The 141,262-nt window shown below is 38.6% G+C and overlaps 3 protein-coding genes, 1 long non-coding RNA gene and 1 pseudogene across 5 annotated transcripts in view; 3 read left to right on the top strand and 2 right to left on the bottom strand.

Annotated features, from left to right (window-relative positions):
- LOC121955621 (mRNA decay activator protein ZFP36L1-like) overlaps positions 1 to 1,161 on the top strand; it is a 5,142-nt gene extending 3,981 nt beyond the window's left edge. The window contains exons 2-3 of one of the 2 annotated variants that reach the window (XM_042503654.1): positions 1 to 203; positions 277 to 1,161. The exon at positions 1 to 203 is cut by the window's left edge and continues 836 nt beyond it. In XM_042503654.1, coding sequence (XP_042359588.1) covers positions 1 to 166 — 166 coding nt within the window. In that variant the 3' untranslated portion in view covers positions 167 to 203; positions 277 to 1,161. The other variant, XM_042503653.1, reaches the window with a different exon arrangement.
- Positions 1,162 to 24,520: 23,359 nt separating this feature from the next.
- On the bottom strand, positions 24,521 to 25,175 carry LOC121955224. The gene is made up of 3 exons (XR_006106618.1): positions 25,052 to 25,175; positions 24,851 to 24,910; positions 24,521 to 24,726 (listed from the first exon to the last, which is right to left on the bottom strand). It is a non-coding gene; the product is annotated as an uncharacterized LOC121955224 (long non-coding RNA).
- A 1,577-nt stretch (positions 25,176 to 26,752) lies between these two features.
- Positions 26,753 to 30,402, top strand: LOC121955932 (annotated as a pseudogene).
- Positions 30,403 to 58,050: 27,648 nt separating this feature from the next.
- On the top strand, positions 58,051 to 59,838 carry si:dkey-30j10.5. The gene is made up of 2 exons (XM_042504041.1): positions 58,051 to 58,096; positions 58,331 to 59,838. Exon 2 carries the CDS (start codon positions 58,340 to 58,342, stop codon positions 59,222 to 59,224), a length of 885 nt encoding a protein of 294 aa, XP_042359975.1. The 5' UTR covers positions 58,051 to 58,096; positions 58,331 to 58,339; the 3' UTR covers positions 59,225 to 59,838.
- A 6,779-nt stretch (positions 59,839 to 66,617) lies between these two features.
- On the bottom strand, positions 66,618 to 117,375 carry snap25a (synaptosome associated protein 25a). Its single transcript, XM_042503251.1, has 8 exons — positions 117,219 to 117,375; positions 92,948 to 93,091; positions 89,315 to 89,356; positions 84,617 to 84,665; positions 77,400 to 77,517; positions 68,430 to 68,549; positions 67,175 to 67,319; positions 66,618 to 66,686 (listed from the first exon to the last, which is right to left on the bottom strand). Exons 2-8 carry the CDS (start codon positions 93,017 to 93,019, stop codon positions 66,618 to 66,620), a joined length of 615 nt encoding a protein of 204 aa, XP_042359185.1. The 5' UTR covers positions 93,020 to 93,091; positions 117,219 to 117,375.
- Positions 117,376 to 141,262: the final 23,887 nt, after the last annotated feature.

Consider the following 141,262-nt stretch of genomic DNA (forward strand, 5'->3'; position numbering starts at 1 on the left):
CCTTTTCCAACCGATGTTAGAGAGCTCCCCAAGCCCGCCCGACTCTATGTCTGACCAGGAGGGCGAGCAGAGCAGCCCGGGCAGCCAGAGCGGCTCCGAGTCCCCGCTCCTGGACGCCTCCCGCCGCCTCCCTATCTTCAGCCGGCTCTCTGTGTCTGATGATTAACACGTCTGCATCCCCGGGCTCAGATGGGAGGAACAGCAAGGGAGGGAGAAAGGAAGATTGTGACCATTCAACTTCCCAACTCCCTCCTTCTCCTCCTCCTCCTCCTCCTCCTTTCGGCCCTGTTTACAGGAGACGCAGACACCTGTGTGGATTATTGTAGCCAGCGAGTCACTTCAGAAATCCAGATCAAGTCTCTTCCATTCTTCGGAACTAAATCCTCTCAGCCTCAGCCTGCACTGGTGCCATAGTGAAAGAATGTGAAAGTAGTTTAATAAGACGTATTCTGGGCAGTAGGAGTGTGTGTGTGTGTGTGTCTGTGTGTCTGTGTGTGTGCGCGCGTGTGCGTGCGTGCGCGTGCTCAGCACAGGGTGTCTCTGTGCTGTTGCATTATTATTATGATTGCCTGTGCCACAACCTCGACACCTCCGTGTGACAACTCAGTGTTCAATTTGGAAAGGATCAGCACCGTGAACAAAAGGAAGCAAACGGTAAAAGTGCATTGTTGTTAAATTGAGGCCAACAGTCTTCTTTCTTTTTCATTTGTAATCATGCCCAGTTGCCTGTTCCTTTGGCGTGTCATGGTGACCGTGTTTGATCGCTGACAGATAGCCTTCCTTCACTCAGCCTGGCAAGCTGGTGCTATGTGCCTTGTATTGAGCAGGTGGTCAGTTGTTATTCTCTATTTGCTCACCAGAGACTTAATCTTAAAGCATCAAGGGTTTGAATCTTTAAATCTGAAAGATTTCTGAGGTTGAAAATTGAGTTTAAGGGTCATTTCACCCAAATTACCAGAAAACGTATTCTCTCTATTACTATTACTTCTAGTGGCATGCTTGTATAGACTGAATCACAGTGTTTGATTACAATAACTTCTGGGTAGAAATCAAGGAAAATACTTATAAAAAGGAAAGGTCATGAGTCTTTTCTGGGAGGTGATAGTCCACGATTTCACAGGTTGAATTGTGGATCCCAAACTTCCGGATGATCCACTCAACTTTTGAAAGGTTATTTGATGCAATAACAGCTCTTGTAGCTCTTGCTGCATCATGAGGGAGCCAGTTCCTGCTGACAAGCACATAGCCATAGCATCACATGACCTATGAAAGTCTGAAAAATACTTCCACCAGATTAAAAAACACAAATTAACACATAGTTCTGTCCAGCAGCTGCGTTTCAGGCCCCCATTTGGTCCAAGATAGTGTTACGTCATAATGCATAAACAAATGTACATATTTAAAAACAACAGAACAGTAAGCATCATGTAATGTGTGTTTTTTTTTAACACAGCAATTTTACATCGCAGAACATGGAAGTTGCTGGTGTACCAGTGCCTTGATTGATTAGCATGCAAGGTGAAGTAGAGAAAATATTCCAAATATAGCTTATTCTGATGAAGTTATTAACCCCCTCTAAAACAGTACTTCATTTAGCTTCTGTGCCGGTAGATTTGGTTTAACAACAATGCTACGTCGAAGCAACACAGTACAAAAACCAAGCAAGCAAGTGATTGTTGTTGTTATTGTTGTTATTACAGCGTCACAGTGATTCAGTCTGTCGCCATGCCAATAGTCTTGGTTGTGTTTGTCCCTTTTTGGAGTGTTCTTCGTCCATAGACAGAGGAGGTGTTCTGCTCACAGCATTAAAGAATTTTGTTTAAATACATTAAAAAGCAACATTTTTCCCTTTTGCACAAAGTAGTAGCAGAGTCACAGGGACACTACACTGTAGGGGCTACAGTTTTTTTTTAAAATTGTGCCAACATTTTCACAAGGAAAAATGTTTGTTTTTTTTTTAATTGTAATTTTTTTAGATTTGGGTGAATTGTCTCTTTAACAGACTGCCAGCACACAGCGTTTACAGCAGTTGACAGATTCCTCGTTTTAATTTGCCATATTTATTTCTGGAGTTCAAACAGTGCTGCATTATTTTGATCATGTTGGCCAGCAGTCGAGCCTGTCCAGCCTCCCACAGATCAATTCTCTGTCTGAAGTGACGTCTCAGTCAGCTGTCTCAAATCAAACACGCTCCTGTTAACTCCACCATATTCATTATTATATTATTATTGTTATTATGTCTAGTTTTTTTCCCAGAGCCTTATGAGTAAGGGCTCTGGCTGTCACTGCTTATTTATCAAAATGTATTTATTGCTGATCTTAAGCATTTTTATTTTGTATTTATCTGGTTAATGAAACAATAGAATATATATTTTTCTTTTATGTGAAATTATGATCTTCCGTATTAATCGCAAGATTGTGAAGACCTGTTTGTGTTATTTTTTTTTCCACAGTTAATATATTACACTGCAATGACATGTTTTGTAACACTTGATTTATTTTGAAATCTTAATTTAAAACACAAAAGTTTATTTATTGTCCGCTCCTCCCTCGTGTGGGACTGCAGGTGGAGGTGGCAGTCTGAAGGCACAGGCGCACAGGAAGTCGATGTCCCAGTGCGTGACAGTCTTTTCAGTGGAGGGATGAGGTTCTGCAGCTGCCATAATTAAGTTCAAATGGTAAAAAAAGCTTAATGCAGTAATTGCAAACTAATCAGGTTACTAAGCTAGTGGCATGTGGTTGTTTGGGGTGTGGACAAAGTATGAATGCACTCAGGGTGCAGGTGGTGAAGGGTTAACAGGGTTCTTATGACCAACATACACAGCAAGCAGCTGTGTGGTGTTGCAGCTCCGGAGATCATAGCTACTGTGTCTTGAGCGATTTGTCTCTTTCTCTACACCCACGGTGTGTCTAAAGCGTGACATTAACTGTGAATGTATATAAATATCCACATTTATTGACTATAGGTTTCGTTTTAACCCTTTAAAACCAGGAGCATCATCACTTTTCTTGTGCTACTTTCAGACGCCTTTCCAAAGTGTTAAAACCTTTAAGCCCTAAGCAAACTGATTTAATTTTTTTATAAACATGGGAGAAGAGGAAACAAGCTACTTGGTAAGAAATGTTCTACAAATTGTAAGAAATGTGTAGACGTAGAACATTATTTTTTAAAAAACTATGGAAAAGTGTTTATACCTCACAATTAAATATTTAAAATTATGTCACAGGATTTTAAGTATTTTTTTTCCAGGTAATTTACTGGTGCTTTTCTAAAAATACATTTTCAAGTAATTCTTTACTTTTATTAATACTTATTTTCTGGTAATTTTCTTATACTTTTTACATTTTTTTTTGATAATTTCTTCTATTGTCGCTCCTTCCTGTCTTCTCATGTTTTTGAAGCCAGTTTGCTTATGTTTCAAAGGGTTGAAGGGTTTGAAAAATTGCATCGAAGTGTTGGTTTATTTGCTTTCTTCAAAGACACCAATATCCCTCGATAACAATCTGCTACATGAATAACACACAAACAATAATAAACAGCACAAATTAGGGCTTAATGATGCGTAGACAATGAAATATTCCGATATTTTGGACCAAATATCTCTAACACTATTGTGGTAATATTGTAGGGGTGACAGTTGGTGCTTTCACAAAACATTTAAACAATGAGATTTTCGAAATGTATTCATCAGTAATGTGGATATAATGTAATAAATTCAGAAAATGACATCTTAACTGTAATCCAGCCTTTAAAACCAGGAAAAGACAACACAATACCCTAAATCAAAGATATCTAGTGTCACATTGACACATTATTGCCCAGCCCGGAGCGCAATATTCAAAAATGATGTTTCATTTTGATTTACTGAATTTATTTCAATTCAAAATGTGTTAAAACTTTAAAATGTTGGAACAGAATGTGTGTTTGAACCCTGTTTACATCTCCCACCTGCATCTCACTAAATATGACATTTCCAGAAGCTGAGCTTTCATTAACTTCTTTCTTCCTCTAGAATGTAAACTGACTCTGGAACAGTCCTTCAGAGTCCTTTTCTGGCATGATTTGGTTTTTGAAGTCACTGAATCAGTTGAAGCCTGTGACTAAAGCATTTGAAGCTCTTGTTTTGAAAGGTGATGGAAGCATGCCTGTCCCACAGTATCACGCACAGACTTACCTAGCACTTTGAGTCATCACGATGGTGACGATGACATAAAGGTTATTTTTGACCACTTTAGCCCATGAAAGTGCCTCTAAATACATTCCAGGATTCCCACATGTTGTGCCTTCATATTTTTCTAGCAGAGAGCAGATTAAAGTCTAAAATGTATTCCTGTACGTTCGAGGTTAACAGGTTAACATTGACACATGAGAAGCAACTGTTGAATGTATTGTGCAGCAGCCGTCGCTGTTACTACAGTCGTTTTATTCATGGTTTATTTTGTAATGACAGATTGCAGTTAAAACCAATAAAATATGTATTTATATTAAATGTGTATGTGAATTTTGTGATGTAGTACAAAAAATCCCTGAATGTGCCACATCTGCTGCTGAAAGAATTGAGTAATATTTGTCTAGTCTTGACATTTAAGATGATGTAGAAAATGAAACATCATTAATTTTTTTAAAAGCGTTTTAAACAAATCTGGTGGAGTGATGCATTCTGTAGAGGTGTACATGTTGAGGTAAACTAGCAGGTGCAAACAACTTCACAAACAACTGGACAAAACTGTCCAGACACAATCTGACAAAGGCGTTAAGAGTGAAGCTACAGAACAGCTTCTCAGCCAACGACCCTGCATCAGTTTGGAGAGGCCTGCAGGACGTCACCACCTACAGGAGACCACTCCATCTACCTGTGGGAAACCGCAGACTGGCAGACTACCTTAAAAAGGTACAAGGTAGATTTATTTGTCATATTTCTTAAATGTGGTTACAGATCTGGCAAACAGATCGGTGGATGACGCAGTCAGCATGGGACTACACTACATCCGCTGAACCTGCTCAAGACTGTGGAGATGACAGTGGTTTTTAGGAGAAAATCCTAAAATCATAGAAATGTCCTAAAATTCAAGAAATGTCTCTAAAATTCCAGAAATATCCAAATATCCTTTGAAACCTCTCCAGTCAATGATGCCTAAATTTGAGCCATTTTATAGCCAGATCTAGATAAAAAGTAGTATTTACCGCCTTGCAGTTGTATCCCGGCACACAGAAGATATATAAATACAAAGTGGACAAAGTCCTCGTCCTTCTGTCTCTGAGATATGCTGAATAGTGGACAGAAGTTGTCACAGTTTTGCATTGACCTTTTGGATATGAAATGTAATTATCAAAATTTGATTTTATTAGACATTTATGTGAAATTCTGTCACAATTAACATGAATTCTTAAGTAGGGGCAAAAACATGTTTTGTGAGGTCCTTGACCTTTGACCACCATATGCAAACAATTCAGCTTTGAGTCCAAGTGGACATTGGTGCCAAATATGAGGAAATTCCTTCAAGGCCTTCTATAGATATTGCGTTCATAAGAATGAGACTGACATGAGGCTATAATGACCTTCACGTTTGACCACCAGTCAGGTCAGTTCATCATTGAGTCCAAGTGAACCCTGGTGCCAAATTTGAAGAAATTATCAAGAATTTCTTTAGATATTGAGTTCACAACAATGGGATGGACGGATGGACAATTTGAAAACAATACCTCTGGCAACAGCCAGTGTCAGCCTTGAGGCCTAAAAATTTTACTTTATTGGGATATGTAGAAATGTAAGGGTCCTGGTAGTACTTATCCCAGCTGTGCAGTGAAATCTTGCCTCCAGTACATTAAAAATGGACTTTTCTACGGTAAAGCCATTCCAGAGTTAAAGCAGTGTATTTATGTGTCTTAAAACATGTCAGAGGGATCTTTGATAAACCAAGCCTCCACCGTTAGTTCCAGCCTTATTTTGTCAGAGAAAAGATAAGATAAGATAAAACTTTATTGATCCCACACCGGGGAAATTCACTTTTCACAGCAGCTCAAGCAGCACAGAGAGGAAGGAGAAGGTGACAGTAGGATGCTTATAAAATTAAGCTAAAAAAAAGAAAATGTGTATACACCTATCAGAATTTAAAAATATAAACATATGACACAATATGAAATATAAAGTACTAAGAGGGCAGGGCTATACACACAAGACTATTTACAGTATATACACTTGTACATATATATGAGAGAGATATGGATATATGGGTATATTCATACTGATGGCTGCGCAGGATAATTCTGCACAGAGTTGTAAAATACACACATAGTGTGTAGAATCAAAAATACTAAGCAATATAAATACTAAGCCATGTGAGCAATGTAAATTATGTTTACATTTACAGATTGCACAGAAAGTAGATGATTGGAGGCTCAGCTCAGCAAACACAGGCTCAGAGGAGAGAGTTGCTCTGACCTCTGAACCAAACAACATCTCTTGTGTTGCTTACCTCCCAGCCTATAATCCAGCTGTGAGCCTGTGGACTCATTGCACTCCCCTTGCTGTTTCTCTAACCCTGTGTGCTGTTGGTAGAGCTGAGGAGAAAATAAACGCAGAGAAATATCTGAAAATGTTGGCAGGAAAATTCAACATTTATTAGACCTCTGACTCTGGTACTTTAGACAGAGACGAGTCCAATTCTGGGCCTATATTTATTAAATCTGGGACCCTTAACTGAAAATCAAAGGGGCTCTTGATTCATTTACAGTTTTTCTCAATCATTTTCATATCATAACTGGACCTGTAAACCCTTTGAAACCTGAACAAATCAGCCATGAAACTAAATCTATCAGGTTTTCATGCCTCAGCGCTGGTGACACATCGCTGGAGGCTTTTTGTTTTTGGGTTTTCTGTCCATCTCTCATTCTTGTGAACATGTAAAGAATGCATTTGAGGAATTTCCTTAAATTTGGCACAAATGTCCACTTAAACTTCACAATGAACTAAATAGATTTTTCAGTCAATGGTCAAAATAACTGCGACCTCCCTCCCTCTCATTTTCATGAACATGTTTTGCCAAGAAAGCCAGAAGGGAATTTTCTCAAATTTGGCACAAATGTTAACTTGGGCTTAAAGGTGAACTGATTTGAATTTGGTGGTCAAAGGTCACCGTAACATAACAAAATATGTTTTGGGCCATTATTCAAGAATTCATATGCTAATTATGACAAAAAATGTCTTTCATGTGTCGAATTGGATACAATGATAAATCATGCCATGTTATAGCCATAACATCAGCTTAACTGTGACATAATAATGTTCTTCAAAAACACTTTCCTGGCCTTTATTCAACACCATTACTCAGCAACAGTAGCGGAGACATTTGGTCAGAAACTGAACTGATGACACAATTCTTGGGTGTCCACCTTGAAACTGATTGTATAGATCTTCTGTGCTGCTGGAGGGAACATCTTAGAACTTGTAGCTTCTTTTTTAGCAAAGTCCATGCCTGCTGTGATGGCTACATATGAGTCTGGACAGACATGGATGTAAACCGTAACTTTTGCCTCAGACACCCTATTTTGCAATGACACAGAACAGTTAGTTAAACCGAGCAGGGCAAATGTGTCTCGACAGCTGGGTTCAGGTGCCATGGAGCAGCCAGGGAGTGAACTGTTGAAGTTCTCCAGGATACATGCATGACTTCAGACATGAGTCACAGCGCTGCTGGGAAGAGAAAGGCACTGCAGTTTGGTGCTGTCATTGCAACAGACTTTAAAGTTTTTTTTCTCCTCCTAACTAAAAAGGAGGGCAGCAAACAAAGGCGGACTCTCTGTAATGAAAACATGCATGTTTATAAGATGGGATGATGATGAGCACAGGAGAAGAAAATGAGGACACATGAGAACTGCTTTTTGTTAGGAAAAAGATTGAATTTTCGGCATATCTGCTGGCCACACTTCACTGGAACACATTCCAGCTGCTCAGAGGGGAAGATTACAGCTGACAAATAAAATGATGACATTTATACTGCCTGTCCAAGACTGTCTGAGAGAGTAAATACACCCAGCTCAGTTTATCCATGAGTTGAATTATAAGCTGATAGCATCAGGCTGACGCAAGTTACAAGGAAACGTAAGTTCAAAAGAACATAAATCAAACACATCCTACGCTGAACACAGAGACAAATGTCTGAGGATGCTCCACAAAGTGTGTTCAACAGTGTCAAACAATACTGAATGCTGTTATCTGTAAGAGGTTGTGTTGTGTCTCTTTATCTGGGGGTAGCAGACTGGACACAGGCATGGTTTATACCGAAAGTCACATTAAATAAGGCAAATCAGGCCTCCAGGAAGTGCGCCGAGAATTATAGCCATTTATCGAAGGGATTCTGGACAATATACTATACTATGATGTTTTATGATGTTTCATTTGGTATATTGAGAGACATACTCCACCATGAGGTTCTCATGATTTTTTGAATGACATTTTTTTGGACAAAAAAGGTATATTATGACATTCTTATATTTTGAGTGACATACAAGTTTGACATTTTTATGATGTTTTGATCAGCGTTCTATAGTATGATGTTTTTATGAGATTATGGACGACATACTCTACTATGATGTTTTTATATATTTATTCAAGTGACAGTATACAAAGTTGTTTTGATAATATTTTGAGAGACACACTATACAATGATGTTTTTATGTATTTTTGGACGACAGATAGTGAGATGGTAAAATGCCGTTTTTGTTGTGTTTTTATTGTGTGAAATAAAACCAAGCTCAGAGTCAAAGATGACGCCCAGGTTGTTTACTTGCTGTGATAAAAACAATGTCTGTAGTTTTGTTACCACTTTCTCTCTGAATTTCAGGACCAATAATTAAAACTTAATGTTTTTCCTGGTTGAGATGTAAGAAGTTCTCTGCCATCCAGGACCTGATGTCTAAAATGCATTTAAAAAGGACATCGAGTGGACACTTAGAAATATATCTGTGTATCATCAGCATAACTGTGAAAGTTGATGCCGTGCCTCCTGATGACGTTTCCAAGTGGGAGCATGCAGAGATTAAAAAGTATGGGGCCCAAAATTGAGCCATGGGGCACACCACAGTTTATTCTATAGTTCTTCGAGGAGCAGGTATCCACACTTACCAAAAATTCTCTATCTGTGAGATAGGAGAAAAACCAGTTAAAACAGACTCCACAACCTGCTCGGCCAGAGAGGCCGAGCAGGTTGTGGAGTCTGTTTAAAATAATTTGGTGATCTACTGTATCGAAAACAGCACTTAGATCCAGTAGCACCAGGACAGAAGGTCTCTTCATGTCCACATTACACCTGAAAACATTTACGACTTTAACAGTGGCTGTCTCTGTACTGTGGTTTGTCCTAAAACCAGATTAAGATTTTTGTAAAATATTGCATTTATTTAAAAATCATTTAGCTGAGTAAAACAAGTTTTTCTTAAATTTTGCTTAAAAACGGTAAGTAAGACACTGGTCTGTAGTTATCAAGAATGACTCTATATTTTGTATTTTTATTCTGCTCTTTGTATTTGTTCTTCTGTCTCATGTAAACAAACAAAATGGAAAATTTGTGACTTTGAACTTACTGCAGACCGTGCTGCATCTCTTTAGCAGTTCAGAGGTAGGTGAAGGGTTGAGAGGAGGCCATAATCTCTACGCAATTGTAGAATTGTAGATTTTATACCCCAAACCTTCTTTAACCACAACTACTGACCTTGACGGCGATAGTGCATGCAGTAGTGCTGCCCCATGATATGCACAGCGTGCTCCCACATTTTGCAGCCTGCTTCCCCTCTGCCCTGGGGACAGGTGCAGCCCAGAGAAGTGAAGGGTCTGAGATTAGTAATTTGGCTCAGTTTGACCCCCAGCAGGCTTTTGGAAAGGGACCGCACATCTGAGAGAGGTTATCAGGTGACCTGCAAGAACATGTCAGTCCTTGAACTACAACTGACAGAGGTCTGTTTGTGAGTGTGTGTGTCTGTGTGTGTGTTTGTGTGTGAAAGCGCTAAAAGAAGGACACAGTGGGGGAAACTGGTCATGATGACAAGCACATCTCTGGGAATAAAAACGAAGTAAATTCATACTCTGTGCTTTTTGTTTTTGTTTTTCACCAAACTTTAAAGCCCTCCACACACACACACACACACACACACACACACACTACTGCAAACTGTATGTAATTGCATGCAGTGACTTCATGCTCTTAAAACAGACAGACCAATAGGAACCAGCAGAAAAAAACACCATCGTTGAGATAACTGGCCAAACTTCCCCTGAAGGCTCTTGGCCATGGGAACACAAGTCATGGGAACGGCTGCCATGGCAACAGCCTGCCTGAGCCTGTTAATGAGCAGCAGGACCGATGGGTCATGGTCAGTCCGGAGAATTAGCAGCTGAGTCAGGCCGCTGTGTGCCGAAGCAGCTGATGTGTGAAACAAGCTCGGCCACTTTCCTCTGTCCCATGGCTGCCTCCTGCACTTTGTAAAGGAAAAGTCCACTCACACAGTGATCATTTCAGCATCAGTTACTCAACCATTTTACGTTAATGTTGTGAAATTTTCATGCCTCCACAGTTAACAAAGAATCAACAAAAATTCTTGCAGAATCACAGGGGTCCGCATTTAACGACCACTTACTAACTCTCACACAACTCATGCAAAATAATCAGAGTCTCATCAGAGGTGTGCTTGGTGCTTCACAAACACATGCCTTTTTATTAAAACTGTAAAATTACAACTCTTCTGTTTAAACAGTCTCAGGAACACCTTGTTGCTAACACACTGCAAAAACGTGTGTGTGAAGATTTATTTTAAAATAAAAAAGTATTATTTAGGAAGTTCCAATATATATACACAACACATGTTACTAACATAGAATTAAGGAATTAAATTAAGAATTAGAAAGTCAAAATGACAAAACAAATCGATTAGACACTTTAGATGGCTTATCTTTGCGCATACAGCAGTGTTTGGTCAGTCCAGTCCATAGATATGGTCAGGTTATAGCTGAATCCAAGCTGGACTCTGATTAGCTGCAGGTCTGGATCTTTACCCTCATCCAAGGTCTCCAAATTTCCCAGAAAACATTCAGAACACAAACATAGCCATACTCAGTCTAACATACAGTCACCCATCAGGTCAGATAGGCCTGAGGCCAGTCAGGACGTTTACATGATGTTAGAGAAAGTCAAATTATTGTGTTAGTCTGACTAAAACTGTGCTTTCAAAAGACACATTAACATGTTAGTCCAATTGAAATGACACAGGTTTCTCTGTAAATACCAGGTATTTAGGAAGTCCTGTCCCAAGGCATCCAGAAACACTTATTGACTTCATGCAACACTGCAATGTCAATGACATCATACCACATGGCACTAACCTGGGAACACACAAAGTAAACCTCTGACCCCTGAACTCCAACACTACATGGTGGAGTTTGACCCCCAAAGTCTACAACTACGCCTGTGAGCTTCAACCCTGCGGGGCCCTTTGTCTGCACCACATCTGAATGAAGCAAACAGTAACCTCCAGCCAAACAGTTCCAGCAAGACACATGTTTGTTTACACCCTCAAACACAGAGTCTTGCTGAACAGCAGCCTCTTCTGTGCTGAAGCTTGAATTTAGCGTTTCATTTCCATGCTGCGCTGCCTCACAATAGAGCACAAACACACCATCACAGCTTCTACACGAGCAGATGCAGTGCTGTGTTGTCGCACAGTTGTAGTGGACTGAGTGGTGACTGCCTCGGTTTAGTGATTAATTTATTTATTGCCTATTTTCAGGTGATTTTCATGTAACTTTTTTACTAATTCATCATTATGTTCTACTCATGTGTTTGAAGGAAATCAAACCAAACTCTTCAGGTTTCAAAGAGTTAACAGCTTTACTTCTTACAGGAAGGCTTCTGCAGTACAGCAGTTTATCTGTAGGACTGTTTGGGAACAGATCTTGGAACAGAGAGGTTGGGAGTGAGTGGAAGGCAGCGTGAGAGTGCCTGACATTACAACACGTCCCAGCACTGGCCCACCATTGTGCCCGGACATGTTTGAAGTCTTACATAATAGTCCTAATTAGCCCCCTCCTCTAAAAGGCCACCGCCCAACACAAATGCACCAATAATCAAATCAAACTGTTAAATTACAGAGAAGAGCCATTACAGCTCTGCATGCACTTGAGTCTCACAGCAGTTTAGCCATGGGAGCCTGACCTCACCTGCCCTTGCAGTTCTGCAGGTTAAACTCAGTCACAGCCTGAATTTGTGAGCTCTGTCTGCTCTCTGCAGTCTTTCTCCTCTTACTGTGAAGAACAGAATGGGCCAGTAAAAAGTTAAACGCACTGCAATGCCACCACACTGCAGTGGCCAATCAAATTCATGCAAAAGACATATTTCTGGTTAGTATGTTAAAACACTTAACTGGCACACTCATGACTCCACAATTTGACTCTATTCACATTTGGAGTTTTGGACTGTTTTGTTTAGACTATTGTGAATTTAATGGAATGGTGTGACTATTGTTTGTAACTGTGTAGGCATTATCTGTGCAGCACTGAGTCCAAGACAAATTTCCCTACTGGGACATTGTATTGCATTGCATCCTATTGCAATGCAACGCAACACACCAGTACAAAAAAAATACATTTAAGATGCAATTTGATGCAGTAAAAAAAAAAAGGAAAGAAGGAGAAAATAGGGCTACATGTAGTGGAACTTTAATGGATCTGTATGTGACATTCAGAGCTTAGTAATACATCATAGCAATGTAATACATCATCTAAGTACTTAAAAAATCCAGAATTATCACTTTATCATTAATTAATTTATGTAGTTTAAATTTTATTTAAAATGTATTCTCATTTTATTATACATATTTGTTTGAGCACTCTTGGAAGAGCCAGAGAGCTAAGAATTTTAAGCAGCTGCACTGCAATCGCACATGACACCTCGATATGAACGTTTACAGCTGTGAGTGTTTACTGTGGTGCCTATGCTCTTTCCCTTTCACATCACACACACACACACACACGTGTGGAAGCGGATGTGTGTTGGGAATACAGAGCAGCAGCTGCTCTGTGGAGGAGGAGAAATCCCTATTTTACACCAGTTGACTCCCACACTAACTAACACTACATGAAGAGCATGTGAGAGGTCACACAGCCGCGCTATAAAGCATCACGCTGTAGGCAGCGCAGAAGCATTACTCATCAAAAACTCTATCGCCTGTCCTCAGCTGCTCCCAGACAACACACTGACATAGTCTGGTCTGATGGTTTATGGCTCCTGCAGTCTGTACTTTATCTTTCCAGAGAGTTCTATCCTCCACCTGTGTTTCAGCTATCAGCCTCATACTCTGACCCCGCTTGTCTGCTTGTTACGTCACTGTTCTGGAGACTTCTGATATGCTCATTGTTAGTCTCTGAGTAATATCATGCCAGAAATGACACAGACAGGGCCAAAATATGAAAGTGGACGTTGACCAACAAGGGGAAAGAAGGGATGGAATCAGGAGTAGAGAGAGGAGAATGAGTCAGGGAGGGGGGTTTCTTTACAAGAAGCAGAACAAAGAGAGCTTTGTGAGCAGAGCTGAGACAGTGAAGTGCAGCCAGGGCTTAGACAGAGTTTAACAGCGCACACTGACTGCATTCCTGCTGCGTGATTACGAGCTCTTTTTAATTTCTTCTCCTGTGGACTTCACCCTGCACTGCTCTCCTCAATCTTTCCTCTTCTCTCTGTCAGACACTCTTAGCTCCTGCTAGAACTTCAGGTAGTCTCTCAGGGACTTCTCCATTTTGTACCAAGCTCATTTGAGCCATTACTACTGAAATCATATTTCCAAGATGGGGAAATATTAATAAAAATCTGTAGCGACATCATTTTTCTTTGTGCTGCTTTCAGGTGCCTTTCGCAAGTATTTAAGCCTGAGTAAATTGGTGCTATTTCTTTCAAAAATATGGAACAAAAAAAGTCAGTGTGCAGCTTGGCAAGAAAAGTCCCTTAACATGCTATTAATAAAATAAAATTAAATAAGATAAAATGTTTAAGGTGAGTCTTAGATATGATAAAAAATAGGAAAAATGTCCAGAAAATACAAATCTTATATATTTGAAATTATGTCACAGAAAAAACCCCAGCATATTATTACATTCATTTTTCCCTATTTCCCCTTTTTGTCTTTTTGTTTTGGCATTTTCTTAAGGTTGTTATGTGTCTGTTTTTGTTTTTTATTGCATTTTCTTTATTTTTTTCTTTCTTTTTTTGGGGAATGTCCGATAACTATATTTACAGTAGTGATAATTACACACTCAAAATACATTTAAAATCATTTTACAGAATTATTATCATTTTGAGCAGATTTTAATGGGTTATTTATTTATTTACTTTTTCTTTTCTTTTTCGATTTTTTCCTACAACTTTTTCCTAATTTCTTGCTAATTTTCGGGTAATTCCCTCTGAGGTTCCTCATTGCCTTCCTTCCATGTTTTTGAAAGAAATCATGCCCAGCTTTAACAGGCCTGTAACGACCAGTAATTATCAGATTCAGCATTTCAAAGTGCTACATTTTTCTGGCACAATCAACTAATTTCAGAAGAATCACAGCTATTATTGGATTAGTTTGCTGTAGTGATGTCATTACATGAAAATATTTGGAAATCTAGCTGAGTTTAAATTATATTTTACATTTCTGATCTCTGCGGGAGCAGAGTGCCGGAGTGTCTGAAATAAAACAAACTTAGCACCGAGCAGCAGCCGCGTCACCCATTGGCACACAGGAGCCATAAATCTACACACCGAAAAATGATATCTCAGCAGTAACAAAGCCAACTCAATGAACAGCCAAAAGCAAACGTCTGCACACACATACACTCTGGATTAAAAACCAATAACCTCACATACGATATATTCTCAACCCTCTGGAAAACTTCATATCATCTTCTCTCTGAGACATTGGGGTTTCTAAGGAACTCCCATGATGCATCTGTGCCATTTCTCCTGTGTTGGTTACCATATGGAACACATAGATGCTGAGATAGCTCATGTGACCCTCTGCACTGGGACAGCTGTGCAGTGAGAGCACTTTTTCCTTCCACGTGTTCTGCCAGCTTGGCCGCTCCAGGCGGGTCCATAAACAACCCTCAGGGCAGGAGTCAGTGAGTGAATTCCCAGACACACAGCATCTCGCCAAGGTGCATTAGTGTATCTTTCTCACTCTTCTTGTCACTTCACTCCCCTGCCCTCCATCTCCTCCCTGCCACAAAGTCCGATTTCCATTTTCTTAACAGAAATTTTCCTCATCAGTTAAAGGCTTAAAACCTCCTTCTTACGTCAGCTTTCCTCTGCTGCATTTACTTCCCTGAAAGATCTGGAGGTACATGTCAAATGTGGGGCAGTGTAGATTATGCAGTATTAACTATAATAATAATAATAATAATAATAATAATAATAATAATGTTCATAAACCTTATTTGTATAGCACCTTTCATACAAGAAATACAGCCCAACGTACTTAAGACAAGAAAGAAATTATAAGCACCAAGTGCTTCACATGAAAACACATACAAGACAAAAAGATATAATAAATCCTGCATGTACAAATAAAACAAAATCAGAATAGATTAATCATTCCAGAGACTGACGGACTGTCAGATTATATACACTCAGTTTCAGCCTATAACCTTGTTAAGGTCTTTACGTGACACCTGCAATAATGGCAGTGTACTTTTAATGTGAAAATTATCAGTGTAAGTACAATGTTTGCTGCAGCACACTCAGCAGGTTCGACACCTCCTGACATATCTGTGATATCAAACATGCACGAAGGCTGCAGCAGTGCAATGCACATTTTTTTTGCTGTGTGATTTGATAGAAAATTGCTTTATTAGCTTGGCGAGCCAAAAATCTACAACAATTTAAAAACAAAGAAAGCTACACTGAATTTAACAATTGACAAAAAGTGTTTTTGAGAAAATAACCAAAAGTTCACTGTCCTCCGTCCAAAAGGGTCAGGGTATGAAAGTACTATAAGGGGGACTGAACTGCATGAAAAACGAGAAAACAACTTGTTTACTCATTTACTTGTTTTAAAACCATTAAATGAGAAAACGGAAGTTCAGAGCCATTTTTTTTTATGATCCAATGTTTGGTTTTAAACCAAAATTGAGAAAACAAATTTCTAAATAATGGTCGAATTTTGTTTATGTCCTATTCTTTATGTGATTTAATGGAAAATAGTGAAAAAATGAATCTGGAAGGTCACGTGACGTGGAAGTAAAGTAACCATGTCGAAATAAAAGCCCAGGGAAATAGACCAGATAGACAGATTGATAGAAAGATAGACAGATACAACAGGGACCTTAATGAATTAATTACTTTTTAATTTTTAAAACCATGCGATACATGGTAACTCGGGCTGGACAGCACTTTGAGAGCTGATTTTTTTCAGAGTTACTCACACTTGTCAGTGAGAAGTGTGTGAATTTCAGAATCATAATTCATAACTCTTTAAGGGTAGTGAGCAGATATCTGTCTATATCTATTGTGAACTGGTATAAAGGAGAGGAACACACCCTGACAGTTTTACGCCGGTGCGTTCGTGCGTAATTTACAGTCATATGTACAGTCAGATGTGTGTGTCTTGCAAATGTCTGCACAGGAAAGTCGTGCAGCTCTGAATTTCGTCTCAGAGTGATAGTCTTGGCTAAGGGGTTCCTCCAAACTATGGCTGATCTTGGCCTTGATCTAGGAATTGTAGGCTCAATGACGACTATGCTGCCAGCCGACACACGACTCGTTTGCTCTAGCTTGCCCCAGACCATGTGCTCAGTCACAGCCTCCAGGGTGACAGCTCTCTTTATTTTGACAGTGCCAACCTTGTTAGGGATGTTCTCCATAGACACCTCTACTCCTGCCATCAAATTGAACTGTCTCCGCAAGTCACAGTTGCTACCGGACGGCAGCGTCGTTGGCCAGCAAACCACTTTTTAGCTTACGGTGATGGACCAAGTACCTTAGTAGGTTGCTGCCATGATTAGGTTTTCGCCCTGGCCATCAACCACCAGTGTCGGCACGACCAGCTTGCAGCCATGAACCTCCATTTCCAGGTCACACATGCCCGATTGTATTGTTTCTGAGCCACCACATCCAATCAAAACAACATCATTGGGCTCCAAGGTGGGTTGCTGTAACAACTGGGACATTACACTGGAGCTCAGGGTGCAGGCCATTGACCCACTGTCAAGCATAGCCCTGCTGTCATTTTACTACCCAGGGTTACATCTTCATAGAACAGTTCATTATGTGGTAACAGGATGTGAATGTTTTGGAGGATGGATCTGTGTCTAAGCTCTCTCTCCTCACATACACTCTGATAAACAGACTCCAAATCATCTTTGTCATTACCATCTGTGATATCAGTTTCTGACCTAACTACAACATTTAACAGTGAAGGATCTGCCACTGAGTTGCCCACTGCCTCAACCATACTAGGCCCCATCCCACAGCCAGATGGTCCACCTAAGGTGTCATCTCCAGCCACTATGCTCTCAAAGCTGAGTTTAGGATTAGATGACTCTGGGGTAAACAGAAATCTGCCCCTGCCAAATGTTGGTACTGGGGTGAATATCACTGAATCCCTCCTTCTACCAGGAACTGGACCACTCTCCATAACTAACTCATCCACAGGATAAAAACCCAAATTAAACATGAGAAATATAAAACCTGAGGCATAAACCAAAATTATTTGTCACTCAACATGTTTTTTTCAGCAAATGTAACCTTTCCTGTTCAATATCAACAACAGTCAATGTAAATCAGAGACACACTTAAGTGTTATTGCAGTTTCACAACAGAATACTGCCACCATGTGGCTACATGCTGATACTGTAGTCCATGCTCCTGCTGTGCTGAATATCATCCACTGAAAACATGGAGCCTCTCTCTGCGCGGTCGCGCCCGGCTTGCGCCCGCAGTCCCTAACAGAGGCCTCCAGGAAACAGACGGATCGCCTCCTATGAAACATTTGCAGGACTGTGTTGTTGGCAATGCAAGATTTCATTAGTGAGAGCAATTTAACTTTTACACTGTCCTCCATTATTGAAGATGATGTGAATGTTGATTTGAATTTCTGTTAATGTAACAAAGGATAAACTATTTAGTAAGAAATGACTGTCAAGTGTCTGAGAATCTGTCAGGCTGTATAATAATAATGTTTGTAACGCCCATAAAATATGTGGTCATAATTTTTGGTGAATTAAATAATTTTGTTAATATGTTCAAGTTATAATGTAAATGTACAAGGTAAAGAAAGTTAACTTGTTTCCTCAAAGCTCATTTATTCATTCATTCATTCATTATCCCTAACCGCTTGTCCTCATAAGGGTCTCGGGGGGTGCACCCTGGACAGGTCGCCAGACTAATGCAGGGCTGACACATGTAGACAGATAACCAGTCACACCCACATGCACACCCACAGCAATTTAGAGTCACCAATTAACCTGACATGCATGTCAGCTGGAGACCCCGGAGAGAACCCACGCAGACACGGGGAGAACATGCATGAGAATATGTAAACTCTGCACAGGATCTTCCCCAAAGCTTTGGAGTCAAAAATACATGTGTAAACCTCCGGACACTAGGTGACAGCAGAGCACTTGCAGCACTTGTCTTTGTGACGTAGCAGTCCACAGCTTGCCATTCTGGCAGGACCGACCAGACCAACGGCAGCTAGCTTCCTCTGCTTCATTATTTCTCTTATTTTACAGGTTCATTATCTGTGTACGTGCCTCACGCTTGGGGCCTTTTACAATTTCACAGTGCACTGGTGCTCGCTTTAAGGGCATGCTAAGGTTGCAATAAATATTCCTATGACAAGTTTTAAAATATTGTGTTTTGTTGTTCCACTACTTACTTTCGTCAAAGTGATAATAATTTGAGCAACTGACAGGTAATCTCGCTGCCTTAAACATATATAGCCTACACTCAATTTCAGCCTGTGAATACTTAACGTGGCTATGATCAAATTATCAGTGTAAATAGTGTTTGCTGCAGCACACTCAGCAGGTTCTACACCTCCTGCTGTATCTGGGATATCAAACATGCACAAAGGCTGCAGCAGTGCAATGCACATTTTCTTTGCTGTGTGTTTTGATAGCAAATTGCTTTATTAGCTTAGTGGGCCAAAAATCTACAACTTCAGTTAAAAGCAAAGAAAGCTACACTGAATTTAACAACTGTCAAAAACAAAAAACTAAAAGTTCACCACCCTCTCTCCAAAAGGAAGTAAAGATCAAAGATTCCACTAAAACACTAGTTCACACTCTCTGTCACACTCTCTGTCACACACATAGCACACACTCTGACCCACTGACTCAAACTGTTTGCTTCTTCAGTCTTTATAAACTGCAGGCTGATAATCAGCAGATTAATCACAGGTGTGCTCAATCACTCTCTGCACCTGGAGAAGCACACATTCAAACAGAAACAGGCATGAAAATTGGCCCACCCACCTCTTCAACCATAAACATATGTAATTTCACTAGAATTCAAGAGCAAGTTTTTCTGTTTTTTTTCCTAATTATAAGTGTTTATTTTTTGTAATTTAGAGCAAAAAAGTCAGCAAGGACAATTTGAGTCACAAGGTCTATTTTTGTTTTACCTTCCACACAGCATAAACATTTGAGATCAATGCACTAACTGAGGTTTGCATGAATGTAGTGAGAAAATGGTTGAAAAAGGTTAATTTACTGAAACATAAGTTTTCAGTTGTCTCAGCTGGGGTTGTGCAGATACTCTCCTCACAAGAGTTGGTTCAGTTTGAAATTTACGATTCAAACCAAGTTTAAGGTTCCGAAAAATGATCTAGTTTATGGTCACGTGCTCTGTTAATAAAATAAAATACAAGAAAATCTTGTGATTTTTATTTACTTGCAGATATTTCCCAATATTTTCCATGTGTACTTTGTATTTAAGCAACACCATTAAAAACTCTGTAATTGCCCTGAACAAAAGAAAGAATACAAAAGAAAGAATATATAGAAAGAATATATATATATATATATATATATACATATATATACATATACATATATATATATATATATATATATATATATATATATATATGTGTATATATATATATATATGTACATTGTTTCAAACTAAAAATGTCCTCACAGCTGTGATGGAGCTGGACTCATCCTGAAGACGGCTGCTGTGTTCCAGATGTTTTTACTAAATAAACCGGGAATCTGTGAGTTTAGGAGGAAAAAGTGGTTTATTATGTAGAAATATGTGAAGGTCACTTTTCATTAGATCCTCATTGATCCTGCTGGCGATGTAAATAGGTGTAATTGATGAAGATACTGGAGATGCACATATCGATCCAGCTGCTGTGTGATATATATTTAACAAACTCAGAACAAAGAATAAAATAAATACATCAACACATAATGCTCAGTGATAAAACAATTACAGGATCTGCCTGATTACATTAAAATTTAAATTTTTATGCACATTTAAAATGTTCTGGAACAAAGTAAAAGAGACAAAACTCATCATAGTTAGATGTCAACTCTAAACAACTTTCACTGGCAACAACCACTTTGAGTCGATGATTTGCGCTGAGAAATTGCATCCTGACAGGAGTAAAGACTCTCTGAAACTCACTGAAAGACTCTCAACTCACTTCATGATGGAAACTGTAAGATTCAAAGACTTTGACGCTCTTTTTATGTGTTTAACCGTCGACTAAAAACACTGCTAACAGGCTAGCAGACAAGAGACATAAGTATTTTCATTTCAACAGCCGCTTAATATTAATATCAGACTTTACACACCACTGAATTCACAACATTGAAATATTTGACTTTGAAAATCATGTTTCTGAGTTTATTTGATCTGAATTTGCCTCTTTGACACTAAAATATGAAGTTTCTTGATTAGCATGAAAATATAACATTTCTTGATTTGCACTTTCAAACACCTGATTTTAAACATATCTGCTTCAGTGTTTACAATTTCAGATCCGTAGTTTCACACATCAAAATCAAAACATCAAAACATATATAGGCTATATTTCTGACTTTTTGGATCTGACTTTCAGCAATCAATTTGAGCGACCTGAAACTTTTTTTTGTTTTTAATCCGCAACTTTAATTTATGGATCTGAATTTTTTAATACTGACAGAAATATATATTTCAAATCAAGTAATGTTATATATTAAATTCAAAGAGGTGAATTCAGATTCAGATTCAGATTTATGATTTTCAAAGTAAAACATTTCTGAATTTTTGAATTTCAATATGAAGTTTTCAGCGGCTGTTAAAATTAAAATAAATAATTTGTTTTGTTTATTTGCTTTCATAGGCTTTCCCTACTCTTGTTGTCACATAGTATGCATAATAAATGCTATTAAAGTGAAAATGAACACTCATATTAACCCTTACGTCGTCTTAGTGGACAAAAATGACCGCCACTATGTTGAACAGAAAACTGCCTGAGATTTTTTCCAATTTTTTTTCCAACTTTTCCAACATGAGAAAAAGCATTTATATTACAGTAACTTTCCCTTTTAGTTATTTTAAAACGATTCTAACCATTTTACACCTTAATTCAGAGACAACTTTAGTTTTAAATTTCAAGTTCAACTTTATTTTTAATGTCCTATAACTTATAACTTAACAACACACAGTCTATATTCAGAAACTTTGACTTTAAACGTGCCATCAGGACGTCTGTGAAGTTGTTATGTCATGATTGCCAGCAATCTGTAGCTGCCGCCTCCACCTGCAGATTCTGGCAGACTGCTCTGACCTCTCCATCTCTAGCCTCTGACATACATCCAGGTCTTATTAGACCCTGGTTGGGACTCCCAAGGTAAAGTAGTCCCATTGGAGGGGCCAGACTAAGAGCGGTTCAAAAAAGACTCATCCTTCAACTCTAACGATATAAGAACAGGATCAAAAACAACTTGTAGTTTCATTTGATGAACTTTGTTTAAAAATGATTAATAAATCTACCTTCTACCTAACTACCACTGCACCTCTGATTAGAGGGTAGGAAGGAGCAAATGACCTACATGGTTGTATGGTTTGGAGGACTTCTTGGAATTATAGGGTATTCAGTTTGAAATACTTCTCAGTTTTTCTGAAAAATCATGGTTCCCCACAAAACCTTCTCATCACAGGTTGTCACATGTTGTGCTCTACTTTGCTTTTGCATCCGCATATTATTTTTACCTTCCTTCCTTCTGCATCTGCTCTTTGCATTCCATAATGGCACTACTGTGAGGTCAACTAATACACATGGTGACATGACATGGCACGTGGTTATATTTAGGCAAACAGCAGCACATGACAACAAACTTCACATTCAGACGGGAAGCGAACACTGAACTGTCACATTTAAGTCCTGGGTTTGTTGGATCTATTCACCGTACCTCCCTCCTGTTCTATTGGTGCCCTCATGCTCCGTACAATAAGCGGACACCATCCTGCCACGTTTCATCGGGACACAGAAGCTGCTGTCTGGCTGTCTGCCGGCATAAAATTACTCCACCAATGGTTCTGTCCAGCTGCATTCTCACCTCTCGCCATCTTAGTGCATTTCATGGGCACGTGAAAGCTGGTTTTTGGCGTTGCAACTTTTCTCCAGAAGCACTCTCAAAGTGGCAGTATTTTACAAGTTTGGAATGAGAACAGGATGTTCCTCCTCACTCCAATGCACAATGTGTGTAGATGATTCTGTGCATTTGCCTTGTCTTGTAAACTGACGGCCTCAGTATGCTTCAAATAAGTAATTTCTCAGGTAAGTGTTTCTAAAAGACCACACTGAAAAGTGGGCTAAAAAAGTGAGCCATCGTCCTTACTGGTATTGGAAGTAATGTGTTACTAAGTAACACTGTTGCTAAGTAATGCCATTACCAAGTAACGCCGATGCAAAAGTCCACTGCAAAACGGTAACACGTGACATTTTGGAATGAGAATGCGTTGTTTCAGCCTCATCAGTGTCTGTTAGACTGTGTGAATGCATACTTATAATAAACCGTCTGACAGACTGTTTTCTCTCATTAGGAGGCTCTCATTAGACACATTTATCACGATGGCCTGTCGGCAAATATGCAGTCAACCATAAACTGCAGTCATTAAATGCTCATTTATTGGCAGGTCAATAGTTGTTGACTGATGTGCCCCCAGATGGGAATGGGAGCCATTAAAATGCTGTTTTCTGCCAGTGGGCTATGCGAATGAAACAATCCAACAACAACGTTCAACAATTCATTTAATGGCTGTAACATTTTGGACTGCTCAGTCTGTATCTTGGAGCTCTTTTAAGCCAGTACTTTCAAAATGTGAATCAAACAAGGTACATGTGTCTGCTATTATATTTTGTAGCTGCTATCTTTACAGAAAATGCATGTTTTGCTCCCAAACACAAGAACTGAAGTGTAAACCTCATACTCTGGTCATCTGTAACAAAGCCTGGGGTGAAACGTAACATCATGAAATAATGATAATGATGAAAAATAAAACACTGAAAAGTTTTTGTGCAAATAATGAATGACTTTTTAATATAATTGGTGTGTATTTATTATAAGATTGTCTACAATTCAATCATTCAGTCCTTATTACAGAAACCATGAGCACCAAAGAAGACAGTAATACTGGCAGAGTAAACAAGAAAAAAAAAAGGTTTAAATAAACAATGATTGTGTTTCCCATCTCTAAGCAAGAGTTTTGTGTGTTAAATAAAAGTTAAATAAAAGCCTGTCCCATATAGAATATATCCCACAATTTATTTTGAAGTACAGAGAATTACCAGCACAGAGCTTTTATTCTGAAGAGTTGTTTTTGTTTTATCATTTCAGTACCTTTTATTTCTTTCATGTAAAATAAAATTTGGTCATTTATAAAGTGTTGACCTTGAAAAGATGGGTTGTCAGTTTGAAACCACTGTAAATAAAATTGATTTCTTTAAAACACAAAATTTGTTGTTTTTGTTTAAGAGAAATGTCATTTCCCAGCAAAATTGCTTTCTCTTACATTGTATTTTGCTGACCTCAGCCTTTAAAAGAAAGTTGTCAATTGTAGTAATTCAGTAATTCAGTGTATAATTCACATATTTATCATTTATTAACAGTACCAGACCTTGTTCATTTTGTAGCCTATGATTTTTTCTTCAGTGCAAAATTCACACACTTTCCTGTTCTAATGCTGTAATAATGTATATAACTTAAATTATTATACAATTACTGAGGACTACATCCGTCAATTTCAGTTGAGAAAAAAGACACATTTGCCAAGAACATGTTGAAAAAGCTTTATTTTAAAACAACAACAACAACAACAACAACAACAACAACAACAACAAAAAGTAAGACACCAGAGTTAGTCAAATTACATGAGGTGCTTGAAATGTAGGTAGGCTACTTCATACAGGTAAATGTATGTTTCTTTGCTGCTTTGGGATTATATGTGGCCGGTGCCGGTCTGAATGAAGGCAACCCAACACACGCAGTCTTTTGTGGTGTGTTGCTTCATATTTTGGGTTCCCGTGCAGTCTCTCCTGAAGAACAGCACATAGCTCAGAGAGCTCCTGGCTTCTAAAGGATGGTGGCCACAATCCACAGTTTCCCCGTCAGCTGTGCCGTCGTCCTCATGTGATATCATGTCTATTGTGATCCCTCTCCAGACATCCATTTCTTCTTTAGTCAAGACAGCTCTCCTCGCTTCCATTAGCTGAAAACACAAGAAGTACAATTAGTACTGCTCTGTGGTGTTCACACAACACAGATATTTTGGCTGATAGACATTTTTGATCCCATTCAGCACAGTGCATTCAGCTTTTTTCTTTAAATCTTACCCTTGCATCGGGTCATATAGCCTGTTGTTTCCCTCCGTTTTGGAGACGCTGCATAGTTTCCTATAAAATACAAAAAAAACAACATCAAAGTCACTTTGGTGAGCAAAAATGTCCAGGCTTGAGCAGCAGGCTTGAAATGTGGCTTATTATTAACATTTATATTCTTGAATTTTAACATTTAATTCACTCAGAGTCTCTCACCTGAAGTCTCCTCACTGGTCGCTGTCTTGCCTGTCCTCCTCCTGCTGCATCAGCATCAGCTGCAGCGTCGCGAGGCTGCTCGTTCAGAAATGACTGCAGCACCTCTTCAGCTGTTCACCATCATTTTGCCATCTTGGTCTTGCTTTTTGCTGAGCTCTCTTTTGCTGCTCTGTTATTTTGGGTATGTTTACATGTATACACGCGTACTTAGGTCTCGTTTTCCCTCTGTGTGTGTTAAAATTAACAAGAAAAAAAATTGTTTGCTGGAGAAAATGACCAGCCACACATGGACATTGAAATGTTCATCCAGTCAGGACACAGGAGTTTAGTTTGGGGGCCTGGTGCCCCAGCCTAACAGCCCTGGCAGTTTCAGGCAGTTATTGGTGCTGACTGTAAATTCCTGTCAAGGCCTGCCTTGAATTTCCACAGCAGTTTACAGGGATGATTGCTGCTGAATATCCCCCTGTTCATCATGCAGTGAAACTTTGAACCTCTTTCCTCTGAATGTCCTCAGAGCCAACCAAAAATGGTGAATGTGCTCTATGATGTCACAAGTGGATTTTGGGAGATTTTGGAATGTTTGTCTTCTTCAGAGTTCTGTCCATCAGCTCAGTCTCCCATGCAGACTGACAGCAGAGGTCATCCTCTAGTCCTGGCACAGACAGGACCAGTGGGACACAGTCACGAAACCTGTGGTTTCCTCAGGCATTGGAAAAACTGCCGCTTCACAAAATAGGCAGCAGTGTTTACTTTAGACTATTACTTACTGTAGCTTTAAGAGGTCATTGTCTTTTTACATATTTGTTTGAGACTAGGTTGATATTTTATATTGAACAGTGAATCAATCCTTTGCTTTGCGAATTGACTAGATTTCTTTCCAAAACAAGGGAAGAAAAAAGCAATGAGCAATGAGAAAAATGACCCGAAAAATCTAAAAATGAATATTTGTTATTCATGATTAGGACTGATAAATAAATAAACTCAATGAAAGTGGAAAAATAATATATAGATGTATATACGTTTTTAAAGCTTTATACTGAAAAGTGCATTTTGTGCATAGAGCAATGCTTAATATTAAAGCGGGCCCTAAGGGTCAAGTACAGTCAACATGTATTATGTGTGTTGTAAATTGTGTTTATGTTTTACACATCACAAAAAAATAATTTAAAGACAACAGTTTTTGTTTTTTTTTTTTTAAATCCGGTTATGATCACAAAGAAGCCTTGTGTTTTTCTGAGCTGTAGTGATGGAATAACATGTGAAGGCAAGAACATTTCGAATTCCCTCAGGAACTAAAGAAACATTAGCAGTTGAAAAGAATTGAAATGCAGTTATATTGTGATCATATATTTACTGTAGTGGGGGCAGTAGCTCAGAGGTGGCCTTTCCCCCAAAAGTATGAAATGGCAAGCTTCAGTCAAGAACACTTGCATAACTTAACTGGAAGCAGGTCACCTGGGAAAAAACAAACATAAAAGACAAAAGAAAAAACTCAATTTTATGCCTCCCAGGACATGAACAAAGATTTTTCTCTGCCCTCTTCTTGTTTGCACAATGACGCGCGCTGATGATTACTCACGAGCTTGCTTCATGTGCGTGTACTTCTGCGGTGTGTGGTTTTCGCAGAAGCCCAACAGATCGGATAAGGGGCGTGCTCAAACCCTGTGTCTGTGCTTGTGACGTGCACAGTTCAAACGGAAAACGGCGGACTTTGACGAGAACAGCGCTTATTGACTTTGATTTCGGGTCTTGTACTTTGAGCATCTATGACTAACAATTGCAATGAATCTTTGACAGTGAAGGACGGAGATCCGATCCCCTCCACGATGATGTTCTCCTCCGGTGTGGTGGGCAACATCGTGGCGCTGGTCCTGCTGGAGGTGCGGCGCAGGAAGGCCAGCCCGTCCCTGTACCTCATCCTGGTGACTGCGCTCCTCCTGACGGACCTGCTGGGCTCCATCTCCGTCAGCCCCGTTGTGCTGACTGCTTATGCTCGGCGGGAAACTCTGTTGGGAATGAGCGCAAAAAAGGAGCTGTGCTCCTACTTTGGCTTCACCATGACCTTCCTGAGCCTCTCCACGCTGGCCATCCTGTGCGCACTTGCGCTCGAGCGCTACTTTTCCATCGGTCACCCTTACTTTTACGAGAGGCACATGAGCAAACGCTTTGGTTATATCACTCTTCCTCTCATTTTCTTGGGTAGCATCACTTTCTGCGTTCGCGCCTTTGTTTGGTTTTGGTGAATACGTGCAGTACTGCCCGGGGACCTGGTGCTTCCTGGATATGAACCGCAAGAAAAGGATGGATCAAATTTACTCTGGGTTTTACGTATCGATCATCCTCATCATGATCTTCATCACGTTGTTGTGCAACATTTCAGTCATTACCCACCTGGTGAGGATGTACAGGAGGCGCAAAGTGCGCCGGAGAGGAGTGTCGGCGCACTCCCGGTACCGTCGGTCTTTGTCCATGACGGAGGAAGTGGAGCATCTCCTGCCGCTGGCCGTCATCACTGTGGTCTACATCTGCTGCACCTTCCCCATAGTGGTAAGAGCTGTACCTCTCAGTTGTTCTAAACCATGTATTATTCACTTATTCATTTCAGTGGAGGTGCAGTCCTTATTCATGTCGGTGTGTCTGGATAACTCAGTCGTTTTTCACTGTGAAATATCTGGGTAGAAAAAAAAAAGAAGTGTGCCTCATTTTCCCAGTGTAGTTAAAATGTTCGTATTGATTTAGAGTTACGTGGTCACATGATATGGAAGTTATTGAAAATAATGTTGAATTATTATTAGAAATATTAATATCAAATATAAGCCAATGAAATATAGGTGTGACTCATTTGCCCAGTGTAGTAACACAATTAAGCACTGATTGGAGTCACATTAAATTGCTAAATTGCGGCTATTATTACATTTAAAAAAAAAAAAAAAGCTGAGTTATCATACAAATTAATATAAATTAGAAAATGAAATAAAAAAAAAAATAAAAACGAAGTATGCCTCATTTACCCAATGTAGGAAAATAAATTGATACTGATTTAGAGTTACTCGGTCAAATGATATGGAAGCTATTAAAAAAGATGTTAAATTATTATATAAAAAAATATTAATATCAAATATAAGCACTGAAACCAATGAAAAAGAGGTGTGCCTCATTTGCCCAGTGTAGTAACACAATTAAGCATTGATTTGGAGTCACCAGATAACGTGACATTGAGGCTACTGAAAAAAGAAAGCTATATTATCATAAAAATGATTAATATAAATTACAAAAAATGCGCTGGAATTTATTAAAAAGAAAATTGTTATTTTTCTAATATAGTATTACAGTTCAGCAGTGATTTGGAGTCACTGGGTCTCATGACATGGAAGCTATTGAAAAAAAAGCAGAAGCTTTCGCTGGAGTCGGTGGTCTGGTTCCTCCAGTCAACATATCAAAGTATCCTTGGGCAAGACACTGAACTCAGGTAGCTTCAGCCACCAGTGAATGTGTTTGAATGGTGAATGTGACATGCAGTGTAAAAGCGCTTTGAGTGGTCAGAAGACTAGAAAAGTGCCATCTAAGTGCAGTACATTTAGAAAAACAATCTGGCATTGATTTAGAGTCACTGAGTCACATGACATGACCGCTATTGAGAAAAAAAAAACCAACAACAAAAAAAACCCTGCAATCGTTGCATCAATTAAACTGCAATTTATTGATAGTCCCTTAGTTAGTCTCCAGCATTTAATGGGTTAGTGGTGACCAATGGGTTAGTGGTCTTACTGCTAACAAGGTGTGAAACAGGCTAAAGGTAAAGATGACAACGCTGAGTCCGGACTGTATGTCAGTTGAATATCCAATTTGAAACTAAATTCCCCACGCTGTCATATTCTCAGTAGCAGACAGCCGACGGGCCCCAGCCTCTTTTTTTCTCCTTCTATTTAATCCAGATGCTATAGGGGAGAAAACGTTTACTCACATTATTACACAATTACTGAAAGTTTCATAAACAACAGACCGTTCCCAAAAGACTTAACCACAGAGCATTTCCACAGAACAGGAAGGGAGCTCCCTCTTTTCACTTTTAAACGATGGGGGATTTTTTAATCCTCAAAGGACTACTTCAGTCATTCTTTGTTTGTTGTTACAATTTAGAAAAATCGAATTTCTTCCTCTCAGTAGTTTTGTCTGGCTTTGAAACGTGTTTTTATTCATTGCACTTGCCCTTAAGACTTTCTTTATTTATCTGTGCTTTGTTTTGCTTGGTTGTTGTTTTTAAATGTTCGAAATTAAGATGCATTCTTTCATTCAGGATTAAGCATAACTGAAATAAAACAGTTATTTAATAAGTTTGTCTGACCATATAGGTTCATTTGTTTTGAATCATTGTGAAATTACCTCAACATGTCTTCTTGAGTCCCGTTAACTTAACATTTTTAGTGCACCCCAGATGCTAACTTTTTAAAGTTCAAGTAAGTCAAGTAAATCTCTTAAAAAGACTAAATCTGCACCAGTATGGCAACATTTTGGATTTGAAGCCAAAAACAGTTGTCCTTACTGGCTGCAGGCACTGCTGCGAAGTGAGTCTTTTTCAGCGCTATGATTCGGTTTATATCTGTCGCTTGCTTTGAAAGTGTAGCAGTGGACGAAGACAAAGCTCATTTATGAAGTTCAAATGAAGGATATTTTTTAATAAAACCTCCTTATATCACTAAAAATGTTGCTTGCTGTTGGCTGTATTGTGTGTAATTTACAGTCAATATCGCAATTTATAGTGTGTGTAGAAAATGTAGAAATGTAGGAAGATAGCAAGTAGGTGAAGTCACCCATCTATCATGTACTGTTAAGTCTTTTAATTTGGATGACATTATGGCACATTCTTAACTAAACCTCCATGATGGTGTAACTGTGGTCAGCTGACAGTATGTACTTGTCATAACATGTATTTCTTTCATGGTCTTTACCCAATCCCCAGCTCAGAGTGTACATAAACCTCATAAAAGAATCACAGGATGATATTGCTGACCTCATCGCTCTTCGTTTACTGTCTTGCCACTCTATCATCAACCCCTGGGTCTTCATCATCCTCCGCCCCTCCATTGTGAGAGTCATCTGGAGGAAGCTGCGCAAACCACAAGAGCCAACATGCATGTGGAGGAAGAGTTGTCAGTCCCAGTTGACAGGGGGGAGATCCTGCTGTGCAGCTCCAGAGGCAGAGAAAGGAGGATGACAGCAGACAGAAGACTGGATAAGTTAAACGGGGCCCCTCAGGCCCGTGGTGTGGTCTCTGTCCGAGTGTGGACAGAAGAGCGGCTGCAGACTGAACAGAGCTGATTTTGTGACATCTCAGACTGCATGCTTTTAATAACAGGAAAAGCACGGGTGAAGTGGGAAGTCATGTGACACTTACTTTGCAGAAAGTCTGGTGAAGCACATGACTAGAATCAGAGTGGGCCTATCTCTTCCTGTATCTGAATGTTGTGTGTTCGGAAATTATCTCAATCGATGTCAGAAGAGTAAAGCATTATGAAGGTGTGCACAGTATGTCAGCAGAGCTGAGCGGGGAGAATTTGGGCACCTTAATCACGAAGCTGTGCGTCCCCTCAACTAATAGGCTGTAAAAAAACAGTAAAAAAAACCCAAAACCCGTTTTAACATAAAAACCTTGGTGTCCAGACTGCCTTCACATTTTAACCATTGTGTTGACTTTACTTGCTGTATACACCACTTGTCCTAAGGGTCAAAAATAAAACCCCCATTAAACCCCAAATGTATTTTGCATGAAGAAAAAAACTGTAATTCATCACAAACTTGAATATCTAGGTTTTCCCTCTTTACAGTGCAGAAAAGACTGCATTTAATCAGTGGGATCCACTTATTATTATTATTATTATTATTATTACTACTACTACTAAAGGTACTGCATAGGTGTAAACATTTTTGACAAGATACAGTATATCACTTGTGTAGCCTAAAAAAGTAGCAGAAATGTGTAAAAAGTAGTCTTGAATGCATTTTATTATAGGGAAGCAATAACAATATAGCACATAATACTGCACAATGAGGATGGTATGCAAGTTTGTGTGTGTGGGCTTTGCAGATGTATTTTTGTGTATGTGTGTGGTGAGTGGTTTTTGTGTCATGAAAATGAGTTTGTAAAAAATGTCCCCAAAGACAAGCTTTTTACCCTGCTGGTGTACAGCTTTCATGGTAATATGAACAAAGGCATTTACACTTTTTCTAATGTTTGGGACATTCTAGAAAAAGTCATTGAATTTCGAGTTGAAAAATAATAATTTAGGATTTTTTAATGTTGTTAAACATAATGGCGGGTAAAAGACGATGTAAGGGTTAAGCTGACTGAATTTGAGAAGGCGAGTTGAGGTAATTTTGTAATGATACAAAACAAATAAAGTTTTATAGTTAAATAAACTTGAAAGGACCGAAGCACAACCAAGTTAAAATACAGTGAATTTGAAATAATATACCATATAGATAAGCCTAATAATAATACTTAAAAACCACCACAGTTTGTGTAGTTCTCTCAGTATCAGTCGGGGAAGCTTCCACTCCACTCAAAATAACGTACGTCATCGACTTATTGATAAGCAGGGCTGTATTAATTTACCATGGGGTCCTGTGGCAAAAAGTTGCTGTTGAACCCCTATAAATACCAACCCCACTTTTCTGAGCTAGTATTAACTGAATCGCAATGTTTTTTTAGAATAATATCTGGGTAAAAAACCCTTGTATCATGCACATAAAATCAAATACACATAAAGGAACTTGACATTAGTGTCCAGGCTGCCTTAAAATTTTGAGCTCATTGAATTTAAGACGACAAGTTGAGGTTAACTTTGTAAGCTTTAATGAAAGAATGAAAGCATAACTGGATTAAAATACAATTAATTAATAGCTTGTTTTGCACAATAAATGAGTATCTGCTCTGAGCAATTTAAAAATTACTTCAACTTGTCTTCTTGATTATCTTCTTGACAATTAAGTTAAAATTTTAAGGCTGCCCAGACATGAATTTCTTTTTTTTTTTTAAAGTTAAAACAAATAGTTTCTTTTCACATTTTGAGTAAAGTAATACTTTACAAAAATGATTATTAAGCTTGCTGCAGCTTATTATTGACAGGAAATGGTTTGTGTACGCATCACACATTTGTATGTGGGGCCCATGTGGGTAGTAAATTTGCTGACAAAAAGGCTCTTTATGGGACTGTCCACATGGCCCCATGCCAATTGCTAACATGGATGGGTTTATCCAAGCAGGGCCCATGCTGGTTATGGCAGAGCTATCTGGGTACCAAGTGAGTATGGGCCCAAAATGTGCGTCTTGTATGGAGTCTTGTAGCCTTTATCAGTAGATGGATTAATAAACACTGACTTCATTAATAGATACAGTAAATACAAATACAAGTAGTAATTTTGTAATGTTCTAAATGACTATTTCTTTATGATAAACATATTTTTATTTAATTTATTTCATTATTAATGTGACTAAACATTACAGTTGGTCATTTTCCAAAGCACACAACAGTGATTCAGATTTCTAACTGACAAAATGACAAAATCTGGACAAGCACATTTGAGGAACAGCATATCTGCTCTTGAGGTTGTCAGAGCTGTAGTGAGCTGTGAGGAAAGTGCTAACCTCTGTTTTTCCACAACTGCATTGCCAGTGACGTAACGCATGATGGTAAGTTAACGGTAAATTATTACCAAAGCTTAAGCAAATGTAAAGGATGTGTAGATGGCTATGACACAGTGGTTTAGTGACAAACACAAATCAAACTGTTTTATTTTCTATAAGCATATTAAGGTGATTTACAGTGTTTTGAACACCATGGGAAAAATTGAGGAAATTAAAGAGTGATAAATCACACTGAATATCAGTTTTTTTTTTTTAAATTTTCAAATCTTTACAGTAACATAGCTAGAAGAATTTTATGTCTAAGTGTTTGTATTGCCCAGAACAAGGAGAAGAAAACAAAATGATTAAATTAAGGTGCTGAACGATGAATGTGTGAAAGACAAAAAGATTTAGGTCATTCAAATTCAGGTAACTTTTATGAACTGACTGATATTAAAAGAAAGTGTAAAACTTTATTTTTATACTTCAATTACATTCCTACAAAATTACTTTATTTATATTTTGACTTGTCAGATAACTTTTAATAACATTTTGTCTTTACAATGGTGAAGGCGTACTGAAGCGTAAAACTGCCATGCAAGAGAAAAAACAAGAAAAAAAACATCAAAACTGATCAGGTAATCACATTAAAAGTTTAATGTTATAACAAGATGTGTTGTAAGATTAAAGTTCATCTTATAAAAAATTGAAAAACCCTCATTATGGGAAGAAACTTTTGATGTGACCTAAAACTGATCACTGTTTTTTCTTGCATGCCAGCTCTACCCTTCTGTAAAGGTATACTAGGTTAAGACTACTTGACTGCTAATAATAATCCAATCAATACCAGATTGTCAATTTTGACTCACATTTTTTTCTTTTTGTGATGGTGAGTTCCGTAGAACATCGGAAAATATCAAATTTTGAAAGCTAAAAAAATGTGAAAAAGCGTAAAAAGATGTGGAAGAAGAGAAATCTAAATTAAAGTATAAAATATAAATTCATTTTTCAAGAAGTTGAAGTAAGTTTTCAGCAGAGATTCAGAATCACCCAACTGTTGGGTGATGTTGGGTAAAAATATAGATTGCAGAATATGAACTTTGATTGTTATCTTTAGAGATATTTATATCTCAAGTATGTCATCCTTGTTCTCACACTGATGGAAACAGGATATGAAAAATCTGTACACACAGTATAGTCTTACATAGAAATATAGACCACTTCCTGTATGATAACACTCAAAATTATATTCAGTGACTTTAGAGAACCTGTTGACATTCAATGAGCAGTGAATAATCACTAAGACATGTATATTTAGACCTTCACTTTACTGACGTGAGTTGCACTCTCCATCTAACAGTCTTTATGACCTTAGAAGTACTGTTGGGTATTGTTAGAAAAATTACAATACCAGATCCAATACCAGTGCCCTTAAAACAATACAGATACCAACTGAGTACTGCATTTGATAGGTTATTTCAAATTGATTTAAAATGATCCCTCAACATTTGATTTATATATTTTCATCAAATGCTAAAAACATGTAATATAACTATACTTTTTAAAATGTTGGTGGCACTTCATTTCACCACACCATGTATGGGTTATAGCAGTACTGTCACATTCAATCGAAGACATGCCATAAAAATAGTCATTTTATTCTAGATCTGGGTACAAAAAAAAAAAAAAAAGATATCTGATGCAGGTGTTGTTTGACTGGAGAATTTTATATACCTCTTGGGTATATTTTGATAAGGTATCAGGTCCCAGTTAAAGCCCTACTTAGCACCCTTTTGGCCTCCTGCCACCATTCAGAATACATTTAAGCACATTATCTTTTTACTGATGACGTGACTCTCTTATTGTCTACATATAATGCATTTATTTTTGTACCTCCAACTTTTCACTGCTTGTGTGATCTAACGCCCAGCTTTTGATGTAAAAGTTGAAATGAATCCAAACCTGTGCTTATTTATGTTAAAAGGTTTCTAGATATTTCTACTTATAAGAGAATTCAGTATTAGAGATCACAGTTTTGTATTTTTTATTTTTATTTAAGCTGTTTTTTAAATTTCTGTATGGACAATTTTATACATCGACTGACTGAGATATTATGAGGATGTTCTGAAGCTTTGAATAAAATCTGCTGTTGCTGTTATGTTGGCTTATGAAATGAAGTCTGAGCTGAATACATGTGGACGTGGTTCTCTAAATGCTATTTGTCATGTTATTGAAAACACAATCAGCAGAATTGTTTATGCATAGTATGTGTCTGCAAACCACATATAAGTATTATTTTAATAGGTTGAAACTTAAAGTTTCAACAATGCTGTGGTTAACATGGTTAGGGTTGGGCATCACTTGGTAATGTTTAAAAATATAACATCTTCTGGTCTGGAGGGCACAATTCTGACACTAAAAGCTAACAGTGATTACAAGCACACAGTAGTGAAGAGGCAGACAGGAAATAGGGCTCCCTTTGAGAGAGACAACAATGCCCCCACCATGCCTAATTTTGCAATCACATTACTATTTTGAACTATTTTTAAATATAGATGGAGGGCAGAAAGTGATACATTCATATACTGTGCAAACTGAGGGTTGCTTAAATATTGTCAGAAAACTGTCCGGAAACTGTTTCCACAGCTTGACCGACTTGCCCGGTGTAAAAAGGATTAACAATACAAATGACCTTGTCCTCCAAACCTCTGACGTCAGCTCACCAGACCAGATGAGAACGTACAATAGTCTAGAGTGCTATGACTGTTTTGTGTTGGTGTTTGGGCCCATGACCTCAGAAAAAAAGTAGTAGTGCAAGACTGCCATTTTGTTTTGGCCTGGTGAGCAAAAAAGTGCTTGAGAATTTAGATTGATATTTTAACTAAAGTTTGTACATGGGTGCACCACTTGTGTCAGGCTACTAGCTAGCTAACATATTTTAACCACTACCATCCCCAGAGGCCTAGTGAAAGAGGCATTTGAAAAACTTGGGTAGCAAAAACATCCTCAATCCAGACTTGCCAAATATCAGTGCTTTGTCAGTGGCCCCACATGTCAACATATGATATGCTGGGTACTCCGTAAAGTAGTTTGTTACAAACTTAACATTACATGACATGTGAGTCCCGATGGGATACAAGGTGCGCCATGTGCAGAAAGGACGTCATATAAAGAAGTTATCATTCAAGGTCGTTATTGTCCAGGCAATAAACTTTTTGCCATTGACCTCTCTGGTTTCCCACAGAGCTGTTCTGGGAACCAAGTTTGTATAAGCCTATAAAGCCCAAACTTGGCTTGTTTTCCTCAAACAGCCTAATGATGTATAAAACTGGAAAAGAAGCAGATGGGGGACTTCCACATTTGTTGTGTGTTAACAATGATAGGTCACAGATTTTGGATTTAGGAGCTGGGATAGGATTGCAACACATCAACAGCTTCCTGGGCTTCTTTCAGGTCATGTAAGATGAGCGATAAACAGTTTTAAGGAAGTTCTCAGCTTGTCAGACAACCTTTCCTCCCCATTGATGCAAACAATGGTGCAAAAATAAGAGCAGCTGTCAGAAGTGGCACAGAGGGGAACTTCCTAAAGTAGTCTCTGATGCAGGAAGACACACACAATGGCATTGCCCAAAAAGGCAGGCAGCCAGAGCTGTTTTTTGGATTTGAGGGCATTGAGGGCTTGGCCCGAACCTTTGTAGGAAGATCCTGGGGGATGTTCATTTAATCAGTTTTGGTTTTGATGTTTTTTTATGCACTCTGGCACCTTATTTACATTTAAAGTACATGTCTCTAAGAAGTATTCCACCCATATAAAGAAAGTTCCTCACATACCGTAAAATTCCCAATTAAAAGTCCAGACCCTTTTACTAGCCGGGTGTAAAGATACACTGACAGTGAAAAAAGGCCTGTCTCAATTAGAGGCTCCATTTTCATGCAGGTTGTTGGCTCCCTGTTGGAGTTATTATTATTTAGCTGCTAAGATGCATACAATTTGCATATATTTCTAAACTTTTGTCAATATGGACATGGGGCTCCTTAAGTTAATCACATACTACACACATTGTTTTGATAGAGAGCAGGTTGAGAATTACTGAAGTATCCCTTTAAATGTGTACTTCAAAAACTGTTACTTTCCTCCAGTTATGAGGTCAATGTCACCAGTTCCCCAAAAATAATGTTATTTACATTTTTGACAATAAGTCCGATTAAACACAAGTTTGTGTGCCAGTGATGTTATGAAGACTGCATACTTCATTAATCTCTGGGGGACATTCAGATTTCTATAAACCCTTTTTTTCTCTCTCACACACACATACACAGAGAAGCAGCTGAGGGGATGGCATTAGTTCAAGGGTTCGGTGACCTGCAAGCTGATCAGTGATGCTGATGTGCCATATTTTCCCAGGATCAGTAGCAGGATGTGATGAGAAAATGGCCTGAGATAACATCATCTGATCACAGTGTTTACGTTACTTTGACTCATAGCTGTCGGCTGGCTTCAGTTTACACACTACTTGAAGGAGGAAGAGCAGTGATCTAAACTGTTGTTATACACAGGCAGGCATTTATCAAACACTCGAGTGGAAACTTTGTGGGTGGAAATATAAACTCCTACAGTTTCTTCTTAACACCAAGCTTATTTTAGGGCAATGTTAAGCTATTGAGAAACAAAAGCAGAAACTGAGTTCATCGTACAAATTCACTGACCTACCCTCTGCACTTCAGACTGATAACTCAGTCCTTTCTTTCGTCCTTGTCAGTATGAGCGTGATCATCATGGGAGCTGATTACATCTATCTGCTGTGGAAACAGTTGTTCCGGAACACTAGAGCTGGTTGACATACATATTTGTTCAAGTAACAGGGTAAACAGTCACTGTGACAGCAATGCAAGTATGAGACATGGTTGCTGTTGCAATGGATATTAATAATGGACAACTCCAACTCCACAAAAGTTGAGGTGCTGTGTAAAACATAAATAAAAGCAGAATGCATTTTGCAAACATTTTTTTTTTTACTTTTTTTCAGTTGAATATAGTACAAACACAAGAGATTTAATATTTTTGTAAATATACACTCATTCTGAATTCCATACCTGCAACACATTCCAAAAAAGGTTGGTGCAGAGGCATGTATGCATCTGTTACATCACCCTTTCTTCTGACTCCAAGTGTTGGGGAAATGAGGACACCAACTGTTAAACTAGGCTGGTTTCCATTATGGATTTGCACAAAACATAATATTTTCAAAATGTTGATAAAGCACAATTGCAAGATTGTGTTTCGATTGTGCGATGTTCTGCATCTTCTCTCACGATAACACTGACACATGGTGATGGATGTTTAAAACATTAGCAGGTTTATTTATATTGCAGCCTCCACTCTAGCCATCATTATTTCCAATCCAAGGCGATGTAAGTGTGTTACGCGAGCGATAAAGGAAAGGCGAGCCCCTTATACATGGAAGCGGCTACGTATGAGGGATTTCTGGGAGGTGATAGTTCACGATTTCACAGAGGAATAATGGATTCAAAACTTCCGGGTGATCCGCTCAACTTTTAGAGAGATATGCAAAGCAAAAATACCTCGTTGTACCTGTTGCATCATACCCAACATGAGCCAGTTCTTAATGACAAGTGCATAGCCATAGCATCATGTGACCTAGAAAAGACAAAAAAGTGTTTCCATTGGTTTTGCAAAATGTTGCTTTTTTTAAAACAAAACCACCTAAGATACCACCTCATGCAAGCTTAAAAAACTTTTTGCGATAAATGGAATTTTTTTTTTTTTTTTAGAAATTGACGTGCTTTCATTAAATGCATTTTATATTCGCAACTTCAGTGTGCGCAGTTTGGGGGTTAATGGAAACCAGCCTACTTTTAAAACTGAAATTCTTTCACATTGTTGCTTGACTTATGACTTCAGTTGTTCAGTTTGGGGTCTCTATTGGTGTATTATGCACTTCAAAATGTGTCACACAGTTTCCAGTAAGAAACAGTTTCGGACTGCAGACAGGTCAGTCTAGTAGCTGCACTCTTTAACCAAGAAGACATGCAGAATGTGTCCCATGGTCTTAATGGAATAAGCAGGGATGTGTCTGAAAAAAACACATTGTCTGGATGGCAGCATATGTTGCTTCAAAAGCTGTATGTACCTTTCAGCATGCATGGTGCTTTCACAGATGTGCACGTTACCCATAATGACATGAGCACACCCCTCCATACTATCATAGATAGTGGTTTTGAACTTTGAGCTGGTCACAATCTAGATCCTTGTTCCTTTTCTCTTTTTTCTCTTTTTTGTTTGTGGATGTTGCTGATATGACTTTCTCCTTACATGGTAGAGTCTGAAGCATTTTTAGAGGCAATGGCAAACTATGTTTACTGAAAGCGGTTTGTGTTTGTGTTTCCAACTCCATGTAGCCATATCCTCTATCCAATCACATTGGTTTTCAAGAAGGTCAAAGCATTAAATATTAGTTTTCAGCTTTGCCCCTTATCTGCAGATATTTTTCCAGATTTTCTGAATCTTTTGATGATGATATTATAGATTGTGGATGGTGAAATCCTAAATTCTTCCTAAATTCGTCTTAATTAAAACATTATTCTTAAACCACTGGACTATAAACCTACAGCTTGGTGAACCTTAAACTGTCCTTGCTTATGAATGATTGAGCCTTTCAAAGATGCCCCTTACATACCTGGCCAAGACTATGAATAGAGTATGACTGAGTAATACTTTAATCTGTTACCAATTAAACTGTTTACTGGTGAAACGCACCAAAGTGTTTTTTTTTGTTTTGTTTTTTTAGCATTTCACAACTTTCCCAGTCTTTTGTTGCCCCTCTCCCAGCTGTTTTGAAACGTGCTGCAGACATCGAATTCAGAATTAGTGCACATATACAAAAATAAAGAGTATCAGAATTATATCAATTTATGGATGAAATATCTTGATTTCATACTGTATCTTATTTGATATTAGTCAAAACTGATCCACAAATTGTTGCATTCTGTGCTTTTAAGTTTTACCTCCAAAACAGCATAAGCATCAGCATATGATAATAAAGTATAAAATAAAAAAAATTAAAAAATGCATATAACTTAAAAAAACACCACATAATGTTAATAAGTTGTCATACATTAAAAATATATGAATAACTCAATTTTAACAAAAAATGTCATATAGAACCTTGTCATTCTAAGGTGACAAAATGTCAACAACGATGAACTAGTTCATGCAGTACCATAGAACCTTATGCATGCAGGATATATAATAAACTGAAATTTAATTTCATAGCTGGATTCTGTCTTCAATATTTCACAATAAGTGTATAGCCATGGTAACTGTAAAGTCAGTGTGCTGCTCTGTGGGGCTGTAAAAATATATGAGTTGAGCTCCCTCTAGAGACTTAAGGAGCAGCACATCACAGCAATTACATCCTGTAGACTGCAGTATGCACAAAATGCAAGGTACCAGGGCTGGCTCTAGCCATGTTGGTGCCCTAGGCATTTCGGCAGTCGCAAAGCCATTCACAAGAAAAGCTCACTGCAAAGTGCAAGTCCGGATTTCCTAAAATATGAGACAGTAAATGAAGCACAATGGAGAATTATATATAGTATTTATATTTTCCAAAACAAAATCTGTAAATATGTAATAATACATATTAACTGACAACCGTTTTATTCTTACACCAAAAAAAAAAAAAAAAAATTAATACAAGACTTGTTTTTTGCTTTCATTTTTCCACAGGTTTAAGTTAAAGATCTGCTATTCCATCACACTCCATCCATCTCACAGGTGTGGCATATCAAGATGTTGATCAAACAGCATCATTACTACACCGGTGTGTCTTCCCAGAGGAAAATGTTGCTGCTTATGTCATCTTTTATCTCTACTGAAATAAAATCAGAAAATAATAAATCAGCAAAAGTTGTTTTGCTGTGCTCATAGGCTTCTCGGGGTTTCTTAACTCTGAAAAAAGACAAAATGCACAGACTTGAGACTTGTTCAAGTTTTATTTTGGGTCTTACTAATATCTCTAAATTTGATTATTTCAGACGAATAAAGATTACTACAGTGAGAGAGGAAAAGGGGCATTTGTTGAATTAGGATCAGGCTGAGACAACAGGAAGGCCATTTCTCAGAAGTTGAATGAGAAAATGGTCAAAATCTCATATTAATGTTAAACCCAGTTATGTCTTAGAGAGAGAAGCAGACTGGAGAAAGAAAAGATCTTATTTCGAATTTTCGTCTGCTCTGAGTTGGGATGGTCACAGTCATGGTGGTTTTTTTTTTCCCCTCTGTGTAGTGTACGGCTTAAAATGGTCCTAACAGCACATGCTCCAGTCTCTGTGGTGGACCCTTTCAGGGTCATTTTTGGTCTCTTTGTTGTCTGATTAATGCCCATGAGATTTAGTAGGCGGCCCTCTCTTAGCAGATTTGTCTTGGTGCCACATTTTTTTTTAATGGTGCTGAGTGGAGTGTTTAAAGTTTCAGGATTTTTTCAGAACCTAACCCCAATCTGAACCTCTCTAGCACTTTGCCCCTGATCTGTGTGAGCTCCTTGGTCTCCTGGTGCAGCTGAATCTGGAGCATTGCAGAGCAGCTGTATATATAGACTGCACACAGGTGGGCCTCATTTCAATAATTATGTGACTTCAAGGTAATTGGTAGCACCAGGTCTAACTGAGCAAGCACCCACAGGAGAGGTCGGCACCGAGGAAGAATTATGGCTTTACTTTGCTCTGGAAGGTTAAATCTTCCAGTAGCACAGAGTTTGTCAAATACGCCCTCAATGTTGCATGTTTTGTACAGTCTCTTGCAGTGCTTGTTTAAAAGGAAAGATGAAGAATGGTGAAAGCTGAAAATGCCAGTAAATGTGTTGGGGAATGTATATGATGGACTAGTGTGGCTGGATAATCAGTATGTAAACTGAGAGCCTTTTTTAAGTTGAGTCAAGTCAATTTTAATCATAAAGCTCATTATCACAAAACACAATTTGCCTCAGAGGGCTTTACAGTCCTTAGACCCTCACATCACCTAAGGAAATCCTGGAATGGGGGGAAAAATGAAAGAAACCTCAGGAAGAGCGACTTAGGAGGGATCCCTCTTTCAGGATGGACAGACGTGCAATAGATGCCGTAAATAACAATAAAACAATAATGACAAAAAAGAAAGAGAGAGGGGAAGAGAGAGGGAGAAATGCACAGCAATAATGGTAACAAACGCATGTCATATTACTATAATGATAGGTGTAAAATTACTAAATGCACACTATATATGCACACTATGATAGCATGTGATGTTACGTGCAAATATTGTGTGTTGATAAGAGTCCCATGTGTATATTGACAGTGGAGGCAATGCGCATAATAATGGCAGTAGAAGTTTGCGTCAAGCAGGATCATGGCATCAGCGCAACCAGGACCCACAACACAGGCACAGCTTGAGATAGCACCACAGCGACAGCAGAACGACAACCAATATCAAGGCGAGCTGGAGGTACGACTAAAGGCATGATCACAGCATCAGTACAGCCATCACCATGATCAGGCGCAGCCAAGATTGCAGCCGAATAACTTGGCCTCGATGCTAAATGTGGACTGGTTTCAACCTTTCAAAAATGCACCTTATTCAGTTGGTGTCATCTACTTGGTAATTTTAAACCTACCTCGTAAAGACCGCTTTAAGCAAGAAAATATGGATTTGTGTTGGACTGATACCTGACCCAAAGGAACTAGCATTAATCAGAAATGTTTTCTTAGACCCCTGGTTGATAAACTCCAGTACCTTTGGCATGACATAGCTTTAAAAGTCAGCAGGATATCAGGTTTACAGAGCTTCTCTCATCAGATATCCCAGCAACTCGAAAATGTGGTGGCTTTGTTGGACATTGAGCATACAGAGGTAACTGAAATATTCATAGCCCCTTTTATCTACATCGTAATTGTGTCTGTTTTCTTGAGCTCTAAAGTATAAAGATGTAACACATAAAATCAATTTTATCTCATAGGATGCCACAAGTGTTTGAAGACATTCAGCAAGAAAGAATTTGGTGCAAAAGTGGACTAGTCGGGATTTGACCTCTTCATTAGGTGCCAAGTACATCAGAAGAACACATATGTTATGCTGGATTATCCAGACGGCCAAAGACTCGCCTGAGTTATTTTAATGCGATTAGATTCGTAGTTATCGATTCAATGCACAACCTTCTTCTTGAAGACTAGACAGAACTTGAAATTTTAACAACAAAGGGCCTTAATGAATTGCAAGTAACTGCACCATATGAGTTTGGAAGAATCCCCTTAAGAAAGTGGGAGACAACACCCCAAATGTAGCCACTGTAACTGCAGGAGAGTTTGATGGCTACCTACTCGGGGACAGAGGATATCCATGCCAGCCCTCTCTGTTGACCCCTTACCCTGACCCTGAGCTGGGGCCACAGCAACGTTTTAACGTGGCCCACTGCAGGACTAGAGCCGGGGTTGAGATGACCACAGGCATGCTCAAATCCCGGTTCCAGTGCCTGTGTAAGCTCAGGGTGACCCCAGAGAGGGCATGTGACATAATTGTGGCATGTGTTGTTCTCCATAATATTGCCACAATTAGAAGAGAGCAACACCCTGCCGTACAGAACAATGACCCTGAGGATGACCATCTGATCCACCCTGCAGAGGGCCAAGACTGAAGGGCTGTCAGAGACATAATTTGCAGAAATTACTTTTCTGATTAAGCCACTACTACAGCAATCATTACCAGTTGAATAAAGACAAAGAATCTTGTTTCCTTTCAAACAAGGTGTTTTTAAGGTGGAGTTGGGGCGGAATGGTGTAGAGGGAAAACTTGTGTCAGTATTTTGCCGTTGTTTGTATGCATTCGATTTCTTTGTGAACCAACTTGCCATTAAGACAGCATGAACTAAATTAAACCTGATAAGTAAAACTGGGGGCGGCTTGCTTCAGTTTGTTACAGTAACATATCTGAATGTAGTTTACTCCATAAGAGCCATGGACAATGACAAACCCAGCCCAGCAACCCTCACTGGTCAGCGGTTGAGCTTCCTTCAGTAATCAGGCTTCATCTGTTTCAGCTGGAGCTCCACCTGGCAGGTAATCAGGGCCACCTTGTCCTCCACCTCATTGGGACTTGGATTGTATTTTACACACAATCTAAGAGTGTTGATAATATATACTATAAAGGAATCTCATGCATAACAAATAAAAGTACATAATGCTGTTCCTGATTACTTTCAAAAACATATGGATGAAGAAATGCATAACACTAAAAAGGAAAGACCCATAAATTAGTAGAAAAACAAAGTCATTAAAAAGTTACAAAAAAAAAGAAAAAAGGCAAGACTTGGAAAACATGCTTAAAATGATAGCTCTGAAAAAAGAAATCTATAATAATAATAATTTATTTGTAGTTATTTACTTATAGTTTATTTTAGTTTTTTTCCCCTAGACATTTTTCCCTTTTTAAAAATAATGTCATAAATCCACTAGTTTATTGTAATTTATGGAACATTTCTTTCTTTCAAAGATCATTTATTTTTGTTATCATGGTTTGGGGCTGTCCAGGGCCACTATGGAGATGATTTACATTAAGTTCTCATTTTCATCATGTGTCAAACAGTGTTAAAACATCACAAGTTTGTTATTTACAGTTTAATTTTATTTCCTTTTTTGTCTTTTTGCATACTCTGGAATCTTATTTTTGTCTTGGTTCTGTTCTTTGCTCTGCATATTGTGTGTATTTGTGTGTGTGGAAATGCAGTTTTTTGACAATAAAATCAAACCAAACTAAACATGCTGCTTTATTCTAGTTATCTTAAAGTTAATAGTAATGGTGTAAATTACAATTCTTGCATTGAGCACTGTTAGTATTATACATAGGGAATTTTATATTCCCAGAGCTTTTAATGATTTTATGTTCCTTTAATAGCTATGGTGACCATATGTGGAATAACAGGAAGTGTGTCAGGTGTGTGACCAGCTGATTGAGAAGCACATCTGTGGCAGGACAAGTCAGCTTTATAAAGTTTGAGTCGCTTTCTGTTTGCTCTGAGAGCTCAGCACAGCACACAAAGAATTTTCAATAAAATGATTGAGGCTGTAGTTGGTGAACTATGGGGGTAAATTATTACTGTTTACCTCCACAAGGATGCACAAAAACAACAAAAACCCTACTGCACAGCGATGTTTTGTTGGATGTAGATGAAACAAAATCATTCTCCATGGAAAAACAGTCAAATAATATTAATACATTTGTGTGAATGAAAGGAGAACGCTGACTTTGACATGTTGAAATCATTTAAAAAATGACTGACCGTATTAAAAGGGTATTCTCATTTGTCAACCTTTATATTAACACTTGATTCCAGCTAGCAGACATTTCAAGGTGTACTTTACAGTCATACAATAATTTATGCTTTGCTCTGGATCTGAATATCCGTTTGTGTTAATATCTTTGCTCTCAACTCTTAAAATGACTTCTGCATTGTTTGTAAAGATGTACATGAGCTGAATTTTCTACTTTGCATTGAAGAATCTCAGCAAATCAGCCATTTTTGTCTTAGCAAAAACAGGGTGCACACAGTTGGGTACTCTCTTTGCCTCTGTCACCAAACAAGGCTGGACATGAGATACATGGTTTCTATTTTCTATTTTAAAGATAAAGAATGTACATGGATGTGAACTCTCTGCCATACAAAGCTGGATATACAAGTAAAATGTACCTCCTAAAGTGATATTGGGGTACTACATTTAAATGTACAAAAGATTCCTTTGTGATCACTGAAATTTGTCAGCTTCACTTCATGCTGTGTTTACTTATACACACACACACACACACACACACACATACATACATACATACATACATACATACATACATACATACATACATACATACATATACATATATATTTTACTTGTATTAATGACATTAGACTGTAGAGTTTACACTCTTAAATAATGGGGCAGCATACAATAAACTACATTCTATTATAAGTCTGGGAGACTTTAAAACAGAATTGAAGACTTTATGATTGAATGCCGCTTATTTTACAAGGGTTTTTTGGGGAGTTTTTCCTTAACAATGTGAGGGTCTAAGGGGCACGTCGTATGCTGTAAAGCCCTCTGAGGCAAACTGTTTTGTGATAATGGGCTTTATAAATAAAATTGAATTGAATTATTCAAGTCATTTGTTGCACATTGCCTGATTGCTGTAAGTCTTCTTTTTTTAAAACATTTTTAATATTGTGTTTTCAGTATCAGACAACTTTATTTATCCCAGAAGGCCAATTTAATTGTCTGTTTTTTATGTGAAATTCAACATGCTGTTGTCTTGAACAGGTCTCTCAGAAACATGTTTGAAAGTGATAAAGTTTTCTGCAAGTTGGGTATTTTATGGGAATGTTTTTTTTTTGTTTTGTTTTTTTAATTCATGTTTCGAGTACACCAAGTTAAGGTGCTGCCCACTGGAAGAAACTTAACACTCCTGAGTTATCCAGGAGCATGTATAGCATGTATTTGTTTGCTCAGGTAATGAAATGATGAAGCTCCTCCAGCCATCAGATTTGTGTCTGAGGCTTTGAGCTCTGAACAAACGGAGAAAGGAGGATAAAAGTCAGACTGGCTCTTTCTGTATTGTTATCTTGAGTTAGTGTTAAAGTGGATCAAAGGACAGTGTTGCTGCTAACACAAGTGTCAGACAGAAGCGACTGAGTGTCACCTTTTATATACAGCTTAGTCAGACACAGACAAAGCTTCGTATTGGCTCATTGCATCCGTCAGTAATCAGGCTTCATCCGTGTCAGCTGGAGCTTCACCTGCCTTCACCTGGCAGGTAATCAGGGACACCTTGTCCTCATTGTAACTTTTAGATTGCATTTTACAGTGTTTGATTATCTGAATAAACATGCTTTAAATTATAATTCTGAACATTATTTTAAATATTCAATCATGATATTTATAAATACAGCTTTTCCCTGGATTTTGTTTTTTTCCCCAGACAAGTTTTCATTTACGTCATGTGTCAAACAGCGTTTGTTATGAGAGTGATATCGTGGGGTTGACTGAAAATAATCATGCACTTTTTTCACAAACAGAGGTCAAATGAGGAAAGACATTAACCGTGCTTGTTAATACCAAAGTCCGATTGGACACCACAGTTAGGAAAGTGAACAGCATTACCAAGCCAGACTCCTTCCTCCCTCCCCGTGTGGAAGATTGCATGGACAGGGTTGAAGTTGCTTGCTGTGTCACAAAGCTAGACTTGCTCAAGCGCTACTGGCAAATGCTCTTGCCAGCCCGTGCATCTGAGATTGACAGTTTCTAGTAGTATACAGTCATGGCATTTTGGATGTGCAATGCCCAAGCCACCTTTCAACACCTAATGCAGAAGGTACTGTCCAGAGTGATGAACTGCAAGGCATATCTTATTCCACTGATTTAGAATTAATGTTTGCAAGAGACGTCTCTCACTTTGAAATAAATAGGCTGATCAGCGTAAAGTGTGGCCTGTAAATGCCAAGGTGGCAGCCATTTCTGGGTTCCCTGTTCCCACAACTAGGAGGGAGCTTTGGTGATTTCTTGGCCTAGCTGGCTACAATCAAGGTTTTTGTTGTAACTTTGTTTATGTTGTGTCCCCTTTTGAAGGACCTCATTAGTCCCACCAAGAGTTTCATTTGGGACAAAAAATGCAAGCAGGCTTTTCAGACTGTGGAAGGTCTTCTCTGCAGCTATCCAGTGGTGTCGGCCATTCAAGCTGGAGGTTGACATGAGTAGTATTATATCTGGTGCCGCACGGCTACAAGAAGATTCTGTTGCCATAGACTACCAAGTCTGCTTCAGTAAATGTTTTCTATGATGATGAGATAAGGAAGTCACGTTCTTGAGACCACAAAGGCAAGCTGCTTATTTGGGTTGCAGATGAGGTGATTGGTGTCAGTGACTGCATTTACATGCACACAAATATTCACTATTATTCCAAATATGAAAATATTCTGAATGTAATGTGAGTGATGTTAACAGCACATTCTATTTAGAAATTCAGAATTAGTCCTTTTTCTGAATTTAGCATTTCCCAAAAAAGATGTGTGATATGCTTGTGTTATTTGGGTTTTAAGAACATACATGGCCAAAAGAAAAGCCCACATTTCGAGCTGACAGAAGTAATGCACCTAATTTTAAGCATTATAAAAGGCTGGATATCAACAGGTTTTTGGACATACAGAAATATCACAATGCCCACCTTTTCTAGAACATGGCTGCAATGGAAGCAGTTTTACTTCAGTCCCAAGTGAGTCTTTAAACATAGACATTCTTGTTTGCAAGCTATAAGTAATCCTTTGGAATAAAAAAACATAGACAGATGTGGTGTATTTGTGTATTAAATAGCTGTTAATTGGAGTTGGTCGATTTTTAGTTTTCCCAGTCGGGTAAACAAGCCTAAGCGTAGTGTACACTACATGTTTATGCTGTCTTTGTATCATTTACACTTGTGTTTCCTGTCTGGCACAAGAAACACAACACTAAATACACATTAACATTTTATTGAAACAGACAAAGTTACAGTAAATTTTGATCAGCATGTTCCCTTTTTCCATTGCCTTGCATTGAGGTTTTTCCTGATTTTAAGACATTTTTACTCTTTCTGAACTCCTAGTTTTTGCAGAGTAATACATGTTACCTCTTATGTAACTGTGAATATTGCATAATGCAATCCAACAATGTGTTTCTATATTTATGATCAGTTGTGTCCATAAGGGAGAACAAAGAGATGGGAATAACAAATGTTTGTCAATATGCTTTCATATTAAAGGATTGACTTGAATTAAACTTGATGCGAGAAAAGATTTTTACTTTTAAATAAATGTGCCCCAATTAATAATTATTAAGTTTTTTTTAAAATCGTTTTGCATGCCTCCAAAAAGCTTTCTCAAAGGCCTCTGGTGTAATATCCAATTCTACCATCAGATGTCAGCATATACCTCAGAATCACCAACTAGTTAAACTCGACACACACTGCAGCACTTTCTGAAATGCCATTAAGTCCATTTGAAAAATAGAAATAAATACATGCAGCAATGACTATGTATAAATTAATGACTAAGTGTAGTTTGATGGAAAAATACAATTTTAGTTTTTAGAGGACGTCCTCAAGTACTTATTTCACAGCTCTTTTATTTCCTTTTCTTGACTTCAAATGAATGGGGGCTGTGGTTATGCTGTGGTTATCTCATAGATTCACAACAGTGACACACAGGAGAGAGGGATCTGACTTTTTTTAAAAAAAAATTTAATCCAGCAATCAAAGATAAAATATGTGTTGAGCTTTGAATTTGAATTGCGAATCTAGAAATTGTAGTGCAACTGTGGGATCTCATTGTTCCTTTGTGGCTAAACAGTTGCAAGCAGCACAAAAGTGATTCACAATGTTTCGCCAAATATTACATTTAGTACAATTTTCTCTTGTTCTATGATCCAGTCAAGCTGCACACAGGGTAAGAAGGACCAAGAAGATAGCGAAAGGTTGTTTCTTTATTCCTGCAGTGTCCAGCGCTGTTGGGATCCCACCGACAATGTCAGATTGATGTAGAAAAAATGTCGTACTAAATGTTGTAAATGTTGTATACTGACACTTTCATGAATAATAAAGTAAACTTGATGAATAATAAAATAAACTTTAGGAGCTTCAATTGTCAGTTATTGCATATATCTGATCAGAGAAGCTTTTGGCACAACACGTGCATGGATAGAGACATTCCTAAAACTTAAAGTAACAGAGGAACCATTCAGTCTTAAGCAGGACATACAAATGCTTCTAAAGTCTAAACATCTATGTCTTGCTCATGCAGTGTCTTAAAATTCAGACACCCTGGAGTCAGTGAAGTACTCTAAGCGCCTCAAAAATATCTAAACAAATAATGTGTGAATCACACATTTTCATACATCTATTCATGATTACATTTACATACTTTCATATGTAACACATTTCCATGAAAGCAACAATACCTTCATTTGCAAATCAGTGCCATTTGAGCAAATGCAATCATCAATAAATGCAAATGTGCAAATGTTCTTATTAAAAAATGTTTTGGAATGAAAGTTGATATCAAGGCCATGAAACTCATGTCAGCTGTAATTTATTGTGTAATAATCTAACGTACTTGGAGATACAACGTTTCTGCAAGATAGCTGTGATTTGCAGACTATTACTGTCTGGCAGACTGACTTCCATTCAGTGTAATGAGATTTTATTGCACCACGGGGCCTGGCAGGAGTGGAGAGACAGATTTAGAAGACTATTACTGGATGAAATGAGCTGCTGCATGCAGAGGTAGGTGGTGAATGTTGACCAAACTCCTGTCTCTTTTTGTAATGTGGTTCTTATCCCACATTACTTTCACATCGTCATATTATGTGCCAGGTATCCTCCTGCGTCTACTGTTGAAGTTCTGGGACCCTGCGACTGATTCCACATATCAACAAAAGCACATGGTTAGGTTTAGGCAGCAAAAGTACAGGCTTAGGTTTAGGCAACTGATTCGCATGGATAGGTTTTGGCAACAAAAGCACATAGATATGTTTAGAAAAAAAAAACATGTTTTGGCCCTTCATTCATACAGGAGTTGAACACTAGGCTTCCGGATTAAAGTGATGGGTTTTTTGGACCCATCCACCGCCCCTCCAGCCCATCCTAAAGACACCCCTGTGCTCATTCTATGGCGTCATTACTGGCAGTGTTTCAGCCTGACAACATCCAGTGGCATATCATGTGGTCACAACAGGTGCCGACAGCAACGTTATGAACTGACACCATCCTCAAATGCATATCATATTGCCATGCTAGGTGCCTTCTGGCTAACGGCCGTCGTATCATAACACCTCAAAAGTTTACAACCTGCCATGTTAGAAACTGATGCCGCCTTGCAACGTATCATGCTGCAATGAAAGGTGGCTTTTGGCGTCAGTATCTTATGCTGAAATCACAAAGTGGCAGTATTTGATGAAAATGCACAAATTCAGGTGTTGACAAAAGGAATGAAAGAAGCTAGAATAAAATGCAAAATATCTTGGAGGTCTTGAAAGATGGGTAATACAACCAAAAATGCTGGCACTGGCTGGCAACTTAACAATACTCTGGTGGGGAAAGGTGCTAGGACTCCGTAACTCCGTATTTTGAATGCACCTTTGCATCCTGGCTGTTAAAAGCCAGTTTTTTTCCCCTGCTGTACCTGTAACTAGGTCAGCCATTCCTGCAGCTGTCACTGTTTTGATCTCAGCCAGACACACAAGCTTTAATGAAACTATCTCATTATGTTGTTTAGACCGCCATCTACCAGGAGAGTGGAAATATGATGAGTCATCTGTAGTGATTCATCACTTTCTTCCCTGCTGCTCATTACTCCCTTTGACATCTCATCTCCCATCCTCCGTCTTTTCTGCCCCGCACCTTTTTTCTCCCGCCAGCTGTTTTTCTTTTTTTCACTTGGTCCCCCTCCTTTTTACTCCCTCGATTTGATTCAGCATTTCTTCTCGCCCTCCCACTGCACTTCTATCTTGTAACTTCACATGTACATACCCCACACCCCTTTTATTGCTTCCCTTTTATCTCTCGTTCCCTCTCCCGTGTCCCGGCCCTCTTCCCCCTTCTCTCTCAGCCCACCACATGCCCATCATCTCTAATTTTCACTTCACCTGCACCTGTTATCTGCACCCACTTATCATTTTTTCTTCTCGGTCACCTTTAACCCTCTGAAACCTGGAGCAACGTCATTTTTCTTGTATTGCTTTCAAATGCCTTTTGCACTTATGGAGAATCAACTGTGTTCATAATTTAAGTAATAAAATTCTTTTTAAGTCATGTGTAAAACCTTTGGACCAATTTAATTTTTTACTAATAATCAACTTAAAAATATTTTAATTATGCTGACAGCACAAAGCACTTTAAAATACCTTTTAAATAATGTGGTAAAACTTTTTATGTGGAATTAACTTAAATTAAAACTTAAATATTTCATTAGATATTTTTAAGTTAATAACCCATACAAGTTAATTTGTTCCAACTAAGTTTTCCAGATAATCTAAAAGAAAATCTTATGTACTTAATTACCATATTTATGAACACATGTTTTAAGTTAATTACTCATAATTTTTTTTACATTGTTAAAAAGGAATTTTAAAGTGGTATTATACTGTAAATCTCCTGTGGCTCTTGCAGGTGCATGTTCTTGCCACCAGGTGCCAGTGTTTCCTCTTCTCCTCAACTTGGACAAATATTTACCCTGCACAGCCCCACATGACAGTAGAGGTCATTTGTTGCCTTTGAGGATGCAGAGACAGAGCACGGCCTTAATTAAAAGACTGTTGGTGCAGTCAGTGAAAATCTGGATGAACGGAGACATGACTGCAAGAGGATTATTTTGAGGTAGCAGACATCTCATCTCACATCTATGAAGATGTCAAGCTTTGAAAAGAAGCTGTTGTTACTGTTTCTCCTCTTTGTCTCACCTGCCTCCTTTCCTCCTGCTGTCACCACCACTCCAATAAAACACGCTCACAAAACATAAATATACACACAGAAAGGTGCCTTTAGCTCTGTGCACGCAGTAAAAACAGTCTGCTGACAGCAAATGTCAGCGTGGTTGTTTCTACACTAAATAGCTGCTAAGTACAGTGTGATGAGAGGCTGCTGGAGGGATGAGCAGGGTGCTGGTGGTGTACAAGAATGAGAGGGAGAGAGGCAGAGAGATTGCAGTGGTTTCCCTTTGCATAGCAGAGAGCAGCCCCACCCCTCTCCTCTGCCCCCGCACGCCTCCAGTCTTCTATCGTAGCTGTGTGGATATTCATGTCGTGTCCGTCACCTCAGCCTCCTCCACTCTCCTCCTCTCCATCAAGCGGATGATCTGTCTGCACTCCTCAATTCAAATATGCTTCATTGGGCATCCGTCAGGCCTAGGTGTCCATGGCTTTAGCCCATATGTTTTCATAAATAGCCCTGGATCAAAATATCTACTCTAAATATACTGTATATATTAATTAATTCATTCATTCATTCAGTGTCCATAACCATTTTTCCTTGTAAGGGGTCGCGGTGGGGCTGAAGCCTTTTCTAGCTGTCATTGGGCGAGAGGCATGGTACACCTTGGACAGGTCCCCAAACTATAGCAGGTCTGACACATAGACAGAACAACCACACTCTCATTCACACCTACGGGCAATTTAGGGTCACCAATTAGCCTGCATGTTTTTGGAATGTGGGAGGAAGCCAGAGAACTCGGCGAAGATCCACGTAGACACAGAGAGAACATACAAACTCCGCACACAAGAGCCCCCCCACCCAAGGTCCAAACCTTGCCTCCGACTGGTACACAGGGGCATACTGCCAATTGGTGGTATAAGAGAGAGAGAGATGTATAGATGTATTTACAGTTTACATCCATGTCTATGAAAACATGCTTTACACACACGATCTATACAATAGGCACACTGTCAACTTGTACACTGTGTGTGTGTGTGTGTGTGTGTGTGTGTTTGTGCGTGTGTGGGTGTTGGAGGAAGTTGTTGTTTCTGCAGGCTCTGTATGCTGACTCTGACAAAACTGAGTCCCAGACTGTGTCAGCGACTGAGACATAGAGAGAGACAAAGAGAGAGAGACAGAGCGAGAGGCTGCAGACACAGGAGTTGCTGGAGCTCGGGGGGCTGCCTTTGGAAATATACTGTATGTGCTTGTACACACGTCCCACTGCAACCATGAGCTTTAATAACCACAAGTCACCTTCTGTACAGAACAGCCAAACTGACAATTTGTACGTCCAAAGCGCTGCCAAAAGCCTACCTTTAACCTGTTTTTGACAAATATTGTTATTTCTAATGGTACAATGTTACAGACAGAAGTAAATGCTGTTGTTTTTTTATTCCCACTTACACAGTTTAAGTATATGTAAATATACTATTATAAAAGTATAACATTCAAATTATTCCTTTTTTCATTTTTGGTCATCCTTCAGTATAAAATAATTTGTGACCGTAATATTATAAATGTAGGTATGTAAAATATATCTACAAGGGCTGTCTTTATCATATGAAACTTAAAACAAACAAAAACAAAAGAAAAACTCAGGTGCTCTTGAAGAAAAGGGTCAGCACATGGAAGGAAAAAAATTCAGGCACTGATACATGAAGTAAGAACGAATGCACTGACGTTAAAAAGTCTATTTGCAAAAAAACCAAAAACATTTAAAACACAAATATTCGACCCTAAAGTCTTTATCAGGGTGCAAAAGGGTGAACAAGAATTGGGCAAAAATTGTACAAACTTGGCAGGGGGTGTCACCCAATCTGGATTGCCCCCTGGTGTCTGTCGGCAGTATATCTTATAAAGCCCATCCCCGTAATGTTAGTTAATGGGACTTAGGTCAAACTAAAAACTCAAAGTATACGCCAAATCTGTTTTTTTCCAAGAGTGGTTTCTGTCACTGAAAGTAGTTCTCATCACCCTGATGTTTGTTCAAGTGTTTGTTTTTGTGATCAGTACGGTTTTAAAGAGGTATTCAGTTACATAACGGGGGAATTTTCCACCTTGATTGACAGATGAATTCATGCGCTTGCATTCAATGGAGCTGCTCATGATTGGTCAGATGTTTGGCATGAACTCCCCCACTGCGTATAAGGCTACTGTGCAGACTCTGACTCTTAATGAAATCACCCTTGCATGATGGTGATGGCAATGCCTGTATCTCAAATACACTATATGAACAAAAGTATTGGGCAACACCTCTTAATCATTGAATTCAGCTGTTTCATTCAGTCCAATTGCCACAGGTGTATAAAATCTGGAGGAATGAGAGATGATTATAGGATAATAACCACATGTGAAAACAAAGTGTTTGCCAGATTAGTTAAATTTAGCACAAGACCTGATGAAGGAAATATTCTGGTCTTTACTTGCTGTATTACTGGTGGTTAAAATGCTATACACAGCATTACAACATGATTATTATGGAGGACAGACTAGTCAAACACACAAGAGGCTAAACTCAGACACACCATTGACACAGATAAAAGAAAGAAAACATACACACAGAGTGAGTACTGGTGATAATATCTGGAAGTATTGATGGTAGATGGGTTTTACGGCTTGAATAACGAAAAAAGCCATAGTATAATATGTCGAAGAAAATTTTATTGTATTGATGAAATCATAGTAAAGTACATTGAAAAAAATTTCTTACTTTAGGGTACTGAAGAAATCATACTATAATATGTCAAAACTCACAGAGTTAAAAAGTTAAATAAAAAAAAAAAGCCATGGTATACTATGTTCGAAAAGAAGTGCCACAGTATTGTCAAAATACTAGTATTATAAATAGTTTTTGTCAAAAGTCATAGTATGTAAAAAAAAAAAAAGATCATAATACAGTAAGAGAAAAAAGCCTGACATTATGTCAAAAAAATGTATGTCAAGTATTTAAAGAATCAAAGTGAAGTATATTTAAAAAAAAAAATATAGTTTCTCTCTAAAACTGCATAGTTCAGTATTTAAAAAAAACATCATACTATAGTATGTCAAAAGAAGACCTAGTATTGTATTTTGAAAAAATAAGTCAAAGTATAGAATGACGAAAAAGTAGTCATGTGGTGTGTTAAAAAAAAAAATAGTTTCAAAAAGTCATAGTATAGTATGTTGAGAAAGCCATGGTATAGTTGGTCAAAAAAAATGTCTTAGTATAGTATGTGGAAAAATTCATGACATATTATTTTGAAAAAAAAAAATACCATAGTACATAGTACGTGTTGAAACATTAAAAGTATAGAATGCCGAAAAACAATGTCAGTATTTAAACAAGTATTGGTATATTATGTGGAAAAAATGTCTTTGTATACTGTGTTGAAAAAGTCATTGTATAATTGGCTAATTGGATGTTTGTACTAGTGTGTGTGTGTGTGTGTGTGTGTGTGCGCGCGCGCGTGTGTGTGTTCAGGACTTGAACACACCCATACACAGACACCCATACACAAACACTTGTCCCCATGAGGAAGAAGTCTGTATTAAAAAAACAAAGCAAACCTTGCTTTCTTCCCTTTCTTTTCCCTTTCTGCTCTTCTTCCTCAAAGTCCTGCCAAGCTGGCAGGAGCTTAAATATTTTGATGGCAGCGGGTGTGACTTACAGAACTGAACAAAATAATACAGGTAAAACATGCAGCGCTGAGTATCTGGGTGTAACTCTTGTAAAGTAAAAAACGGTCATTGTATAGACGCTTTCAATGTTTACACGATGAGTTCACATTCATGACAATATCTACTTTTGCAGTAGGTTAAATAAATAGTAAATAAATCAAATAAAGGGTTTGTACGAACATTTTGCTACAAAGCAGTTACTTTAGCTGTAGGCAAAGATTTAGCTGCACAAACTGAAGACTTGTGGTAACTTTGCCAGGTCTGAAAACAACTGTGAGGACAAACAGGCATATACAATAATCAAATCTGGATGAAAGAAAGTGTGAATAAGCCATGGACAGAGAAGATAGAATATTGGCAATGTTGCACAGGTAAAAGGAAAAAACATCCGTTCACTGTGATTTCTTTAAATTGCTGATTAAACGAGAAAGTAGAAGGAAACATAACACCAAGATTTTTGCCTGATAAATTGGTGTCTATATTTATTTACCAAAGGAAACTATACGAACCACCACCACATTCTCATCTCAAGTCATCACATATATCTGTATGTTACAGTTACGAGTGAAAATTACCACAGAAATGCACAAGTTTGCCAAATTTATAAACCTCAGCAATTTAAAACAGTAGCCAGAAGTGACTTTTGTTGCTGTATTGATTCAGTTTAAAGCTAATGAATGTTAAGGTACATGGTAAATGTATTTTTAAACAAAGTTTTTAAAAACAAAGTTTAAAAACTGCCACATCTTTGCAATTGAATGATGAGTTGATTAAAATCACCAGGATTAGCCATGTCTGTATGACAAGCCCATTACTGTTGAGGGGAGAAGTCCAGAGGGCAGGAGTCCAAGGAGTGCCTGGATGTATGGAGCACACAGGTGTGGTGACACAGCTAATCCGGGAGGCAAGCGAGAGCAAAGGAGACTTAGCAGCTCTCTGGCTTGACCAGCGCCTACGGATCTATTCCACACAAGCTCGTCGAAACCACACTGGCAAGACAAAATCTACAACAAAACCCAAATGAGCTTTATTATGTTTTAGTGTTCTAAGTCCTATGACATCAAAAGTTTGAGTTTAAGCACTCAAGTTTTTGGATTTGGGAGAGAGTTGTTTATGTTTAATAACATTTTTGGACTATCTTAGACCATAGAAAAATAATGTATGAGGCCTAAAGTTATACATAATTAAGGGAGTGACCATTTTGAGTGTCAGGTGGGTGCCGTTTGTTGACAAAATACCACAGCAACAACATGCTAGTTATGTAATGTAACCATGGCGTAACCACAGATTCATGGATTATAAGTGTAGCCATATCTGTCTTCACTTCAGCTTGTTTTCAGTTCATGAAAGGTTATTGTGAGGTAATAATTTCCAAAAATGTCAGCAATTGGTTGTACATAAAGAGCTTCTGAGGAGTCAGATGTTTCATTTCAGTAAGTCTATTTTGTTTTGATGGTTTTAAGCCTGGTTTTTGCAAGCAAAAACTTTCATTAGCTTTAGCATTATCACAGTTTGGCTGTAAATGCACTGTGCTAACCAAGATAACAGCTAGCATTTGAGTAAGCTCCAAACAGAGACACCCACTTGAAAAATGTCAAGTTACAATGCCACCCTTGAGGCTTAAAAATGGGAGTCCACAAACTAATGGGTGATGTCGCAACAGTAACATCATTTTATACAGTCTTTGCTTCAGACCCATATCAGTCTCCTCAGTAAGGATGATTTATTCATTAGACATCAACTAACACAAGACCTCAGAGTGAACCCACCAGATCTTCCAACTTCTAGAGTTGTGTCTTGACACCACTTTTCAAGCTAACTACTTTTACAAGCAAACTAAGGGAACAGCCAATAGGTCACCCACGTCTTCAATTACTGCTAACTTGTACATAGAAGGTTGGAGTGGTTCGCACTAATGGTTAGAAGATATGTCAGCCTCACCCATATTGGGCTGGAAATGAGGAAATTAAAATAATATACAGACAGGGTGTTGGCAAGAATAGTTTTTGGGCTTATCTTGGCAGGATCTTCAGAAGAGTAATGTGAGGAATTTAATTAATACATACAGCTTCACAAGGTAATCTACTGTCTACCTGTTGGAATGTGACCCCTCACAGATGCATGATGAGTCATAGCATCTCTGTCGTCTATATAAAGGCAACTGATCTGCAGTAAGTACAACAGAATTCAGCAGATCAGTTGACTTCTTACAGCCTAACATCCATCATCAACAGACGTAAGTTTTTAAGAATTTTATTGCTTAGAACTGAATATTTTTCTATTTAAGACCCTAATTGGTTTTGGTGTAAATGGGTGTATAATGCATGCTCATTTAGAATAGCACTTAGTTAAGAAGTCATTATGGCAATATGTAGATTGTTCAGGATTATATTGTGTTACACTGAAAGCACATTTATGCTGCTTACTTGTCATATTCTTCTTACTCGTGGTTTGTCTTTCTTCAATACAGTAACCAACAATGACCAAATACATCTCTGCACTCAATGTGTCCCTTGATAAAGCTGAGGAGCAACAGCTCCAAGCACAAGGCTTCAAGAAAATCAATACTGATCTGAACAAAGGAGCAGGAGGAAACCACATCTTTATTTGGAACAAAAAAGAATCCTGCCCTGCACCAGTCACCAGGGTTCAGTTCTCATTCGTCCATGAGATGGAGGATGGATTGATCAATGCAGGGTACATAAAGATCCCGAAAAATCTCAATGCTGGAACCAAAGGTAACGAAATCTACCTTTGGTACTTTCAAGGGCACACAAAGTATGATATTCCCATAGTGGAGATTGATGTCACCACGAGTGCAGCAAATGAGGCCCCCAAGTATGGCCTTGGCTGGGAGAGACTGGCCCTTGATCTGAACCGCAGAAATGATGGTGACTGGATCCACATCTGGGTGAAGAGAGAGAAGCAAACCTACATCTGTGATGTCGATGCAACTGTTGGATTTGGATCAGATGGCGACTACTTTGAGAGCGGTTACATCCGCTTGGATGAAGATACTAACAGAGGTGCAGGAGGAGCCTATGTCTTCATCTGGTACCGTATGAGCACCGATCCCAAGGTTGCACTCAGTGATCTGAAAGTCTCCACGAATGCCAGCGAGTATCAGCTCTATCAGCAGCAAAATTACCAGCCAGTGAGTGTTAACCTCAATGAGGGTACCGGAGGTAACCAGGTGTACATGTGGTACAAAAAACAGGTATGCCCCAATCCCATCCAGGACCTGATTCTGCTCCTGAACATGTGTGCAGTTCCAGTCTATGAGAAGGCTGGAATCACTGTTATCAAAAGAAATCTCAACTCAGGCAATAAAGGCTGCCGTGAGTACCTGTGTTTGTATCAGTGAAAGCCATATTCATGGTAGCAGAGCTAAGAATTCTCAACACTCATTGAAGTGAAGAGCAAAGACCAATATTAAATCATTTTGGTGATGGTCTGTTTAACATTTTTTTCTTTTTTCCATATAAAACAATATGATTAATTAGCAGTGCTGACACATCAGAAAGTATCATTCGTGTATGGGTTTTAATGTTTGACTTGCTGATGTAATCAAAGAATGAAACTGAAAGTTAAGACAAAATGGTGAGTTTTAGGTTGGGATTTAAAGGCATTAGCTGTGTGACACCAGCTTTGAATTTATTTTGACACTGCAATTCGACAGAGCACAGTCCAACAATGTTATTTGGTGATGGCTGCTAACTTTTTTCTTTTTCTGTATTAAACAATGTGATTTATTATATTACAGTAATAATAGAAGTCATTTTATAAAGTATGGTGGTGGAGGAAAAAATGGTTTATGAGTTCTACTGTTAAACTTGATGTCATTGAAATCCCTCAATTTCAAATGGTTGTTTTTCCATTATGTTAATGAATGATTCCACAACAATGATTAAATATTGTATGTATCCCTTTAACTTGGATATTTCCTACTTTTCAATAAAGACAACTTTGCATTTGAAATGTGTTTGCTCAGACTCTCCACAATGTAAACCTTACTTTGAGTATTCTTATGTGTTTTCATCATTGTAGTCCTGTCACTGCTGACATGTCAGGGACTATATTTGTCAAACTGACCAAAGTGATATCTTGGACTTATGTAAAAAACAAAAGTAAGAGTCCTTAAGATTTATTACTTGCAAACTTAACATTCACATAACAGTTCCTGATGATGGAAAATGCTCTTTAAGAAAGTGCAGGAAGTCTCAGGTTGGTTAGGGGTGGATCCTAGATAACTGCAGTACACTTACAGGCACAAATACATATATAAACACGAAAGTGATCAAAGTCAACTTTATTGTCAATTCAGCCCTAGTCAGCCCTAGTCAGAATATAGCATATCCAAAAAATATAAATTTATTAAAGGCAAAGAAAATAGTCTTTCACAAAAGGCAAAATCAAAATCACTCTGACGAGGAAGCAAAAGTAACAACAAAAAATCACTCTGACTAGGAATAAAGAAAACAAGAGTCCAACAAAGTATCGAAAAATAAGTCCTTGACCTGATAAACGCGAAGGAGCGAGCAACAAACAAAAGGTGACGTGAGCATGGAAATGGCACTGGTTCTCTGACTGACAAGACGAACTGGCACAGGATAAAGGGAGACGCTGACTATATAGACACAAGGTAAGGGGGAACAGGTGGAGACAATCAGGGCGGGGCCGACAATCACACTGGCGGGAAAACACACAAAGGGAGGAAGTAAGGTGACCTGAAATGAGAGGAGAGTTAGGATTTCAAAATAAAACAGGAAATCACAAGACAACATAAACACAAGACAAAAAGCAAATCAACACAACTTCCTTGACATGACAATGACTTTTTGAGAATATTTTAATGACACCTATAGTATGACTTTTTGCTCATATTTAGGATTACATGCTACAGTATGACTATTTGGTCATATTTTGGACAATAAAAATGTCAAAATGTGACATGTCAAAAAGACACTTGAAAACAAAGTATAGCATGTTAAGACACGTCATAGTATAGTATGAAAAAAAACAGCAAAAACATCAGACTAAGCATGTCGAAAAAACGCTCAGTCCTCATTGTATATTATATCGAAAAATGTCAAAATATGCCATGTCGAACAAACAGCTGATAACCACATAGTAAAGCATGAGACGTCATAGTATAGTATGTAAAAAATACATTGCCAAAAACATCATAATATATCATGTCGAAAAAACGACTGAAACTGTCATAGTTTAGTATGACGAAAAAAGTCAAAATAAGACATCTCCTAAAAACAGCTGAAAACAACATAGTATGGCATGTTGAGACACGTCATAGTAAAGTATAATGAAAAACCAGCCAAAAACATCATAATAAATCATGTTGAAAAATGACTGAAAACGTCATAGTATAGTATATTGGAAAATTTCAAAATATGACTGAAAAACCACATAGTATAGCATGTCGAAAAACATCATAGTATAATAAAATGAAAAAACGGCTCAAAACATCATAGTATAGTATGTCGAAAAAATTTCAAAATATGAAAGGTCCCTAGCATGTCGTAGTTCAGCATGTCAAATCATGATATAGCATGTCAAAAAAACGACTGAAAACGTTATAGTATAGTATGTCAAGACACATCGTAGTATAGCATGTCAAAGAAATAGCCAAAAGTATCATGATAAAGCATGTGGAAAAAATGACTGAAAACGTGGTAGTTTAGTATTTCAAAAGATAGTCAAAAATTTCATAATATGGCATGTCGAAAAATGTCAAAATATGACATGTCCAAAATACATCTGTCAGCAAAAACACTTAAAAACCACATAACATAGCATGTTTAGACACGTCATAGTATAGTATGATGAACAAACGGCCAAAAACATCAAACTAAAGTATGTCGAATAAACAACTGAAAACGTCATAGTATAGTATGTCGAAAAATGTCAAATTATGACATGTCCAAAAATACAGCTGAAAACCACATAGTATAGAAAAAAGACACATTTGTCAGGAATATATTGAAAATAGTAGCTTTATTTAAATAAAACCCCAAAAGAACAAAAAAAGCAACTTAGCAGAGTTGGTCTCATAACATGAGATAAGATAAGATCAGCATATTGTCTCCCTTAGGAGAAAATTGTCACACCAATCAGTCAAACTACAATTAACACACAGTATCCTCCTCGGATCCACACACTGGGACAAGAAAACACAGGCAACAGGATCACACACACATACAATCAGATTACAATCAACCCACAATATCCCCACCAGCCCATACATCACAAGAGTATTACACAATGCTCTACAATTATAATAACACTAAAGTGTTATGCAAGATTATTGCAAAAATGCCCTACACCTCATAAAAGCACACACAACACTAACAAATGCACACACACTCTGCACAAGTCAATTCATATACCCTACATCAGATATTACACAATTTCCTAAAGCAAAATATTGCACAAACAATGTTAATTATGAACAGACATATTCAACATGATGAGCCCATTGCAACTGAAAATCGAATGAACACCCAAGTACTTAAACACTTTTACTTGCTTAACTCTCACCCCATTAATAACTACTGAGCTGTGGTCGCCAACAGACCTGGGATCAAAGACCACTTCTTTTGTTTTCTGAACATTTAAAATCAGTTTGTGCCCCTCACACCACTGTACAACTTGTCCCATCTCAGACTTACACACAGCAATATCTGAATCCGTTGTCAGTAGACTCAATATAGCTTTTATCTGAGAACTTCATAATGTAGTTGTTCGTGTCCTTGATGCTTGAAATGCTGCTTTGGTGTTGTATAGTCGGTGCCGGTCTGTCTGAGGGTGGCCCAACACGCAGTCTTTTGTGGTGTGTTGCTTCATATTTTGGGTTCCCGTGCAGTCTCTCCTGAAGAACAGCACATAGCTCAGAGAGCTCCTGGCTTCTAAAGGATGGTGGCCACAATCCACAGTTTCCCCGTCAGCTGTGCCGTCGTCCTCATGTGATATCATGTCTATTGTGATCCCTCTCCAGACATCCATTTCTTCTTTAGTCAAGACAGCTCTCCTCGCTTCCATTAGCTGAGAACACAAGAAGTGCAATTAGTACTGCTCTGTGGTGTTCACACAACACAGTATTATGGCTGAATGACATTTTGATCCCATTCAGCACAGTGCATTCAGCTTTTTTCTTTAAATCTTACCCTTGCATCGGGTCATGGCATCTGTCGTTTCCCTCACAGTTTTGGGAGACACTGCATAGTTTCCTATAAAATACAAAAATCTACATCAAAGTCACTTTGGTGAACAAATATATCCTGGCTTGAGCAGCAGGCATAGTTTTAATTAGGGGCGGATTTAGTTTTGGGGGGCCTGGTGCCCCAGCCTAACTGCCTTGCTTTGATTTCACCATTCTCTAAGTGGAAATGATGATGGGCGGTTGGCAGCTGTAGAAGAAGTTATATGTTCTCCACACCCTCAATGTAACTAATATAGACTAGTGCTGGTGATGAAGAGTTGCAGGAACATTGTTTTAAATTGTATGCAAACACAGAACGACTCCGACTTGGCAATCAGAAAGGAAATACATTCATTAATTAGCTATAGATGATTACAATACATAGAATATGAGTGGGGAGAAAATTTAAGTTTTCTCTGTTGGTTGGTAATAGGAGCCAAGGATTCTTCATTTCTCCAAATTTACTTTTATTGTAACAATTTAAGTGTAAAAGTGAAGGCTTAAAAGAACAATTTTGGTGTATGTACCTATACCTCTATGCCTGGTTAGACTAAATTTCCCGTTTTGTGCATCTTTTCTGTGAACACACATACACACACACACACATGCACACAGACACACACTGGTCATTTGCATTTGAAAAGCTCACAGCATTGTCATTTACATGTGAAAACCTTGCCAGTCCTAAATTGCAGAACAGCTAAAACAGTAATCAAAGTATGTAAGTGCTAACTTACAATCTTTGTTTGTGGCACTTATTGGCGCAATGTGGATTGTGTTATCATAAGTTGCACTAAAGGTATGTTTGGATGAACATTTATCACAGCAGACATTTTGACATGTCATAGTAGGCAAAGCACAAGTGCATCCAATAGAGACTGGTATTGTCCATCATGGCTCACTGGAATAGCTCACTGGGACACTCGATGGAAGTGAGTGTTGATGTTGTCAGTTGCACCTGTGCTTTTCCGACTATGAAAAGTCAAAGTGTGTGTGGTGAAAAAGGCCCATCGCCAACATTAGATATTACTCACCATTGTTGGGATCACTGGATGCTTCACTTTTCACACCTTGGCATGATTTTCCGCCAATGACTGGTCACTGTGACATGCGACCTGCAATGTTTCCAAGCTAGCCAGTGAGGAATGGTTCTGCTCTTCTTTTCTCTTTTGTTTTTGACCTCCACAGAGGAACATTTGGGTGCTGGCAGAGCTGCCACACCCTTTCCCATCATTTTCTCACCCTACTGCATGAAGCAGCACACCTTAGCTCTCCTATACCCCTTTCTCCTAAACCCACGCTCACTGGTTTTTCAAACACAGGTAACCTTTACGGTTTTTATTTTTTTCTCTTTGTATATCTCTTTCACTCTTTCAAACTTGGCGCAGACTAATTTGGAATAATGTTTTAGCATCTTGCCAGTTTTGGAGCTAAAATTGCCAAGTTCACCCAGGTGTTGTGTTTCCGTTGATGCTGAACAGAGCTGGAGCTGATAAAAACCTGTGTCTACTGCAAAGTCATTTGGCCCAGGTGTAAATGCCGATCGTACGTGTTCCCATTAAAAAGCCAGATGTTAGTTGTTGTTAGCTGTTTTCTTGTGCAGTGGGGATGAGGCTCTAATGTAACCTGCTCAAGCAGTCATTCTAAACTCCTCTAAAGACAGCAGACAAGTTAGCTGCTTTTACACAGAGATAGCACCACGAAGTCCCCGTTTATACCGCATCTGCACTTTTACATGGAACCAAATAATGGCAACATCATTCTGCTCCAGTGTGTGATTATACACTGCATCACAGCATCCATGCAGTACATCATCTAGTTGCACAGATCCCGTATAAATATCATACCTCGTTGACTGTCAGGAACCTGGACTGCATAAAGAAGTTGCTTGATAGGGGCAATCGGTGGACTTTCTGCTACATGCAAATCTAAATTTAACCTGACCGGGGTTGTTCTGTAAATATCACCCTGGACCTCAGAGAGAGAGACTCTGGACTCACAGGAGCAATAAAGACAGACACGGGTGTGACTAGGGTTTATTACTTTTAATCAATTCAGCTAGCTACAAAATGTCCACCACTTCACACACTGACAGGATACAGAGAGGGAGTCTTTAATATTACATGCGTTGAGGACATCAATCTCACAGTTTAACCTATTGTGTCATTCAGGTTTAGGTATGTAATCACCTTACTCTAACTACTCGACATTTTGGCGATTTGGTGTGCATAGCTCTAAAATACAGAAGCAACAAAAAACCCTTTTGTATGTATTTTTTTGTTTCAGAGTATAGTTATTGTTATTCAATATTATCATTATTTTTACCAATAACAAACCACACGGGGAGAATAAACTTACAGATACAGTCTTCTTATAAAAGTAAGGTCTCTCAGAAATATGCGTCTTTGCTTTACATTGCAAACGTTTATTTTTATTTTTTCAGAGCATCCAAAACCTATGTTACAGTACACAACCAGTCCTCATCTTTCAGCACATAATCAACATCGTCATCATTGAACTGCATAATCATTTAGAAAACAGGTCTTTTTTTTTTCTTTTTTTTTTTTGCAATACAACCCCAAGTCCTCGTATTTTTTCATCTTTATCTCACTTTTTTGATCCCTTTTGCATTATTTTACAACGAGATGGTCACAGTCGGTAAATATATCGAGACAAAAAGAGTGGCACTATTGCAAACTTGCAGGAGTATGGAACGATCAACTGTGTCCTAATACTGAGCATGCGTTTTGTCAATTTGCTACTGCCATGTTATTATTTTTTATATATATTTTTCAGACAGGTTTTATTTATAAGACTAAAATCTACCATTTGTCATGCAGAGAACGCACAATTCACATCACTTGGAATGCAATGTCTAATACAGCTACAGAGAGTCTAGTTGCACATTGTCTAAACAGTAACTCAGTATGATTGCGATGGAGGAAAATGTACCAACAACTGCCTTTTGATTGTAAGTGCTCTTTGCGATCCTGTTTGTCTGTACCATCGCCTCATAAATCTTTACGCCTGTTTTCCCATCAGTCCTCTCCCCTTTGTCGTAACAACACCAAAAAAAGGAGCATGACAGTAGCCTAAATGGATGACACAGCTTTACTAAGACGATACTGAGATACTGAAAAGGAAAAGAATAAAAACAGCTTATATAGCATTCCTATTATATACTTGTCATCCAGAGCAGTGTACTTTTATATATATATATATATTATATATGATATATATAATAATATATGATATATATATAGATAAAGAGAATAAAAACTTCACAGGTGAGCTAGAGAGCCATCAAGTCAGCACTATATACAACCTTTGGAAAGAATGATATACGGAGTATAAGAAATCATCTTTTTACGAGGACAATCATCTTGAAAAAGCTCGACAGACGACACAGAACAACATTTACAATGGGGAAGGGAGGTGATATGTGCATGTGTGCAAACCTAGAAGGTCAATACCATGATGAAAGCATGTCAGCGCCTGTAGATGTGTGGCGCGGGCGCCGGGACGATCACGCTCGGGCGTTTTAGCCACTGCCCAGCATCTTTGTGGCGCGCTGGTTGGCCTCGTCAATCCTGGTCTTGTTGGAATCAGCCTGAAGGAAAAGGGGGCAACATCAGTTTGCTTGTTTTGGTTGATATTTTAAGCCAAGTTGACAAAACACTTGTAGAATTTAGTAATGGCCATGGACAATTGCTAGTATTGCTGGAAAAAATAATTGGATGGCGACACTGCTGTCTTTAAGAGGCTGTTGCCGGTGCAAATGTAGTGGTATCCTGTGAAACATGACAACCAGTGATACTGTGGACCAAATCTGGCCCCCAATAGATTCCAGGTGGCCCCCAACCATTTTTTTAATCAACAATAAAAATGAAGTAATTCACACTGGGAATGAATCGTCCTGAAATCCTAGAAATGTTCTAAAATCCTAAAAATGTCCTAAAATCCTGGAAACGTCCTTATATCTTTGAAACATCTTAAAATCCTGGATATGTCCTTATACCATTGAAATGTCCTAAAATCCTAGAAATATGACAATCCAAGAAACTCCTAAAATCTGAGAAACATCGTAAACTTTCCCACCTTCTCCATGATCCTGTCGATCTGGCGGTTCTGGGTGTCGATCTCGTTGCCCATGTCCAGGGCCATGTGGCGCAGGTTACCGATGATGCCACCCACCTGCTCAAGGTTCTCATCCATCTCATTTTCCCGGGCATCGTCTGTTACCCTAAGGACACACACACAAGCAGATTTAAACACTGTGATGACACACACCCCATACTGCCGTGTTGAGCAGGTTCACGCTCTCATCCACATTTCACCTCTGATCCTTTTCTTGTCTCAGAGCAGGGCCTGACCTCAGAGCAGGCATCTGGACATGAGCAGGACCGTCTGCACAGTAGTTTATATTCTGTTGAACACTGTTTATTTCTAGTTTAAATTACTTGATGCTCAAATTACTTATCCTTTTTCTAATGCCCTATATCCCAATTTGCAATTTAAAGAAGTCATCTTGAAAATTTCAGTCCTAAAAATTTGGGATTATAACTTAACAAGATCTCATTTAGAAAAAGCAGGGAATGGGAAACACTGTTAAACGTTTTTGATACATTTGACATTTTGACACATTAGCTGTGGCTTCATAATTACACTGCTCATGTGAGAGTCACGTCTTCATATCTGGCTCTCTGCATGAACGCAAAATGGCAAATTTTCAAAAAATTGTCAAACCTTAATTATCATTCTCTGTCCCACAATGCTTCCAACTTGTAGCTACTTTATGTGGATCCCTTCCCGGTTCTCTTACAACCTAAAATGTTTGCGACAGCTCCTCTCACATGCATGCAGAGAGCTCTTTCAGTTCACACTAGGCTTGGGCGGAATCATGGTATTACACTTTACCATGGTACTTAGAAATCCTAAAAGTCTGTTTTTCAATACCGTCATAAATACAGGCACTCCTCTTTTTGATAAACTCATTGTACGTAGTGCACAGCATGCACCACTAGAACTCTGTCTCTACTGGTCAAAACAAGCAACTGAATTGAAAGACACAGTGACACCGAGTGGTGGAGGGAGAAGTTACAGGACTGTAAACGGCCGGCAGCAAGCAGGCAGAGAGAGACGGTGGGGAAAAGGGCAGAATTAAGGATTTATTTCGACCAAATCAGATCTGGTGTTGGAACGATGGACTTACATTAAATTACATACCCCGGTGAAATTTTTGGAGGATATGAAGGTATGAAAAAATTCCACACAAGCCCACTTCATTCTTGTACACCCCCGAACTTCTCAATTTCTAACATAGGTGTTTTGGTACCTCAAGCTCCCTGCTTACCTGCGTATGAAGCCTCCACTGATGGCCATCTGTTCACGCTCGTCCACCACGCGGGCAGGCTGGCTGGCCACCACGCCATCCTGGTTGTTCCCCCAGGCCTTGCTGGCTCCACTCTTCATCCTGGCCGCCAACAGCAAAGGGAAGGACGAGGAGGGACAGTCACTCAACACTTTGGCCAAACCATTTACCATTTACCTCAAACAGGCTGGCTTCCCATTAGTCAAATCTACACAGAGAGCCTTGGATTTGAGGTACTGCAACAGCATTTATATCAGTATGTGGTGTGATCAGCTGACACAAACATGTTATTTGGTTTCATGCATCCAGCACATAAATATATGGTGGGGACTAGACTAAGTCAAGCAAAGCATAGCAGGCACAGACTGGTTATTTGGGTTTGGTAAGTGCAGGCTCATTCTGTTGTTATACAATAGTAATGTGTGTGATGTTATATCTTGTAGATATATAACATACTGTTTGGAATCAGGCACAAGTCACATCTGTCTGTTTTGTACAATCTAGGCATGCATTTTATTAGCTTCAACATGTAGGTACGTCTCCTTTGTTCCGTTAAACCAGTGATACTCAACTTACAGTCCACGGGCCAAATCTGGCTCTAGATAGGATGCAGGGTGGCCCCCAACCATGTTCTCATTCAGCATTAAAATGAAGTTGTTTATACTGTGAATTGTTTTTGTACTTCAAGTATACATAAGGTGCCTGAGTGCAAAAATTAGCATCAAAATAGAGCAATGAAAAAAAGTGTTTGTTGGAGGATCCCCCACATCCTCCAACAGAGGTCCTAGCTAAGCCAATAATGTTTTAAAATCCCAGAAATGTCCTAAAATCCTAGAAATGTCTAAAAAATCTAAAAATCTTAGAAATATCCTAATATCCAAGAAACATTCTAAAATCCTAAAAAAGTATCCTAAAATGCTAGAAACATCCTAAAAAATAAAATCCTAGAATAGTGCTGAAGTCCTAACAATGGCCTAAATCGGAGAAATGTTCTAAAATCTAAGAAATGTTAAAAGCCTTGAAACATCCTAAAATCCCAAAATGCCCTAAAATGTTAGAAATGTCCTAAAATCCTAGCAGATATCCTAAAATCCTTAAAAAAAAAAAAGAAAAAAAAAAACATCCTTAAATCCGAGAAACATTCTAAAATCCCAGAAATGTAATGGCGAACTGCTGCGACTGGCCCCTGGCATCCTGTCAATTTGCAAAAAAAATGCCTCCCAAGCAACGCAAGTTGAGTATCCCTGCATTAAACCATTCTACTAATGACTCTTCTGTGTTGTTTTGCAATGGCACCCGCAACGCAAGTTGAGTATCCCTCCCCATTCCTACTGACCCTGTGTTGTTGCATACCCCCCCCCCCCCCCCACCCCCCCCCCCCCCCCACCCACCAAGTTAAATGTCCCAGTGTGACAGAAAACAGGGAAGAGACGAGCTTTTGGCAAACACACAACACAGAGTGTACAGGACTGTCACATCGTTAGGAGGGACGACGAGTAATGCAGAGAACAAACTGCCAAACGACAAAAGGTAACAAAACAAAACAAGAAACTGGAGGGAGTCAACAGAGAATAACAGCACAGTTAACTGTTCCTACAGCTACCGTAACACCCCCACCCTCGCTTCATTCGTTTGAAAAGGTCACCGCTTTTTCTTTGAGGTTCAAAGGTGGATGTTATGTCACGGTGAGGCCGAGGAGTGAAGAGTGTGATAACTATTACACTAAATCATCCCATGGATTCTTCTGTATCCGCCTCTGTTTAAAGAGTACAAAGTGTACGACAAATACAGCTGTGCTAACAGGATATGCAATCCCAGCTCAGTTGCACGGCTTTGCAAATGTCACCTAATTCTGCACGTCAAACTTCACACTCTCAGATTCAGTTTTTTGGCACCAAAGAGTTGGGAATAGAGGGGAACGTAAAACCCCTTTTCCATCAAAATTAACACATATATATTTAGGGTTTTTAATATGGGAAACCACACCAAAATAAGTCATAGACTCATTTCCCATTGCCAGTAGACCAGAGCTGTGTAGGCTGTTCTCACACACCGTTTGTGTGTTTTCCTATGAAAAGTAGTACACCCAAATTTGTACCTATCAGGAGCTGTGCATAACCCACATATTTTGGGGGGCTGCAATCATGTGACCAACGTGTTGGCAGGAGTGAAAAAAGCAGTCCAGAGCAGTCTGTAAGGAGTCAGGTTGAGCTGGTGGATGGATCACAAAACCTCAGACTTTTACCAAAGATTCTGTTGCAGAGCTTTGTTTTCATAACTGTGCGAACTCTGCGTCATTTTAAGGTCCGTCCTCACATTTTTTCTTTTCTGACCTCTGAAACTTTTTGTTAATTACCTCATTGAGGAGGCCCTAATTAGTAGGATATCATACGAACGATTCTATGACGATATGTTGAGCTGTGTAGATGGCTCTGCAGTAGACTACACAGCTCAACATATACTTTTTTTTCTCTTGTCTGACGTCACAAATGTGCTGGAAAACAGAGTTAGAGTTGAAAGAGTTGAAAGCAGCATGGAGGCTGGTGAAAATGTGAAGGCGGAAACTTTTTTTGATATTCATTATTTATTCAGTCTTTCAACCAAAGCCGGTGATGACTAATTTTTAAAAAAGTTCAAATGCTGCTTGGGCGAAGGTGGAGAGAATTTCTGGAAATTGGGGTGGAAAAGGAGCAAAAATGTGTGCGTACACCAAGTGGCAACCTCTGAGACTTGAAAAAAGAAAGCCAAGTAACAAAAACAGCAATTCCTTAAATGGCCACTTGATGCTGGCTCCAAAAGTGGGTCACAACTTTACAGCAGAAATAAACATTTTTGGTCTCTGTAGCTAATTTTAACATTCATAACAACTGAATGGAACTGAATTTTTATATATCTCACTCATTAACATTTCATTAAGACTTAAAGTCATGCATATTTATCCTTTAAACCCTGGCTCAACATCAGTTTTCTTGTGCTTTATTTAGACGCCTTTCACAAGCATTTTGCTCCTTTTTTGCTTATTTCAGATAATTTCCCTGTAATTTTATACTAATTCTTTGTTTTTTGGGGGTCATTTTTGTTAAGTTGCTCTTTTCCTTTCTATTTTTTTGAAAGAACTAAAACCAATTTATTCAGGTTTCGAAGGGTTCAGGGAGTGACAAGTTGTCTGCGAGGTGAAACCACAGTCTGTGAGTCACATCCACCTCTCACTGCTCTACAGCTCCACCCTCTCATCCAAATATGGTCACTTTTGGCTCCAAAAACCCAAGATGGAGACATATGAAATGCCAGACTCGACCCTTCAAATCAGGTGTCCACAAAGCCAACATTTTTCACCTCATTCCCTCTCTTGCCTGAGAAATAAATCTTATATCTATATTTTTTATCATCCATTCAGCAATATTGTGTCGTTTCTTTACTGTAGCATGAGTTGCAGAGTTCTGTATAACCTTGGAGTGCTGTGTGGATGTATTCTAGCTACATCAGGGTTGGTGATGGCTCAGCCTCCTACACTGCTTTTATTAATAGAAATGGACTGAGGCAAGGCTCCGCTTAGCTCTGCGTCCCTGCTGACACACACCAGTGTGGTAAACACACACACTACCCTTGTCTGAGTTCTCTTGTTGTGTACCTATTTCTTGCTTTATTTGATCTCCTTTTTGCTCCTTGAGGTTTTTAGACCTGGAGCAACCTCGCTTTTCTTGTGCTGCATTCAGACACTTTTCACAATATTTAAGCCTTTGAACCCTGAGTAAATTGGTGCAAATTCTTTCAACAGCATTGAAAGAAAGGCAATGAGCAACTTGGTAAGAAATAATAGAGAAACTGCAAGACATTAGTAGATTTAGAAAATTATTAATTAAAAAAGCTAGGAATAAATTTTAAAAAAGAAAAAAATGCAAAAAGCTACATTTACATATATATATATTTTTTTGCTTTGTGTTGTTTTCTGTTTTTTGTTGTAATTTTCAGCTACATCTATAGTACTTTTTTGACTACTTTCTTGTTGTTGTCACTCAGTGCCTTCCTTCTATGTTTTTGAAAGAAATCAAGCCAATTTCCTCAGGTTTCAAAAGTTTAATATTGTACATACTTTCCCGTTCTTTCCTCTCTTCTCCTCTCCTCTTTTTTGTGTCCCTTTTCTCTTGTTTTGTTTTCTCCTGGGTTTTCTCCTCTTCTCTCCCTTTTTCCTTTTCTATTTCTTTCCACCTCCTCCAAGGTTTTCTCTGTTCTCCTCTCCTCTTGTTTACTTTCTCTTCACGTCTGTTTCCTGTTTTTCTCCTAATTGTCCTGCATTATCTGCTTCTCTCCTCACCTCTCCCCTCCTTTTGTTTTTTTCTCCTATGTGTCCTCTGTTCCTCTCCTCCTTTCTCCTCTCCTTTCTCTCCTGTTGTCTGTGTTTTCCTCTGTTCTCAGTTCCTCTCCTCGCCTCTCCTCACATCACTTTTCTTTCATTTGATATCCAGTTTGCTCTCCTTAGCAGTTTACCTCCCTGCAGTCTCATAATGGATATAATGCACTTCTCTAATCAGCTTTGCTGTGATTGAACCAAAATGATGTGATTAGATCATATGAGGATTGCAGATCCTGTGCTAAAACTGAACTCTATCTTCTATCTCATTTATTACCCGAGTGACCTGCAAGTTGAGTTATCCACCAATCAAGATCCACCAACTCTGGCATGCAGACAGCCAGAATCCAAAGGTATAAAGTAGCAGAAAACCAAGAGTCAGATAATTCTGACAGGCAGCCAGAAAGCCGAAGATTAAAAAAACCATCCCAGCATGATGGAATTAAGTCTCACTTTCTGAGCGGAGAAAGGAATCTAACAAAAATATGTCCGTTTTGTCTTTCTAGCATCCATCTATGTGTGCATTCAGTTTGAGTCAACCTCCCAGCAGGCTATCATGCCACTCTCTGATATGGCTGACCTACATGTGAGCGAGTTCCCCGCGGGAGAGAGAGCTTAGCGAGCAGTAATGTTGAACAGGATAAAGCCTGGATAAAGGCTTATTTAGCACAGCGCTCTGCAGGAGAGGTGGCACTGCAGAGAAACTGCAGCAGAACCAGACAGGGAAAACAAGGCAGCAGTGGGCTGGATCGCCTCACGGAGCCATGTAAACACCAAGTACATGCACAGTGGCACGATGTACCCATTTACACATCAAACGTGGCTCCATCCCTGAAAGCATGCCACTGCGCATGTGTCCTAACCCAGTTTCCAGCTCCTAAGAACCACACAGATCTCTCCTATTTTTCTCCTTTGCTTTGGATGTGTCATACTGTCATCTCTGTTTTATTGCCACGTGTTCACTGCCTTCCTTCTAACATCCGACAACTTTGTCATGCAGCATTCCCTTCCTCCCTTCCTTTCTTCATTCTTTACCCTTTTTCTTCAAAACAATTATGGCCGTGATTGATGGAGGAGTATTGGGGCCACATTTGAAAAAAATTCCCAACAAAGTCATAATATTACAGGAATAAAGTCACCATTTTGAGAAAAAGTTGTTGCGTTACCAGAATGAATTCATAATTTCAAGAAAAACTTATGAGAATAAAGTCATAATTTTGAGAAAAAAGTCATAATATTACGAGAATGAAGTCTAAATTTCTTAAGAATATGACAATACAACAATATAAATAAATATACTATTTAAAGAAAAAAGCCATAAATTGCCTTTCATGGGCCTCCTTGCAAGATCAAAATATGAAAATAGCACAAATTATTTCTGTAAAAAGCTGTGGCTGTAATTTACAGAGGAATGTTAAGGCCATATTGAGAAAAAAACCCAACAAACTCAAAACATTACAAGAATAAAGTCATAATTTTGATAAAAAGTTGTTATATTACAAGAACAAAGGCATAATTCACAAAAAGTTGTAAAATCATGCGAGTAAAGTCGTAATTGATAGAAAGACGTGATATTATAAGAATAAAGCTGTAATTTAATAAGAATATAATCACTCTCAAGAAAAAGTCAGAAATTGCGCTTCATGGGCCTCCTGAGATGGAAATATGAAGATATTTTGATATCTTGATCATTTTTTTCTTTAGTAATATTGCTGTCTTGGTCACTTATTTTTAACTGAAATAATATTACACGATTCATTAAATCACGACTTTTAATTTTATGGCTTTATTCTCATTAAATTGCTGTGGGTTTTTTTGTCAATGTGTCCCCAGTATTAGTAGTGATCATCCTGAAAACAGTAAGCTGTTTTTTTCTTTTTTTTTCAGGAGCAAATCACATGAAAGTATCGCTCCATTATTTTGGCATCGCAAAAAAACGCAGTTTTATAACGTTGTGTCCTTGTAAATACAAAAACGACTTTTGAAAATGTTTCTGTTTAAGCTGAATCTGTTTTCTTCATTCATGTTTTCCTCCCAGAGATTTTGACATTTTCAAAATAAGAAAAATCAATGCGTTCTATCTGCTGTTTACTCCTTGTTTACCATGAAAAAAAGCCCCCTGGCTTTATATTGCCTGTGCAAAAGAACACATTAAAATGATTTGATCATCATCACCATCAACATCACCTTCATTGTTAATATCAGCATCACGATCTTAGCATCATCATGTGGAGCATCGCTGTTATGAGTTGCATCATCATGCATGCATGAGCATTCAAAGGGTCATGCTCGTCAGTCATTCCATGTCATTGGCACTTGTTGGTTCAAAAATGGTGGTGGGGGAGGAGGGGGTGCTTGGAGGGAAACAAAAAGGTCTTGTTGCCTGCAAAGAGGTGAGGATCTACTGGATGTTAGAGCGGTGTGGTGGTGGCAAAGATCATGCAGATGAGGAGAAGTGTCAAACAGTCCTGGACCAGGCTGACCGAAGTCATTTTGGGACCAAGATCAATGAATTTCCAGCTGAAGTCAACACGTAAAATGATCTGAGTGCCAAGATGCTTCGGGAGCCCCAGCCCTGCTCTTTTGGTTGAATCTTGGTGGTTTTAAAGTTGGGAAGACCAACAGTTAGAGTGATATCACTGTAGGAGTCCACTTTTCCCATTATTTAGCATACAGTATATGCTGTTCCTCTTCCGGAGGAATCAGTACGAATGTTTCAAGTGGGACTTCTACAATGGTTACATCTGCATGTAGATGACTCCCATTATAAAGGTGTTTGGAGAAGTGGAAGCTCAGAGAATAGGGCACTTGGAGAAGGGCACTTGGTAGAAGGGTGTTAAGAGAGGCACTTATTGATGTACCATGGCCATGGCTGAGTGGAGAAGAGCTTATGTGGAGGACTGGAATTTTTGAGCTTGGCTTTATAGGATTTGGGTCTTAACCATGTCTATTCACAGAAGTCTGCTTCATGAACTGTGCACAAGCAGCAGCAATGACATAAATAGGGGTAGTGAATTTACATATTTAAAAACACAGTTTGTTTGTAATTTATGAAGTATCTGCCCTGCTTCTCAGAGGACAATCATGTTATGATGGTTCAGAATGAATGACTATGAGGTACTTGACAGTCGTGGAGCTATGAATTCTGGGATACTGTATGTCTTGAGGCCAAGCTGAGGGAGATATGCCATTAGAATCAGGGCTGCTGCATGTGCCCGCAATCATCCACAGCATGTGGCTTCATATTGTCTACATTTGCAATAAAGTCGAACTGAAATTGAAATTCAGTTTTCCTCAGAAATCCCTTTATCTTTGCTGTTTGTTATATTGTAAAAAAAACAAACAATTTCTGCAGTAATAGAGCGACATATATTAGTGGTGCATGAAGTTATGGTTTTGACTGACATTCAGTACGCTTACATGATGTTAGAAAGAGGTGAATTATTGTGATAATCCGACTAAAACTGGACTTTTAAAATACATATAATATTAGTCTGACTGAAATCATACTAAGCCGAATTTCTCGAAGTTGGACTAACGCACCCAGATAATGCAGTTTTTTATGTATGCGCCTCTACCGGACCTGAACTGGCCTGAACTTAAGTGTTTTGTGCATGCTCCATAATCCCTGCGACAGGCTTTGACCCTGAAGTCAACAGCATAATTTTGTAGAAGAAAACCGAGAAAAAGCACAAGAAGAAGGAAAGAAAACAAAACAAGACAAAGGAGCCAAGTGAAGCGTAGAGTATGTACAAAATGTACAGCACCAGAAATCTATCCATGTTTTCACCCTTCAGCATGCAGCCTGTTTGCGACTTGTTAACTTGTATGGTTTGTGTGTTTGTGTGTAACAGGTCAACTAGAAGAAATAGAAGAAAGTCAAATAGCAACTAGCTGAAAGGGGACATATCTCCACCTACCATGGTGGAGTTGGACATACTTCCATTAATAAATCAATTCTCCCACAGTGTTTATATACTGGGACAAGGACAGTAATCCAATTAAATGACCAAATCCAGTTATAACCATAACTTGACTTAACTGCGCATGTGCAGCGTACAAAGAGTCAGTGCTGTTTATTTGGTGGTGCAATTAAATCTAACCATGGTAACTTGGCTAAGCCGAAAGACACCCAACCATATTTCTTTCCACAAAATTAACCATAGAAACTTTCATTGCATTAACCTAACCTTCAATGAGAATATGTGGGTAAAGGGACCAATGTCTTAAACCACTAATGGTTTCCAAAAACAGTTTTGTCATATTTTGAAAAATGGAAAATTATACGCAGTAGTTACAGATCATTGTTGATTTTCCTTATACAAGAAGTGAGGAGAAATCAAATTTCAGTTCGACTTTAAGTGTGCTGTGTATTGTCTGTGTGTGGGAGAGAAAGTCTCTGAAAGCCCATCATGGCCTCCAGTGTCCACCTCATAAAGGTGTTAAAGGGCTGGAGTCAGAGTTTATTTGGGGATGGAGCAGAGCGGACTACTGGCTGATGGCCACCGTGATGTCACTTCTACCTCGATTCTTTTTTGATTTCTTAGATATTTCATCTTTTTTTTGAATGGCAGGCAGGCAGGCAGGCAAGCAGCACCTACTTGTTACATGGACAGGAGCAAAGACCACAGAATTTCCCTAGATCGTTCAAATTCTTTTCTGCATCCTTCATGTCCTTATTGATTTGGTCCATTCCCTCCTCGATGCGCTCCAGTTGCTCTGATTAAACACAAGTCATTTATCCCCCACAGAACGAAGCACAAGAGAGAGAGGGAGTAAGAGGAGAGGAAGAGAGAGATAAAGAGAGGACAAAGGAGAGAAGACAACAACTTCAGACACTCACTGTGACGAAAGAAAGTCAAACAAAAAAAAAAAGAGGAAGAACTGGACGCCACCACATATGTAAAGAACCTTTGGGGCACACTGTCAGTACCTACTTGTTACATGGACATATGAAAAGCCCACAGCATTTCCCTAAATCTTTTAAATTTTTCTCGGCTTCCTTCATGTCTTGGTTGATATGGTTCATGCCATCTTCAACACGATCGAGTTGCTCTGGTCAGGACAAAGGGATGACAGTAGTGGAATGAATTTCATTGACTGATTGACAGAAATATGAGTCATGATGAGCTTTAACTGAGCCATGTGTGTGTACTCTAGAGTGTAAGTGCCAGTGTGTGTCAGGGTAAGAGATTGAACTCAATTTCAATTGAGTGCATCAATTTGGTGAGACAAAATATAGAGTTTAGGGGCCAGAGAATGGTTGAAACAGCACAAAAAAATCAAATAATGAAAGTGAAAACTATATCTAAATGTAGCCTACTTAGAGAATTCAGTTGAAAGTTGAAGTGTTTTAACGAACAGCTTGACATTTTGGGAAATGTATTCTATGCGAGTGTCAGGGCCCTGACACACCAAATCAATGGTCAGCCGTAGGTCAGCATTGGGCCACTGGTGAGTGTCTATCGCCATAGTTTTTGTGTGTGTTCTGCACCATCAGCACTAGTTGGTCCTTGTTGGCAGCTTTTCAGCTAATTCAGGATGTTGATACGGCATCAGAGCTGCGAGAGCCAATTGGTGAGAGAAATCTGTCTGATTTGCAGTTTAGCTCGATGCCTGAGAAGAGAATCAGAATTAAAGAAAGCAAACAAATAATTAAAGTAAAGAGGGAGTGAATTCGAAACAACTTGCTATTTGAGATAGGATTATGTATTTAGAAGGCCCCCTCTGCCAAGCCTTGAAGACAATTTTCTAAGTGACCTAATGATGGCACTACCAACCATGGGACCAAAAATACTTTTTCTTGTAGACTTACATAGGGAAAGGTACACTTTTTTAAGTATCACAACCCCCCGGCAACATTAATCCACTATCAAGATTTGATCAATTTGGTCTGATAACATTTTGAAAGTCTATAAGAGCTACAAGACTAAATTATTTATGTTCAAGTTAGCAGAGTGCTAAACCAGAAGTCAGACAACCGGCCGGCGTAAGTTGGCCACTTGGTCGTGCTTGGCTTTGCTTGGCTTTACTTGACAACTGACAACTGCATGCGCCATATGGGCTCAATCATGCTCAAACAGCGCCAATAACCCTGGTTCATCGAGGGAACTTTACATGCGGCAGCTGAACCATTTTAGCTTCATGTGCCACCGTGCAACTTTCATAAGAATGAATAGGTAGGTATGACTTAAGCCATGTGGACCATTCTCTTTATTTTCTGAGCCAGCTAGATAGTGCTCTCTGTTCAACAAAGAGTTGAGAGCAAATAGAATTGCCATTCCTTGAGTCTTTTTCTTTAAACCAAGAGTGTCGTCTAGTTGGCTCAGAAATGAAAGAAAATGGTTCATGAGACCTCATTTGGCCATCACTTTGAATAGGGCCCCACCTCCAAGGCTGTATGCAGAAGCATTGAGCTCTTTGACAGAGACAATTTGTTATTTGGGTTAATGTTCGCGAGCTCTCAATAAATATGCTTTGTTCTTTCAGTGTTAGGATGGGTTGTTAAGGTGCTATCCGGCTAAGTAGTGTCTTGAATCCATCCTGTTGGTCTTCCAGTTTCCCTTTTTGAATGAATACAGACTGCTGCCTCCTGCTGGTATGGAAAGTTATGTCCACTCACACAGGCGCAGGACATTTTGAACTAGTAAGTGGCTGGCTGTAGTCTTTGCGATTTGTTCAAGTGCAACTTTTTGGCAGCTAGTTCTTTGATGGCGGTTTGGTGTGTCTGGGTCTTAAGATGAAAAGACTGATACCGCTGTCAGGTCACCTGTATGATCAATATGAAGCTACAGCCAGTGGCTGTTTAGCTTCTTTTATCTTAGCATTAACATTGGTAACAGGTAGCTTGGCTCTGTCAAAAGGTGACAAAATCTGCCCTCCAGCACCAGGTTAGCTTACTTTACCGATTGAATGCAAACGAGCTAGTGAACGCAACCTCCATAAAACCCCAGCTTGTTGTTCTAGCACTTTAGAGTTAGTGTGGGTAAATTTTGTTACCTTTGGGCAGAGCCAGGCTCACTATTTTTGCCTGATTTCAGTCTTTATGCTAGCTAAGTTAACTGTCTCCTGGCTGTAGCTTCATATTTAGCACGCAGGTCAGAGAATGGTTATCAATCTTCTCATTGATATATTCAAGAGAGCAAATATTTGCCAAAATGTCAAAATATGTTGTATATCCTAAATTGCTTCAAGTGACACACTAAGTGTTAATGTCAGAGAACAAAAGAATCAGAGTTAAAATCCCTGCCACTGTGTTCAGTTTATATATTTTATATTTTGATTGGATAAAAGAAAAGAAATGTCACTTGAGAGCTGTTTCATTTCATGAGAAGAACTTTTTCGTGAGGATGGTGAGCCAAAGCAGCTCTTTTTTGCTGTTCAGACATCTACTCTAAGGCAAAAAATGTCTCTTTGTTAGCTGACAGAGTGCCAAAGTAAAGAGTCCTAAGACCTGGAAATAAGTTGACATTTCAGCACTCTCAGTTCACTCATGTCAAAGTCAAGGTTTTTTGAATGGGTTTTTGGTAAGAAGTCTGAAATAAGGTCTGTGGTTAACAAAACCTTCTACATTTTGTTTTATGATGTAAAATACATCACTAAATACCCAGCTGTGAACTTTGAAGCTTTTATGAGCATTTAAAAAAAATCCCAGCTATACAGCTTTGTTGTGGTTGCAACATAAAATGTGACAGAGGTGTTGGTGATTGTATTTAGGCTTCAAAAATCATTAAAGTGGTTTATCTTGCTGAAGAAAATGTGTTAGTATCATAAAGGTTTGTTTACCACAGAGCTTATTTTCTGTAATAATCCAAAATGCAATGGAATAATCCCATAGGCTTTTTGTTGATGGAACCAGGCTGAGGGTAACTTCTGTGTTGGTCTACAGAAAAATGTCATTCCTGAGGCCCTCTATACTGAGCCATATTAATAAGTCTGATGTTCTATGGTCTAACTAAGCCTAGGAGCAGCCACAGTACAAACCCCAACAGTTACTGAAATTATTTTAGTAGTATTGAAACATAAATGACTCTATCGGGCTATGGATCAAGGCATGGCTACTCTCAATTCTTTCACATAGCAGCTTATTGCATTGTGAATATAACCGGCTTATTAACTGCGTGCTGTCTGTGTTGCTTTGTGTTTTGTAACAAACGTTGACGGTGACTGAAAGGATTTCAGATATGATTAGATTGTGGTTTGTGAGCGTCAGGGCCTTTGTCATGCTGATGTGGTGGATGGTGGGCTGGTGACTGTTTCATGGCACAAAGAATTTTCCATCCTGATTGTGATTCAAGGACATACGGTGCAAGCAGAGTGTGAAAGGGTGAGGCACAGTTAAATATGGAGCTGATTCAAAAAGTAGTTCACTGACTTTTTTCAGATTTGTAAAATCCCTGGTTGACATGCATTTATGTAAATATATTCAACCAAGAAAGGGTCCATGTTGAGTCAGTGTTATTAGAGTAAAGTAGGGTAACGATATTTAGCATGCGGCTTTAGAGACTGACTGTTAAGAAAAGAAATTCCATGTCTAATTTTTTTTTAAATATTTTTTTTCTTTTAGCAATCCTTTATACCAGTGATACTCAACTTGCGGCTCCTGGGCCAAATTTGGCCCCCGATAGGGTGCTGGATGCCCCCCCAAGCATTTTCTAATTCACTTAAATGGGTATTCATAAGGTTCCCGAGTGCACTAAACTGGATCAAAATAGAGTTTATTTGTCGATAAAGTCCCAGTGGAGGATCACCACCAACACAGTCCTTACTACGTCCCTAATGTCAAAAAAATCCTAAAAATGTCCTATCATCCTCGAAACATCCTGAAATCCTAGGAATGTCCCAAATCCTAGAAATATCCTAAAATCCTAGTGTCCTGAAATCCTAAAAACATCCTATAATCCTACAGTGTCCTAAAATCATGAAAACAATCATAAAAACACCCTAAAACCCTAAAAACATCCTACAATCCAAGAAACATTCTAACATCCCTGATGCATCTTAAAATCCCACAATGTCCTAAAATCCTAAAAACATCCTAAAAACCTAGAAATGTCCTAAAATTCTAGAAATATGCTAAAATCTGAGAAATTACTTAAAAACCTAGAACTATCCTAAAATCTTAGAAACATCTCAAAAGCCTTTGATATCCAAAGATCATAGAAACATATAAAAACTGGAGCACTTTTGAAGCAGAATTGTCCTAAAACCCTAGAAACATCCTAAAATCCAAAATTGTCCTAAAATCCTAGAAACATCCTAAAACCCTAGAAACATCCTAAAATCCAAAAATGTCCTAAAATCCTAGAAACATCCTAAAGCCTTAAAAAGTTCAAAGATCCTATCTCTTCTAAAATCTTAGAAGTGTGCTAAAATCCTATATATAAATGCTAAAATCCTCGAAACATGTATGGGGCTGCTTTGACTCCTGACATTTTGCACAAGTGGCCCCCAAGCAAAGCAAGTTGAGTATCCGTACTTTATATTCTTTAGTATGTGTCTCAAGTATCAAGTGCCATACAGCTACAGGCTCTTTTGCCTGAACAAAATCAATAACGCGGGGTCAGAGGTCAGTTCAGGCTCACTGCCTCCTGCGTGTCCACTCAGCCGTTGCAATTGCTTTTGGAGTGGTGGTCCTGTGGATGCACAGGAGCGTGGACGCTGGGGATGAGGGGGATAAATGGATGGTCATAGAGGGGACTGAGCTTTCATCCCCCTTAGTGAACAGGCGTGTTGGTGCAATTACAGCTCTTTCTTACAGTATGGGGAATTGGTTTACATGCCTTCCAGCCAACGGGAGAGCTGAGGGCTCATGTCCTCGCTAGAGCCGAGTGAAGCACAAGGCACCTTCTCATATTTTCACCCTGCCACTATTAACTGTTTGATGTTGCACACTTGAAACCATGTCATTTAGTATGAGCAGTTGGCTCGCTCATCAACAAACTGCATGTAACCAGGGACTGTACAAAGCAGGATATGGGTTGATAGCAGAGTGATTGAATATTTTGTCATTACCAGCTAATTCGATCGTTTTTATTATCTGTGTTTGTGTGTTTTTTACACCCCTGGACTGTTGGCAGGGTGGCAGGGTTGGTTTAGTTGTTCTCACATCTGTTCTGGAATTTAGGCTTCCAGTAGCTTTTACAGTAAAAAAGCTAAAGGCATATTGGCCAAATTATTTTAATTTAAGAAGTGACCATAGAGCTGAGCTGTATGATAGAAGGTATTCACTGATGGCACAGATGGCATATCCAGCCCAGCCAACAAAACAAAATACTGACATTGTACGTTTTTGCAATCCATGTATATGTTACATTTGTACATTCCACAGCTATCATATTCATGTGTTGTAGTACATGAGCTGACTTTGTGATCAAGAGGCAAGACTTGCCAAGCTGCAGATCACTGTTAAGACCAACAAACAACAAAACCAGTTGTTTTATCAAGTCGGTTTTTTAGCCATTAAATGTGAGTGTTTTTTAGGTGACGCATCACCTTGTTTCCACCAGGATAGTGCCATAGAAACAGGTTTATTTTACAGACATTGCTGCACTTTGGGCCTTAATAGTGCCATAAGAAGGGGTTGTTTTTTATCAAGACATTGCTGCATTTCCAGGCTAGAGAGTGCCACAAAATGCAATTCTTTTTCAAAGAGATATCATTATCTTTCCTGCTGGAATAATGCCACAAAAAGCAAGGATTTTTACAGAGGCATTGATATACTTCCAGCATTAAGTGTCATAACAAGGGCTTTTTATAATTTTATTTTTATTTTTTTTCCTCAGTTTCGGATTATAATTGTGCCAATTGTTTTTTCCAGAGATGAAGTGCATTTTAGGTGGGGATTGTGTCACTTAAAACTTTCATTTTAGGCTAGCACATGATAATTTCCTAACCATAACCAGGTAGTTTTGTTTCTAAACCTAACCACACTGCTGAGATGTATCTGCTATATAATATTGTACAAATGTAACATATGGTTTTCAGAAATACACATTGCAAAAATGTATTCTGGTGATTTAGGCATATCTATAATTAAATTCAAAGTCTGTGAAGCCAACATGACTGTATTCTAATCATTTTAATATCCTATTAGTTTTTCCTCAGCACTTCTGGAGAAGATTTTAGAACAAACAGATCTAAGAACAGCCTAGAAATTAACCTGCCGTCAGCTGCCACAGGGACAAACACTTTAACCCAACTGGATTCATGACAATGATAAATGAATTTGATGCTGAGCTGTAGGGTTTTGGCAGTGGCTGGCATTGAGTACTCCTCTGTTAATGTTTTGGCACTTTCACGATTTCCCTTTTGCTGTATTTGTGATCTAATGAAAATATATTTTTTTAAAAGCTGATGGCAAATCAAAAGCAGTTTGGCAAAACCCAAAAAAAGGAAAATGTTAGCCAAAGGAAACAAAAGTTAAAGGAAGCTGAAAGAAAGAAAATGTTCCCAAAGTTAATCCCATGGCACTCTTGACCATTCAAATAAACCATGCATTAAATCAAAATCAGAAACTATTACTCTAAACAAATCAGGGAAAAAATGGATTAGTTTGGAAATGCATTTAAATGAAAACAAGCAACTGCATATGAAACAATCAATCCATTCACAAGTGTTTTGATACCAAAATATGTAACACCAACATTTCTACCTATAATTAATAATGTCTCTTGTGGTACTGCTAATATGTATTTAAATGATAATCTATGCAATTAAATACAGCTTCTGTATATGGGCTTTGGTGAATGTGAATAGCTCAGTTATTTATATCTCTGCATTTTGAGTAAACCCGCCATCTCCCCTCTGACACACTTACCTCCCTGCTCGTCCAGCATAACCAAAGTCCTGATGCCGGCATCTTTGCTCTATTCCCCAAAGACAGCCAGGGAGAAGGAGGGGGACAAGGAGGGAGGACAAATCAAATGAAATAGAGGTCAGTAATGAGGCTAAAACCGCTTAGAGCATCAGCCGCTACAGAAACATACAAGCTGCATAAGTAATTTCCCCTTACATTTTCATTTTTCACCAGAAACAGTGTTTTCATGTGCAGAGTTCAACAACGATTATCTTTTTCATTGCTCTTTATTACTGTTTTGCATTCTCTGATATTTGGTTCTTCTACTGCAGTGATACTCAACTTTAGCCCAAATTTATCTGGCCCCTAAACCATTTTCTAAATACAATACATATAAAGTGATTCACACTGGGAATTGTTTTTGTACTTTTAGTATAAATAAGGTGCCAGAGTGCATAAAAAAGCATCAAAATAGATTTGGTTCATCAAAAGAAAGTGGATCCCCCACATCCCCCAACAGAGGTACTAGCTAAGCTCCTAATGTCCTAAAATCCTAGAAATGTCCTAAAATCCTAGAAATGTCTTGAAATCCTTTAAAGTTAGAATATCTAGAAATATCCTAAAATACTAGAAATATAATAAATCTTAGACATGTCCTAAAATTCTAGAAACAGCCTAAAGTCCTAGAAACATCTTAAAACCACAGAAATGTCCTAAAATTCTAGATACATCTTAAAATCCTATAAATGTTGCAAAATCCAAGACACATCCTAGAATCCTAGACAGACTGACTTGAAGCAATCATGTTTAATCCATGTATTTGGGAAGGCTGCATTCACATGACCAATAAATCAGTCCTCCCCCAGTACTTGAATACTGGGACAAGGACAGTAGTCCAGTTAAATGGCCTAATCAAGCTATGACACTAGCTTTCCTTAACTGTGTATGTAAATGTACAGACTGACCTACACCTGGAAACACATGTTCGGAACCATTAGAACTGTGAGTGAACTTTGAGTCATTTTAAGATACGTCCACCAAGTCGGATTAAGCCTAACATGTTTTCTGTAAAGCCAAACAGTGATTCATCTAACATCAATATCGATGTTTCCTTTCTCCTAAAAGAATGAATGAGTATACTTTACCTCCCCAACATTAGCATATAGGCTGATATTGATTGGAAGGGGCAAAGGTAATTTGGGAATTACACCATAAGCAGGAAACATGGAAATAGCCCCCAGGAGATTACGATAGTAATGCTGACAGCAAAGGAACCCTGCCATTTGATTTCCTAATACTAATGACACTATTAATAACCCAAGTTTCCAAAAGCCCTTCTGTTTAAGACTCAGCGGGTCTACCTTTTGGTTATGTACTGGTATTGTAGCCTAAAAGAAAGACTATTTTTTAAACAAGGATTTTCTGTTGGTCTTCTTTAAACCGGCAGATTTTCATTTTAATTCCTTCTTGAGTGTGAACCATCTGAGCAGCTGAACCTGCATGAATGCAACAGTAAAGCTATTAGTCACTGATAGGCAGGGCTGGCTACAGGTTTTGATGCTTGTAGAAATCGTGTGAGAAGGTGGAGGACAGCGACACTTGCTTATACATGACTTTTCTTCCTCTCTGCTTCTTAGAAATGCAGCATCGCCACACTAAGATGTGGCACCTGGTTCGGCCTGATAGGCATAAATAAGATTATGGTGTGTCAGTGTGTGCACACGCTGGAATGCACAAATGCACACATCCCCCCTGCCTCCTCAGCAGTTTGGAGGGAAAGCCGCATTGATGTTTGAGAGGCGAGGAGGGAGCAATATGGAAATTCTGGCGTGTAAATTATTCTGTAATTCAGCAAGCCTCCGTCCAAAGAGAAATCCCAAAGTAGTGGAATTACAGTGTGTCCCTGGGGAAACTCTCAACTATGATCCCTGCAGGACTGGAGGTGCTTCACTGCAAGTTCATTCAAATCAGGTAGACAGATTCATCCATTTTGCCAGGTAGCTTGCAAATTCTTCCTGAAACTTTCCTGTGCATCAAATGAAGGATTAGAGACCACAGTTACATTATATATGGTGGGTTATATTCACAGATTTAAGAATTGGTTTATGGTGCTACAAAATAACTGAGTTTTACTTATTCAAAGCGACCTAAGGCTGTGCACTGATTTAAAAAAAAAAAGTAGTTTTATAATCTCCTTATCTCCTTGGTCCTCAGCCTACATTACCTGACTCGATATCAGAAATCCGGAGTTATATCATAAAATAGGGTGTGAATCACTAGAGGCCCCATGATATGATATTTTCACAACACAAAATTATTACCATTTTAAACATTTAATGATATGATTAGTATTTTGATACTATATATTGTGATATATTATGGTTATTACCTTATTTTAACTGTAAATTATGTCCCTTGGCACATTTCTTCACAGAAATGAAAAACCGCTTAAGCTTGAGTTCACGACTAACCCGACATACGTGGGGGTGCAAGGGCCCTGTCATTGCTGCTTCCAGCTTTAATTGAGGTTTGGACTTCATCAGGTTGGGACTTTGATCCGTTTTCACAGCAGGTGAATTTTAAAGTCATTGGTCCAAAGCAAAGAGCTATCTTCAACGTCAAACACAGGTGAAGTGTCAGACGCACTGGCTCAGTCTGTTAAAACCCTTACTCATAAACTATCAGATTGCAAGTTCAAGTTCAATGGAATGTTCAAAACATGCAAATTAATAATAATAATAATAATAATAATACAAATGCCTGTGGCTATAATAAAGGAGTGTTGGTTCGGCGCTGTCCATAGTGCTGGAACAGGATGGAGGTACAGATAGACAAAGGACATTTAGCCTGTTTTTTTTCGCTGTGGCTCTAAATAGAAAATTTGGTCTTAATTCCTAATTTTCCCCCGTTGTAGAAACTTGGCTGAAGAGACAAGACAAAGAAGTAATGAGAGAAATCAAGCCCTAAAATCTGTTCTGCTGATTTTGAGTGAACAGAATACTCTGAGTAATAAATCTATATAAATATTGTTCTGTTGGTGAAGACAGTGTTTAGTTGTAACATCTACCACTTATGTAATCCAAAATATTGCTGAAACATCTTCCTCTCAGTGTTCCAAGATCTCCTACAAAAGCACTGCTTACACCGAAGCCACTGACAATTTAGTTATTAAGTAAAGTGACACATTTTCATGCGTTTATAAGAATCTATGCTGCATCATAAGCGATTAATGGCTACCATACACTAGCATACTTTAAAAATACATTTACAAGACTAAAGTCTGACACTTTATTACAGTTGATTACTACAGAGTCCTCGCTACAGTTGATTGCTGATGTGTGTGTGGTAGGTGAGTATAGGTATTTATAATGCATCATAAGCTCCATCAGTCAACCTCTAGTTTATAACTAGTCAAGAACATCCATAAGAAACTTTGCATTTATAATGGAGTATAAATCACAACTATAATGGTTTATACCTGTTAATATAGTGCACCAGGAAGCATTTTGTGTGTTTAGGAGTGTATCATAAAGCATTATGAATGAATTATAATTCATTATGAATGCCCCTCAAAATGCAGTGTTATAATAAGGGTTAACGAATAGAATATTACAATGGAAATATCATGATACTTTTCCCCCACCCCTATGATATGGATTGAGTTTTATCTACAAAGTAGAAAAGGCAGTCCTGTGTTTAGCTGTTTGTGATGACGGCGTATAGAGCGAACAGTCAATCTCTCTGCCTGCAGTACAGTCATAGGGTGGGGCCAAGTGGTGAGATATGTTGACGGATGATCAGTGTGACCTTGAGATCTGCACCATCCCCAGCCGTCCATGCTGCCGCCTTTTTATCTCCTCCTCCCCACCGTCTCTGTCTGCTTGTAGACTCAGGCTTTCTTCTCTATTTCTCTTCGTCTTTCACTCTGTCTATCACAGCATTATTGACCGACAGGAATATGACATTGGCAAATTAAAATCTATTGAGTCTTTGTGTGTGTATTCTCTCTCTCTTTGACATTAATTCATTTTGTATGATGTTATTCAGGCCATCACTCCTTTGACTCATGGTTCACTCAGTCCTGCCTGACAGGACAAACAGCTTCAAGCACTTAGAACACAGAAATCCTGTGTGTTAAGAGCTAAATATTGATTTGGATTCAATAGTTTAACAAATCAATGTCCCAAAAGTAGTTTATCTGCCTGTCACTTAACAAGTCATCTGCAAAGGATATTCCTAATTTGATAATGGTAGTAACAACAGTAGGTAGGTTACCATCACAGATTTGCGCAAAAGTTAGGCGATACTCTCGAAAGTTCTACTGATGGATCCCCTGGATTTTTTATTTTTCTCCTTCCTCTTTCTTTTCCTCTTCTTCATCCTCCCTTTATTCTTCTTTTCTTTTTATTTTTCTTTCCTATTTCAGTAGACTTCCTCATAGGTAGCTTTTATTAGGTTTTATCTCCTTTTTGCCTCTAGGAATGCCTGGACGCGACCCATTGCTGTGCAGCTATATTTCAGTGAAATTCCCTGATAATGTCCAGGACTCACTGCAGCAAATTCTCACTTCTGCAGTTATTTTGATGGAATATATGTATATCAGCCTGTCTTGTATTCAAAAGAACTTTTCCTTAAGTGTATCTGAGACACTACAGTCATTCTTGCGCTGTCACATTTTGTCTGAAATTTCATGAATAAAGTTTTATGGGTTTTTCTTACCTCTTCCACCAGCTGCAGCATACGACGGGTGCTCTCCAGAGACTGTGGAGAAATAAAAGAAACAGTTCATTTCCATTCCACATTTCAGGACAGATTCAAACAGCTAGAGCCATCATAAGAAGGAAAATCAAGAGAAGAAATAAATATAGTCTTCCTGGGGTAACACAAAAAAAGAATCACAAACTCTACAGAATGTATATTCATTGAATGGAGTGCAAGCGAGCTTGTATCACCTCAAAGTGGAGTCAATTTAAACAATCAGCGAGACACAAAAAGGATCAATATCTGACGTTTATCGACATGAACTCAACGTGAACTCACACTGTCTGCATTGTTGAATATGAACGACCTTACCAGTCACCAGAGAAAAAATGCTGACATTGTACCTGTCTGTAAACTATGAATATGCTACATTTTATACATTTCATGTATTGTATGCCAACTTTTCTGAAGTGATGTAGAATATGAGGAGACTTTGTCATCAGGAGGTGGAGGGGATAATGGATTGCATAACAACTGGGTTAGACGCCTGCTAAAGTGATGCCACTGTTGCATCAAACAAGACAGAGAGATCACTGCATTTCTAGCATAGAAATGCCAATATATGCCAGGAATACTGCCACAAAAAGCTGACATTGCTGTGATGCTTGACTGGATAGTGTTGCAAAAAGCAATTAACATCTACTGAGATGTCACTGACTTTCTTGGCAAGATAGCGCCACGAAAAGTTTTTGTTTTTACTGACACACTGTATTTCTAGCCAGAATATTTTTACCAAGATATCACTGCATTTCAGAAAGTGCATTTATTCCTGATGAGAGTCTTACAAAAAGCAGTTGTTTTTTACCGAAACGTGCTGCATTTCCTGCCAAGGTAGTGCCATTAAGAGTGGTTGTTTTATGGTGAGACATCGCTGAGTTTCTAGCTAAGTACCATGAAAAGCTGTTGGATTTTTGCAAGACATCACTTCATTTTCTGAAAGGGTAGCGCCTCAAAACACAGTTGGTTCTTAGCAGATGTCTCTGCTTTTCCTAATGGAATAGTCCCACAAAAAGTTTTTGTTTTTCTTGATACAATGCCACATTTCCATTTGGGAAAAAATGTTTTTTTTTTTTTTTTACCAAGACATTGCTGCATTTCCTGTAAGAATAGTGCCATGAAAACTATTGTTTTTACTGAGACATCATTAGATTTCAAGCTGACAAAGTGCCATGTTAAGCTGTTGTTTTTACTGAGACATCTCTGCGTTTCCTACCAGAATAGTGCCATGAAAAGTTTTTGTTGTTACTAAGACAAGCAGTATTTCTAGCTGGGATACTGCCACGAAATTCTTTTTTTTTTTTTTGTTCTGAGACATGACTGCATTTCTAGCAGGGATAGTGCCACCAAATATTTTATTCCAAAGGATGATCTTCTCTTAACCATAACCAAATGTTTTTAAATCTAACCACATATTACCACAATAATGTTGAAATGTTAGAGTTACCATGTAATCACTACTTAATAATGTACAAATGTTACTTTGCAGTGGTTTTGCAGAAAGACACAATGCCAAGTCTTTTTATGATTGAATTGTTAAATAATGCTGTAACAGTGGATGAACGTTGGGGAGTTTATTCTTGCTGTCAGTCAATTAAATGCTCACAATGATTTGGATCTAAAATCAAAACTAAATTGCACTTAAGCACATTTGAGACAACTTACCAAGTCCCCAGTGATTTACTCAAGAATACAGCAGCTCTGCCAATAAATTAACTACCCTTGTGATGAAAGCATGCTTCTATCCCCCTGTCTGTCCCTTTTTCCCAGACTGTTGGATGTCTTTTATGAGCCTGAGTGCTGAAGATATGTAGATTCACTTTCCAATTCCCTGTCTAGGAAGCGTGTGGCTGCAGAGCACGGCTCGCTAACCGGGGTGACTCGGCAGGGATGGCACTCTGTGATGTCTTGTTCTCTCTACAATGACTCAGCTTTGCCTTGCTGTGCTTGCTGTGAGCGCGGCTGATCCCTGCAGCGCAGGGTGCTGGGGAAGGTGTCTGGGGAAGGAATCAAATGAGGCAGTGCCTTGACATGAGCAGCCATTTTTGTGGTAGTCAGTCCTCTTTCTCTCCGACTTTCCTTTATTTTATTTTTTTACCTTATTTACATTTTTCTTTTGTCATCTGAAGTCAAGCAACAAGAATCCCCTTGCAATGATGCTCTGAGATCTGAAATGGACACTACGTGAGCTGCCGTGCTGTCAAGAACGTGTAAGTCAGTGTAACGCAGACAAAAACTATTTACTTATTCTCACGCCGCCATTTTGTGCATGCTCTACATTCACGCATGTGTGTGTGGTTAATATTCTGCTCAGCTGTGTGCTGTGTGAGTCACATGTGAAGCTGGAGGGGCGTGGGCTTATCTGCTCTGGGCCATGACTGAGACTTTCTCTCACTGACTGCTGCTGAAACACACACACACAAACAACCCTGTACTTCTATACTTGGGAGGACACTCACATAATGCATTCACTAGCTCCTTCCCCACACCCCCGGCATTACAGCTACATGCTATAACCTATTTTAGAAATGCACTTCTCTACCATGATATAAATTTAACATGCGTCTTAAAATTGAATAAACTAATTATCTTTTACTTTGGAGTATCATTATGGTCTATGGTATAGTCACTGACCTCTACTGAAACACACACACACAAACAACCCTGTACTTCTATACTTGGGAGGCCATGGGACCCTATATGAGTGCCCCTCTTGGAACTTGTTAAGCACTTTTTATATTAACTTTCAAAGGTGTATATTTATCTATTTTTTTTATCATACTGGGCAATTCAATCCCATTGGCACTTATTTTGAGATCATTCTTTTTAAATATACATTCCTTTGTTAATTTATTTACCGTTACTGATTATTCATTTTGAATAATATTTGTTTTGGTCATTTTAACATGCACCAGGTTTATCTTATTCAGCAGCTGGGGAAAATGCCATGGGACCCTAAAGGATGTTAACAGGAACTGAAACTCCCACTACCCCACTTTATTTTTTATTTTTTCTATGGTGGGCTTTTAATTAACTGTCTTTTGAATTTGTGTTTTTCAACACCATGCCAGCACCGTGTGCCCATGCCCCCTGTAGTGCTCATTTAGAGAGCTGCGTTTTATACCTAATTTAACTCTAATCCAATTTTAATCTGAACCCTAAAACCAAACCCACCTTTGAAGGTCTGTCCAAATATAAGAACTAACTAAAATGTCCTCACAAAAGTGTCCTCTATCGAGCTATAAAACCCAAGCTGGTCCTCATGAAGATAGATGTACAAGCACACACACACACACACACACACACACACACACACACAAGATGTTATCATGCAGTGTTATGAAAAGTCAGATGCAGGTTTACTCAGGTCTACTTTCAACAGCTAAAGCCCAAGGCAGACAATAACATGGTGCTGTATAATTTGTCTTCAAATGCAGTTACGGACAGAATTAAATGTGCAACACATTTGCTCGCATGTGAATGTGCTGCGGTCCAGTCTGTGTGAGTCAGTGTGCATATTTTGCATGCGTGCCATTCACGTCTGTGTGCTATCAAAACTAAAACCACCGTGATGAAGCACCGTGTTGTTCTCACCTCGTCGGCCAGCTGGTCGGCGCGTTGCTGCATGTCTGACAGCTCATTGCGCATGTCCGCGTCATCTGCCATGGCTGCTGGATGTGGGGGGTGGAGATGGTCTCCAACAGGGAAGAAAAGATCCTAGTGGGAATTCGGGGAGGGCTGGAAGAGAAATAAAACATAAGAAAAGGACAGATTAGTCAAAAACAGTCTCAGGGAGTTAATTTAGTAAATAAATAACTTAAAAAGTCACTTGAAAATTAAAATATAAATACGCTAGTTTTCAGCATTTGGACAGTCAACAAAATTAAACAAGAGTTGCAACATTATGATGTAGTAAAGATGGAAATCAGATCCCCAATATCATACATTTATTGTCTCTGAAAAACAAAGCTAATGTGAAAGTTCCTCTAATGGCCACTAGAGGCTAGCACCAAGAGTGAGACAGTCCCATAGACCCCCATGTTAAAAAGCCCAACTTTACAACAGAAATAAACATGTCTGCAGCCTGGTACAAAAAACATTTTTGGTCTCTAAAACTTATTTCACCATTCACGAACACTCTCTGAGGATGAATTAATGTGTTTTACTGTATTTTGAAAAAAACTGTACATTACTGTTAGAATTTGGCCTTAATTTTACAGCAATTTGACTGTGACAAATTTAAACTTTTAATACACTTGTAATACACAATTACATTTTCATAAAAGTACATAATTCGTAATATAAAGATGTGCATGTTAATAGTGTCTCAAAATAGTGCAGTCAAGTACAGTTCGTTGTATTTTAGTATGTCTTTGGTAGCACCAATGACATATAATTAGTATTAATATTAATTATTAGTAATAATATTAAGTACATTGTTAGTACATCAAACATTGCACACTTTAGGTACGTTGCTATAATGTATGATAGGTATACTTAGATTAATTTTAGTTCAGTGTACTTTTTATATAATGTTTTTATAAAAACATGCTTGCATTAATTTTGTTATGAATTATTCGAGGAACACTCAGACTAACTAAATCAAGAGAAATTCATCCTGTAAATTCCTGTTTATCTTTTCATGTTAAATACATCCATAATCACACGTGTGCTGGTTGAGATGCCCTTGGAGAAGGTGATACACACCTCCTGGCACCCAGTCGCCCTGGATAACAACTGCGACTAAAAGCCCGAGGTGCAAAATGTAAAATATATTCCAGCGGGGTGAGGAGAAAAATGAGGCGAGGCAAAGCGCGTGACATGCAATAAAACGGGCCAAATGAAACTGGAGGAACTGGAGCTCCTATTTCCCAAGTCTGTTTACGGATGCAGGCTGTATAATGGAGGATTAACAACCTGCAGCGGCATTTGTTTGTTTGTTTGTTGGGGAATGAAAGGGAAGGGAGCAGCTGATGTTTGCAGAGGAGTGCCAGTCTCAGACAGGGTTGACTGGGATTTTGGAGGATTAGCCACAGAGAGACATAAACAGCCTGTTTGCCCTGTAGCCGTTATCCTTCCGTCCCCTTCTGTAGGTCACGAGCGGCGAGAATCACAAGCCATTACAGTTGGGCATCTCCAGATGTAGGATTACTGGGAGCTGCAGATGATCATCAACTACATCTTGTCATGCATCAGATGAGTCTGAGATTATCATTAGATATGGCTACAAGACATCTTTACAGACTAGCATTCAAATTATTTCATCCCCTTAATCTAATTCCTTCCTACAGTTTTGTTGCCAAGTGGTAATCCTGTCACAATAATGGCCTTTTTACTGACCAGGGGGCGAATAGCGATGAATCAGTGGGAGTAACATTTTTATGCACAGTCTCAAGGAAACAAAAGGACTTCTGTCTATGTAAAAAAAATAACCCTTTAACACCTGGATCAACATCTGTTTTCTTGTGCTGCATTCAGACATCTTTCAGTCTTTCACAAGCATTTAACCCTGTGAAACCGGGAAAAATTGGTTTGATTTCTTTCAAAAATATCGAAAAATAAGGCAATGAGCAAATTAATAAGAAATGTTTCACCAAGTGCAAGAATTTATCAGATGTCAGTGGAAAAAAAAAGCTAGGGAAAAACTGTATTTTCGTATTAACGTATTTTTTATGACCAATTATAATTAGATATTTTGAACTTGTGATGAATTATTGTAATTTGTAAGCATTTTAATGAGAAGTTTTCCAGGTCATTTCCTTTTTTGTCATTTTTTGATGGATAGGTAGATGAATAGATAGAGTTCCTACTGATAAGGGCATAGCCATAGCATCGTGACCTAGAATAGACAAAAAAAGTTGCTGTTTTGCAGAATATGGCTTTTTCAAATCGCCTGAAATGCCGCCTCATGAGAGCCTAAAGGCGTATTTCCGATAAGTATAAGTTCTATTGAATTAACATGCTTCCATTAGGTGTATTTTATATTTGCAGTATCAGTTCACGCAATCTGAGTGTTAATGGAAACCTGCCTAATGACAAGCTTTTGTACTCCACAAGATACAAATCTACTGAATCTATGTCTGTGCTGGTAAAAACACAGAAACAACACGCCATAACAGACCCTCCAGTCCCTTTGCAACCCTTGAAATATGAATCCACAGTATGCTGTATCCTAAATGCTGTTTTACAGGGCATACAGATTACAGGGAATCCTTCAGATTTACTACCTTTATTTTCTTTAATGTAATTTTATCTTAATAATATCTTTGTAAGACCACTATTTTTTGCAATACTATACGCTAGCATTGACCGAAATGGCAATTACACACCCAATCAAATGATCCTCAGTGATCACTGTCTCAAAAATAGACGAAATCTTAAAGAGAAACTGCATTTTTAAACACGGACTCGATTTTCCCATGTTTTTGTGTAAAAGTGACATGTCTCATCCTGGTGACTGAACCAGCAGTCTGGTTGATACTCAGAGGTCTTGTTCTGCTCCACCCACTTGTGTGTCCACAGACTTCCACAGTAACATCTGCTGGCTTGCATGCGCTCGCTGCAGGTACACAGGATATGAAGCGATTTTTCACCACCACGTCAATATCGCAGCACGTCACGGTCTGAGTCATTAAGCCTCCCTGGTGATGCATGGATTCATTTGCATTCATCTCAGCAGATGGATTCAGTCATGTATTGCTCCCCAGATCAGCAGACACATCATAATGATTAAGTCCTGCTCCGCGTACGGGCTCCTTTTTATTATCCCATTTTCAAGGGCCAAAGAGGTGCACACTAAATCTCCATATGAACTGGAAACACTTCTATCTCTGCATTATGTTTATTCCATCTCTCCCCGATTACATTTCTCCTCCTCACTCCTTTCCTTCTCGCTCTCCGCCACAGCAGCAGCGGCCATGTTGGGTTACATAAACCTCCAACCGGACTGTGCAGTGCAGCGCCTAATGTCTGAATCCAGTCCCATTCATAAGCGTTCCTCAGAGGGACTCGCTTAAGGAAAAGAGGGCGGCATTGCCTGCATGTCCATTTATGTAACCAAAGTCAGGCAATCAAGTCTTAACTGGCCGCACTGACCTTTTACTTAACGTCTCAATTACAAGCTTCACATTTGGCATCTGAGCTGCCCTCAGCACTGCCTGCTGCAGCACCGGGACGAGTTCACCACCAGGTCTCACCAAGAGGAGACGCTAAATACTGTCGCAGCCGCTGTTATGTAACAACATGCTTTTATAATCAATGCATTCAGCTGCCTGCATGTTTTGGGTCACATTACATTACAGTTAGAGTGAAGATTTAATGATAATTTTCATGCAGGAGCAGCTGAAGTTCTTTGTGGAATGGAAAAAACGTTTTTTTTATAAAGTTATAAATGATTGATTGAACAGACCACTTGCTTGCTTTGCTTGGAGGCCACTTTCACAAAATGATAGGAGGCCAGGGGCCAGTCGCAGCAGCCCCATAGATGTTTTGAGGATTTGGGGACATTTCTCGGATTTTAGAAAATTTCTAAGACTTCAGAATGTTTCTGGGATTTTAGGACATTTCTCAGATGTTGGAACAGTTGTCAGATTTTAGGACATTTCTAAGACTTTGAGATGTTCTTTTCCAGAATTTTTTTTTCTTATTCCATGACTTTTCCAGGTTTTCCATGACTGTGGGAACCCTGCATATTGGTTTGCAGGAGCTGTTCTATGAGAATACATTGTCTAAAGACAAAAACATGAACTGCCATGCATGTACACTTTTAGGACCCAGCGCCAACTAATACTTGTACTAATACTGATTGGCTTTACTTATGAAACTAGATGACTAGTTTTGATCAGTAACAATAAGAACTTAATCTTGTAGTCAGACTTCAGTGATGCTTTTACCCACAATCCTTGATCTTTACAGATTTACATATAACTGTTCATCTGTCAGTAAAAGGGATGCTGAACTGACTCAATCCTTTAAGGATGATTCTTTCATCCCCACCAAACATCTGCCACACATGTGCTTCAAAAGATTCTTGCTCCAAATGGTAACACATGGAAGGGGATCAGCCAACATGTTCTCATTCCAAGTCGTCATATGTTGCCGCTTTGTCAGTGGACTTCTGCGTCTACATATAACGCTCTAGGTATCCTCCTGCGTCTGCTCTTCAGACTCCAGGATGCTGCTACCATGATGATAAACACAAGCGCATGGTGGGATGATGCTGCATGTGGTTAAGTTTAGGCAACAACAAGCACATGGCGACCAACGCTGGGACATCAACAAACACACATGCTCGCAATGTAGAGCTAATATCCTGCCAAAACTTAAAGAAATATTAGTTCTATGCTGGTATGGGTGGTTAGGATTAGGGCAAAAGAGGCACATGGTAAGGTGCAGAAAAAAATCCATCACATTCAGCACCTGACTCCAGTATTAAAGTCCAGAGTTTGTTGGACCTATCGACCATCCCTCACACCTCTGACATTACATTGTTACTGGCAGCGTTTCAGCCTTGGATGTAATAAAGGACCTGGATACAGCTTTGACTGTGGGGTCCCATTCATTCTAATCAAAGCTGCTTAGTGGCGCATGAAGCAAAAAACGCTCTATTTCCACAGTATTCAAGTACTTTGATCTTGTCCTATGGGGCCCACAGGGCACTTGAGACTTATGGCGGACAACTTCGTGTGTACAAGTGCTGCCAAGCAACCAACTTCTGCAGGCCATACAGCTAACTTCTGGTTTAGCACTCTGCTAGCCTGAATAGGGATGAAATGATTAAATCTTGCAGGTCTTCTGTATTTAACTGAATATAGGGTAAAAAAAAAGATTCTTAAAATCATGGCATTCTGGCATATATCTTCTTTGTATCATGTGTTTCTGTGAGCTCGTCATCATGCGTTACATATGATGCGGACATGTGACCTTTCGACTGCCAGTCAACAGGAAAGCAATAAAGAAGAGGAAAAGGTGGGTAAAAAAAAAATCATCCTCTGACTAATTAAAAATATACAACAGCACGGCAAACACACCGACTCATCTGAGTCCTCTATATGCAGGCAAAGATACACATACACGCACACAGTGTTTATTGCATTGCTCCTCCGAGGACAGAGGCAGAGTGAGCTTTGCTGATTAGCAGTAGCATAAATTCATGGTGCTGGAAAAGGTGATAAAAATCTAGCACGGCAGTTATCACAGGTTTCAGGGGAATTATTGGCTCAACCAACACACTTAATCAACACTATTTGGAATAACTGGATGCGCAATTAAGCACCGAGCTAAATACCTGCATTCATGTCCTGTACAATACTCTCTGCAGGAAAAAATAACTCCATGAATGTTTAATAGAACGCTCGTCTTTCTACACGTGGCTCTGCGTTCATCCTCCACCGTGTTTACTGCCGCGGGAGCAACACTTTGGTGTGAACGTCATGGGAACAGTAACACCAGATATAAAGATGCCCTTATTTCCCTCCCCCATACATTGCACCCCGAGGGATGGTATATTTTATACCCTGTCCAATCCCATTCTACCTGGGGAAGATTACCAGCCCCCAACAACTGTTCCATCTCATTTTTTCCCCTCCTCTCTCCTTTAATATCCCTCTTCTCCTCTTCTCCTTCAAATTATCCCCCTTCTTTTATTAACGTCTCTCTTTTTACATTTTAAGTGGCAAAAAGAAAAATACAGACTGGACAACACCTGCCATCTCTACCCAACTCAGTCATTTACATAAACTGTGCATCAATATGCATTTGACTAATTCTCAAATGAATATTTATAAAAGCTGTATTTCAGTTTACGACATAATCAAATCTGACTGCAAGTCATGTTCTGTCAGAACAAATGTATCACATAACCCCAAAAAATATTCATACCCTCAATTATTACAATAGGATTTATAGCAAAATCAAAGCTTGATATCAGATTAAAGACAATCGTCCAAACTTACCTCATGGAATCAATGAGTCTTAACCCTTTGAGACCTGAGCACATTGTCATGATTTCTTCCAAAAACATGGAAAGAAGGCAATGAGCAATATAAAAAGAAATGGCTGAAATTTAGCAAGAAATTAGTTAAAAGTTGCAAGAATTTTTTTTTTTAAATAAGCAAAAGAGAAAAAAAAGTTGTCTGAATTTAAGTAAAAATAGCAAGAAATTAGTAATATTAAGAACGAGAAAGTAAAAAGCAAAACTGAATAAGTATGTATACAGATATTTTTTCCTATGTTACATAATTTTGAACATATAATTACAAAAATATTTTTTTGATAATATCTAATAATCTCCCACAGCTGATTTTCAGTTCACTCTCATGTCATCTTTTACTTCTTTTTTCTTGCCAAGTAGCTCATTATGTTTTCTCCATGTTTTGGAGAGATATCCTCAGGTTTCACAGGTTTAAATGCCTGTGAAAGACATCTGAACACCTGAGCACAAAAAATGAAGTCGCTCCAGGTGATAAAGGTTTTAGCAAGAATCACTCGTACGAACACATTTGTTCTTAAGCAGCTTGTGCAAGTGATTAACAGAAACAGAGAAAATAACAGAGAACAGAGATATATGATGCAATTTTGCTCCAATCCAGTGCAAAGCCCATGTGTTTGATTTGCACAGCGACAGCAGGAGTTGTGAAGAGCAGAAATGTTAAACGCCACTATAATACAAAGCAGATATTTCCAACAGCAACACAGAGGTGACGACAGCGAAACTTCTACTCATCCATTTTCTTCCTTTTATACGGGGCTGGGTTGCAAAACTCTGACTGTTAAAATCTTCCTATAACTCAACGAACAAGTTATTTGTGAGATCTCTGGTAAAAAAACAAAAAGTACTTTTCTGATGCAAAGGTAGTTAAGAAGTGCTTCAGTGAGATAGTTGAGGCTCTGCTCGACAGAAAGGAGTGAGATGAGAATGAGAGAGAAATTCAGTTATAAACAAGTTTCATAAAAGTCATTTGCTATCATCAATCGTTGCAGACCTTTGAATATTAAGTTTGAGAACCCTGGGGCTACATCATCGTCCTTTGCATAGTTTAGTGTTATCCGAAACTTCCTGTGGGAATATTTAAGGCTGTAAGACATAAAATGAACATGAAGGTGAGATACTGTGGAGCTCTGATGAGACGAGAGATCTTTGTTTTCTGCACACTGCATGTGTGTCCCCAGCTAGCAAGCTTTGGTTCTAAAAATGTTCTGAGAATGGCACAATGCAACCACTGCAATGTTTTAGTGACATTTCCAGCAGCAATCGTATCGTATCATATTGTATTGTACCGTACCGTATTGTATCGTATCGTATCGTATCGTGTCTGTAATCTCAGTCTTCAATAATGTTTTCTGAATGTTGCTTTGAATCTTCCTCTGTTCTCATGTAACATTGTGGGAACATTTTATAAAAAGAACATCCTCTGATCTGCTACATCACCCAAACATCCTCAGAATGTTGCAGTAATAACATTTAGAGTTACATCTGAGTCAGCATTTAACCTTACAGGAACATTATTTGAAAAAGATAAATATCCTTAAAACGCTCTTTGAACATTAGATTAAAATGTTTTCTTCAAACATTATTGCAACTTGTAGGTAACGTTAGCCGTTGTTGCGCTGGGTCTCTCTCCTTTTTGCTCTGAGTGTGTGGATGCCATTTTGTTCGCCTCTCAATTTCAGACGCTGCGTCTCTCTCTCTCTCTCCCTGCATCAAACACTCGTCTTTGTCTTTTAAAATAAAAGATCTTTGAAAGAAAATGAAATCATGGAGTCACTCCAGTGTGATTGATACAGCCAGGCGTTTTATAAACATCTATCAAAGCTGAGAGATGAAACAGCGTCTTATTTCCTGCTCCTCTGCAAAAACAGGAGATGATGCACACAGATCCAGAGCTGCACTGCCTTCACACTACAGTAACTGGATTTAAAGGTTATCTTCAGGCACGCTACTTTACAACTAGCCATCTGGCTATGTGAATCGCCCTCGTGAAAATAAATCTTATTACGTAAAAGGACTTAATTGTGAGGGTTACTACGGCTCGTCACTGTTATCGCTCCATACAGAGGTCCGCGCTGACAAAAGCACTAAAGTGCAACAGGTGGTTCTTCTGAAATTAACACTGCTGAATTATGATTTGTCTTCACAGGAAATGGTGAATGTAAAAATTATATTTAATACGGTTTACAATTCCTCAGCAGCCATTTTTGGGGGCTGCAAGGAACAATTAAACTGTAAAATATTGCAGGTTATATTATATTATATATCTTCTAATTACAGTTATTATTATTGTCATTGTCATTATTATTATTATTATCATCATTATCATTATTAATTTTATTTTAGTTCTTATTTTTTCGTTATTGTTAATGTGTATTGTATGTGGTCTTAACGGGTTCAGGTAATTAAGCATTTCACTGTGCATTGTACTTGTACGATAGTGCATGAGACAAATAAACTTGAAATTATTACAATTATTAATATGATTACTATTATTACTATTATGACTATTATTAAATGCTTCTTCTAACCCAAAACCTTCACATAGAGGTTGAACTCATCATCACCATGCCAATGACATGGCACTGGCCCTGCAGGAACCACGGCGAGTCTGGATAATAACAGCAGTGATGTAACATTACACAACAAGTCCAAGTGTCACTACAGCTGGAGCCGTGTGTGCACACAAGAGGCAGCATTAAGTGCCACGGCGACATCCCACCGCCATGCATTATTGACTGCACAAGACCAGGACCCCATCACTTATTCATCTGTAAGCATCCACACCTCAGAGACACATGGCTACAGAGCCGGAGGCCCAGCATCATTACACTCAAGCCACTCAAGCACCTGACTTTCTGTTGCCTCCTCTGTGGCCTTTAGAGGAGCGTCAGACACTGAAACACAGATTTAACCTTTTGAACTTGAAGAAATATCATGCAATTTCTTTCAAAAATATGGAAAAACAGGCAATGAGCAACTTGGTAAGAAATGTTTTGCAAAAAAAAAAATTGCAAAAGTGAAGAAAATGAAGTTAAAACTTTCTGAAAAAATATTAATTTAATTTTATATTTTATTTATTGTACTTCTTTCTGTAACATAATTTTGAATATAAAATCCTCAAAATTTCAGATAATTTTCTAACAATCCTCCCCTCTTTTTTTTCTTGTCACCATTTAGTCATTTTTTAAATTATTTGAAATGCAAAGTTGTTGTTTTTTCTCGTGATTTCTAAAGAAACCAAACTGATTATCTCAAACTTGCAAAAAGGCGTAAGCGCAAGAAAACTGATGTCAATCCAGACTTCAAAGGGTTAATTGATAATGACAACAATCATTAACTGTGTCCCTAAAAAGAACAGTATGTTAAGAAAAACAAATAAAGACCATCAGCCAAAAAAATGACAAACTATTTGCATAAACGCACATGAGAAAACCAGATCTGCATACAGTCCATGAATCCATCTGCATATTTGCATTACAGTAAATGAGAAACAATGCATTTTTTCAAAATATAGTATCTGGATATAAACATACAGCATTAGAGTGATGATTATTGCTCATAGAGGCTGAGTAATGATCATCAGTCCTCGCGGCAAGCCGGCAAGATAACATCATGGTGTCTTGACAGAACATTTGCCTGAAACATTATGTTTTATGACAGATTTTTTTTTTTTTTTTTTTTTTTTGTCGTTCTGTTTCGGAGGATTTTAAATGAGGATAGAGGCCGAAGAAGTCTTTCACGCTCGGCAGGAATAACACTGAGAGACAGCTTCAGATTATGGAGGCACGGATGAATAAATTCTCTACTGTATAATCAACGCCATAACCACTGGGTAGGTGAGGACCCCACATACTGTGCTCGCCATGTACGGAGATACAAACGTAATCACTTCATAGCATCCTACAGGGCCTGTTATACAACACATGAGTAAATCATACAAGACAATCTGTGCCTGTGGCAGTTCACCATGCTATTTAAAGCAGCGCAGAGAAGTCAGCTGTTGGTACTGTAAATGGTGCTTTAAGACACTGTTGCAGGTTTTGATCAGTTTTTCATCATTGTGGAAAGTCAGTGTGTTGTGGGACGACAGAAGTTACAGTCACACACCTCGTCTCATAAACTCAGCTGCTCCAGAGTCACTCACTCTGAACACCCCGATGATGGCCCGTGTGTGTGTGTATGTTAAATTATGACTTTATTCTCTTAATATTACATCTTTTCTTCAAATAGCGCACATTTATTCTCATTAAATTATGACTTTCTCTCATAATATTACATCTTTTTCTTCAAATAGTGCACATTTATTTTCATCAAGTTACAACTTTTTTTGTAATATTACCTCTTTTATTTAAAATAATACTTTATTTATTATTATTTTTTTCTCATAATATTAAATTTTTTTCTTAAAAAAGTATGACTTGATTCTCGAAAAAATTATCTGTCCGGCAATTTTACGTTTCTTTCTTGAAACAGTACAACTTTATTCTCATTATATTACAACTTTATTCTTGTTAAATTTAATCTATTTCTTAAAATAGTACAGTGTCTTTGTTCTTAATAAATTAGAACTTTTTCCCAATATTACATCTTTTCTTTGAAATATTACAACTTCATTCTTAATAATTTTGACATTTGTCTTAAATATTACATCTTTTTCTTAAAATAGTACACCTTTATTCTCATTCAGTTATGACTTTTTCCCATACTATGACATATTTTCTTGAAATAATAGGACTACATTCTCATTAAGTTACAACTTTTTTAGTAATATTACTTGACTATGACTTGAGTCTTATTAAATTACAACTTTATTCTCGAAACTTCACTTTCTCTTTTACTCGACATGTCTTTTCCTTAAAATAAAAGGGTATGACTTTTGTCTTGTTAAATTACATAATCTCATATTATGTTTTTTTCTTGAAATAGTACCACTTTATTCTCATTACATTTCAACTGTATTATCATAATAGTACCTCTTATTGAAATAGTAAAACTTTTGCATAATTCGCATTAAATTATGATTTTATTCTTCTAATGTGTTTTTTCTTCAAATAGTACAACTTAATTCTTCTTTAATTGCGTCTTTTTCTCATATCACATTTTTTTCTTGAAATAGTATGTCTTTATTTTCATTAAGTTGAATCTTTTTCTTGTAATGTTATGACATTTTTTTTAAATAGCATGACTTTATTCTGATTAAATAATGACCTTTTCTCGTAATATGTTTATAATATCTTTTTCTTGAAATAGCACAAGTTTATAATCAATAAATTATGTCTTAATTCTCATAGTATTACGTCTTTTTCTCTTTCTCATAAAATGAGAAATTCTCTCTTTTTTTTTCTTGGTGAGGACAATAAAGGGTGTAAAAACTGCTGTGCAGTTGGCCAGTTATCGTGCAGCACCTCTCCTGCTGCATGGCTCCTTATCAGCCAGCGCCCTGCTCCGTGGAAACAAGGGACGAGCACAGCAGAGGGGACAATAGACGGACAGACAAGAGCATCTCAGTGGTGCAGACTGAGGTGCTTTTTTGATGCAGCTGTTCTGTACAAAGAAGTGAAGAAAAGAAAGTAAACAAAATAAAAATAAGGAAATAAGGCTGTAAATCAGTATTCAGCACAGTGACAGAGCAGTTTAGTCCTGGTCTCTCCAGATGGGCAAACAATCATTGCTGACTTTGTATATAGTGGTGCGGAAATGAGTCCTAAAATCTGAAAATGCATTTCAGCACCTTCGTTTCCCTCCTGTTAAAGTCAAAGGGGTATTTTTAAGTAAGTTTTTGGTTAGAAGCCTGAAATAAGGTCTGTGGTTAACACAAACTGGCTTTTACGTTCTTTTGTAGGACATAAAATACGTCAGTAAATAACCCGCTGTGAACCTACAAGCTATGACTATAAAAAAGGTGGTTGCTAACAGGCAGTGATGGAAGGTAATTAGGTATTTTTACTCATGTACTGCCCTGAATGTCTCAACATTTTGTTAAAAGTACCTGGATTTGTCACCAGAAAGACGCCTGCTAAATATTCTGATTTCTCATTAAAAATACCTGCTTTTGTCACAAGCAAACATCTACTGAATTTCCTGAATTCTTACTCGAAACTGCCAAATTTCCAGATGTCTCATTTAGAACACCTGGATTTATCACCTGAAAAACACCTGCTAAATGTCCTGATGTCTCATTAAAAATACCTGGTTTTGTTTATAAAAAAATGTCTCCTAAATAACCCGACGTCTTGTTAAAAAATACCTGGTTTGGTCACCAGAAAAAAAGTCTAAATGTCCAGGTGTCTCATTAAAAAACATTGATATCATTTGTACTACATACAGATAAAATGTTAATTAAGCATATTCCATATTCACAAAACTTAATTATATATACTACAGTTCTTCTGGAGCAGATAAAGACAGCAGCAGAAGCGAAATGAGGTATTTTTACGATGAGCGTATTCTGTCAGAAGGTATTTCTCATCCTCTGGCTGCACCTAATTGCTTTTTAATGTCTTTGTTTTTATGACCTCTCAGATATTGAACAGGCTCTTGTGTGGCACTGCAGTGGCCTGGCGACCAAGGCCCGTGGCCGAGGCTGAAGAACAGACTCATTTACTGTTCGACAGTGAAATAAATCTCAGGATCACTGAATGGAATTCTTTCTTCTTGTGTCATCATCCCCAACTGTACAAATTCACTTAAACAGCTGACCAAAGGACGAATCAAAGACGTCAGATTAGGCCTTAACGATGTGTTACAGTAGCATTATGAAGGACTGAAACTGACAAAATCAAAGAATAAATAAATAAATACGTGTCAATAAATAAATGACTGCCAAAAATGACAATATTTATTTAATTTCCCATTTATTTTTCCATTTTATTTATCAGTTTATTCATTTTCATATTTATTTGCCTATTTTTTTATGTATCATTTTCCACTTTGCATATAAACTTCCCATTTTATTTTACATTTCACATATTTATTCATTCATTTATTTAATTTATTCATTTATTTATTTGTGTAATCGTTTCTGGATTTATTTATGTATTATTTTCCCTATTTAAGTCCCCCTCCATTTATTTCCTCAGACGTATTTACCTCCCTCTTTTCCACTGACATTTACACATGCATTTTCACCTCATTACGCAAAATGAGGGGGCAGGCCATGAGGATGGCAATCAACCAACAGGCAAAAAGTTATTTATTTTTGATTTTATCAGTTTCAGTTCTCCATATAGCATCACCAAAACATCAGGAATTTTGCGTTTGTGTGAACAGGCAGATATTAAAAAGGACATCTGCTGCATTTTTCACCCAGAGAGCGGTCTTATCTCTCCATCCTGACATTTAAAGCATCGTTAAACATGAGAGGTTGTGCTTCTTATTTGGAACAGGCTGCAGAGGCCTGTACAGAAATTGCCTGGTTAATTGTTGGTCATATGTTCATCCGAGCTGCAGCCACCCCCCATCTGAAACCACTCTTTCTCTTTTCAGTTTTACTGACAGCCTGCAAGCACCCCTCCCTACATGCTTTGCTTGCCAAATGTCACCTGTGATAGCCTCAAGGTAATAAACGTGTCTCTGGGGAGGGAGGTTCTGAGCACTGGGCTGAGGGGTGTTGGCAAATTGCGCTATTGAAACTGAAGACATAACAACGTTGTTCTTGAACTTGTTACTATGTTCATTGCATTGTTTCTGTCAAATAAACCAATAAAAACATAAAAAAAAACCATAATGGAAACATGTCCATTTCGAAAAAAGTCCCATTTATCGCAAAAAAAGTTTTTATGCTCACATGAGGTGTCGTTTCCAGTGATTCCAAAAAGCCACATTTCGCAAAACTGCAATGGAAACACTTTATCAAATTAAATACAAACAAATTTGCTCATATTTTCTCTCCAATAGTCTGAGCATAGACATGTTATGAAAGTAAATAGAGCCAGATTTCAAAATTCACCAGCGTATGGAAAAACTGTTTTCACTTGGTGTGTGCTAACACACCCTCAACGGCGAATGTGCTACTTAGTTTCAGTCTTTCAGACTAATAAATACACAATAGAAACCCTCAAAATGTTGATAAAAGTAAATTTCTCACACCTATTTCTCTTATTAAACTGAGGAATACAACTGTACACGTTTTGTATTTAACTTTCTCTCTGTCACAGTAGACTGATGAGGCTTAATTGCCTTGTTAACTCATCATAAAACACACTTCATTCAAACTCAAAGGAAACTAAATAAAACTCATGCTAACCGTCTTGGTTACTCTTGTTAGCATTCTAGATAGTAAGTCGACTGTTCCAACAATCACAAACTCTAGTTTAGTCCAAATAAATCCTAAATTCACCAAGTTAGATGTAAAAACATGCTGTTATTCCCAGCATTCTCTCTCTGCCTGCTGGCCACCGGCTGTCTACAGTCCTGTAACTTCTCCCTCCACCGCTAGGTGTCGCTGTGTCTTTCAGCTCAGCCTCCTGTTCCACCAGTCGAGACCGGAGACTAAGCTCCAGTGGTGATGAAACAAAAATCAAACAAAACGGGCAAACCACACACAAACGAGCTCCCATGCGTGTCAGCCGCTAGGCAGCACCACGGGTGGTGCATGCTGTGCACTATTACAATGAGTTTAACAGAAAGAGGAGCACCTGTATTTATGACAGATATCTGAATATGCTGCTATACCATAATACTGTGATACGGCCCAAGCATATTGTCTTATTCTGAATTTGGTCCAAAATCCAAAAATGCTTAGTTTACTATGTAGAAGCATTGAAAGAGAGGCACATTTTGCCGTTTGTTGCCTTAAAAAAAAAAAAAAAAAAAAAAAACATATATTATATATATATAATTTAATGTCTACATTAAATGCTGCAGGGGGCATTTTTGACCACCTAGTGTGAAGGTCAGTCAAAAGAAATCAATAATATTGATACTGTGTATTCCCCATAAGGCATTTTGAGATATTACATACACTGTATACACTGACATTAATGCTAGTATGCTATGGATGCATTCTAAGTAGAATAAATGATCAATTATAGAATGAAAGCCAACAGGCAGCGACTGTAAGGCTAAAAACAAAGTCAAAGCAAAGCAGATGCATTATACATCACACCATGCATGCCATTAGGCTCTTAAATGCGTGCAGTCCTGACATTGTAATGTGTTCTATATAATGCAGTTAAAACCTGAATCAATGTGTCAAATATCCTCTCTGTCCTTTACAGCCCCTTCTGTTTGAGGTTGCTATAGAAGCATTGCAGAGGCTGACCTGCACCAACAGCCCTGGTCAGCTGCACTGCAGCATCATAAATTACCAACACACAGACCTACAGCAACAGCTTCACCAAAACCCACCACATTACACTCCACTGATCCCTCAATGAAACCATCTGTGCACTCCACACTGTGTCATGTTTGCACAAGACTGATACAGTGCCATTGTGCCCGCACCTGAGCACACACTGCCATGTAATGCAGGGGGCAGGGGGCATATTCATGTCGAGCTGAGCAGATTAATTGGTGACTTTATGGTTCGCTGATGCAGGAATAAGATGGCTATACGTTCTTTTATGCTGGAAATGGAAGCTTTAGCTGCACAGGCATGGTTCACAATAAAGTTGTGAAAGTGATATGTTTGAAGATCAATGTTAAAATAGAGTATCATATTCTATGCACACACACATACAAGTGACTCTACTCTGAAATATTAGCTTGCTCATAGTAAAATCTGAGAGCTAAAACGTATTATTGGGCACACATTAGCAAAGGTATTTCTGATATATCTTGATTTTACCTAAAGAAATTACCTGGAAAAAAGTGCTTAAAAATTGAATTAATTCTATAACATAATTTCAAATGTTATTTTGATAATTAGCATCGAAATCTACTAATGTCTTCCAATTTGTGGAATATTTTTCTCACCAATATTAGTGGGAAATTACCAAAAAAGTACAAAAAAGTACTCCAAAATTAGCAAAAAAGAAAGAAAGAAAGAAAGAAAGTTCAGAAATTACCTGAGAAAGTGCTTTAAAATGTATAGCAATTTTGTAACATTAAACAAAAAAATGTACCTGAAATTTGTCAAAAAAAGGCAAGAAAGAAAAAGAGAAGGAAAAAAGAAAAAAAAGGAAAAGAAAAGAGAACGTTCACAAACTAGACTTGGGAAAAGTACTTGAAAAAAATTGTATAATTCGGTGAAATAATTTTTTCTATGTTTTTGGGATAATACACACACACACACACACACACACACACTTTTTTTACCATTCTTTTTTGAGGAGTGGGGGATGGGGGGTGGTTGGGCTATGTCTTTTTGTCTTTGACTAATTGCCTTCTCGACATATTTTTAAAAGAAATCAAGGCAATTTCAAAAGGTTCGCTATAAAAAACACTGGAAAAGAAGGCAATGAGTAACTTGATAAAAATGCAAGAAATAAGTAGATTTAGAAAACTGAATTTCCAAAAAAGCTAGGGAAAAATGTAAGAATAACTATAATTCATGACTAATTATTTAAAAATATTTTTACAAAATTACTTTAATTTTTAAGATGTTTTTTTCAGGTCACTTCCTCGTTGTTGTTTTTTCTTTTTGTTTGTTTGCTTGTTTTTTTCAAACTTACTTTCTTTGTTTTGTGTTTTTTTTTTGGGGGGGGGGGGGTGGAAATATTTCAGGTAATTTTTTGTGCTTTATAATAATTTCTTGCTAATTTTTGGATGATTTCTTCTGAAGTTTACATTGCCTTTCCCTGTGTGTTTGAAAAAATAAATTATTCAATTAAATTAATTAGCCTAGGTCTCAAAAGGTTAACTTTCTCTATATAAACAATTTATTTTTGCAGCATTTCTTTAATCGACTCCACCTGGCAAGAATTTTGCAAATTTTTCCTGCTTATATTGATTCTCCACGTTTCCACTTTCTGTCTCTCCATCTCCCTCCCTTCTCTCACTCCATCTCTTTCTCATCACTTTCATTTTGGCGGCCTGTATTCTCTCCATTAATCAAAAGAATGATAATGTGAGCCTGTGAGAGCGGCAGAGAGGACAGATGGCAGAATGATGACGGTGGCTGTCAGCGCCATGGAGCGGCTTCACACATAACTCGCTCAGAAATGTGCCTTTAAAAGGTAAAAAGATGGAGTTGTTTTTTTTTTAATTATTATTTTTGGTTCCAGAAAAGCTCTAAAGCGAGAGCATCACTGGGGAGATGAAATGAACTTTCTGTAGCTGTCATATCGCTTCTGTGAGAGAGCACAACGGAGGTAAGATAAAGGAAACTAAATTTAGAGAAGTCATGCTTTAGTGCGAGCACTGAAGAGAGTCACGATGGTTACAGTATGCTCCTCATATCTGTGACCTGCCTCCGTTATGAACCATTTACCGCCCCTACATAATGCAGTCACGTCATTCCATCCAAAAATAAAAAATAAAACCAATAACACTTTGTCTCTTTCTCTTAAAAACGACTGAAATAAGCAACTATTGCTGCTTACTTAACCCTTTGAAACCAGTGCAAATTGGCTTGGTTTCTTTCAAAATCATGGGAAGAAGGGCAATGAGCAACAAAAGCAGAAACTACCCAAAATTTAGCAAGAAATTAATTAAAAGGACAAGGAAATTACCTGAAAATTGGTTAAAATATTGAAAAGAAGCTTTTTCTTTTTTTAAGTAATAAGTAATTATGAAAATTATACATTTAGTTTTCCCCTAGCTTTTTTTCCATTTCCCCTAGCTTTTTAAAAATAATTTTCTAAATCTACTAGTTTCTTGCAATTTGTGGGATATTTCTTACCCAGTCACTCATTGCCTTTTCTTTCCCCTGTGTTTTTAAAAGAAACTGCACCAATTTGCTGTGGGTTCGAAGCTTGAAATACTTGTGAAAGGCGTCTGAAAGAAGAAAAGAGATGTCGCCTGTAACAGTCAAACTGTATGATGTGGTCTGGTGAGCAAAGCAACGCACCACAACAATCTTCCTCCGTGCTTCGTCACAGCTCGGAGGCCTCGGCAGCAGCCATTTTGTCTCTGCGTTGTTGTTCTCAGAGTGTCTCAGAGACAGCGAGAGGTCATCCCACGAGGGCTGACTGGACACAAAGCTCAGCCCTGCCTTTCACCCTGACTTGCCATTTTTGTTGCCGCTCAGCTATTGCTCTCATATATCTCACAGTCACTGGGGAGAAATGAACACTTTCTGCCTTTTTCTTCAAGTAACTCCAGACGTTATGCTGTTTTTCTTCTATGTCACAGCTCTGCTCTCCTGTTTCATGTACAGGAAAAGTTTGCCAAGCCAGGAATCGAACCACTGACCTCCCAATTAGAGGCCAACCCACTCTACCCCTGAGCCACTCCAACAACTTTAACCATGTAGCACCATGCTAACCAAGCTAGCAGATAGTATTGAGTTAGCTCAGCCCTTATCTCTATGAAGCTACCAGAGGGAGTTGGTTACAGTACCTTAGTTTAAGGACTGAAAACAGCTAACATGGCTTAGCCACTCTGTCAAAAAAAATTTAAAAAAAAAACAAACAAAAATCCACTTTCTTACTTTGGATTTTGATACACCAGGAGAAGACATGTCAAATGGTTCCCCACTGTTTCCAGTCTAAGCTAAGCTATGTAACCCTCAGCAAGAATTACAATAAACTTGTTTCCCAAAAAGTCCAATGTTTCCTTTGAGGCATGGAGTGTTATGGTAACTTGTAAGGTCCTAATACAGTAGATTTATATAATCTTTTTTTGTTGTGTCATGTATTTTGTAATATTTTTTGCTGTATTTGTAGTTTGCTCTGTTTCAAATGCTCTCAAAAATCGGATCTGCCACAAATATCATATCACGTGTAAGCTAAAGTGTCTGTAATATTTGTTTCTTCAAAGCTAAAGTCAGACTGTGATGAAAAAGACCACATGGTTCAGTCAAAAACAAAGTTTAAGTCTTTTCTTTCCATACAAAAATCTGTTATATGGCTGCAAATGCATTCATAATATGAAATACTTATAAAGGCATATGACTTTACATGTATGGACATACTTGATATTTATATATTTGTTCCAAATATATATTTCAACTTTGACTTTTCTCATATAAGGTTTTCTCATATGGGCATATTGTAGATTCCATTAATAATTTTCCACATATGTCAACCTTTAAGGGTAAATATATATACATATATGATGCATGTAATTAAACATGAATTTCAAATCCATTATTAAAGTAAGTTTTGCAATATACAGTCAATTATTTAACTAATAAATAGTTTACGTGTCGATGCAATGTTTTTTTTTTTTTGTTTTTTCTTTACACACAAAAACTTGTGTAATCATTTTTAGAATAAAATTAAGAGCTTTGGTCTAAACTCAGGTTTATTCATGTCTTTATTGTATATTCTACTACTATAATTGGACCTCTGTTTGTGTGTTTGTTTATTTGTTTGTGTGTGTGTGTGCGCACCACCATGCCTCAAATCTACAATCCTCCAGTTCCCATCTCAGTTGCCCCACAGTTTCCAGGGCAGAGTGACTTTGCACAGAAATGATAAAATATCCTGAAAAATAACTAACGCCTGTTCTCCGAGACGCAGACACACCCCTCCTCACACAGAACAGCTGTGTCTCCTCAGAATCTGGACTATGAACCAAGAATGGACAGCACTGGACAGAAAAACGGAGAAACAGCAGCATACTGGACTCGCACGTGGCGTTTATTATCCGCGGCATCTCACAGTTAGTACTGCGTCAGCTGCAGAACAAGCTCTGCTGAATCCACGAGGATGATTCTGTTTGTCATGCAGCTCAAATCTGAGCTGCACCGTGACGGCGAGTAACAAACCGCAGCAGGGTGTTCAGCTCACACCCCCAATCCACAGCGCTACACAGCAGAGGCAGCCAGGCAGGGGTCTTTGCTCAAGGGCATTTTTAAGTGCCCTTGAGCAAAGAATGATGGTTTTGTATCTCCTGCGCTGAGGTTGGATTCAGGCCCAAACAGCGTTTTGTGATCAGCGACTGCCTCGCTGGGTAGTTGGCGTTAGAAATGAAGTTACCAATGAGAGCCATATAGGATTCTTTGGCTTGTCCCATAGGAGAAATCTTTTTGGTTCCTTGTAGAACCTTTTATTGAGAATTCCAACTGAAACCCCATCTGAGGGATCTACATAGAACCCAACATAAAGGGTAATACCTAGAACCACCTATTAAAGTTTCCACCCAGAAGCTGCTACAAGAGGTTCTACAGAGAACTCTTCTATGGTATGATGGTTCCACCCAGAACTCTCTCAGGAGGCTCTATCAAAAAACCTCTTAACCTTCTTATTCAAATTCCATTGTGTTATATAGAATCCCATTTAGGGGACTTTATTGAGAACCTTTTCATATTCTGCACATTTCATCTAGAACTTACCCACTGGATTCTTCAAGAACCCTTTTATAGTCCAAGGGTTTCATCTAAAACTCACCAAATGGATTCTTCTGGGACCTCTTTTATAGTCCAAGGGTTTCATCTTGAACCCATCCAGTCTGTTCTACTGAGAACCCTTTTATATTCCATGGGTTTAATCTAGACACGACCCAGAGGTTCTCTAAAAAAAGCTATTGACTACATTACCTATAGATCACTCTTCCATTAACCAAGGCCTTAGTTCTTAAAGGATCACTTTTACAAAGAACCCTTTCTTCTCCTTCAAAAAAAAAAGTCTTAATAAGCAAATGGTTCTGGGTAGAACCTCAGCTCTTTAGGATGAACCTTTTTGGAACCTTTATTTCTAAGAGTGTAGTCTGACAAGATGAAGCAATACTGAAGGTGTTTGATTTGAAGAATTTCTGACGGCCTACAAATACTAAGACTTCAGCCGATAAGCAGCTCAGACAGATGCTTCCAGAAATGCCAAAGATCAACCGAGAAGGTCCAACTAAAACTGTTAAAGGTGATGGTCTGTTTCATTTCATTTGAGAGAGGGTTAGTCCTTTGAAACATGAGCAAACTGACTGGATTTCTTTCAAAAACATGGAGTAAAAGCAATGAGCATTGACAGAAACAATTAAAAATTAAAATTGGCAATTCATGAGTAAAAAGAAAAAGAAAATTACCTGCAAATTAGTTTAAAAAAATATATAAATCAAAAAAAAAGAAAAAGATTTTTGTAAAAATAAAATGACCTGCAAAAAGGGCTTAAAAATTAAAATAATTCAATAACATGATTTCGAATATGTTATTAAGACAATTAGCAATACCTATATTATTCCCTAGTTTTTTTCTTTTTTCCCTAGACATCCCCCCTGACCTTTTTTTAAAATCATTTTCTAAATCTACTAATTTCTTCCAATTTGCGGAATATTTCTTACCAAGTTGCCCATTGCCTTTTCTCCTATGTTTCTGAAAGGGTTCAAAGGTTTGAATACTTGTAAAAGATATCTGAAAGCACACAAGCAAAGTGATGCCGCTCCAGGTTAATGTGGCTGCAGGATGAGGTTAATGTGTGTTGTTGCTTATGCATATGTAGACTTGAGGTGAGTGGTGGGGCCTGTTAAGGACCTTTTAAACCATAAAAACTCTAGAGAGCACGACGCTGGTCTGCATTTCTCAGTCTTTTTGTGCGTCCTTACGGCTGATTATCAGTACTGGCTAGAATCAGACAGACAGATGTTGGTGAAAAGGAAACAAACGAAACCTGCACCTGCACGAAAACACGCATTGCGCAACCATCAGTGATCACAAGCATCGATCATACTCGCTGTAGCTCAGAACGGTGCAGGCAGGCGTCAAAGCAGCCATGTGAAACGAACAAAGGGCGAGAGTGTTTCTGAGAAACAATCAGCGCATGGTGATGGTGTCGTGAGTCACCATTTCTCCAGCAGCAGCAGCAGCAGCAGCAGCCCCTTCACACTGTGTGTGCAGTAAAGGCCTGACACCCCTCCCCTCCCCCCCAAACATCACCACCCCCTCCCTGTTTCTGTCTCTCCCTCTCTGCAGTCCAAACAGTGCAAGCCGCATAACGCGACATGGTATAGCAGTCATGGCAACTGGAGCATCCATGGCGGGGGGGGGGGGGGTGTTGGGGGGTTTGTACACTGGGGGGTGTAATGTGCCATTGTGATAAACTCACAGCCATCAGTGCAGTGGCTCAAGCATGTAGGCTATTCTTCTATTCTTCTTTAAAAAAAACACTAAAGGAATGCGAGGACATCTGTTGGTAATTGTAACCCTCATGGCACAGTCAAGTGGCAAACATTTCACCATGCATGCACTGACAGCATCTGCCATCACCCAAGCTTAACACCACGTGTGCTCATATAAAATAATTCCAGGTGCGCCACAAACCAACAGACTCCCATATCTGATCTGCCGCATCGTCAGAGCTCAGGACAACCAACTATCATCTCTGTTTGTGCATCACAAGGCTCGGGTACCTCTCGCAGCAGTCTGCTCATGACATGCAGCACAGGGGCGTCAACACACAATCCAGACATCGAGTGTTTCTCCCCTAAGGCAGGGCACATTTTTTATATAGTGCCTCTAATACCCAAAGGCAACCGGAGAGCGCCAATAACCTGCAGGAATCCACCTAGTCTTCTAGTGAAGGGGTTAAATCAGTTTCATTACACAGCAAATGCAGGGACAATTAGGAAAACCCTAACCCTAGTCCAACCCTGCATGCCCCTGAAATATAGGGTCTACGTGGACTCTTGTCTTTGCAATATAGCCTTTGTTGTGTGTGCGTGGCTTGGGCTATATATGCAGCACTCAAAACGGGTACACACTGGCGCATGTGGGTACAAATTAGCACCTGGGCATCGTGCGCCACGGGTGATTGACAGACAGCGCGTGCAGGGCTCATTGACAGTGATTTGGCTGGGTGAATGGATCCTGAGGGGGTGGTGGTGTTGGTGATGGGGAGCGAGGCTGTCATAGTGCGGGTTTCACCGCGGTCCTCCCCGAATCTCTTCTTCATCCCCATTACCCGCCTGAAACCCTCCCCTACCCGCCCCCGCCTTCACCAGCGGGATATTTTCGATCTCCCTTCATGCCTCCGTCACGTCAACGAGCCGTGGATTTGTGATGCAAAGACACTGCGTTAGAGAAAGACAGAAAGAAAGAAAGGAAGGAAGGAAGGAAAGAAGCGACGCATTCACGGAGCTGGATCATGCATCTACCCCCCCTCCCCTGTTTATATCGGCTACCCTCCTCCCACCGACTCCTCCACCATGGCGCAGTTTACTATAACATGACATTCTCCTCATCAGACCGCCGCAATCAGCCTATGTTCCAATCAGCGTTGATTTTTAACCCCTTGAATGTCATGCTTGTTGTTCACCGTCTTGCTGCGACATCAGCAGTCTACCTGCTGCGTGTCTCAGCTCCGATGACTGAAACGAGGCTCTCAGTCAGTCAGCCACGACACCAATTTGGAAGAAAACCATCGGCTGTAAAATGGCTGGAGAGATGCTGGACTCAGACAGCATCGAGTTGCTGAGACTCCCAGCTCACCTCCTCTGTTTTCCCCCACTGTAGCGCTGTCCGAAGTGCTGAGCCCCCCCCCCCAAAAAATGCCCTGTCCGAGGTGCTAAACCCCCACAAATACGCCCTGTCCAAGGTGCTGAACCACCGAAAACGCCCACATGGAATATACGCATTATAGCACACCGCATCCATTCTCTCAGCAGCCCACTGCGCGCTCCAGATTTATCACTCGAGAAGTCACGCATTGCCTTCCTCCTCTCCTTCCATCACCCTTCTCTCCCCACTAACAAAAATACCACCAAACAAACCTAAAAGCAAAGCAAATAACTCAACAAGCAGTCATCCAACGTTTTCATTCGCTCCTTTACCGCATAAAAAACAGCCAGCTTCGGCGAGATGAATGTTAAAACTCGAGTGTAAAATGTCTCCAGTCTTACCTGTGCCTGTTGTCGGAGCCCCGCAGTCAGTATGGGAGGAAATGTATATCAACAGCTAAGCGATAGCAGCCTCTCTCTGTATATATGACCGGGATGCTGCAAAGGCACTGCGCGTCGGCTGATTCCTCCTCACTTCTTCTTCAATGAGGGGTGGGTGTGGGGGGGGGCAGTGCAGCTCTCGTCAAAGATGGCGGACACTTTTGACGTCAGCAGCAGCTTTTAATAGATATCTGTCAAAGAGAGAGGGAGAGAGAGACTTCTAAAAGTCTTTGTTATAATGGGTAGCTGCACGTGCAGCAGTTGAATATTCCAGATGTTTTGTTGTATGTTTCATTAACCGGCCACATGTACATGCAACAACCCGTGGATGATTCATGGTTACATCAGTTTTTATATATTGACACAGACCCACCAGCGAATGCAGAATTGTCCTGAAATGATGCAACTGACATTTAATTTCACAGGATATTTGGGATTTTGCAACCTAATAGGTCTAATTTTATTAAGGCACCAGAATAAAACCAGGCCATACGCCAGAAAAACAAACCTCGCACTGTCACTGCTCACTAGACTGGTCTCCTGGTCAGCAGATATTATACTGAACATGGAAACTTTTTCACTATCATTTGAATCCAAAGCACTCTGACTTGTCACAACCACCATGACTAATCAAATCTCAGTGGTTCATGTGTCAGCGTCTGTGGTAACCACCTGCTCTTAGTCCTTAGTCATCAAATACTGTAACTTTGGCAGCGCTTTTGGTGTAAGATTAAGACCCTAAAAGCCACCTTTTGCATCTGCATGAAATACCATTGGACAGTGTCAAGTGAGAATACAGCCGGACAGAACCAATTGGGATATTATACCCTCACGGATGGCTGGATGGCAGCATCTGCCGCAACCGTATGTGATACAGCAGGTTCAAATACTGCCGGTATGATGTGTGGGCCAACAAACCCTGGACTTTCATACGAGAGTCCGGTGTTTGCTTCCTGTTTGCTAATGTTACCTACAAGTTGCAATATTGTTTTTTTTTTAAAAATCTAATCTAATCTGGCCCACACGTCATTATCAGCAGTATTTCAACCCGATGCCATCATGCTGTATCTCATGTGAATGCGACAGGTGCTGCCCAGCCACCCTCTGGGGTATAACAACATTGCAACCAGTTCTGTCCGGCTGTATTCTCACCTGCCACTGCAGCAGTTTTTAATGCAGATGCAAAAGGAGGCTTTTTGTAAGTGTGGAGGCATTATCTGTGCAGCACTGAGTCCAACACAAATTTCCTCTACGGGCTCAATAAAGCGTAGCGTATTGTATTGTATTGTATCGTATTATGTTCAAAGAACGTTTTAAGGATGTTTATCCTTTCAAATAATGTTCCTTTAAGGTTAAATGCTGACTAAGATGTGATGTGGCATTCTGAGGATGTTGAGAGGTGACAGATCATAGAATGTTCTTTTTTAAAAAAAGCTCCCACAATGTTACATTATGAGAACATTTTCAAAGCAACATTCAGAATTGTTGTTGAGGCCTGAGATTAATGAATTAATAAAATATGATATGTTGAAAAAAACACAACTTTTTTTTTTTTTTTATGTTTATAGAGAATGTTGCTCAAAATTTAAAAACAACACTCAGGGAACATGAAGAAAAGCCACTGAAAATATTACTACTATTATTATTCTACGAATGTTTTTAGAACCAAAAATTTCTAGCTGGGTCATTCCCCTTTTCCTAACCATCAGTGCCAGCATGTGCGCTTGTTGACATCCTGGCATTGGTTGCCATATGCATCTGTCACCTAAATATAACCACATGCAACGTCATCCCATCATGTGGTTGTGTTGCCATCATGGTTGCAGCATTGCGCAATGTAAAGAGCAGATGCAGAAGGATTGCTAATGAGTCAAATTGGGCCTGCCAGACCCTTCAGTGCCTCTTTGTGTCAATTAATTTGCGGTATTTTGATTAGTTGTAACTTTGGCTGTATGGACAGAGCTGCCGTGATATCACCCATTGCTTTGTGGTCTCCCATTTTGAAGCCTCGAGTTTGGCATTTTGGCTGTTGCAAGCTTGTATTTTTGGAGCCAGAAATTGGGACATGCTAACCCAAATAAGACCTGCTAGCTTCGTTAGCATGGTGCATTTACAGTTATGGTTAAAAGTAGTAATGCTACTTTTTGCTTACAAAAAACAAGTTTAAAACCATTAACACAAAATGTACCAACTGAAAAATAATGAAAATAATATCAGCTCCTTAGGGGGGCTTTTAGTACAACCAAATGCTGAAGCAGACTTTTGTAGGTGACCAAAATGTTACAATTACCTTTCATGAACTGAAAACACACTGAAGTAGCATATGGCTACACCTATACTCTGTGGATCTAGGATTAAACCATCTTTATGCTACCTAACCAACATTGTCAGTGTTGTAGCAACTTGTCAAGGGACGACACCCACCCATCACTCAAAGCTGCCATGCCTAACTTTAAACCTTAATCACAACCCATGTTATAAAAATTTGGGAATTTGTGTAAAACATAGATAATAACAGAATGAAAATATCTGAAAATCCTTCAAATAAATACAGTACAAAGATGATATTTAATGTTCAAACTGATAAACTATTGATTTTTTTCTGAATGTGATTTTGTGTGTGTGTGTTTCTTTAAACCTCCCACAGGTAAACAGGCTGTACTTATAAAAGATGGTAGTTTCACCATTAGGTACAAAGGAGCGTCCTCAAAGGGCCCAGTTCATAAGCAAGGATGGATACTGTGCTGGGCTACAAATGCAAGGAAGAGTTCACCATCTACAATTCTTAATATCATCAAAAGATTAAGAGAATCCAGAGAAATCTGCACATTATGAAGGCCTATTATGAAGTTTAAATTCTTCCATGGCAGAAGCTTTACCACCAAGGTCTGAAGGTTGGTGACCATTTCTTATGTTTAATTAAAAGCCCCATAAATAGCCCAAAGACAAACAAGTAGCCTGGCACATACTGTTCTTCTGGGTCACAGAGCTCCATTGTTGTCTATTGTTCAGGGCAAGTAAGTTTGGCCTTGCACCAATTTTTTTCTACGCAATTAGATGGCGGGTCAGTACATAATCAAAGGCTAATTTAAGAAGTTGATTGAAAAATGAAAAATGCAACTGAAATTTGCGACAGACCGCCTTACAGGTGATGTCGTTAAATCCTAAAAATGTCATAAAATCCTAAAAATGTCATAAAATCCTAAAAATGTCCTAATATCCTAAAAACGTTCAGAGATCCTAAAAATGATCCAAAAACCTAGAAACAACCTAAATTCTTAGAAACATCTTAAAATACTAGAAATGTCCTGAAGACCTAGAAACATACCAAAATCAGAGAAATTTACTAAAATCCTAGAAACGTCTGAAAATCCTAGACTTCTCCTAAAAGCTTAGTAATGTCCTAAAATCCTCAAAACGTCCTCGAAATCCTAGCAACATGTGTGGGACTGCTGCAACTGGCCCCTAGCCAATTTCATTTTGCAAAAGTGGCCCCCAAGCTGAGCAAGTTAAGTATCCTAGATATAGAATATCACCAGCCTTGTCCTTTAAGGCCATACTTGTTGTTTGGACACTTTTGTCTCAGACCCACATATCAATTCCTGAACATCAGCCAAGTCTGTCATTCATCACATTTTCTGTCTGCTATTCAGAGGAAAACACAGCTTGACCCTGCACAGAAGCAATCGGCGGCATTTGTCACTCAGCTGCAAAGACTATTTCAACAGTGTTTTGCATGAGCACTGGTATTTACACAGAAACAGAGTCCCTGTTAAAGCTTAACCACATGGCTGGAGGTTTGTATTTCTGGTCTATTACTGAGAGAAACACACACAATCAGACAGACTGATGTTTTCTCAGCACGTCCACACCGATTCGTCTGTGGATTCAGCAGCGTGGGAATGCCCCCCCTCCCCTCTCCTCCAGCCTCTGTCTCTGCCTGGCACTGTAACAAATGTGTCTTCAATTGCTCTGAAGCGAACCTGTCTCCTAAATTAATGATAATGATAACTCTGCATGAAAAATCCATTTGGTGAGGAGAGCCAGAGGAGAGGAGAAGAGAGGGGGGAGTGTGTGAGAGTGTGTACTGACTCCATGTTTGTCTGCGAGGGGGGTTCGTGTGTGTATTGTGTGCTGAGATGTGTGTGTGTGTGTGTGTGTGTGTGGACAAAGTGAGGAGAATGAATCTACAGGTCCCTAATTCATTCACTCTCCTATAAAACAATATTACAGGAGGATAATGAACCAAATTAGGAAAGGATGGACACCAAGGACTGTTGCTCTGTTTGAGGCAGGCCACAGAAACCATGTAAGATCAGGTTTTCAAAATAAGGTCCCAGCCCGCTCTCATTCCGAACTCTTCAGACACCGCCGCTTTGACAGTAGGTCAAAGGAGCTTCCATTAACCCTCAAACTGCACAAACTGAACGTAAAATATGCCTAATGGAATCACGTCAATAAAAAAAAAACAAACTCCCATTTACTGCAAAAAAAGTTTTTACACTTTTATGAGGTGGTATTTCAGGTTAAAAAAAAGTTCAAAAGTTGAGCGGATCATCAGCTGAATGTTTTAAATCCAAAATTCCTCTGTAAAATCGTGGATTATAAGACCCTATAAAAGGTTCACAATGACAGTTGTAACATGCTTTAGTTTAGCAGGTACACCTGAGCAATTTACCCCATCTAAGTTTAGCATGTTAGCATGCTAAACTTAGATGGGGGCATGCACAAGACAAGGGAGCACAAAGGCTCCAGAGAAGAGGCCAAGTGAGTGATGTGCAGTAATAGGACATTAATGTCTGCAGATGAAGAAAGAGACAGAAGGAGAGAGGAGCTCAGTGTATCACAGGAAGACCCCTTGTAGACTGGCCTATATCAGCCTAAATAGGGGCTGGTTCAAGGCAAGCCTGAGCCAGCCCTAACTATAAGCTTCATCAAAGAGGAAAGTCTTAAGTAGACTCTTAATTATGGAGAAGGTTTCTGCCTCCTGGACTGAAACTGGAGGATGGTTCCACAGAAGAGGAGCTTGACAGATGAAGGCTGCGGCTCCCGTTCTACTCTCTGCTGTATCCTGTGATGGATTCTATTTTGACTTTCAATCATGCACTTTTGATTTTGGATACATTTTTGAGGATACCAGTTCATGCACATTGATGCCACATGTCATGCCATCCAGCATCTTTTCATAGATCTTTTTATAAAACGTCAAATGTGTTCCAATGACTCAGCATATTCCTCAAAAAAAAAAAAGAAAAAAAAGAAAATCTACATTTCCTTTGTCCCACAGAAGCAGATCTGTGAGAGAGTATTACTCTGACTTGATTCAGGTTAATCCCATTTTAAACGCTATTCTATTAATACTGTGAGTATTTTCAACTGATATAATTTTTTGTCTAACAGGGTTATCAGCAGTCTTAACCAGGCATTGTCAGCTTATTGCAGGAAACATCCCTCTGGCACCGCTGCTGCTGCTGCTGCTGCAGCTGCTTATCGGTCACATTTTATCCTCCACAGAGAGGCCCAGATTAAACAATTGGATGAAGTCTTTAAACTGCAGGTTCTTGGTTCTCTGGCTTGTGGGTTTAGGAGTGAGTGGGACACAGTCATTTCGCAGTATGAGGATAATTAAATATACAGGTTGACCGATATTGTTTTTTCAGGGCTGATATGGATACTGATTATTACTAGTCTAGTCTACTAGTCTAATGAGACTGCTAACCGATATTTGGAACCAATATGTATTTACAATGAAAATGAATCTCTTTCTCATTCTTATTCTTTCTGTTTAGAATTTGGAATACGACAAACTCAAACAGAAAACTTTGTTTAAATGCCTTTAGCAAATGTTGTATCAAAACTGAAATGTTTAGCATCATGTACAGCAAGTTCCCAGCAACTTTTTATAGTCAAGTGAAAATTAAAAATGTACATATAAAAATAGCTCTACGAGGTTTTATGAAGTAAAAGTTCTTTTCACGTTAACACTTTCTTTGGTCTTTAATTAATCCTTCAATTTTTTGATAGTTTTTAGTCAACTTTTACTAATCACATCGCCTTTCTTCCTCATGTTTTTAAAAGAGATCAAATGAACAAGCTCACATGTCAAAGGGTCAAATAGCATCCGAAAGGCACAAGGCACAAGAAAACCGACACGGGTCCAGATTTCAAAGGAATAATTAGTTTGAACGGCGATCATTAAAATAAAGTACCGATACAGATAATCTGCAAAATGCCAAATATTAGTCCCAATAATCAGCCAGGCTGATAATCTGTTGACCTTTAATAAAATACCTTAAATTGGTGAAATACTTTTAATCTAGAAGAGTCAGTAAACTGAATATTGTTCCTGAGAGAATAAAACTGTCTTTTTATCCAATAAAGCTTGCTATATTTTGGCTTTTTGCTCCGATTAAAGAGAATTACTGACTTTTCAGAGGAGGCCTTTGAAATCAGAGTAGTGTTTGCAGGGAGGTGCGTGTGTGTGTGTGTGTGTGTGTGTGTGTGTGTGTGTGTGTGTGTGTGTGTGTGTGTGTGTGTGTGTGTGAAGTGTCGGGGGAAGTCAGAGGATGGAGAGCTTGGCTTTAGCTGTGCTTGGTCTCACGACCAGAGAGCAAAACACAGCAAGTGGAGGAGAAGATTAGCTGCAGCATTATCAACCCTGTAGCAGACAAGCTTGCGCACTCTGATCTCCCCCTGCTTCTCTCACTGATTTCATTCTTAATTAAGAAGGTGGGAGGCCGAAGGAGAAGAAGAGAATGGGGGGGATATATGAAAGAATGACAAGGCGAAAAACAAAACGCGCAGGCTATAAACAGAATTAGAGGTGTCAAAATTGAGCGAGACAGAAAATATTAAAGATGAAGAGAGGCAGAGATGAACACACTGAGAAAAAATTGTGTGTATATAAGTGTGTGTGTGTGTGTGAAGAGAAAGAGGGAAGGATGAGAGATGGAGCCAGGCTGTATGGTTGGCTGTGGGGGAGGGTGCTGCAGCAGCAGCAGCAGCCTCGCTGTGACTCAGCACTAAAATCTGCCCCTCTCTCTCTCAAATATCAGTCCTTAGTCATCGTAGCAAACGCACCATTAGACTTCTTTCTCATCGGATTTTGGAGAGCGTGTCACGACAGTGCATCTCACATGGTTTTAAAATTTAAATGTTCCGCCTGAATGGGCTTGCATGTGTTTCTCAGGGCTGAATTTGAATCATAAATTCTTGAAAGAGTAGTGAGTGCAATTAAATATATGTTTGTTTCTGTTTTGTTTTGGGTTCTAATGCTGGATACTAAATAGATTTAACCCTTTGAAACCTGGAGTGACATCACTTTGCTTTTGCTGCTTTCAGACACCTTTCACAACAAGTTAGGAAACGGGGGAAAAGGCATCGAGCACCTTGGTAAGAATTGTTCCACAAATTGCAAGAAAATAGTAGATTCAGAATTTAATTAATAAAAAAAAGCTAGGGGAAAAAAGAAAAAGGCTAGGGAAAAACAATATTTATAATGATCATAATTACATATTTAAAAGGATGTGACAGATTTGTAATTTTTAAAGCACTTTTCCAAAGTCTTGGTAGCCCTGTTTGTTAACTTTCTTGTGCCTGTTTTTTTCCCCTTTTTTTGTTTTTATTTATTTATTTTTTTACTTTACAAATACCAGGTAATTTACTTGTACCATATATATATATATGTATAGTACAAGTGAATTATAGTACAAGTAAATTATTTTTTGGGGTCATATCCTCTTTTGTTGCTCATTGCCCTCTTCACATAATTTTGAAAGAAATCAAGCCAAAAAGCTATGGGAAAATATTCAACATTCTCATTAAACATTCATAAAATACTGCCGCTTTGAATGTGCATTTGGCGTAAGATTGCAACGCAAAAAAACACCAAAAGATAGGTTAGAACATGGCCAGACAGAACTGGTGAACTGGTGTCCTTAACATAAAAGTGCAGCAATATTCCACCATGTGCGTTTGTTGACATCATGGTAGCGTCATACCGAAACTAAAGAGCAGACGCAGAAAGATACCTAGAGTGTAATATGTAGAACATGTGACAACTTGGGATGACAACATGTTGGGAATTGCCACCACAAAACCACCAGACCTAATTTAAATTAACATTTTAGCACGTGTAGAGACAGCATATTTTCTAACTGAATAAATTATGGGTTTAATTCAATCAAACCTGAGTTGGTGATAGTTGGAATTATGAATTATGAAATGAGTTATATCAGAGCAAATTGGTTTCAAAAACCAAAGGCAATGACCAACTTGGCAAGAAATGCAAATACCAATTGCAAGAGATTAGCGAAAATAGCAAGGAAATGATCTAAAATTTAGTTTTAAAAAAGAGGGGAGGATTATTAGAAAGTTATCCCCAAAAATACGTGAAACAAATGTCCAAAAAATAATGTAAGTTTTACATTTACAATTATGTTACAAAGGGGCACTGGGTAGCTCACCTGGTAGATGTACAGAGGCTGTGTCCTCGCCCCAGCAGCCACAGGTTCGACTCTGACCTTGGCCCTTTGCTGCATGTCATCCCCTCTTCCTCCGTGTTTCCCGCTGACTGTTCTTTCTGAATAAAGGCAAAAAGGCAAAAATAATCTTTAAAAAAAAATAAAGTAAAATATACAAATATGTTGCCTTTTCCCCCTGTTTTTGAAAGAAATCAAACCAGTGTGCTGAGGTTTCAAAGGGTTAACATATGTGCTTACTGTTAAAGAGGCAGAGCATTTTTTAAACGTGGTTTTTTAATAGTTTGAAGAGTCAAACAACTACAAAAAAAGGTAACACTATTGCATAACTGACACATTAAAGCATACAGTGACTCAACCAAAACACAGTGCACTACAGTCTTACTTTAACCATATAACAGACTATCTCTGCATCTCCTGACAGGAGAATGTTTGATCTCTTGCGGTTTAACTGCAGCTCTGCTGTGTTGTTCTGTCTTTACAGAGGTGCTGAACCGTGAGCCAACACACATCAACAAAGACGTGCATGAAGAACAGCTCTCAGTCTCATCCAGCCCCCTGGGGAGAGTGATATTGAATCTGATAATTGAGGTATTGATAGATCGGGAGTGAGTGGCGACATTGATAAGTGTGGGACTGAAGGTCTTGTATCCGATGGTGAGGATGGTTGTCAGAGGGAGGATCGATCCACATCGACCCGCAGCTCTACACCTCATTGGCCTCTTTTTTCCTTGTCTTTTCTATCCTTGTCTTTTTTCTTTCTGCTGTTTCTTTTTCCTTCTTTTCTCACAAGGTTTCATCTCCTTTTTGATTCAATGCACGCAAAAAAAAAGTTGGCGTTATACATTTATCATACCATATCATATCACATAAGCATTTCTAAAGTGACGCAGTATATGAGCTGACTTTGTCATTAGGAGGTGGAGGGGATGGTGGATGGTGTGTCAGCTACATGATTGCCTACATGCCTGCCATGCTGCTGACCACTGTTTGACACCAACAAGCAACAAAAATGGTTGTTTTTTGGGCAAGTCATTGCTGTGTTTCCCGTGGGTTTTTTTTCTCTCTTCCTCTTCTCTTCTCTCTTCTTTTCTCATTCTTTTTTGCTTGTTTAGCACACAAAGAGATTTAAAGTGGCATTTACTGGGCTTGGTTGGTATCACGGTATTAACGTATATCGGGGTATTTAGAAATCAAAGCTATGTTTTTCAGTACCATCATAAATCCAGGCCCTCTTCTTTCTGTTAGACTCATTGTACGTAGTACACAGCACGCACCACCAGAGCTCAGTCTTTGGTCTCTACAGCTGGAACCGTAGACTGCATGTAAAGTTGGACAACATGACAGATCCAATGAAGTGTAACTTTTCAATCTGGTGACACCCCCTGGTGTCTCTCTGCAGTATAGATCATAAAGCCAGCCCCTCCATGCTAGTGAATGGGACATAGGTCAAACTAAAAACTCAAAGTACACACCAAAAATATATTTCCCAAAGATGGTTTCTGTCACTGAAGGTATTTCTCGTCACCCTGATGTTTGTTCCAGGGTATGTTTTATGAGAAGTTTGGTTTTAATAACTCATTCGATTCTACATGATTCTGCCATGATTGACAGCTGTGACAGACAATCTGTGCACTAGTATTCATTGGGTCTGCTCACGAGTGGTTGGATGGGTGTTTTGGCAGGAACTCCCCCATCTCAGGTATCGCTACTGTGCCAATTCTGGCTTCAAATGATGTCAGCAGCGCAAGATGGCAGCGGCCATATCTTGTATATTATTGCTTCATTTGAGCATTGCAGAGGTAAGTAGGGAAACGTTGTCCATCTTTATATATAGTCTACTGATGGAACAGGCAGCTGAGCTGAAAGACAACGCAACCCCCCATTGGTGGAGGGAGAAGTTACATGACTGTAAACAGCTGGCAACCAGCAGGCAAAGAGACTGTGAGGAATAACAGCATGTTTTTACATCTAACTTGGTGAATTTAGGATTAAGTTGGACTAAACCGTAGCTGGTGATTGTTTCAACAGTGGACCTACTGACTAGATTACTAGCAAGATTAACCAAGATGGTTTGGATGAGTTTTGTTTTGTTTCTGTCAAGTTTAAATGAAGTGTGTTTTATGAGTTTAAAAGGCAATTAAACCTCATCAGTGTTCTGTGACCAACAGAAAGTTGAATTCAAAAGGTGTACAGTTGTATCTTTCTGTTAAATAAGGGAAATAGGTGCAAGAATATTACTTTTAATAACATTTTGTGGGTTTCTATTGTGTATTTATTAGTCTGAAAAGCTGAAAGTGAGTCGCGCACTCGTTGTTGGGTGTGTGTTTCAAGAAGGTACAAAGGTATTAAACATTACAAACCACCATTGGATGACACTTTGGTCTGCAAATTGTGTCATTTGTCACCATTTTCTGGCTTTTTATAGACTGACCAACTGATCTATGATGAAAACAACCATCAGCCACAGTCTTACAGACAGTTGAAAGCTCTTAATTTCTCATCCTTAGAGTGAGACACACCAAATGAAAGCAGTTTTTTTATGCACTGGTCAATTTTGAGATTTTGGGTTATTTTGCTTCCATAACATATCTGTTTTCTGACTAATGGAAAGAATATGTGCAAAATGTGAGCACATCAGTGCATATTTAATTTGATATGTGCATATTTAAACATAAAATATCAGAAAACTTGTCATTCAAAAAAAAAATTGCCTTAATGTAAGTAATCCTCATGATGAAATTTAATGTCTTTAGCTAGCTACAGACACTTTGTTAGCGTTGAGTTAACGAGGCAACTGAGCCTCATCAGTCTTGCTTGACAGAAAGAAAGTTGATTTCAAAAGGTGTTTCTTGGTGAGAACATGACTGTTTTTTAAAACATTTTGTTGGTTTCTATTGTGTATTTATTAGTCTGAAAAGCTGAAATGAAGTAGCACAGGGGTGTTAGCACATTTACAGTCATAAACCACATACCCAGTGAATTTTCACGAAGGTATGGAGGAAATATTACACACCACCCACCAAGCCAAGTATTTAGTATTTAGTATTTGAGTCAACAAAAAAAGCAAAGGCCAAATTTAGAAGCCATGTGTGTAAACAGCTGAGCACACCAGAGCAGAGAGGCCCAGATGAGAGCAGGACAGAGCGGGGCAAAGCAGCCGGACAGAGCAGAAAAACAGCGCCACATGATGCAACATAAGGTTATGTAACTCCTCAAGTGTCCTGGTCTAAAACAACCAAACATACACAAACCCTGGGTAGTGTCACATACAGGAACACAGGATAAGGCAATATAATATAATATAACAAGGTAATGTAACAAAAAAACAAAAAAACAGGGGAGGAAAAAGAAAGCAAGCAGAACAGAAGTTGCGAGGGTGCACTGGCCCAAACCCTAACATCCCTCCTGGCTAGTTCACAGGAAGTGGCACATTACTGCCGACTGAACTCAAAATGTGTGTACTCTCAATCTCCCATATGTGCATATGCGTGTACATAAAATTGCACAGAAATGTGTGTGAGTGAATTCTAGAACAGCTGAGATTGGCCTGCTGCAGCAACTGGGGTTAAAATGCAGAGTGTGCAGGGAAATGCAACGAGCTATGTTTAAAGACAGGGACAGTAAGGAATTTGTGGGTCTGTTATGGTAACAAGACAATATTTCACTTGGTAAAAATCAATGTAGTCATATTTTCTAGCAGCCGAGAACATCTCTTCTTCCCTGGTGACTTTTTTCCCTCATCTGCAACAGTTTTTATCTGGATGATTAGCCCAGAAATGGCCAGTCTACCACTGTCCACCACAAAGACATATTTTGATCTGAATGTTGGGTTTTTTATTCCCTTTTTTTCTTCACCATTTGTCTAATTTGCTGACTCATAAAAATGTCCAGTGTGGATAAGTACATAACATTAAGTTACACTGTAGCATGAAATTACTCTGTTTATCAGACTTTGAACTTTGAATGATTTGTGAACTATGAATGGTTTATGAACTCTTCTGAATGCTAATTCACAACGGGAATTGTTTCTGTACTTAGAAATAAGGTGCCAATAAGGTGCGCTTGTTTATCAAACAAAGTGCCAGTGGAGGATCTCCTGCACCCCCAACAGAGGTTTTAGCTAAGACCCTAATGTCCTAAAATCCTAGAAACATCCTAAAACTCCTAGCATTGTCCTTGAATGGTAGAAATGTCACACAATTCCAGAAAAGTCCCAAATTCAACAAAGGCACATGGTTAGGATTAGGATACAAAGACACAGGTGGTTAGGTTTAGGAAAAGGAATCCTAAAGAAGAAGAAGAAAGAAATCAATCATTCCAACTTGGCAACGTCCAGGGGCATATCATATGGCCACAACAGGTTCCATCCAACCACATTATCAACTGACACCACCCGCCCTGTATCATACCGCCACGCCAGGTGCCATACATCCAACCATTGACATATCATTACGCTGAGAAAGGTTTTGTCCAGCTGCGTTACAAACGGATGCTACCCGGCGTCGTATCATACCTTCAGAAAAGGTGTTTTTTGGCGTCAGTACCTTATGCCGACATTACAGACGAAGCAGCGAAATCTGAGAATAGCATAATTTTTTACCATAAATTTTTGTATTCTGCTGTCTGGCCATTCCTTGATTTCACATGAACACAGAATAAGCCTTAATAAAATGTAAACAGGTGAGTCATATCAAAATCCCCCCCTACAGGTGCCATGAATGTTGAAATTAGCTATGGAGACCAAAACTGTTTCTCGTACCAGGCAGTAAAGATCTTTATTTCCGATGTTATGTTGGGCATTTAAACATGGGGGTCTATGGGGATTGATCAGCCTGTTCTCATTCCAAAATAGTAAAATACTGCTGCTTATACATTGCTTTTAGCATAATATCACAACGGCAAAAGCCACCTTTCATGTCAGCATGATATGCCGCTGGACAGCGTCAGGTGACGACGTGGCCAGAACAAACTGATTGTGGTGTTATTATACCCCAGTTGATGGCCAAACGGCACCTGCTGCCTCATTTAAGAACGCAGCCAGAAGGAACCTGTGGTGTTGCCAGAAACTTACTAGTAACTACGTAATGTTAAAGAACATGAGGACATTTATAGGGCAGGCAGGATGGGTAATGGATGGATCCAAAAAACCCCAAACTTTCATCAGTGTTGGTTGCCATGTGCTGTTGCTGCAAAAACATAACCACGTGCAGCGTAATCCCACCATGTAATTGTGTTGACATAGCTGCATACCTAAACATATAGAGCAGCTGCAGAGGGGTATCAAGAACATAATATGTTGACAGGAAGTCCACAGCAAAGCAGCAACATGTGAAGACTTAGGATGAGAATTTGTTGGACTGACTCACTCACTCTCACTCTCTTTTGGCTTCGTTTTTGCTAACATCAGTGTGCTAGCATTGCCATTGTAAGCATATTAGCATGCTAATATTAGCATATGGCTGCGGTTTTACACTTAAAAACATATATCATGAGGGTCATTTGAAAGATGATCATAGAAAAATTGTGCATGTAAGAAAGGAGATGCTAAACTGTACATGGTGACACAGTAGGGCATGCAGAATTTTTCAGCCAACCAGCCCGTGGTTAACTCTCTATGGTGGACATAGTGATGCCAGTTGGTAAAAACATACAGTACTGTGCAAAAATCTTAGACCACCATAGATTTTTTGTTTTAGAAAAGTTGTAATGAGGACATAATATATATATATTTATTGCTTAGTCTCTTTATGAAGATACAAAGAATACAGAAAACATGTACAATTATTTAAAACAGCAAAAAAGTCTAAACGAAAATGGCTTCTTCTGACTGAAGTCAATATTTAGTGGAAACATGGAATCATACAACCATAACAAAAGGTCGCTAAAAACAATCAATTTTCAGCTTTGGACATGTCTTGAATGCTACCTGGTGTAAATACACTAGAAGATTAGTATTTTAAATCTCATATCGCCTCCCGAAGAGAGTTCATGACATGCTAAGTGGAAATGGAGGTCACAGTAAATATTTGCAACTTAAGCCTGATGAGGTTGTTTTATTTCTGAAATATTTGCATTTTTAATAATATATACTGGTTGTATTTTAGTAAAGAAACAACTGAGAAATAAATATGTATGGTCATTATAACCTTGCTAAAAGAAAGTTTAAAGTGGCCTAAGACTTTTTAAAATCTTTATTTCGAACAATGCCAAATAAAATAGAAGAGCAAAATTAAAAATTTACATAAAAAGATGAAAAACACCTAAATGCCCATCATAGTATAGTGACATAGTCACTAAATGAAAGTAAGTTTTTCATGTCCAAAAAGGAGTAGGAGTAAGTGAATACTTCTACTATACTAATTCAATTTTAGATAATAACATGAGTATTCCCAATTTCTGCACCAAAATTCAACATATGCAGCTTAATCTAATCCAAGTTAATATAATTTAGAGAAATTAAAAAAAAAATGTCAAGAGTAGGTTTCAAATGTGAATCTTTGTTTCAGATTGTAAAATGACAGAAAAATACATTTTTAGACCATTTTTACAAAGTTGGAGTTGAACCATGTAAGAAAGGCCCCAAAAAGTGACTCAACATGAGCTCCAGAAAGTCTTGTCACAATATAAACAGCGCTGTTGGTTTCTTTGGGGCCGTGGCTCTTTTCGTAAAGTATTGCAACACATTTGAGAATAATACTGCGTGAGTGTAAAATCCCAAAAATTGATATGTTACCTTAAGGCATCATGGTACCATAGAGGGTTAAAAAGAACATGACAACATTTCTAAACTTCAAGTTGTATAAAGCTGCCCTCACTTCCCTCAACTTTTTCTTCTTTCCTCTTCCCCTCCTCTCCTGTCCCTCCCTCTTAACCTCTCTCCCTCACTCCTCACCATGCAGTAACCCCCCTCCTCCTCCTGCTCTCCTCCTCTGTGTCTTCTCCCTCCTCTTCATCATGTATTTCACCCCCTGGGTACAGATCAACACTCCTTTCCCTTAGCTCCACTTCCCCTTTAATCTCACTCTACTGCCTCATCCTTCTCCTCCTCTCCCCTTCTCCTCAGCTCCCTTTCATCCTCCTCCCCCTGTATCAGCGTGTCCTGTATGTAAGGTTGGGGTCCTGGTCGACCAATCACCTCACTGCTACCATGTCCACATATATGTCTCATCACGCATGCTCTGCTCTTGTCTTAGTTTGTGCTCAGTGTGATTTTCACTATGTATCTCAGTGTGGTTCTACACATCTATGTGTGTGTGTGTGTGTGTTTTCCTCCAAGAATCACGTACATGGTTCTGTTCTTGTGTAATAGTGCCTTATGTGTGTGTGTGTGTGTGCGCGCCTGTGTGTGTATTGGGCAACTCTCACTGCAGTGTGCATGCAAATGTTTCACCTCAGCAGATCGAAAGCTAGATTAGCTCCCAGTGTCTTGCACCTGCCTGTTGCTATGGAAACTGGGTATCCTCTGTGCGTCACCTGTGCCCATGTTTGGTCTGGTTTCCTGCTCCTTTGTTTCAGCTTCTCTCTCTCTCTCTCTCATCCTAATTTACTCTGTGTCTCTCTCCCTCTCTCTGTAGTTCAGTCCACACACGCTGGAAAAGATACACACACACACACAGATGTAAGTACCGGACACAAACCGCAGCCCTTAAGTCTTCCGTTAACCAAATGAATTACTAAGAGTTTTTACATAAGCTATACATTATGCACTATTCATAGTGTCAATACACTAACTCAAGCGAAAACACCACAACATTAACAAAAACTATGTATGAAATACATTAGAAACACATGGATCATAATTATAGCAACATAGTATAACTCTGTCATGTTGTTAAATAGCATTGTTGAAGTTTTGATTAACAGTCATTTATGGTTCAAACAGATGTGTCGCTCTTTATGAATCAGCAATAGCAGCGGCTCAGGCCAGTGACAGTGATTATTTATCATCAAAGGGACTGAGGGACTCACATGGGCCCTAGCTGCACTCACTGACTGAGATGATAGTCTGAAGTCTGGAAGTAAAGACGCACCAATGTGAATTTTATGCTGCAATATTCTGATAGTCAAACTCTCAAATCTCTCATTGAAGAAATGACTTAGATCAGTGATACTCAATATACAAGCAGGCAAAATCGCCCCCTCCCCAACCACTCTCGAATAATAAAAGTAAAAATAATAAAAAAATAAAGCGAGTCATACTGGGACGTGTTTTGGACTTTGGTCTCAGAAAGCATAGAACAGCATCAAAATAGAGCTTGTTTATCAATAAAAGTGACAGCGGAGGATCCACACACCACCGACAGAGGTCCTATCTAAGCCCCTAATATCCTAAAAAAATCTGGAAATGTCCAAAAATCCTAGAAATGTTCTAAAATCCTAGAAATATTTTAAAATCCTAGAAATGTTCTAACATCTTAGAAATATTTTAAAATCCCAGAAATGTCCTAAAACCCTAGAAATGTCCTTAAATACTAGATACATCAAAAAATGTCCAGAAAATGTGTCCAAAAATGTCCAGAATCCCAGAAAATGTTCCGACATCCTTGAAATATCCTAAAATTCTAGATACACTCTAAAATCTTAGAACCATCAAAAAGTCCTATGAAATGTCCCCAAATCCTAGAGACAAACTAGAATTTTTTTTGAGAATCCTTAAAATATCCTAAAATCCTAGAAAATCTACATTCGAAAATCCTAAAAACATCCAGTCGTAGAAACATCCTTAAATCCTAACATCCTAAAATGTCCCAGAAAATGTCCTGACATCCTCGAAACATCCTAAAATCCTGGAAGGAAACATTCCAAAATCATAGAATTATCCTAAAATTCTATGATCTTCATAAAAATCCTGGAAACATCCTAAAATCTTAGAATTGTCCTAAAATCCTAGAAACCTGTGGGTTAGCTCTGACTGGCCCCTGGCCTCCTGTCATTTTGCAGGAGGCCAGGGGCCCCAAAACCTGTCATGTTTGTATGCCTGACTGCAGTAATTCTGTGTAAGGTGAGACTGTTACTGTTACAATTGTATTGGAGGTTTTAAAATGGATGGTTTCTTGGCGGGGTGCAGTGATGTCATCTGGTTGCCTGGCAACCTCATGGCGATGACAAGACTTTAGGATGTCTGAAAGTTAATTTGGAGATTTGGAGGTAACGTAAGTATCAGTTACAGAATAAGTTTGGTATTTTTCAACCTGGACCCTATTATCCAGTGTTTTGTGTCGAGGTGACTAATTAACCCTCAAAAGCCATGAGCCAATCACATTTCGTGCAGCTACACAATGCACTCCAGCATCCTGCTCATAGACCTCCATAGAAAAGCATCAGAAATATTCATTCTCCTGCAGTTTTATTTAAATCTGTGCAGTTATGACATAAAAAAATTGTCTTTGATGATTGGACATCAGTGTTAACCGTAGCAAAAAGTTGTAGTTAAAGTCAACCTGGCTGAAAAGCAAACGTTAACTTAGCCGTAACGTTACAAAGAAACCAAAGGCTGGCTAATGCTAACGCCATTGATTTAAAATAAACATGCTATTCAGTGTTCAAAAGTTGGTTAACTTGTGCTGGCCTGGTAAGTATTGTCTGTAGACTTTTAATGTAACTTTATATTTTTATTTTTAATCATTTCGCCAACGTAGGGCCCGGCAAGGAGATTCCCCATCTGCTCATTGTCCTAGTGAGCTAAGGTCAGTTATTATGGCCGCTAGAAAGCTTTGTCATTAAAAGTAAAGACATGTCATTTAAGACATTTGCTGAAACAAGTGATGCTGTCGTTCTTCTTGGGAGGACGGTCCCAAACAGTAACTTTTATCAACACAGTAAAGAATCGGAGCACATCAGAAAGGTCAAAGTCACCCCTGCCTCAATCTGCTTAATGAGATCTGTGCTATACTGATGAGACTGGATCAGAAAGACTACCACCCCCTACATGCACACCAAACCTGTTTACGGCGCCCTGCAGACAAACTCAACAACAAGTTTTTGTGCAATCGTGCTAAGTTGCTCTCTGGCAGACGCTGATGCAGCTAATAAGGAGAAGTGCAGGTCTTGGCGAGCTGGCAATGTCTGCACACAGCGAGACTTTGATACAACTTCACCAGAGGTTGGCAGATTAGTTTTGGACAGCGGGGCGCCAGGTATCAGAAAGCAGAGGACAGGGAGAGACAGGCAAAGACAGACAGATGAGACTCCAGCCAGGATGACAGCAGAGAAGAGAGAGCAAGAGGCAAGAGGGGGAGGACAAAAAAAAAAAAAAACCCTCCACTGCAGTGAAACAACCCCGACCAGGCTGACCCCCTCCTCCTCCTCCTCCTCCTCCTCTCCTCCCCGTCCTCCTCTCCTCTCCTCATCGATTGGGTGGTGCAGCAGCGGCAGCAGCATAACAAATCTCAACTTCAGGCTCTGCAGTGGCTGCCCTGCTTTGGGAAAAACACCCCCCACCCCTCCTTTTTTTCCTTTCACTGCACTCCACTCCTCACACCCCCCACCCCAACCCACTGCCACCTCCCCCTCATCTCCTACATTTCTGTATCCCCTCCCTGACACCCCTTCTCTGCTGCTTGATACTCTCCGACGCAGTGATGACAGGCCATTTTTTTCGGAATACACCCCTTCATCACTTCTTTTCATCTCTTTCTCACACACACACTCACACACACACACACACACTCACACACACACACACACACACACACACACACACACACACACACACACACACACACACACACACACACACACACACACACACACACACACACACACACACACACACACACACACACACCTGCTAGCTCAATCTTAGCTCCCCCTCTATTGTGTCTGACCCGAAAAACAACGCCTCCTCTCTCTTGACCTCCCGTAACCCCCCATGCGGCTCCTGTTTTTCAGTCACCTCACTCTCCTCCGTCTCCTCTGTCACTCACCTTTACCCGTTGGTCTCCTCCACAGGCTGTCAGGGAACAAGGCTTCAGCCACTGCGCCTCTCTTCCGCCCTGCAGCACATTTCTAACTTTACCTGCCACTGCTGGAATGTAACTAAGTACACTTACTCAAGTACTGCACGTCAGCACAGATTCAAGGTGCTTGTACTTCACTACAGTATTTTCTTTTCATGTCACATTATACTTTCACTCCACTACACTGCAGAGGGAGATACTGCACGTTTTACTTCACTACATTTATCTGGACGCTTTAGTTTCCTCACAGATTAAGATTTTTGCTTTAAAAAACAAAAGACGAGTTTATAAAATATGATGTTTAGTTATAAATTTAATTAGCAAACAGTTTTTACCAGTACAACTGCAGTGATGATGAGAAGTGAAAAGTGAAGTGATGATTCAGTCAATAAACATAAAATTAATTGACAACTATTTTGATGAACATTTTTTAATTACTTTAAGTAATGTGGGTGTTTTTTCCCCTTTTTTTTCTTGAGTTTCTGGGATGTTTCTGGGTTTTTTGTTTTTTTTTTTATGTTAGATTTGAGTGCATTGCTTTTAATATTCTTCGTACTTTTTCCTGAATATATCCTTAGTTTTACTCAAGTAAAATTTTCAATGCAGGGCTTTAACTTGTTAAAGGGAATTTTTACAGTGTGGTTTTGGTACTTTTACTTAAGAAAATGATCCAAATATTTCTTTCACCACCAACAAAATCCAACCTTCAACACTGTTGAGCTTAAAGGGAGTTTAAACCAGATTCCATGGTCACATTTTTTTTAAACATTTTAAGTTATTTATATATATATATATCTTGGGTGTTTTCTATTGTTTTTATATTATTGTGACATTTTTGGATGTTTTTTGTAATTTAAGTTTTGGGGATTTGGGGGTCAATATTAATTTCACTTATATACCATATTTATTTATTTATTTTAGATTTTTCTGCATTTGGTACTTTTACTTTTTATTTCTTTAAGTACTTTAAGTACCTTTTCCTGAATATACTCAGTTAAATTATGCAGTTTCTTTCAAAAACATGGGAAAAAAACGCAATAAACACCTTGGTAAGCAATTTTCCACAATTTACAATTTTTTTTTTTTTTTTTTACAAATTTTCAGGAAATTTTCTTGTACATTTGACTAATTTCCTGCTATTTTTTGGGTCATTTCTACTTGTATTGCTCCTTGACTTTATCCCATGTTTATGAAAGAAATTAAGCCAATTTGCTCAGGTTTCAAAGGGTTAAGTAAAGAATCTGAATACTTCCTTCACCGCTATTCGTGTGCACGATAACACCGGGCACATATGAATATTCAGGTGTGTTTGGTGTCGGCATAACTGTTTTGTCATGGCATATTTTGCTTTTTTTTTTAAGGAAAGTGCAGCATCGTTACCATGGGAGGATGATCAGGGAGATGTGCAGCGCTTTAAGGCAGATAATGCTAATGAGAAACATAATCACAAGTGACAAAAAGACTCCTCATTAGGCCCTGTGAGAATCTACAAGATAAATGAATTACAGTGTTTTTCTCTAATTTTTTTTAAGTTCCTATCAAAATAACATAGATGCTGTAATGAAAGTCTCCATAGTTTAAATGTGATTATTGGAATTATCCAGGAAGTTCTAGCAGTGGTGTGTCGCTGTGTGAGTAGCAGGAGGATTTCCAGCCTCTTTTTACATAACATTCATCTGTAGTATTTATTAGCTTATCAGAAAGCCTTGCTGACAATTCCTTATATAACATCCATATTTTATGACTGTGTTTCCTGGTTTGATTAAAACGTCCCTCTTGCTCAGGAATCCAACTACTGCTGAGCGATTGGCCACTGAGGAGGCCTTAATCAACAGCGAGTGTGTGTGTGCATGAGTGTGTATGTGAGTGAGAGAGGAAGAGAGACAGAGCCCATCTCTCCTTTTCATTTTTTTTTTTCCAGAAGACTGAGTGAGACAGTTTGGGGAGGGTGCAGCTGATACTGCAGTATAGAACAGAGCCAGATGCAAAGACACAACAACAACTTTTTGACATCAGAAGACCTTATGCAGCCTGCAGGAGCAGCTCCACACACTGGGCCTCATGCAAGAAACTATACACACACATTTTCTATTATTTTTGCTCGTATCTATGGTTTGTCCTTTGAGTACCCATTAATTGTTGGGATTCTCTATGTTTTCCTTTTTTGTTAGGAAGAAATTTTACGAGTGGTCCAGAGGACTAAGATGAGAGAAAAACATCTCACATTAACACAAGGAAAAATAAGTTACATTTCAGGAACATCTAAAAAATGCATGAATGTCATTCAATCAAGTTTAGAGCATGTTTCAGAGTCACTATAATGATTGGATTATTAACCCTTTGAAACCTGTATCGACAGCAGATATCTTGTTCTGCATTCAGATGCTTTTCATAAGCATTTAAACCTTTGCAATGTGAGCAATTTGGTTTGATTTCTTAAGAACAAAAAGTGGGTAGTACAGTAAAAAACATATGTATATAAATAAATAAATAAATTTAAAAAAAAAAATATATATATATATATATACACATACATATATATAAACTATGTTATTATGACCTTGTAATATGTATAGTTTTTCCCTACCTTTTTTCTCTAGCTTTTATAAAAAATAATTTTCTAATTCTCCTCCTTTTTGGCAATTTATGGAACATTTCTTACCAGATGAAAAAGATACTGAGCTAAAAACTATCAAGAAATTAGTGCCACTTACGAGAAAATTAGTTTAATTTTTTTTTAAAAATCAACTGAAAAAGTGCTTTCAAACTGTATAACAATTATGTAACACAATTTTAAATATGCCATTATGATAGAAATATAGGGGTTTTTTTAAATAGCATTTTCCTTGCTTTTTTAAAATAATTTTAAACCCACTTTTTTTTTGCATTTCATGGAAAATATCATTCCAAGTTGCTCATTGCCTTTTTCCTGTGTTCAAATCCTATCAATTTACAAACGCTTCAAAGGTTTAAATACGTGTGAAAGGCGTCAGGATGCAGCAAAAGTTAAGTGTTGTTGCCCCAGCTTTTCAGATGTTTTAAAGTATGCTGCCTCTCAGTAAATAACTTCAATTGTAAATTCCATATTACAACACCTGCTGTTGCTATGTGTGTGCGGTCATCACTTTGAATACTCAGATATCAGCATGTCATTGCTTTTGTCTCGAAATGAAAGAAATAAAATGAGTGGACACAGAAGCTCTTCACTGTATCTCTGTGGCCATGTATCCCTGACGTCTCTGTGTTGAAATTGTTTGAAGGCACTGATACTGTAGACATTATAAAGAAAGATATTGTTATTATTATATAAAGATATTTCAGACTGAAACGTCAAAACTCTGCACTGACAGCCAGAGCAAAATGAGGCAGAAACTACTGTGGTTTTAGGCTAATGGCACCCCTCTGGGTTTTATGATCACTGCCAGCAACACTAATGAGCTGTTTCAGAGCAGAGGAAACTTCTGCTCCTGCAAATGAAAGAAAAATGGACAAAGTAAAGCCAATATATCCCCTTACACAAACAGCATAATAAATGACGACATCAAAGGACTCAGTATCATACTTGTTTTCATTCTGCTGACCATGAAATCTGTTTAAAACCACTTTAAGCTCAACAATGCTGTGGGCTGGATCCCTCAAGTGGTGGAGAAGTATTCAAATCCTTCACTTAAGTAAAAGTGCTAATACTACTCTGTAAAAATACTATTTTACATATTTAAGTCCTGCATTGAAATTTTTACTTTGGTAAAAGGAACTAAGTGTGTTCAAGAAAGACTCCTTGAAATATTAAAAGTACATAATGAAGAAAAAAAAATTAACAAAAGAACTCCCACAAACTCTAACTGAAAAAAAAAAAAAAAATAAAATAACAAAACAAACGGGGAAAAAAAACCTAAAAAAAAGAAAAAAGAAAAGAAAAACACTAAGAAACTGAAAAAACCCACAATCCAAAGTAAAAAGTACAATATTTCCCTCTAAAATGTAGTGGAGTAAAAGTATAAGTAAGTAAGTATATGGAAAATATACTAAAAATATCAAATGAAGAAAAATCTAACCACAAAAAAAAACACCTTAAACTCAAACAGTAAAAAACTACCCCCAAAAGTCAAAAGTATTCCAGAAAAAAAGAAAAATATCCTAAAAAACTCAAAATCCTTAGAAAAATTGGAATACAAAACCCAGAAATCTAAAAATTGAAATAATAGAAAACACACCCCAAAACAACTATATATATACATATATATGAAAAACACCCCAGAAAAAAAACAAACAAAAATAGTTGATCAAAATAGTTGTCTCCATCAATGCACTGATTTAATGCACAAATCAACTAATCATTGCAGCTGTACTTGTATAAACTGTTTGGTAATTTAATAAGTAACAATGCATCATAATTTGTGAAACTGTGCAAAAAAATAACTTAATCTGTAAAGTATTTGAAGTGTTCAGTTAAATGTATTTCCTAATGTAGTGGAGTAAAAGAATAACCAGAAAAGAAAATACTCAATTAAAGTACAAGTACCTCAAATAAGTACTTAAGTACAGTACTTGAGTAAATATACTT

Source organism: Plectropomus leopardus, chromosome 16 (genome assembly GCF_008729295.1).
Source record: "Plectropomus leopardus isolate mb chromosome 16, YSFRI_Pleo_2.0, whole genome shotgun sequence".
Lineage (NCBI taxonomy): Eukaryota > Metazoa > Chordata > Actinopteri > Perciformes > Serranidae > Plectropomus > Plectropomus leopardus.

What these genes read in the sequence shown, in the direction of transcription:
- snap25a (XM_042503251.1), bottom strand. Translation starts at nt 93,019, where the DNA reads ATGGCAGATGACGCGGACATGCGCAATGAGCTGTCAGACATGCAGCAA. An exon ending in CCGACCAGCTGGCCGACGAG is followed by an intron (nt 89,357 to 92,947) that starts GTGAGAACAACA and finishes ATTTCTCCACAG; the next exon opens with TCTCTGGAGAGCACCCGTCG. An exon ending in TGCTCCTGTCCATGTAACAA is followed by an intron (nt 68,550 to 77,399) that starts GTAGGTGCTGCT and finishes GTTGGCGGCCAG; the next exon opens with GATGAAGAGTGGAGCCAGCA.
- si:dkey-30j10.5 (XM_042504041.1), top strand. Translation starts at nt 58,340, where the DNA reads ATGACCAAATACATCTCTGCACTCAATGTGTCCCTTGATAAAGCTGAG.